General features: G+C 33.2%; 2 protein-coding genes across 2 annotated transcripts; one reads left to right on the top strand and one right to left on the bottom strand.

Moving 5' to 3' along the window:
• The first annotated feature begins 34,210 nt into the window (after positions 1-34,210).
• Positions 34,211-130,055, top strand: LOC141543985 (uncharacterized). The gene is made up of 30 exons (XM_074269635.1): positions 34,211-34,334; positions 34,946-35,022; positions 40,896-40,992; positions 41,606-41,682; positions 43,908-44,004; positions 44,596-44,672; positions 46,568-46,664; positions 54,451-54,527; positions 56,338-56,434; positions 59,199-59,357; positions 61,598-61,747; positions 67,971-68,047; positions 69,955-70,051; positions 72,847-73,014; positions 74,265-74,432; positions 76,065-76,141; positions 79,468-80,355; positions 82,636-82,844; positions 88,268-88,301; positions 89,402-89,480; positions 92,699-92,912; positions 104,166-104,766; positions 106,997-107,137; positions 107,698-107,768; positions 115,933-116,026; positions 121,228-121,449; positions 122,731-122,831; positions 123,963-124,137; positions 129,007-129,049; positions 129,819-130,055. The coding sequence occupies exons 1-30, from the start codon at positions 34,211-34,213 to the stop codon at positions 129,914-129,916; spliced, it is 4,686 nt and encodes a 1,561-aa protein (XP_074125736.1). The 3' UTR covers positions 129,917-130,055.
• Positions 130,056-131,845: 1,790 nt separating this feature from the next.
• On the bottom strand, positions 131,846-140,225 carry LOC141543984 (uncharacterized). The gene is made up of 5 exons (XM_074269634.1): positions 139,999-140,225; positions 135,858-136,003; positions 135,240-135,283; positions 132,693-132,840; positions 131,846-132,094 (listed from the first exon to the last, which is right to left on the bottom strand). Exons 1-5 carry the CDS (start codon positions 140,223-140,225, stop codon positions 132,027-132,029), a joined length of 633 nt encoding a protein of 210 aa, XP_074125735.1. The 3' UTR covers positions 131,846-132,026.
• Between the last annotated feature and the right edge of the window lie 3,954 nt (positions 140,226-144,179).

Below are 144,179 nucleotides of genomic sequence, written 5' to 3'. Positions count from 1 at the left end.
TGTAAAACCCTTTGGTCATAAATATCACTGCTAAACTCGTACTCAGACCTACATGACCAGTACTTTCTTTCACTAGTCTGTTTTGGGTAAGATTGAAGATAGAGTGCTATGTGCCTAGCATTTGGGAAATATTCTATTAACTTAGCATCTTCAATTAAGAAAACTTGACACAATATAGTAAAAGAAATATAGATTCAATTCTGGAATATTATTGTTCTGTAAGAAATGACAAACGGGATGATTTCAGAAAGGCCTGGAGAGATTTTCATGAACTGATGCTGAGTGAAATGAGTAGGACCAGGAGATCATTTTATACTTCAACAACAAGAGTATATGATGATCAATTTGGCCATTTTCAACAATGAGATGAACCAAATCAGTTCCAATAGAGTAGTAATGAACTGAACCATCTACACCCAGCAAAAGAACTCTGGGAGATGCCTATGAACCACTACATAGAATTCCCAATCCCTCTAATTTTGTCTGCCTGCATTTTGGATTTCCTTCACAGGTTAATTATACACTATTACAAAGTCCAATTCTTTTTATACAGCAAAGCAAGTGTTTGGACATGTATACATATGTTGTATTTAATGTATACTTTAACATATTGGTCAACCTGCCATCTGGAGGGGGAGGAATTAGAACAAAAAGGTTTGGCAATTGTCAATGTTGTAAAATTACCCATGCATATATCTGGCAAATAAAAACTATTTAAATTAAAAAAAAAGAAATATAGATTCAAACAGCTTCAAGTCAGATCTCCTGGGTTCAAATCCCATCCCTCATACTCCCTTTATGAATGTGGACAAGTCATTTGGCATTTCTCATGTACAGTTTTCTCCTCTCTAAAATAATAAGAGATACTCTAAATGAGATCCTTTCTAACTTAAGCTTTATTATTCTAGTATTTTATTGCTAAAAAAAGAAAGATATAGAGAGAAAGAAAGAAAGAAAAAGAAAGAAATAGGAAAGAAAGAAAGGAAAGAAAAAAATAGAAAAGAAAGAAAGGAAAGAAATGGGAAAGGAAAGGAGAGGAGAGGAGAGGAAAGGAGAGGAGAGAAACATCAGCTATAAAATGAAAGTTCAAATACTTTGAAATTTTTGGAAATAAAAAAAAATGTAGCCATTTGTAGTACTTTAATTCTTAATTCTGTATTTTAGCCTCTCTAGTTAGTAATAGGAATAACTCACATTAAAATAGTTTTTAATGTTTGCAAATTGTTTTCTTCACATTACTTTTGTCCTTATTATAAACTTTGAAATTTATCTGTTAAGGAGGTTTCTAGAAAATTTTGTTTTTAAGTAACAATTTCCCTTTAATGAAAAATGATCCGAATACAGACTCAAAAACTTGGAATGGAAATTACTTTATAGGCAATCCCATCCAGTTATAATCATTGGTGAAAATTTACTATTAATGGTAGTTTTCCTTCAGTCTTGGGAAATGATAAGTACTTTTCATAATTCTGGGTTTTTGTTTTTTGGGGTTTTTTTGTGTTTTTGGTTTTGGTTTGGTTTGGTTTGATTTAAGGGAAATCATTTTGTAGTCATAAAAAGACTAGCTTTGGAGTCAGGATATTCTAAAATCCCTTAGAAATACCTTTTAGTCTTTAAACGTTTGTTATTTTTAAAGTAAAGGAATTCTATTAGACAATTTCTAAGTCTTCTAGTTCTAAATTATTTAATTCTATGAACTCATTTTTCATTTGATAGGCAGTGATGGCTTATTATATGATAGTTTTAAAGTGATTATGTGATGTTTTAAAGTTTAATATTTATGTGGATTTAAAACATCATCATTTAAAAACACTTTAATGGGAATTTCTGCCCAAATGAAGTAAAGAAATGTGCAGTTCTTCATGGAATATAAAATGCTTGCAAAACTAATTCTGGGTATTCAAGGCATTTTAAAGGAATATCATTTTGGGGGATGGATATGATAATAAAATAAATGTTCTCTAATTGTCATCAAAGTTCATAGCCAAAGTGACCAATATTTACTTGTTTTGGTTAAACTGATTTTACTTATTCTAAATAATTCTTATCAAAAAAATTGCTTTGTATCAATTTTACTTTCATATGTCTGTATGTATGTATATCTCCATATTACTATGATAATTTATATCCCTGATAACTTATAAAATCATGATAGATGTTACAAATTCTCTAGAAATTAAATTTGATTGAATGTAGTTTTAGAGTGAAATGCATTTTATTTTATTTTACTGATAATTGATAATTGATATATTATATATATATACATATATATATTTATATATTTGTAGCAACTCATTACTTACATGTATTTCATTTAAAAGAACGATTTATTCCTCATGCAATGGGAAAACATGCCAGAACAAAAAACATATATTTTCCTAGCAAAGATAAATTCTCTTAAATTTATTAATATTCATTATCCCCATGGTCATGGAAGGAAAAAGAAGTCATTTAACTTGTATTGATTGGGTAAATTGATTTTCACTTTTTGTCTGCTTTTTCTGTAGTCAGAAGTTTATTGACTTAGCTGTATTTTTAGTATTGTGTTATTAGATAAGGAACAAGATTGGAAGTAAATAAAGAGAACCATATCCTAAGTAGTGGATTAATTAAATGGATGGTGATTATGTGTTTTTGAAGAGAAATCCCAATTGGAAGATTGACATATAAACTTTGGAAATGAGGAAGTAAAGCATAGTTAGTGAGAGAAAATCAGTTGACTCTGTCTCAGTAAGGTTTTAATAATGTACTTTTAGTAAATGTGCTTTAATAATTAGTATTTTAATAACTAGCTATTTAAATGTACTTTAGTAAATGAAATAGACTATACAATCAATTCCTATATTCCTTTTAGAATAAACTTGCTTGTCTTGATATTTTTTTTTTATTTCATTGTTTCATGTTGTATCCCATTTCTGTCTATTCCTAGAAGGATATAAAAATGCAGGAAACTCCAGTGCAGACATCAGGAACAAGAATTTGAGGGAAACATGTGAAATAATCAAATTAACATGTTTGCTCAAATAATAAACTGTTAAATGTTTTGCTTTAATTTAATTTTTGTGTTGTCTAACTATTTTTGTTTATTACATAGAACAAAATAGGATAGGATCCATTATTTTGATATTTTCTCTCTGGTGTGCCAGTAGAAAGTTGTGTACAGTTTTTGTAGTTGAGAAGCTTTGAACACTTTGTTAAATATGATTTTGGGGGGAAGATCATATATGAATCTGTTTAGTATTTCTAGGATTTAAAAAAAACTTGCGTTTTAACTTTTTATCTAAAATATAAAGATTTTTGTATGAAATTCCTATTGTTAAAACTATTTTGTAGTAGTTTTTTTTTTGTATTATTCATTATTGGATTCCGTTAATTCTATTCATATTTATTTTGATATTGCATTCATTATTATATTCCTGTTATAAGTATACTCATATGTCATACATAAAAAGATAAATTAATAAGATAGTTTTGCAGACTAATTTTGTTTGCCTATGTATCCAGTTCAGCTTAAACATTTATGTGCTACAAAAAGGGAAGGAATGTCAAGCTGCCACTACTCTGATCTTGATTCAGTTTTCAATGTGTCCTTGTAATTGCCAACTATACAGAAGTTTTGTTACAATCATTCTGTAGTGCCAGTGAAGTACATTCCAATTAAAAAAAAAAAGAATGTGATTTGAAACCATGGGATTTAAGCTTATTGAGATCCTGTCCCACAAGAAACTCTATTACAATCCCACAGAGCATGATTTTTCCACTTTGCTTTATGTAAATTTTACTTTGCCACATAAATTAAGACTGACTCTTAGAATCATGTTTGTGGTATAAAATAAGACTAGAGCCAGTGGAGCCACCAGCTTTTAAGGGTTTAGAACTTTTATCCTTTTAAAAACTATTATTTCCTGAACAAAACTAACTAAAGAAAAGCATTAGATACTTTGTTCTATATGAATTGAGCTGACTTTTTCTGACCCTCCACCCTTTGGGAAAATATTTAGGAATACCATTTTATCCTGCACAATATGACATAACATCTTTAGCTTATGTTTAAATGGGGAGCAAGAATGTAAGAATCATTTTTGTTACTTACAGAACCAGTATTAGATACTCAATATTATGCTCTATACAGAAGCCTAATTCCAAAATACATCATGGGATATAGGGAACGCTAAAGTTTTAGCTTGAGTAAACACATTGAATACTCTTGTAGGTCCTAACCAGTTGGAAAAAACTGAATAAAGAGCTGACCTTTACAGTAAGAAGTAGAACCCATTTCTAATACATACCATCTGGTTGAGTCTACACAGCCTGCCTAACCTCCCAGTGCCTCAGGTTAATAATTCATTTAGAATATAATTTGTAGACAAATTGCCTATCTTATTAGTGGAGATCATGTTTATCATTGTGGTTTCCATATAAATGAAAATTAGTTAAATATGAGTAGTTCTAAAGAATTCTGGCAGCATCTTGTCCAGTATATTGGAGAATGTAAATTTTGGAGAATGGTTATGAATCAAATAATAAAATAATATACCCAGTGAAATTGACAAATCGTTACCACTTATTTCCATCCCTTGTGCTAATGTGATGGTTGATAGAAAAAAAGAAGTGCTTATTTCACTGCCCATGGTTTGGTGGAGAAGATCAAAAGAAATTATAGATGTGCTGAAAATAAATCATAAAACATCATAAGTTTTATTTTTGTTTTTGGCTTCTCTCCCCCAAAAAAGCTTGAAAAGAGAAACTATATTGGTTTGCAACTCATCAGCCTCTTCTAGTGATTGTAGAGATCTAGACAAGGTACATTGTTTTGGACTGCTTGCCCATGGAGAAGAGCTAAAAATGTAATGTCATACTAAACAGAACATTCTCTGAATTCTCCCTGCTATACAGAATACACCACACAAGACATGCCATGTCATGCTGAATGTGGCAATGCTACATTCCATTTGTGAGGTCCATGGTGGAAACGATGAACAAATGAAGTCTTTCTCAATCTACTTGCATTAAAAAGTCCAGATTAATCATGTTATGGCAGCTTGTTCTTTCTTGTTCCTTCCACAATATCTGCTAGAGATATGCTGTCAGTGTGAAACAGCCTGGTCATGCAAAGTTAAAGTAACCAAATCAGTAACAGATATCTAATACTTTAAGAACACTTCTTTCTACCCACCTCTTTCTACTTAAAAGACATTTATCTATAGCATAATTCCATTTTAGTCACATTGTCATTGTGCAAAAATATTATTGTAGCAATGCTTTAAATATGCTTTTAATATTAATGTAGTATATAATATTTAAGTTTTAATTGTATTAATTTTTTGCAGTGGCCGAAAAAAGTTCTACAGAAGAATCTATAAGCAGGTAGGCTTCATAGCAGGTTAACATTTCTTTTAATTAATGCTCTTGTCTAGTCTTCAAGAGGTTTTTCATTCCAAAGCAAAACAGACTCTCATGCCCACAAAAGACATATCTTCACTTTAACCAATTCCTGCTATCACATTAATTCTTTTTTTTTGCTTCATTATCTTTCAAAAAATTTGGTTTACTAAACACTATGCATGTGTATATGCAAGTATGTTTATATACATACACATATATGTATATATACTTGTTGGTGCATATATACAATATAATATATGCAAATAATACACCAATACATAAATATACACATATATGTATATATGCTATACATGTGTGCTTATCATTTTTCTTTTTTCTTTAATTTCAAAACTTTATTTACATTAGTTTTGAAGATTTCTGAGTTCTAGTTCTCTTATCCTCATTGTTTTGTATAATTTCACATGTGAATTGAATTAAGAAACTACATGTGAAATTATGTAAAATATTTCCATAAAAATCAAGTTGTGAAAGAAAACATAACTAGCTGACCCTAATGAAAATTAAAACCCTTAAAGAGAGAGAGAGAGAGAGAGAGAGAGAGAGAGAGAGAGAGAGAGAGAGTAATAGAGAATGTTTTGATTTATATTCAGACTCAATCTGTTCCTTCTCTGGGGGTGGATAGGATTTTTCATCATAAGTGGGTGTGGATGGTTGTACTACTGAAAATAACAATATCATTGTACACCTGTTTATCCAGAACATTGTTATTATTTTTATGCAGTATATTTCACTTTGTTCATAGAAAACTTTCCAGATTTTTTCTCCCAAGAGCATCCTGCTCATCATTTTCCAGAGAACAATAATATTCCATCACAGCAAATTGCTTTGAATATTTTTTATTATTATTGCTAATTGTATTCCTCCCCTCCATTTGTTCTCTCCGTCCTTTTACCCTGTTCCTCCTCAAAGGTGTTTTGCTATTAACCACTCCCTCCCCTAAAATGCCCTCCCTTTTATCACCTCTCCCCTCTTCCCACAACTCACTTCCCTCCCATTTTCTTGCAGGGTGAGATAGTTTTCCATATCCCTTTTGAGTATGTATGTTACTTTCTATTTGAGCCAATCTGATGAGATAATGATTCACTCAGTCACACTTTTCGTCCCCACATCCACTCTTGTAAAAAATTTTTTTTCCTTGCCTCTCTTTTTATGGCAGATATTTTGCATCATTCCACTTCTCCCAGTACATTCCCTCCTCATCCCGTAATTTCATTATTTAAAAAAATATTATCTTTTCATATTCAACTCATATCTGTGCCTTCTGTCTAGTTATACTCCTTTTGAACTGGCATAAAAATGAAAATGTTCTAACGAGTTACAAGTATCATCCTCCCATGTAGAAATGTAAACAGATGAACCTTAAGTTCCTTATGATTATTACTTTTCCTGATTACCTCCTTATGCTTCTCCAGAGAACAGAGAGATGCTATAAATAGATTTCAGGGTTTTGGTGATTCTGTGATTTATAATGTCCTATTATGATCATTTGTCAATTTTAGAAGAGTGTAAAAATAGGAAGAGATTATTCTGGAGGATGGACCCACTGATAGCTTCTAGTATTAATATCATCTTCTTTGGTAAAATGAATCTTGATTTGTAATAACCTGCTCCATTAAGTCATCCTTTGTAACATGTCATTTGGTGGTAAAGCACCTTGCTACAAATAGCAGGCATTCTTGTTCATGATTGTCTTCTGGGAATAAAACTACTAACTTTTGGTTTCTTTTTAAAAGACTCTCTGAAAAACCAAGACCTGATGATCCCTGTCCAAGCACAAAGGATGAATTAAATTTTGAAATGGAGGTAAATTTTCTACATTGAATTTTCCTACTCTTAAATTTCAGTTCAGAGGGTGCTTTGATTTATTAAATATATATGGTAAACACAGTATACAATTTCTTTAGTGTTTAAAACGCCAAAGACCTAAATGGAGTTAAAGAAACCCAAAAAAGGTAAAAGTAAATAAGTTTTTGTTCTGTGTCAGGGTTTCTTTTAAGTTTCCCCACTTCTACTTTAGCTTTGTTTTGTGTGGTTTTGTTGTTGTTGTTGTTGTTGTTATTTTATTTTTTGTCTTTGTTTTTCTGAAAAACTAGGTGAAATCAACTTTAATACAATTTCCTTTCTTTTAATATTTCTACATAATTCTCCATATTTCCTTGCACTTTTGTATTTATCCATACATTGAAAAGAATCTTAAATTTGGAGCAGAGGATCAGGCTTTATATCCCATGACTGCCACTTTTGAATGTATGACAGTTTTCTTTAAATATATGACAGCTACATAAGGTCTATGATCTGTTCCATAATAATACTTTTCTCTAAATTTTGGTTGTATAGATTGCTTCTAATTTTTTCTTATTAAAAATTGAGCAGCTATGAATGCTTTTGTATACCTAGATCCTATTTTCTATTTTTCCTTTCTGTGCTTTTTTAAGATAAATTCTCAGCAAAGAAATTCCATAAAAATTCCACAACAATGGAAATAAAAGATATGATCAATTTTATGACTCGTTTATGTTCTCTAAAACACCTGGACCAATGTGTAGTTCTACTAGGGGTATTTTAGAATTTCCTATTATTTGTTATTTTAATTTTTTTTTCTATACAGTATTTGATATTTTAAAATTTTATTTTATTTGAAAAAAAAACAAAAGTAAGGAAAAAAAACAGAAAAGAAATACAAAACAAAATAAAGGAAAACAAAAGAGAACATTGTAATATGACCAGCAGATTATCAGGGTAGATTCAAAATACATAATATAAATTACCAGATATACATTTGTAGAAGAAATTATATTCATGAATATCCATATTTCCTTACTTCCTTGTAAATTATTCTTTCATTCTCTGCTGCACAACTTATTTACTTTCTTCTTTTATCTCCCTTTAATCTCAACACCCCCAAGGAAGCTACAGTTAAGAAAATATATATTTATGTATATAGAAATAATATATACATACATACACCCATTCATACCCCATATACATACATATCGCTTTCCTCTCCCTGCTGACACTTTAAATTCTGCTCCATAATTTGTCTTGCTATTACTTAACCTCCCTCCACTTTGTCTTCTTCCCTCACCCTTTGCTTCCCCTCCACCTATCCCTCCCCCCTTATTTCTTTATAGATTTTGGAGGGGGCTATACTCTTCACTGTATATGTGTAGTGTTGCCTATTGAATCCATTATGGATGTGAGTAGGTTTTCAGAACTATGAGCCCTCCTCTCCCCTTCCAATGCCTGTGTCTATTCTTCTACCCCACATTTGTATAACATGATTACTATTTTTATCTTAACTCTGCCAATCTTTCTTTTCAATTACCTATTGTTGATGTAAATCTTAAACATACAATACACGTTTCCCATGGGGGGAGGGGAAACCAACAATTTGTGGATATTTAAACAGTTTTTTTCCATATTGAGTACCTTGATTGTAATCTTTGATATTGGCTCTTGTATGTTAAGTTTTCTGTTAAATTCAGGTTTGGTTGATAGAAAGTGCTGGAAACCTGCTGCTCATTAAATGTCCATTTTATCCCATTCAAAATTCAAAATTTTTCTCATTCAAAATTTTCTCATTCTCATTTCTTAAGGGATACTTCACATTTTTTTTCTTTTTTCCCATTCTTTAAAATCCATTTGCTTATTTCTTGCTTGTTAGGTTCTTACTAAGTGCTAATGAAATAATGAGATATATTAGGTTCTTACTAAGTGCTAAGTCGGTACTTAACAATTCTCTAATACTGGCCTTTAATGGGAGTTTTACCCCTTTGAAATTCTGGGGAGGAGCTTACATGTTTAAGAGGAGCAAGTTCATTGGTAGAAGTAATTTTCCCACAAGCCTTTGCGTTCTCACAAGCCCATTCTCTGGGAGGATAAAAGACACCATTGAACAAGGAGTAGTCGAGTCTGGGCCAGAGTTGGGACTGTGGCCTGGAGGAGGAGTTCTGGAATGGATCAAGGAGAAGACGTCCTGTGGATTCACAAGTCCAGCAATCCCATCCTTTTGGAAGGGAAAAAAGAGGACAGAGAAAAAGATTCACAGAGGAAAGAAACCTCCTCCCAGAGAAGGATTACAATTGAGAGACAACAGGACTTTAAACTTGGTCTCTTACAGGTTTAGTGACTTGCCCAATTCTAACTTTCAAATAATTGTTTTCAATTTTTTGACTGTGTACCATCTTTTCTAGTTAACTTTTTTTTTTCAAATCTTCTTGTTTTTCTTGGATGGTTTTATTTAGTTTTTCATTTTCCCTCAAAGTCATTCATTTGTCTTTTAACTTCTTTTTTGAGTTCTATAAATTTTGTCTGGGCAGGGATTTATTTCACATTACTCTTTAGGGTAGGTTTTTTTTGGGGGGGAAATAAGCTTTTCTTTCTAAAGTTCACTCCTTTGAAGATGAATCCTGGTCTTCCCTGTTCCTATAGATTTTTTTAATGAGTAATTTTTTTTAATAACATTATCCCTTGTATTCATTTTTCCAAATTTTCCCCTCCCTCCCCTAGATGACAGGCAATCCCATACATATTACATGTGTTACAGTAGAGCCTAGATACAATATATGTGTGTAAATCCAATTTTCTTGTTGCACAATAAGAATTGGATTCTGAAGGTATAAGTAACCTGGGTAGATAGACAGTACTGTTAATAGTTTACATTCACTTCCCAGTGTTCCTTCTCTGGGTATAGCTGTTTCTGTCCATCATTGATCAACTGGAAGTGAGTTGGATCTTCTTTTATGTTGAAGATTTCCACTTCCATCAGAATACATCCACATACAGTATTGTCGTTGAAGTGTATAGTGATCTTCTGGTTCTGCTCATTTCACTCAGCATCAGTTCATGTAAGTCTCTCCAAGCCTTCCTGTATTCATCCTCCTGGTCATTTATTACAGAGCAATAATATTCCATAACATTCATATACCATAATTTACCCAACCATTCTCCAGTTGATGGGTATCCATTCATTTTTCCAGTTTCTAGACACTATAAAAAGGGCTGCCACAAACATTTTGGAACATACAGGTCCCTTTCCCCTCTTTAGTATTTCTTTGGGATATAAGCCCAGTACCAGCACTGCTGGATCAAAGGGTATGCATAGTTTGATAACTTTTTGGGCATAGTTCCAAATTGCTCTCCAAAATGGCCGGATTCTTTCACAACTCCACCAACAATGTATCAGTGTCCCAGTTTTCCCACATCCCCTCCAACATTCATCATTACTTGTCCTGTCATCTTAGCCAATCTGACAGGTGTGTAGTGGTATCTCAGAGTTGTCTTAATTTGCATTTTCTCTGATGACTAGTCTAATGACTTGGAACATCTTTTGATATGGCTAGAAATAGTTTCAATTTCATCATCTGAGAATTGTCTGTTCATATCCTTTGACCATTTATCAATGAATGGTTTGATTTCTTATAAATTAGGGTCAGTTCTCTATATATTTTGGAAATGAGGCCTTTATCAGAACCTTAACTGTAAAAATATTTTTGCAATTTGTTACTTCCCTTCTAATCTTGTTTGCATTAGTTTTGTTTGTACAGAAACTTTTTAGTTTGATGTAATCAAAATCTTCTATTTTGTGATCAATAAAGATCTCTAGTTCTCCTCTGGTCATAAATTCCTTCCTCCTCCACAGGTCTGAGAGGGAGACTATCCTCTGTTCCTCTAATCTATTTATGATCTCATTCTTTATGTTTAAATCATGGACCTATTTTGATCTTATCTTGGTATATGGTGTTAAGTGTGGATCCATATCTAATTTCTGCCATACTAATTTCCAGTTTTCCCAACAGTCTCTTCCGAATAATGAATTTTTGTCCCTAATATTGGTAGCTTTGGGTTTGTCAAACACTAGATTGCTATAGTTGTACCCTAATTTGTCCTGTGTACCTAATCTGTTCCACTGATCTACCAGTCTATTTCTTAGCCAATACCAAATGGTTTTGATGACTGCTGCTATATAATATAGTTTTAGATCAGGTATACCTAGACCACCTTCATCTGATTTTTTTTCATTAATTCCCTTGCAATTCTCAACCTCTTATTGTTCCATATAAATTCTGTTGTTATTTTTTCTAGGTCATTAAAATAGTTTCTTAGGAGTCTGATTGGTATAGCACTAAATAAATAGATTAGTTTGGGGAGTATTGTCATATTTATTATATTCGTTTGGCCTATCCAAGAGCACTGAATGTCTTTCCAATTATTTAAATCTGACTTTATTTTTGTGGCAAGTGTTTTGTAATTTTGCTCATCTAATTCCTGACTTTTCTTTGATAGATGGATTTCCCAAATATTTTATACTGTCGACCTTTGTTTTGAATGGAATTTCTCTTTGTATCTCTTGCTGTTGCATTTTGTTGGTGATGTATAAAAACACTGAGTATTTATGTGGATTTATTCTGTATCCAGCAACTTTGCTAAAGTAGTGAATTATTTCTAATAACTTTTTATTAGAATCTCTGGGGTTCTCTAAGTATACCATCATATCATCTGCAAAGAGTGTCCTATATGTTTTAATGGTGGGGTTTCTTCTTCTTTGCTGGTTCATTTTTTTTCCAATAAAGAGGTATTAGTGTAACCATCTCTAATCTTGGGATGGAGGGATGGTGCCTCAAGCTTCCTGTGAGCTCTCCACTCTGATCAGGAACCCCAAACCAAGAGCTCTACCCTACTGCAAGTGCCCACAGCCAGCAGCTTTCCTCCTGGTAGCTGAAGTGTCCCCACTTAATATTTCGGTAGATTTAGCCCAGACATATTGCACTTTACATAAGTTAATCCTCAGACCAAAGTATTTTAGATCTTCTCAGGTTGTTTCAGGAGGATCTCTGTTCTACCCCAAGTTTTATTGATTTTTCATCAGTCTATGTTCCCCCGAGGCACAAATTTGTTCTACTTATGGGGAAAATCTGGAGAATTTAAAATTTGCCAACTTACTCTGCCATTTTCCCAGAATCCTCACTATTTGTAATTTTGTACCTTCTAGTTTATATACTAAATTTGTGTTGATTTTTAAATTTCTCTGGCTGTTGGGAAATTGGATTATTTTTCAGGAAATTAACATTTTTATTCAGCCATTTCATCATTTTGATGTATTTTACTAGATTTATAGATGTGTAGCAGATATAGTCAATCTTCAGTTTTCATGGAGGTAACACTGCTACAAAATAACTTGATGATGAAACTATACATTTAACATATGGGAAAGAGTGGGGGTTAGGTTCCTATGACCACCAAAGTTTGCAACTTTCACTAGAGATGGCTGCTCTTACCATTTCTAACCTAGCTTAGTCTTATACTCTTTAGGCATATGTTTTAAGTGGATTTTTTCATCAGGTGTCTCCAATGCTTGATTTTTGATAATTGATTTGCAAACATTGAAGAGTAAATAATAAAATATCCATCATTAAACTGCATCTTCATGGCATTTCCTAGACCCAGAGAGTTTTTAGAGGGTAAAACCTAGTGCATGCATAGAACATAAGTTCAAACTATAACACAGTGTGCAGTTGATGTAATAAAAACATGCTGGATCTTGAAGTTCTTATAACCTATATTTTTCAGTTTAATGGCCTTTTACTAGCAGGAGCCTTTGATTTCTTCCTATTGAACTTGTCAAGCAGAATGAGTGAACCCAATAGCCAGCTCTAGAAAAAGGGAGTCTGACATTAACATTTCACTAGTTTCCCTAGTCTTGAGTCCTCTACCGAGATATCTTTCCCTCCCTTTTAATTTTAAGGAAAAAAGTAACTCAGATTAATTTTTACTATTCCAAAGCATATGAAGAATCTAAAACTAATGACTAAATTAACTTTTTTCATTAGTAGTGATTTACAACAAAAGTTTATTTTTCGACTTTGTCATATACAAAATGCATCAGTTTTTGGTGAACAAAATAGTCCAAAAGAGCTTATTTTCTATATCATCATGATCAGATTAAATACATCACAATAGCCAATGTGAATTATTAAATGCTTATTTTTTTTTGACAGAAACTCCCAAAATTGAAGTTAACTAAAAGTATAAATGCAGCTCAGCACATGACAAAAATCAGTAAGCTATTTGGAGAATTTCCACTCTCATATTATTATTGCTTATCTCAAAAGGATAGATTTGTTCATGTACTTTTTTATTTGTTTTTCATATAGAACATATGGATAATATCGTCTATACAAAAGTTACACCTTTTTATGAGGACAATCAGTCACTGAGTGATATAGAAGATCCAACAGATTCCTTTCCTAAGTCTTCATCCCAAGCCCAGTCTCATGATCCTATCCCTCCCGCTCCTGCCTACTTTGCAAAGTCCTCGCTTATGAAGTCTACTCTTCTGGACATTTTTAATGTAATTATATTTGCTATGGTTCTTATCATTCTTCCCATATGTGTTTACCCTCTGTCTTTTTCTCCTATGCTCACAACCACTTCATGGAAATGGGAGAGATTCTAGAAATGGAAATCCAGTCACATCCCAAGAAAATTCAGGGAAATTTATATACAGAACATAAAACATTGATGGGTCCAGACAATACATGTGTGAACTCTCAGAAAGAAAAAGTTAGAAAGCAGGCAAAACAAAGGACAATTAGAAGATTATGAAGATAAAGTGGCAGAGGAGAAAAAACTTAGGGAGAGTAGGAAAGACAAAGGGAGGAAGAGGATTCAGTCAAGATGGCTAGGATGCTATAGAGAGAGAAGAATCAGAATATGTAGATATAGAGGATGGAGAAAAAAATCAAGATGAAGATTTTGAAAAGATGAAGGAAAAAGAAGGTTTGAGTAATCATCAGAATCTGTGTTCATAATATGAAATACGATTGGAATGAAGCTAAAAGTAAAATAAGTTAAGAAGAGCAAAGAATGAACATTTCTAAAGAATTTCCTGTGTCAGTGATAAACTGATATTTGTAGAAATTTAGATGACATTTCTATTAAAATAAAAAAATACAGAATATTTTATTTGATTAACAAACCTTTAATTTTTCTAATAAGTACAAGATTTACATCTAGATTGCACTGTAAGACTTATCTAACTAACTCCTTATTTGTAAAGTTTTAAAACTCAGTTGTTCTGTTCTCTCAGAAAAATTCAAAAAAGAAAAATGTAAAAAAGTATTTTAGACCATAATAATACTCATTTGTTCCAAAACCCAGTATCTAACACATATTTTACTTAAATTATAAACTTAATAAAAAGGGAATATTTTTCTAATTATAATAGAATTAGAAAAAGAGAAGGAACATTGAAAAATTCAAGTAGAATATTGTGTTTATTTCAAATGTGTAGGTAGCATTTCTAATATTCTATTTTTAAAAACAATCAGAAAAAAAGTGATTCTAGAGTCATTTTGTAATTTTAACCGGAAAAGCTGGAGAACTCTGAAGAGAAACTTCCTTTTTGATTTTTGCCAATTTTAAGCTCACCTCTCTTTGTTCTTCAGACAGACATCAATTTTTAAGGTATTATTAAAATATAACAGAGGAATTGAAATCAGAGTTGGAATAATAACCCTCTTATAGTCCTGTATCTCCTAACCTTTTTAAAAAATAAATCTGTTTTCCAAAACTTTATTTTCTGCTATTTGCAGTAAATTTTGTTAGCACAAATACAATTCTGACTCATATGGAATTGGGAAAAAAAATAGTAATCTCAGGTTTTATAATATAATTTCCTATATCTCCATGACATTTTAATAGCCCTCATATTTTAGTAATTCATTTCAACAATAGATTTATAAAATCTATTTTATATGAAAAGTGTTTTGTTATAGGCACTCAGAAACAAAGAAACTCAGTTCCAGCCATCTGGTACTTTATATTTTAATTGTCGATCTAAGGCATCCACAATTCTCATAAATAATGAAGAAATCAGTTAATTTGGCAACATTATTAATGGATTTGATGCATTTGGAATTTTAATCAAATCTATTTCTACTTCATGAATCTCTGTTTCCGTCAAGCAATTACTGAACATGTCTTTTATCTTTTTCTTCCTCAGTGCCTTTCTTTATATTATTCATTCCCTGTGTTTGCAATATCTTCCTGGGCCTTTGTTTTCCCCTTATGAAATTCTAGCTGTATGTTAAGGCCAACATCAAATAATACCACATAAAGAAAGCTTTCATTGAGCCTTCCAAACTTGTATTATTCTTTGTAATTCTCTAACACATTTCATAGATTATACTTTCTGAATAAACACTGGTAGAGTAGCTACAATGTGCCAGGCAGAGTACTAAATTCCAGGGATAGAAAGATAAAAAATAAAAGACATTCCCTACCCTCAAGGAACTATAGTCTACCCGAGAAAGAGAACACATAACATAAAAGGAAACCAAGAAATTAGGAGCTGGAGGAATCTACTTGGGCTGCAACATGATGGAAAAGTAATACCTTTTCAAAGCTACCACATTGTAATTATTGCTAATAGTTGGAGTGTTAGGATTACAAGGTGAGAACTCAGGTTGTCTGGGCAATTCTTTAGCTCAGAATTCACTCCTTTAGTTCCAGCTTTTAGGGGGAGTTTACACCTTTGAACTTCTGAGGAGGAGTTTACACAACCTTTAAAAGGAGCAAGTTCATTGGTTGAAGTAATTTTCTCACAAGCCCCATTGAGTTCTCACTACAATCTCTATGAGGATAAAAGAAGGCAGCATTCGGTCTGGAGAGTAGTCGAGTCCAGGACAGAGTTGGCATGGCAGGCTGGAAAGAGAGTCTAGTCTGAGATTGAGTTGGACCTTTACAATTTGTCGCCCACAACGTGGGGCAAGGACTTTTGCTTATCCTGACAAGGACTTATTCTGAGCCCTTCAGAGGAGCTAGCCTGGACCTTCACAGTGGAGCACCTAGATTAGAAGTCCCAAAGAGTGCAGCAAAGTGAGAAAGGAGAAATCTGTGCTGAGTCCCTTCTTTGAAATTAATGGCTGTTCCCTCTTATCTTCCCTTCCTGATTGTTATAACTTGAGGTTAAGAACTGTGTATCCTATTATTTTTATTCATTCCTACTATTTGCATTAGTTGAAGTAATAATTAAAATATTCATCAGCATATATGCTGTATTAAATTCCTATTTCTATTTGTGGAGAAGAGTTTTTTCTATAAACCAAATTTCTAAAATAGGTGTTTGAAAACGTCTACTACTTTTCATGATTTGATTGTTAGGTCCATCCTCTTCTGGCAAGTACTGTGTGTAGATTTACATTATTTGTGCTAGCCATATATTTAAGAACAATTTTGGAGGACATTGTTCATTTCATTGTTATTAATTATAGGAAGATTCAGAAGACTCAGAGAAGGAAAAAAAGAAAAGTGATGTATTGGTTGACGCTAGAGGTAAAAAAATAGCTTGTGAAACTCAAAATATTCTCTATCCATTACAAGCTCATAAAACATCAGAGAAATGTGCTGTGAGAAAAGGTAAGTTATTGTTTTGACAGAATACCTGATTTCATCAATTTAGGAAATCCATATGGAATAAATTTCTAGTGATGCCCATTGGTTACTGTTCTATAGCATATGTACAGAATAGTCCAAGGGCTAAGAAATTCAGTGTCTTTTCCAAGGTCACACAACCAAAATATCAGCAATGGGAAATGGAAATGGAAATTTAACCCTGGGCTTCTAAATCCAAACTGGCCCTGTATCCACTTTACTGTGTGATGCTTCAAGTTGTCGAATAGGCTACAAAACTTTCTTTTGATAAAATGCAATTATAAAGTATTAAATGTTGTTTATTCTTGAAAAATGTTCTATTTTCTCACATAAAATTTCCACTAGACCCCCAGCTTCTGTTTCTGGAAAACCTTACCTTGTTCACAATCCCTAACTGCAAAGTTTACACTCTTAATCTGATTTTGTCTTCTGGAATTTTTGTCTTGTTTTCATGTAATTTTTTCTTGAAGCAATTCTGAGTAGACATATTTGAACAGTTCTTATATTCTCACTAACATACAATTCAATTATTAACATAGATATTTACCTATATTTTATTGCCATGATGTCAACTTTAGCATTAGAAGAAGACGACGACACAGTGTCATCTTGGGATTCAGAGGTATTTTCTATTAAGTTATTTTGAAACTTCAATCTTGACTCTTAAACTTTTAAAATTGCATTTTAGATTTATTAATTTTCTAATCACTTCAAATGCATAGAATTTTAGAGCTGGGAGGGATTTCAGAAATAATCTTTTAAGATTTAAGATGTGGGGAAGGTGCACCCCCGAGAACTCAGCTTATGGTCTCATTCCTAGTTTAGTGAAGAGCCAAGAAGACAATTCAATGGTCCTACCTTTCAGGACATCATGGTTTACACTCTGTAACTACATATCTATAACACCTTATCAGTTTCAAAGTGCCTCTCAGGTAGTCAGTCATTCAGTGAACAACTTGTTCACTGTGCTCTTGGATATTAAGATATATTCCAGTAAAGTAAGAGACTTTGGACAAATAGAAGCCTCCTTCCCTACTACTACATGATCAGCTTATTTATAAATTAAGGGATAGGACAAAATCACCTATATAAGTTGATGTTATGAATTTCTCTTAGCAAATTTCTGTGTAACTTCTATACACAACTGCTGAGGCCAGTACAAAGATAAATAGCAGAGTTGGTTGTGTTGATTCAGGAAAAACTTATTGAAAGAGGTAATAAATAGGGCATAATGATAGGGTCATGTTTGGATTGGCAGAGAGGAAGGAAGAAAACATGCAGAGAGAGAGAGAGGATAGTAATGGTAATTACAGGCAATGCAAATCTTGAGGTTTAGCTATTACAGAAGGCCACTAATAAAAGGCACAGATTATTTTCCATAAAAAAAAAGGGATTGGATACCCTGCATAATAGCTTTAGGGTTTGGAATTTGATTTGCATCAAGAAGCTAGTCTTTCCTCAAGCAATATAGTAACATGTTGAAGCATATTTTAAGAAAGATTTTTGTGATCATTATCAAAGATTGCCTGCAACATACGTACATTATAGTCAAAAGATATTATTTCAAAAGAAATGTCCTTTTTATTTTTCAACAATTGTAAGCTCACCTCTTTTTGTTCTTCAGATAGACATCGATTATTTATGGTATTATTAACATATAAGAGAACATGAATAATAACTTTATTGTAATTCTGTACCTTCTAACCTTTTTTATAAAATGGATCTCATTTCTAAATTTTTAAATTTCTCTTACATGCAATAAATTTTGTCAGGACACATACCATTGTAGTCTCATTTAGAAGTAGGAAAAAAGAATGGTAACTTAGATTCCAAAATATCATTTCCTATTTCTTTGTCACATTTGAATAGCTCTCAACTTTCAGTAATCCATTTCAACAACATATTTATAAAATCTAATATACAAAGTGTTTTGCTATATGGCATTCATAAAGAAAGAAGACTCAGGTCCAGCCATCTGGGACTGTCTAATTTAATTGGGAATCTAAGGTATCCAAAAAAAATTATAATTATTGAAAATGTTAGATAAAAACTGCCTACTATTTATAAATAGTAATTTTACCTAACAATACATAATTACAAGTAAATAATAAAATGAATAATTTAAGTTAAATGAATAATAATGTTATTAATTTATTTGAAGAAATTTGAATTTTAGTTAAATCTATTTCCTCTTCATGCATCTTTATTTCAGACAATGATTTCCTGAATGTCTCCTTATCTTTTCCTCCTCCAGTACCTTTCCTTTTATTGTTTGCTTGTTTGGAATACCTTCCTGGGTCTTTTTTTTTCCATCTGAAATTTTAACGATTTCAAAGCTCATGTCAAGCTATACTACATATATAAAGCTTTCATTGGTCCTAAATTCTCATAACTCTTTGCAATTCCCTAATACATCTAACAGCTTCTTCATTCTCCCATACTTGTAGCTTAGTAAACACTGAAAAAGTAGCTACTATGTAACAAGCAATATTCATGGGATAGAAAAATAAAAAGCAAAAGACATAAACAACACATAATATAAAAGGAACCCAAGAAATTGTGGGTTTGTGAGATCCACAGGGTGCTGCAACATGGTGGAAAAGTCAGAGAAGTCCGAAGAGTGCAGCAAAGTCAGAAATGAGAAGTCTGTGGGCTCTTCCCTCTAGTCAGAGGGTATGTTATAATCCCTTCTACATTATTAGAACTTGAAGATAAGAACTGTGTATCCTATTATTTTTATCCATTTCTACTCTTTGAATTTGTTGAAGTAATAATTAAAATATTTTTTCAGCATATGTGCTATGGTAATTTCATGCTTCTATTTATGAAGAAGAGATTTTCTATAAACAAGATGTCTAAAATGGTTGATCGAAAACATTTAATTCTTTGCATGATTTGATTGTTAGGTTCTTCACTTTCTGGCAAGTGCAGAGGGGTAGATTGGTTCATGTTATTTGTGCAAGCCATATATGAAACAAAAATTTTGGAGGACATTGAACATTTTATTCTCATTAATTATAGGAATATCCAAAAGACTCAGAGGTCGAAGAAAAGAAAAGTGACATGTTAGTTGACAACAATACTAGTAAAGAAACAACTTCTGAAACTCCACATATTCCCAGTGAGCAACAGGCTCACAGTATATCAGAGAAAAGTGCTGCAAGAAAAAGTAAGTTATTGTTTTGACAGAGATCCTGATTTCATCCTTTTAGGAAATCAACAAGGAATAAATTTCTAGTGATGCCCATTGGCTACTGTTCTAAAGCATAGAGTCTTCCAGAGTAGCTTGGGGTTAAAAAGTTCATTGTCTTGCCCATGAGTCACACCAAACCAAAATATCAGCAATGGAAATTGAACCCAGGGCTTCCTAATTCCAAACTGGCCATTTATCCACTGTCCTAAGTTATGCCTCAAGTTGTGGAATATACTACAAAATTTTCTTTTGGTAAAATTCCTTTATACACTACTAAATGTTGAGGATGTTTTTTTTTTAAATGTTTCATATCCACACATATAATTACCACTGAGTCCCTAACTCCTGTTTTTTTTGAAAGACTTTCCTTTGTCCATAATCCCTAAATCCAAATGTTTGTAGCTCTCTTAATCTTATTTTTGTCCTGGAATTTTGGTCTCCTTTCATTTTCATTTAATTTTTCCTGAAGTAATTCTGAATAGACATATTTGAACAGTTTTCATATTCTCACTGCAATATATTTCAGTTATTAATATGAATACTTCTGTGCATTTTATTGTCATATCAACATTAGGATTGGAAAAGGAAGAAGATACCAAGTCACTGTGGGATTCAAAGGTATTTTCTATTAAGTTATTTTGAAACTTCAATCTTGATTATTATTTTTAATTACATTTTAGATTTATTATTGATGAAGACTGAGTTAGCATCCTGCATACCTTAGAATCAGCCAGAATCAGGATCAGCAAAAGTCCTTGGTTTTATTCTTGGTCTTTAGGGGTAGAAGTGAAGGGAATGGACACAGGATCTCCACGACCTCCCTTCTCCTCTTCCATTGCCAAAGTGACTGGCTTATCTTACTCCACTCCCTAATCCTTCCCACAATTCTCTGTATACACCAAAAGATCAAACCAGTACAGAATACTGGGAAGGGCTATTTTCAAAGCATATGTCAATAGAGTATCGTCCAATTGCATCAACTCTTTACATCTCCCACTTTGGTTTTAGAACCACAGGTGGTCATGCTATCCCTGACTTCTCAGGAAGGGAGGTGAAAGCACTAAAAAGGAGATGATCACATGCCCCTGACTTTTCAGGAAAGGAGATGAAAAACACCAAAGGGAAGTGAGGAGTCAAGCCAGATATTACTAGCTGGTTTCTGGGCTGAAGAGTGCACAAATCCATCAGCATGGAAGGTATTGCACATAACAATAATGTACAGGCTATTAGTGATGACTCTCCCCATTGCCAGTGCAGGCTCAATGTGACATAACAAACATGAATTGTACATGCAAGTAGAGATATAACAAAAAATATAAATCAACATGGTGTTGTAAAAGATTTCCAGAAGTCCTAGAAGGAGAGTATATAAACAACAGTCCCACATATGCTTTCTTCAGCAGCCAAGAGTGCAAAACCAATCTATTGTCCGTTGCTTCACGTGTTAGGGAATCCAATGATCCCTGCAAATTTTTGAAGTCCTGCACCAATCTTTTTATGTGTTAAGGAATCCAAAGATTCCTGCAGATTTTGAATTCCAGCTACAGTCTTATGTCTCAGAGAATCCAGTGATTCCTAAGGGTTTTGAAGTTGAACAATTTTTGATGTCCATGAGTCAAATGCCATAACTGCCATGCTCTTTCAGTGGTGGGCACAGTCAGCGACGGAACCACTTGATGTTTCTCGAGTCGTCTTCATTTCAAGGGTCTGCTCCATCTCCCTCCAATGGACAAGACAAATAATGGCTCATTGTCACCCATCTGATTCCTTCTCCATCTGTAGAGATACAAGCAAACCCATTCCCCCAAGCAGTTAAACCTATATGGTCCCTTCCATTCTTCACTTTCTGGGTCTCTCCACATCACGTGGAGATTATCTAATGATAGTGGAGCTGCTCACACTGGACACTGGTGGGTTATAAAACCTGTCTGCCGGAGCCAGTGCATGTTTGTCAAAAATCAAGAAGTTAATAGTGTAAAGAACTAGATTTAGAAGTTCTCTAGGGTTATGTGTGGCTCCCCCTTTCTTTTGTTTTTGGAGGAGCATCTTATTGTCTCTTTTTCTCCTCTCTGCTCTTGCCTGTCCTTAAGGATTAAAGGGTATGCCAGTGGTATGTAAAATCTTATTCTGTGCACAAAAGTTAGCAAATGTTTTTAGATGTATATGCAGGTCCTTTTCCTGTTTTTATTGCTTGTGGCACACCCATAATTGCAAATGCTTTTATAAGGAATTCAGTGACCACTTAGGCTGTGTCTTTTGTTCTGGTATTACAAAAGTGAATCCTGAAAAGGTGTCTACCACAACATAAATAAAAAGCTGATGGCCAAAAGACTTACAATGGGTCACATCCATTTGCCAAATTTCATTGGGTCTCAAGCCACGAGGGTTCTTCCGTGGAGGGAGTGTAGGAGCCTGGAAAAAAAGTTAAGCTGGACAGGCTTTTACTGTGCTTCTAGCTTCCTCCCTTGTTATTCCAAATTGTAAAGGTAAAGGTTGAGCAGCCTAATGATATTTAAAATGAGATTCTTGGGCTTCTTGATTGGCCAACATAGTTAGAAATCTATCTGCCTTTGAATTGCCATCAAAAATAGGATCTGGAAATCCACTATGAGAGTGGACATGCAAGATATAAATCTTACCTGGATGTTTTCTCACTTACTCTTGAAGTTCCTTAAAGAGCTTGTTATGTCCATCATCTCTCAGTTATAATTATATATTATAGGCTACATATATATATATATATATATACATATATATATATATATATATATATATATCATAAGCTACAGATATATATTATAGGCTACAAATTTTATTTGGGCTGTGGGGATTCTTTGTACCATACCTAATGAATAGGCCAAATCAGATATTTACATCTCCTGGATAATAAGTAAGAGCTATAATGATTGCTTAAAATTCATTCTGAGTAGACTGAAAAGGAGTTCTGACGACTCTTTTTATAATCAAGTCATGAGAATATACAGCGCAAATATTATGTTTTGATGCATCTGAAAAGATAGTTGGCCTATTAAGAAGAACTTTAGAAACTTTTTCTTTAAGAATCCATCGCCAATTATGTCTGGTTATTTTTAATGGAGACCTGTGTATAAAATTTGGAGCCATGGCTAATAAAATTTGCCACTCTGGCATGGTTTCACAGCATACATTAATTTGTGCATTGGTATAAAAGGTACATATCTTGTCAGCTCTTACAATTGTACTGCTTGCTTAATGGCCTTTAATAAAATTCTAGCCACAAGGACTAGGTAAGGAGTGAGGCTTTATTCTGGTTGTGGTGAGAGGTTCACCCACTCTATCACACTGTCTCCTTGATGAAGGACTGCTGTGGGTGTTACTTGTGTAGCAAACACCGATACTTCCAAGGATGATTTTTGAGTGACTTTTTTATTTACAAGATATATCTGTATGGGTAATTTTTCAGCACTGACAATTGCAAGACTTTTTGTTCGAACTTTTCCCCTCCCTCTCCCCACATCTTCCCCCACATGGCAGGTTGACCAATACATGTTGAATATGTTAAAGTATATATTAAATACAATATTAGTATACATGTTTAAAAAGTTATTTTGCTGCTCGAAAAGAATCGAACTTTGAAATAATGTACCATTAGCCTGTGAAGGAAATAAATGAAGGCGGACAAAGGTAGAGGGATTAGGATTTCTATGTAGTGGACATCTTCCAGAGTTCTTTTGCTGGGTGTAACTGGTTCAGTTCATTACTTCTCTCTTGAATCTGATTTGGTTCATTTCATTGTTGAAGAGAGCCAGGTCCATCAGAATTGTTCATTATATAGTATTGTTTTGAAGTATATAATGGTCTCCTGGTCCTACTCATTTCATTAAGCATGAATTTATGCAAGTCTCTCCAGGCCTTTCTGAAATCTTCCTGCTGGTCATTTCTTACAGAACAATAATATTCCATGATATTTATATACCACAATTTATTCAGCCATTCTCCAGTTCATGGGCACCTATTCTGTATCCAGTTTGGGGCCACTACAAAGAGGGCAGCCACAAACATTCTTGCGCATATAGTTCCCTTTCCCTTCTTTAAGATCTCTTTGGGATATAAGCCCAGTAGCAAGATTGCTGGATCAAAGGGTATGCACAGTTTGATAACTTTTTGAGCTTAGTGCCAAATTGCTCTCCAGAATGGCTGGCTGTATTCACAATTCCAACAACAATGTATCAATGTTCCTGTTTGCCCACATCCCCTCCAACATTGCACATTATCTTTCCCTGTCATTCTAGTCAATCTGACAGGAATGTAGTGGTATCTCAGAGTTGTCTTAATTTGCATTTCTTTGATTAATAATGACTCATATGGCTTTTCATATGGCTTGAAATAGTTTCAATTTCTTCATCTTAGAATTGTCTGTTCATATTCTTTGACCATTTGTCAGTTGGAGAATGGCTTGATTCCTTATAAATTAGAATCAATTCTCTATATATTTTGGAAATGAGGCCTTTATCAGAACCTTTGACTACAAAAATGTTTTCCCAGTTTATTGCTTCCCTTCTAATTGCATCTGCATTAGTTTTGTTTGGATAAAAAACTTTTCAATTTAATATAATCAAAATGTTCTCTTTTGGGATAAATAATGATTTCTAGTTTGTCTTTAGTTATGAATCCTTCCTCTTCCACAGGTCTGAGAGGTAAGCTATCCTATGTTCTTCTAATGCCTAGGTCATGAACCCATTTTGGCCTTACCTTGGTGTACAGTGTTAAGTGTGGGTCAATGACTAAATTCTACCATACTAATTTCTAATTTTCCCAGCAGTTTTTGTCAAACAGTGAGTCTTATCCCAAAAGCTGGGGTCTTTGGGTTTGTCAAAGAATAGATTATTAAAGTTATTGATTGTGGATTATTTCTAATAGATTTTTAGTAGAATCTCTGGGTTTCTCTAGGTATACCGTCATATCATCAGCAAAGAGTGATAACTTGGTTTCCTCATTACCTACTCTTCAACTCCTTTAATCTCTTTCTCAACTCTTATTGCCAAAGCTACCATTTCTAATTCTAATATTGAATAGTAATGGTGATAGTGGGCAACCTTGTTTCCCACCTAATCTTATTGGGAATGTTTCAAGTTTATCCCCATTACAAATGATGTTTTAAATAGATGCTACTGATTGTTTTAAGGAAAAGTCTATTTATTCCTATACTCTCAAGTATTTTTAATAGGAATGGATGTTGGATTTTATCAAATGCTTTTTCTGCACCCATTGAGATGATCATATGGTTTTTATTAATTTGTTTATTAATACAGTCAATTATACTAATAGTTTTCCTAATATTGAACCAGCCCTGCATTCCTAGTATAAATCCTACTTGATCATGGTGTATTATTCTGGGGATGATTTTCAGTAGTCTTTTTGCTAATATCTTAAGATTTTAGCATCAGTATTCATTAGGGAGATGATTCTCTTAATTTTCTTACTCTGTTTTGTCCTACCTGGTTTAGGTATCAGTATCTCTTCTGTGTCATAAAAGGAATTTGATAAAAGTCTTTCAGTCCCTATTTTTTCAAATAGTTTATATGGTATGGGAGCTAAGTGTTCTTTAAATGTTTGGTAGAATTCACATGTAAATCTATCTGGTCCTGGGGATTTTTTCTTAGAGAGTTCATTAATAACTTGTTCTATTTCTTTTTCTTCAATGGGACTACTTAAGCAATTTACTTCCTCCTCTGTTAATCTGGGAAACCTATATTTTAGGAGGTAGTCATCCATTTCACTTAGGTTATCAATTTTTTGGCATAAAGTTATGCAAAGTAATTCATTATTGCTCTAAATTCTTCTTCATTGGTGGAAAGTTCTCCCTTTTCATTTTTAAGACTAACAATTTTGATTTTCCTCTTTCCTTTTTCTATCATATTCCAAGCCCTTCGCTCCTTTAATGTGGACACTGCTAGATCCTAGGTAATCCTTATTGTGGCTCCTCGATATTTGAATCGATTTTTTTTAGCAGTTTGCAATATTTTTTCCTGCTTGTGATGGTTCTGGAAGTTGGCTACTTTATTTCTTGGTGTTTTGATTTTAGGGTCCCTTTCAGTGGGTGATCGATGAATCCTTTCAATGTCTATTTTACCCTCTGTTTCTAAACTATCTGGGCATTATCATTGATAATATCCTGGAAAATAGTGTCTAGTCTCTTTTTTTTCATCATATTTTTCAGAGACTATAATTCTCAGATTGTCTCTCCTGGATCTATTTTCCAGGTCCGTTGTTTTCCCAAGAAGGTATTTGACATTTTTTCCATTGTTTCACTTTTCTGGTTTTGTTGACTGATTCTTGGTGTCTCCTCAAGTCGTTCAATTCTATTTGTTCTATTGTGATTTTAACTTAATTATTTTCTTTACTCGCTTTTAAAAAATATCTTTTTCCAGTTGTCCAATTGAGTTTTTAAGTGAGTTGTTTTGTTCTATGGAATTTTTTTCCATTTCAGCAATTTGATTTTTTAGAGAGCAATTTTCTTTGTCCAACTCACTAATTCTGCTTTTCAATGATTTGATTTCTTTGACTATTCTATCTTTTAATGAGTGGGATGACTTATCCAGACACTCTTGCCAAGCTTCCCTTTCCTTTTCCCATTTTTCTTCTAGCTCTCTTGTGAGAGTCTTTTTGATATCTTCTATGACACTTTTGTGTTTTGAGGAGCAGATCCTATCTCCCTTTGGGGTTTCATCTGGAAAAAGTCTGTTTTTAGTCACCTCAGGGTTTAAAGTCTGCTCTCTATCCATATAGAAGCTATCAATGGTTAGAGTGCTTTTTAATTTTTTGCTCATTTTATCAGAGAAGAATCAAAGAAAACTAACAAGAAAAACAAATGTAGTTGCTTTTTTTTGAGGGGAGGCTGGATGGTGTTACTGGGCTTCCTCTACAGACTGTGGAGGACAGCAGTAAGGCACTAGCAGGATAGCAATGGCTGCACTGCAACGACTTTAAAGATATGACTTTATTTGTGTGCAAAGTGTTTTGTAGTTTTGCTCATATTCATCCTGACTTTCCCTTGGCAGATAGATTTCCAAATATTTTATACTATCAACAATTATTTTAAATGGAATTTTTCTTTTTATCTCTTGCTGATGGATTTTGTTAGTGATATATAAAAATGCTAAGGATTTATGTGGATTTATTTTGTATCCTGTAACTTTGCTAAAGTTGTGGATTCTTTCTAATAACTTTTGAGGAGAATCTGGGGGTTGTCTAAGTATACTATCACATCTTCTGCAAAGAGTTGATAATTTGGTTTCCACATTACCTACTCTAATTGCTTTAATGTTTTTTCATCTCTTATTGCCAAACTAGTTTTTCCTGATAAAGTATTGAATAGTAACTGTCATAGTGGGCAACCTTTTTTTTTGGGAAATTTATTGGGAATGGTTCAAGCTTATTACGATTATGTGTGATGCTTACTGATGGTTTTAAATAGATGCTACTGACTATTTTAAGGAAAAGTTCATTTATTCCTATATTCTCAAGTGTTTTTCATAGGAATGGATGCTGGATTTTACAAATGCTTTTTCTGCATCTATTAAGATGGTCATATGTTTTGGTTAATTTGCTTATTGATATAGTCAATTATGCTAATAGTTTTCATAATATTGAACCAACCCTGCATTCCTTGCATAAATCCTACTTGGTTGGGAGATGATTTTATTTAATCATGCTAATATTTTTGCTAATATTTTATTTAATATTTTATTTAAGATTTTTGCATCACTGTTAATTGGCAAGATTAGTCTGTAATTCCCGGGTATTGGTTTAGGGATTTGATTAATAGCTTGTTCCTATTTCTTTTTCTAAAATGGTACTATTTAACAAATTCCCTTATTCCTCGATTAATTTGTGCAACCTATATTTTTGAAGGTATTCATCCATTTTAAATTATTAAATTTATTGGGATAATGTTGGGCAAAGTTACTCCTAATTATTGCTCTAATTTCCCCTACATTAGTGGAAATTTCTCTTCATTTTTAACTCTAACAATTTGATTTTCTTCTTTCTTTTTCTAATCAAATTTATCAAAGATTTATCTATTTTGTTGGTTTTTTTATAGAACCAATTCTTAGTTTTGTTTAATTCAATAGTTTTTCTTTTACTTTCAATTTTATTAATTTCTTTTTTATTTTTAGAATTTCAAGTTTAGTGTTTGATTAGAAGTTCTTAATTAATTTGCTCTTTTTCTAGCTTTTTTAGGAGCAAGCTTAATTCATTGATGTTTCTCTTTCTCTATTTTATTGCAAGTAAGTCTCTAGAGATATAAAATTTCCCCTTATTGCCACTTTGGCTGCATCCCACATATGTTGGCATCATTATTGTCATTCTTTTGGCTAAAATTATTGTGTCAATGATTTGCTGTTTCACCCATTCATTCTTTAGGATGAGATTATTTAGTTTCCAATTACTTTTTGGTCTATTTTTCCCTGCTTTTTATTGAATGTAATTTTTTTCCATTGTGATTTGAAAAAAATGCATTTACTATTTCTGCCTTTCTGCATTTAAATTTGAGGTCTTTATATCCTAATATATGCTCAGATTTTGTATAGGTTCCATGACCTGCCAAATAAAAATAAAACGTATACTCCTTTCTATTTCCATTTAGTTTCCTCCAAAGATTTATCATACTTAATTTTTCTAATGTTCTATTTATCCCTTTAACTTTTTGCTTATTCATTTTGTGGCTTGATTTGTCTAGTTCTGAGAGTGCAAGATTGAGACCTCCCGCTGTTATAGTTTTGCTGTTTACTTCTTCTTACAGCTCTCTTAATTTTTCCTTTAGGAATTTAGATGGTGTAGCACTTGATATAGATATGTTTATATTGATATTGCTTCATTATCTATGCTACCCTTTAGCAAGATATAGTCCCCTTCCTTATCTCTTTTAATTAGATCATTTTTTTTCTTTTGTTTGATTTGAGATCAGGCTGGCTACCCCTGCTTTTTTTGGCTTTACCTGAAACATAGTATATTCTACTCCAGCATTATACCTTTACTCTCTATGTATCACTCTGCTTCAAGTATGTTTCTTGTAAACAACATATTGTAGGATTCTGACTTTTAGTCCAGTTTGCTAACTGCTTCCTCTTTTATGGGGGAGTTTACCCCCCCCCATTCACATTTACAGTTAAACTACTAATTCTGTATTTCCTGCCATTATGTTATCCCCAGAATATGCTTTTCTCTTTCTTTCCCCCCTTATCACCCTTCCCAGTATTAATTAACCTTATTAGCACCACGTACCTCATGCAGCACTCCCTCTCTGAAATCCCTCCCTCCCCCTTACAGTCCCTCGTCTTTTTTTGAAATTTTCCTTTACTATTTCTCTATACCTTTATGTTTATCATATCCCTTCCCTTTTCACTTTTCCCTCCCACTTTTCAATGAGGTGGGAGAATTTTCTCTGTAAATCAAATATGTTTAATATTTTCTCTTTGTGCCAATTGTGATGAGAGTAAAATTCACAATATGTTCATCCCCCTCCCTTCTTTCTTTTAAATATCATAGGTTTCCTTTGCCTCTTCATGAGATGTAGTACCTCCACTTTTCCCTTTTTCTGGTATAATTTCCTCTCCACCTCTAGTTCAGTAAAAACAAATTATACATGTACTCTTTATATATATATATATATATATATATATATATATATATATATATATATATATATATATATATATGTATATATATATATATATAAAGAAATACAGTTTTCAAGAGTTCTTTTTACGTTTTTATTTTTCTTTTGAGTCCTATAATTGGAGGTCAAAATTTTTCTTTAGCTCAGTTTTTTTTTGTTTTTTTGTTTTTTTGTTTTATTCATGAGAAATAAATGGAATTCACCTATTTCATTTGGAAGTCCATCTTCTTCCCTGGAAGAAAATGCTGAATTTGGCTGCAGCTATTCTTAGCTGCATCCCAAGTTACTTTGCTTTTCAGAATATTAGATTCCAGCCTCTTTAATCCTTCAATGTGGATGCTGCTAGATCCTGAGTAATCCTTATTGTGGTTCCTCAATATTTGAATTGTTTTTTTCTGGTTGCTTGTAGTATTTTTTCTTTGTTCTGATACTTCTGGAATTTAGCCACAGTGTTTCTTGGAATTTTAATTTTGATATCTCTTTCAGTAGGTGATCAAAGTATTCTTTCAATGGCTATTTTCCCTTCTGATTCTATGACCTCTGGACAGTTCTATTTGATGATTTCCTGAAAATAGTTTCTAGGCTCTTTTTTCATCATGATTTTCACGGATTCCAATAATCTTTAGATTATCTCGCTTAGATCTATTTTACATGTCTCTTGTTTTCCCAAGGTATTTATCTCTTTTTTCTATTTTTTTCCTTTTTTTTGGTTTTGCTTGTCTAATTCGTGGTGTCTTCTCCAGTCATTCATTTCCATTTGTTCAGTTCTGATTTTTAATGAATTATTTTCTCCATTTACTTTTTTATTTTTATATTTTCCAATTGAGTTTTTAAATAAGTTCTTTTGTTTTATCGATTTTTTTCATTTTGCCCATTTTATTTTTTCATTAGTTATTTTCTATTTGCAGTTCACAAATTCTGTTTTTCAGAGAGTTGTTTTTTTTCCACTCTTTTAATGAGTTATATGCCTTATCCAAAGCTTTCCTTTCCTTTCCCCATGTTCTTCTAGCTATTTTTTAAGATCCTTTTAAATTTATTCTATGAGAACCTTTTATGGTAGGGACATGATTATATCCATCTTTGGGTTTTAATCTAGAGACACACTGTTTTCAGTCTCCTCATGTTTTGAAATCTGCTCTCTTTCAATTTAGAAGATATTAGAGTTAGAACCCTGATTTTCCTTTTTACTCATTTTAAAAAACAAACAAAAACCCCAAAACAAAACAAACAAAAAAAAAAGTGCTGCAGTCTTCTTATGAGGCAGCTGCCTCTACAGACAATGGGAAGTGACAGTGAATCAGGCAGTAGGACAGTAATGGCTACACTGGGATTAGTGGTTGTGCACTGAGATTGTGCCAAATCCCTCAGGTGCTGGCTGGATGTGGCCAAGAGACTCTAGCATTCTAGGGTAATAGCTTAGTGTTTACAGCTTCTTGGCTGATCTCTGGGCTTGCTGCCACAGCAAAGTAGCTGATACTGTGGTAGAGTTATCCCTGCAAATTTTTCACCAGCAGAGACCACACCCCGCCCCCTGCCCATCAGCTTAGCATGAGTTGTCCTCCATTCTCTCACTGGCTATCTGCCTGAGTCTGTGCCTGGCCTATCCCTGCTCTGTCTCTGTGTGTAGGAGCAAAAATAGACCTTTTCTGGTAAATTTGAAGATTATCTTCTGTTGATAATGTGTGGCACTCACAATATTTGGGAGTTCTGAGAGTCAAGTACTAATTCAGAGGCTGAATTAAGTAAAATAGCTTGAGGGTATTGGAGAGCTCAGAAATTTACCTTTCTACAATTTGTAGCCAAGGGTAATGGTTCTGATTTATAGATTCAAGTTGAACAAACCAAGATCTTACCCTACATTCTAAGCCCCTAATTAGTTGATGACTATTATCCTGGAATTCTTTCAATGGTCTTTCTTATAACTAGATAACCCCCACTTGCTTAGCAATTCTACTTGGGATATGAATCATGGATGATGTCTAAGGTCTTTTTAGTTCTCTGACTGCACATTTCCATTGTTCTATCTAAATATAATAATACAGATGTGATTTTACCAAGACAGGGTAGAGGCCTGCATATTTCTATAAAAATACTGTCCTCCTTTTGTGTTTCTGGAAAACTCAACATATGAAAATTATGGCACAGTAATAGATACTTGTAGATTTTTGTCTAGAAGATATTCTGTGAAAACGTTATGCCCCGATGTGTACATACTGTATATAGCTCTTTTTATTTGTTTTCAAATTGTATATACCACTGTTGAAGCCAATACAAATAGAAACGGCAAAATTAATTATATTTAATCAGGAAAGACTTTGTGAAAGAGGTAATAATTAGGGTTTAATAATAGGGTGACATTTTGATTGGCAGAAAGGAAAAAGGATTACCTTCCAGGAGAGGGGACAAGCAGAAGGAAGGAAGCTTGCACGTAAAGGATACCTTGATGTTTAACTACAACAGAGAGCCTGTAATAGGAGCATAAATTATTTTCTGAAAATGACATAGTGTGGGGAGTCACTGTCATTTCTTTTTTTTTAATTTTGTTTTTTTTATTAATTTTTATAATTATATTTTCTTTGACAGCATATATGCATAGGTAATTTTTTTTTACAACATTATCCCTTGTACTTCCTTCTGTTCCGAGTTTTTCCCCTCCTTCCCTCCACCCCCTCCCCTAGATGGCAGGCATTCCCATACATATTAAATACCTTATAGTATATCCTAGGTACAATATATAGGTGCACAACCAAATTTTTTTGTTGTTGTTCTTTCAAAGGAAGGATTGTATTCACAAGGCAAATCACTGTTATTTCTTAGGCAGTATAATAATAATCTGAAGCATTTTTTTTCCTGAGGCTGGGGTTAAGTGACTTACCCAAGGTCACACAGCTAGGAAGTATTAAGTGTCTGAGATCAGATTTGAACTTGTGTCCTCCTGAATTCAAGGCTGATGCTCTATCCACTGCACCACCTAGCTGGCCCTATTCTGAAGCATTTTAAGAAAGCATTTTGAAAAATAGTATTCAATATATATTATGTAATATAATCATGGCAATCATAAGGATAATATTCTGAGTTAGAATTTCATTATTTCTTACATGTTTAGCCATTTCAGTAGAAAAAGTATGCTCCAGGCATCAGCACTATGATAATGAATATTGTCTCTCTCTAAAGAAAAAAAAATAAAAAAGTAAACTTAAACAATGTCGACATGAAGTTATTATTTTGAACAAAATTTTGTAAAAGCTTTTTATTTTCTGTAGTGTTAGGAACTCAGGTTGTCTGGATAGTGACAAGGTGAGAACTCAGGTTGACTTGACAGCTCTCTGGCTCAGACCTTTGGTTTGGGCCTTTAAAGGGAGTTTATACTTTAGGAATTCTAAGAGGAGCAAGTTCATTGGTGGAAGTATTTCCCCATGCCCCGTTGAGTTCTTACACGCCCATTCTCTGGGAGGATAAAAGATGGGCATCATTGGGCCTGAGAGAATCGACTCTGGGATAGAGTTTTGATGCCAGGCAGGCTGAAAGGAGACCAGTCTGATTTGAGGAAAGACAAGAGTTGGAGGAGATTCTGAAATCCCAAGAAACCTGCGCACAGAGGAAAAGATTTTACAGATTCCTCCACAACGTGGGGCAAGGACTTTTGCTTATCCTGACAAGGACTTATTCTGAGCCCTTCAGAGGAGCTAGACTGGACCATTGCAATTTGGTGCCCGAATAGGGACAGACAAGATCCTGATTCCAGTGGGAAAACCTCCGATTCAGATTCCAGTGGAAAAGACTTTCTGATGCAGAAATAACCGTGAGTAACAAGGAAACTTTGTTAAAGATTAAGTAAGCATTCTAATAGACAAATAATGAACTTAACTTGTTAAGGGCTAAACCAGCAATTTCTTATAGCTGAAATGGGACAGATGTTAGCTAAAGACAATCCCTTGACCTCAGCCGACTCAGCCCCACGTTGGGCGCCAATAGGTAAAGTTCTTGAATTGTGAGGGACTGGTCGTCTGCTCAATTATAATCCTTCTCTAGGAGGAGATCTGTAAAATCTTTTCCTCTGCGCACAGGTTTCTTGGGAGCTCTGAATCTCCTCCAACTCTTGTTCTTCCTCAAATCAGACTGGTCTCCTTTCAGCCTGCCTGGCATCAAAACTCTATCCCAGAGTCGATTCTCTCAGGCCCAATGCTGCCCATCTTTTATCCTCCCAGAGAATGGGTGTGTAAGAACTCAACGGGGCATGGGGAAATACTTCCACCAATGAACTTGCTCCTCTTAAAATTCCTAAAGTGTAAACTCCCTTTAAAGGCCCAAACCAAAGGTCTGAGCCAGAGAACTATCAAGTCAACCTGAGTTTTCTCACCTTGTAATTGTCCAGATAACCTGAGTTCACCTTGTCACTATCCAGACAACCTGAGTTCCTAACACTGTAGAATCTTCATTTCTCTGTAAGAGGAAATTCTTCATAATTTATCAGCAGAAAACTTTCATAAGTCCTTTCATTAGTGGACTTGCTAACTATGATGTTGATGTTCTCATTTGATCAGTATACCCCTGGAACTCTCCTGGAAGTAAATGCACGATGTACACATGCATTCAAAAATCAAAACATAAAAGGAAGTATTTCATTGGAACAACATGAAGGTAAGATTATATCATGGTTAATAGTGGGTTTTGTATTAAAGAAGAAAATGTTATCCTGGAGTTGAAGAAATACAAGATAGATCTTGGGAACTAGAATAGAGTCTATCATCACCTAGAAGAAAAGATATTGCATGAAACCTAGTGCTACCCAGAGGACCTATAATTAGTATCACTGAAGGTTGCTTGAAGAGGAAAACAATAAGGAAGAACTAGTATTGGAAAGGGAGAGAGAGAATTCAATGAACAGAGAGAGAGAAAAGAAAGAGCTATGTATGATTTGAAGAAACCAGTTGGGTCTTTGTATTATCTCTGTTAATACCCATCCAGCATTTGCATTGTTTTTGGTTTTAGTTATTTACCTTTATTTTTCAAATGTAATATATATGTATAACATCTTTATAGCTTCCTGTGCTTTGCTCCTCTGAAACAAAAATCTCACAAAAAATGTAAGAAGTACTAGTAGACTTATATTATGAAAGAATGAGCTAAAAGCCTAAGTAGTAAACTAAAAATTCTTAAGTTGTATGTCTCCACTCACAATGAGGGAGCAATCTTATTCATATGAGAAAAAATATTACTAAATAAAATAAATTTTCATTAAATCAATTCAGACTTGAAAGAAAATTCAGAATATAAAGGATCCTCAAACAGAAGCAAAAAACGTTTGGATCCAAGATCTCTAGAACAGGTATGGAAGAATGACATTGAAATTTCTAATATTTCTCTTCAATAAATGTATAATTTAGGCTCATTTTAATGTATTTCTAAGAATTCAGCACAATTTGAAATGCATTTTTGTTTTATTTATGCAGGTGAAATTTTCTTTGTAGGTAGTAGGACTAACAGCACAACTTTAATCTTTTTTGGGTAATAACAAAGTAAAAGTCCCTTGGTAGTGTTGATGCTGGCATTTTTGTACCTTTCTAACAGTATGAGGAAGCTAGCTTAAACTACTGAATCATATGATTATTTTCTCCTCAGTAGCAAAATACTTGTGATAACAGAATTACCATGTGTTACATCAAGATTAGATGTGTTATGACAAGATTAGAAAAAGCATAGGTTAAAGCTAAGAGAGAGGGACAGGATGTAAGTGATTTTATACATGCATATCCTGTGATAGAAGAGATTGATTCTTTAGGTCAAAAAAGGAGAAGATATATACCTTCAGATTTGAATAAAATTAAAGATTTGAAAAAAAAGGTTATACCCATTATGGGGCTACATCAGTTTATGTTAAAATGTTATTAGATGGTTTGTCTTATGAAGTCCTAACCCCGAATGATTGGAAATCCATAGCAAGGACATGTCTAGAACCTGGACAAAACTTATTGTAGCTTGCAGAGTTTCATAAATTATGTAAGATCCAAATCAGATGCAATATAGAAACAGGAGTTAACACACAATTCACTTTTGAGCAATTAGTTGGTGAAGGTCAGTATGGAGAGAATTCAGAAAAGATTAATTATACCATGACAGTGTATGAGCCAATTGCTAAAGCTGCAATAAAAGCCTGGAGTTCCCTCCCCAGACAGAAAGCTCGGGGCGAGTCTTACACTAAAATAGAGCAAGGTCCCAATGCAGATTTTGTGGGACATTTGCAAACTGCTGTCAAAAGAACTAGTGGAGAAAATGCAACTACAGAAATAATGACCAGGCATCTGGCTAAGGAAAATGCTAATGAGATTTGCAAAAGAATTATATGGGGACTAGACAAAGATGCTCCTTTAGAAAAGACCATAAGACGCTGTGCTACAGTGGGAACAAATACTTTTTACACACAGACTTTGATGAACATGGAAAGACAGGGTCCCTCCTGGCAAAGGACTTCTAGAGAAACTTGTAGATGTTTTCAATGTGGAAAAGTTGGACATCTAAGAGCTCAATGTAGACATGGAGATAGAGTGAGAAGACAGGATGAGAGAAAACCTAAATTCCATGTCCAAAATGTCACAAGGGCTTTCACTGGGCCTCCAAATGGAGACTGACCCAGAGAAATGAGAGGCGGAGCCCAGCTTCAGCCCCCTAGATGGGGCATGATGTCAGCTGAGGTAACATCCAGAGAAATTTAATATTAAGACATGTTCAATCAACCAAAAGGCAATCAGATGGAAGAAAGGGATTGAAATTAGGAAAAATAGAGTACTACTCTCTACTGTATGTAGTAGAGAATACTGATATATTCCCTGGAGAAGTGAAATCTGTTCCTGTTCAGAGACATTAAGACACTCCTCCAAAAACAAAAGGGGAGCCACAGATAACCCTAGAGAACTTTAATTTTTAAACATTAATTTTTAAATTTTTGACAAAGATGCACTGGCTCCGGCAGACCCACCACAAGGGCAGTGTCCAGTGTGAGCAGCTCCACTGTCCTTAGATAATCGCCAGGTTATGTGAAGAGATTTAGAAAGTGGTCAATGGAAGGGGCCAGATAGGGTAACTGCCTGAGAGAGAGGGTTTGCTTGTATTTTAACAGACAGAAGAAAACAGACAGAGAAGGAAACAGATGGGTGGCAACAAGCACTTGGAGAGAGACAGAAAAAGAGAAAAACTTCAAAACAAAGGAGATCTAAGAAACATCTGACACAGAAAGAGCATGGCTGATAAGGAGACTGTTAAAGAACTTTAAAAACTTGCAGGAATTATTGGATTTTTGGCACATGAACTAATGGACAATGGACTTATGGACATGTATAAATTCTCAATTTATGATTTGATCATGTTATTTGTTATATCACTTCTAGCATGTGTTATGTTACTATGTATTTATGTAATTTATGTAATTATGTGTAATACCTCCCATAATGATGGATTTATTTTTCAAGGCCATGACCATCAAAAGAAAGGGGGAGATGTTAGAATTACAAGGTCCTAACTCAGGTTGTCTAAACAATTCTCTAGCTCAGAATTCACACCTTTAGTTCAAATCTTTAAAAGGAGTTTGCAACTTTAGACTTCTGGAGTTTACACCTTTAAAAGGAGCAAGTTCATTGGCTATAGGAGTTCTCAACAAGCCCATTCTCTGCCAGGATAAAAGAAGGCAACATTGAATCTGAAGAGCAATCTAGACTGGGACATTGAGTTGGGATGGCAGTCTGGATTGAGTCAAAGAGAAGGCGTCCTGTGGATTCACAAGTCCAGCAATCCCACACTTTTGGAGGGGAAGATTCCAGAAGCCTCCCAAAAAACCTGCTCATAGAAAAGATTAAACAGAAAAGAATCCTCAAACAGAACTTTACAACCAAGGATCTGGATTCATGAGATAGTGTCTTATTCCTGATTTCTTTCTTATAGACAGTCTGAAATTCATTTTCCAGTGGCAAAATAATAATATGAAATTTCAATATCTACAAATGTTATGTTGAGGCAGGATAAATATTAGAGAGTTTTTCATATTTTATTTAGAGGGAGAGATTGTGCTGGGAGCAAAACAACATCTATGTTGTCTCTAGTGGCTGCATAGGACTATGGTCTCAAAGTACCCAGCAACAAGCAAGGAATTCCAAAGACTTGTATATGGCTCTAGGATCAGGGAAAGAAAAGCAGGGGCAGGAAAAAAGCACTGGTGAGTAGGGACTTCCAGAACCACAAATTCAGTTCTGACAGATCAGGGGTAAGAAAGGATCATAAATTCTGATAACTTGGGAGGACTAGGAGCCACTAAGTCTGAGATGGGAGATTGTTCTCCATCTGCTCTTTATGAGTCTTTGGAATGCTAAAGTAACCAGGACTCTCAGCCGTAATTATCTCAGTTCTATCGGTCAGGAAGGTGGGTTGCCATCAGGAAGGTTGAGGCAGAACAATTCAAGGAACTAAGATAGAACAATTCAAGGAAACTGTGGCATAATAATGTGAGAAAAATGAATGTATATATGGCATTACATATATGGCATTAAAACATGCCATAATAATATCTTAACATTGATAATCAATGTTACTTTAATTTATCTTTATCCCAAATAACAAAACAAAAATATCTCTGTAAACTAGAACAAAACTTTTTGCGACTGAAATGTTACTATGCAAGTAAAATGTCCAAAGTTTCATTTAAATGTCTCTTGTTTGGGATGTTTTCTTATGTACTGTTATAATTTAATATTTCTTCAATTTACAGCCAAGGGTAATGGTTCTGATTTACAGAGTCCAACTGAGCAAACCAAGATCTTGCCCTACATTCTAAGCCCCTAATTAGTTGATGACTATTGTCTTGTAATCCTTTCAATGGTCTTTCTTATAAATTAGAGCCCCCACTTGCTTAGCAATTCTACTTCTGATATGAATCATGGATGACATCTAAGGGCCCTTTAGTTCCTCTGAAGGGCACATTTCCTTTGTTCTATCTAAACATAATAATGGAGATATGATTTTTCCAAGACAGGGTAGAGGCCTTTCAAGTTTCTGTGAAAATGCTATCCTTCTTTTTCGCTTCTGGAAGTCACATCATATACCAAGATAAGGTCAAAATGGGTCCATGACTTAGGCATAAAGAATGAGATAATAAATAGATTAGAGGAACAGAGAATAGTCTACCTCTCAGACCTGTGGAGGAGGAAGGAATTTATTACCAGAGGAGAACTAGAGATCATTATCAATCAGAAAATAGAAGATTTTGATTACATCAAACTAAAAAGTTTCTGTACAAACAATACTAAAGCAAAGAAGATTAGAAGGGAAGTAACAAATTGGGAAAATATTTTTAAAGTTAAAGATTCTGACAAAGGTCTCATTTCCAAAATATATAGAGAACTGACCCTAATTTATAAGAAATCAAACCATTCTCCAATTGATAAATGATCAAAGGATATGAACAATTTTCAGATGATGAAATTGAAATTATATCCACTCATATGAAAGAGTGTTCCAAATCACTACTGATCAGAGAAATGCAAATTAAGACAAGTCTGAGATACCACTACACACCTGTCAGATTGGCTAAGAAGACAGGAACAAATAATGATGAATGTTGGAGGGGATGTGGGAAAACTGGGACACTAATACATTGCTGGTGGAGTTGTGAAAGAATCCAGCCATTCTGGAGAGTAATTTGGAACTATGCCCAAAAAGTTATCAAACTGTGCATACCCTTTGATCCAGCATTGCTGCTATTGGGCTTATATCCCAAAGAAATACTAAGAAGGGGAAAGGGACCTGTATGTGCCAAAATGTTTGTGGCAGCCCTTTTTGTAGTAGCTAGAAAGTGGAAGACAAATGGATGTCCATCAATTGGAGAATGGTTGGGTAAATTATGGTATATGAATGTTATGGAATATTATTGCTCTGTAAGAAATGACCAGCAGGAGAAATACAGAGAGGCTTGGAGAGACTTACATGAACTGATGCTGAGTGCAATGAGCAGAACCAGAAGATCACTATACACTTCAACAACAATACTGTATGAAGATATATTCTGATGGAAGTGGATATCTTCAACATAAAGAAAAGCCAACTCACTTCCAGTTGATCAATGATGGACAGAAACAACTACACCCAGAGAAGAAACACTGGGAAGTGAATGTAAATTGTTAGCACTACTGTTTATCTACCCAGGTTACTTATACCTTCTGAATCTAATACTTAATGTGCAACAAAAAAATGGTATTTACACACATATATTGTATCTAGGCTATATTGTGACATATGTAAAATGTATGGGATTGCCTGTCATCAAGGGGAGGGAGTAGAGGGAGGGAGGGGATAATTTGGAAAAATGAATACAAGGGATAATATTATTTTTAAAAATTACTAATGCATATATACTGTGAAAAAAATTATAAATAAATAAAAAAAGAAAAAACATTATGGCACAGTAACAAATACTTGTAGATTTTGTCCAGGAGACATGCAAAAATGTTATGCCCCAAAAACTGTGTATAGTTTTCTTTATCTTCTTTTCAAATTGTATATACCCCTGTTGAATACAATACAAAGGGAAAAGGCAAAATTAATTATATTTTATCAGGAAAGACTTGGTGAAAGAGGTAATAATTAGGGTTAAATGATAGGATGACATTTTGATTAGCAGAAAGGAAAGGGGAATACTTTCCAGGGGAGAGGACAAGCAGAAGTAAGTAAGGAAGCTTGCACATGAAGAAAACCTTAATGTTTAACTACAACAGAGGGCCTGTAACAGGAACATAAATTATTTTCTGAAAAAGACATAGTTTGGGGAGTTATTGTCATTTCTTATGCAGTATAGTAATATTTGAATCATTTTAAAAGAGCATTTTGAAAAATAATATTTAAATTATATTATGTAATATAATCATGGCAATCATAAGGATAATGTTGTGAAGTAGAATTTCATTCTTACATGTTTAGCCATTTTTGTATAAAAAAAGTATGCTCCAGGTAGTAGCACTATGTTTATCAAAGTTGTCTCTCTCTAAAGAAAAAAAGAGTGTAAATATCAATTTATTTTGAAGAAAATGTTATAAAAATTTTCTTTTATTTTCTGTAGAACTTTGTATGTGGAAATCTTCACAATTTATCAGTAGAAAACATTCATAACTGCTTTCATCAGTGGGGTTCCTAACTATGTTGTTGTTGTTTTCATTTGATAAGTATACCCCTGGAACTGTCCTTGAAGTAGATCCAAGTCTTACATATGGATCTGAAAATCAAAACATAAAAGACGGCATTTCATTGGAACAATATGAAGGTAAGATTATATCATGTACATAGTGGGCTTTGTATTAAAAAAAGAAAAAGAACACTGTTATCTGGGAGCTGAAAAATAGAGGATAGATCTTGGGAACTGGAATAGAGTCTATCATGAAATACCTAGAAAAAAAGAAATTGCATGAAATCCTGGTGCTACTCATGGGACCTATAAGCAGTATCACTGCAGATTGCCTGAACAGGACAACAAAAAGGAAGAAGTAGTATTGGAAAGGGATAGAAAGAATTCAATGGACAGAGAGAGCGAACAGAAAGAGCTACGTATGACATGAAGTGACCAGTTGGGTCTTGGCATTATTTCTGTTAATACCCATCTAGCCTTTGCATTGTTTTTGGTTTTAGCTATTTACCTTTACTTTTCAAATGTAACAGTTTCAACTAGTCTCCTGTGCTTTGCTACTGTAAAACAAACATCTCACAAAAAAATATAGAAAGCACTAGTAGACTGACATTATGAAAGAATGAGCTAAATGCCTAAAGTAGTAATCTAGAAATTCTTAAATTATATATCTTCACTCACAATGATGGAACAATCTTATTCATATATGAAAAATATTACTAAATAAAATAAATTTTCATTTAAATCAATTCAGACATAAAAGAAAATTCAGAATATAAAGAATCATCAGACAGAAGCAAAGAACGTTTTGATCCAAGATCTCTAGAACAGGTATGTAAGAATGACATTGAAATTTCTGATATTTCTCTTTAATACATGTATATTTTAGGCTCATTTCAATGTGTTTTTAAGAATTCAGTGTAATTTGAAATGAATTTTTTGTTTTATTTCTGGAGGTGAAATTTTCTTTGTAGGTAGCAGGACTAACAGCAAAACTCTAATCTTTTTTGGGTAATAAAGTAAAAAGGAGTGTCTTGGTAGTGTTGATGTTTTGTACCTTTCAAATATTATGAGGAAGGTAGCTTAAACTACTGAATCATATGATAATTTTCCTCTCAATAGCAAAATAATTGTGATGGATCTTGATTCATGAGATAGTGTCTTAATTCTGATTTCTTTCCTATAGACAGTCAAAAATTTATTCACCAATGGCAAAATAATAATCTGAAATTTCAAATCTACAAATGTTATGTTGAGGCAGGTTGAATATTAGAGTGTTTTTCTTATTTAGAGGGAGAGATTGTGCTGGGAGCAAAACAGCATCCATGTTTCCCCAGTGGCTGAATGGGACTATTGTCTCAAAGTACCCAGCAACAAGCAAGGAATTCCAGAGATTTTATATGGCTCTAGGGATCAGGGAAAGAAAAGCAGGAGCAGAGCAGAGCACTGATTAGTGGGGATTTCTAAGACCACAAATTCGGTTCTGACAGGTTGGGGACAAGGAAGGATTATAAATTTTGATAATTTGGGAGGACTAGGAGCCACTAAGTCTGAGATAGGAGATATGTCCTCCATTTGCTTTTTATGAGTCTTTTGAATGCTAGAGTTACTAGGACTCTCAGCCCTAATTATCTCTGTTCTATTGGTCAGGAAGGTGGGTTGCCATCAGAAAGGTTGAGGCAGAACAATTCAAGGTACTTAGATAGAATAATGTCAGAAAAACTCAATGTATATAAATGTTAATATATGTCATTAAAATATGCCATAATACTAAGATCATAGCATTGATGGTCAATGTTAACTTAATTTATCTTTATCCCAAATAAGAAATCTTCTTTGAAATATCTCTGTACAGTAGATCATTTTTTTTTACAACTGAAATGTTACTCTGCAAGTAAAATGGCCAAAATTTCATATGAATGGCCCTAATTGTTGGGGATGTTTTCTCATGTAGAGTTATAATTTAATATTTCTGTAATTTGCAGCCCAGGGTAATTGTTCTGATTTACAGAATCAAGTTGAACAATCCAAAATCTTGCCCTATATTCTAAGCCCCTAATTAGTTGATGACTATTATCCTGGAATCCTTTCATTAGATAAACTATATACCCCAACTTGTTCTGGGGGTATCTTGTGATATGAATCATGGATGACCTCTAACATCTTTTTAGTTCCTCTGAACTGCACATTTTCATTGTTCTATCTAAATAAAATAATGCAGATGTATTTTACCAAGACAGGATAGAGGCCTGTCATATTTCTGTGAAAATGCTGAACTTTTGTGAATCTGTAAGCCACATCATATTAAAATTATGGCACAGTAACACATACTTGTAGATTTTGTCCTGGAGACATTCTATGAAAACGTTATGCCCCAATGTGTATAAACTGTGTATAGCTCCTCTTCATCATCTTCTTTTTTTTTTCTTTTCAAATTGTGTATACCACAGTTGAATCCAATACAAAGGGAAAAGGCAAAATTAATTATATTTAATCAGGAAAGACTTCATGAAAGAAGTAATAATTAGGCTTTAATAATAGGGTGAAATTTTGATTGGCAGAAAGGAAAGATGAATACCTTCCAGGGGAGAGGACAAGCAGAAGCATAAATCCTTTTCTGAAAAAGACATAATGTGGGCAGTTATTATCATTTCTTATGCAGTATAATAATATTCTGAAATATTTTAGAAAGCATTTTGAAAAATAGTATTTAATATATATTCCATAATATAATCATGACAATCATAAGGATAATAACATGAGTTAGAATTTCATTATTACTTATATGTTTAGGCATTTCTGTATAAAAAAGCATACTCACTCCAGGCAACAGCACTATGTTTATCAAAGTTGTCTCTTTCTAAAGAGAAAAGATAGAAGGTTAAACTAGACAGCATCGACATGAAGTTATTTCAAAGAAAATGTTATTTTTTTTTCATTAGAAACTTCATTTCTTTGTAAGTCAAAATTCTTCACAATTTACCAGCAGAAAACATTCATAAGTACTTTTATCAGTGGGCCTGCTAACTACGTTGTTGTTGTTCTCATTTGATCAGTATACCCCTGAAACTGTCCTGGAAGTAGATCCAAGACTTACAAATGCATCCAAAAATCAAAACATAAAAGGAAGTATTTCATTGGATGAGCATGAAGGTAAGATTATATCATGTTAATAGTGGTCTTTTTATTAAAATAAAAGAACAATGTTATCTGGGAGCTGAAGAAATAGGACATAGATCTTGGGAACTGGAATAGTCTATCATGAAATACCTAGAATAAAAAAAAATTGCATGAAATCCTAGTGCTACTCATAGGTCCTATAAGCAAGTATCACTGAAGATTGCCTGAACAGGAAAACAATAAGAAGTAATATTGGAAAGGGAGACAAAGAATTCAATGGACAGAGAGAGAGAACAGAAAGAGCCATGTAAGACATGAAGTGACCAGTTGGGTCTTGGCATTATCTACGTTAATACCCATCTTTTCAAATGTAACAGTTTCAACTAATCTGAGTATGTATATCAGTCTTTACAGTTTCCTGTGTTTTGCTCCTGTGAAATAAACATCTTACCAAAAAATGTAGAAAGTACTAGTAGATTGGCTTTATGAAAGAATGAGCTAAATGCCTAACTAGTAAGCTAGAAATTCTTAAATTATATATCTTCACTCACAATGAGGGAGCAATCTTATTCATATAAGAAAAAAATTACTAAATAAAATAAATTTTAATTTAAATCAATTCAGACTTGAAAGAAAATTCAGAATATAAAGGATCATCAGACAGAAGCAAAGAACGTTTTGATCCAAGATCTCTAGAACAGGTATGGAATAATGACATTGAAATTTCTGATATTTCATTTCAATACATGTATATTTTAGGCCCATTTTAATGTATTTTTAGGAATTCAGGCAATTTGAAATGCATGTTTGTCTTATTTAGGGAAGTGAAATTTTCTTTGTAGGTAGCAGGACTAACAGCAGAACTTCAATCTTTATTGGGTAATAGTAGAGTAAATAGGTGTCCCTTGATAGTGTTGATGTTGGCATTTTTGCACCTTGTAAATATCTTGAGGAAGCTAGCTTAAATTATTTAATCATATGATTATTTTCCCTCAGTAGCAAAATAATTGTGATAATAGAATTACCATGAATCTGGATTCATGAGAGTGTCTTATTCCTAATTTCTTTCTTACAGTCTAAAATTTATTCATCAATAGCAAAATAATAATCTGAAGTTTCAGTGTCTAGAAATGTTAAGTTAGAAAAAATGTCCAATGCATATAAATGTTAATATATGGCATTAAAACATGCCATAATGATAAAATCTTAACATTGATGATCAATTTTATCTAATTTATCTTTATCCCACATAGCGAATCTTCTCTGCAGTGTCTTCCAAAATTTGATCAAAACTTTCTGTGACTGAAAAATTAATCAAATAATTGATTAATAACAAAATCAAATAATGTGCCCAACATTTTGTTTCAATGGCCCTATTTATTGGGGATGTTTTCTTATGTGGAGCTTATTATTTACCTTAATACAATTTGCAGTTAGGCATAATGATTCTGATTTACAGGGTCAAGTTGAATAAACCAAGCTTTTGCCTTATATTTCAGTCCTTAATTAGTTGATGATTATCCTTTCAAGGGTCTTTCTCATAAATTAGATACCCCCACTTGCTTAGCAGTTCTACCTGTGATATGTGTCCTAGCTGACTTCTAAGGTCTCTTGAGTTCCTCTGAACTGCACATTTCCATTGTCCTATTGGAATATAATGATACAGATGGGATTTTACAAAGACAGGGTAAAGGCCTGTCATATCTCAGAAAGGATGCTTTCCTTTTGCCCTTTTGAAAGCCACATCACATTAAAAATTATGGCACAATAATATTTGTAGAGTTGCTCAGGTGATGTTCTGCAAAAATGTTATGCCTTAGTGTGTACATTCAGGGCACTGCTAATTTTTTTCTGTTTAAATAGTATATCTCACTGTTGAATCCCATACTAAGGGAGAAGACACAATTAATTACGTTTAATTAGAAAAGACTTGATGAAAGAAGCAATAATTAGGGCTCAATAATAGGGTCAGATTTTGATTGGCAGAAAGAAAGGAGGTAAACCTTCCAGGAGAGAAGACAGGCAGAAGTAAGTAAGGAAGCTTGCAAGTAAAGGAAACCTTGATGTTTAACTCTACAAAAGACCTGTAATGGCAACATAAATTATTTTCTGAAAGAGATAGTGTGGGGTCAGTGTCATTTCTTATGTAATATGATAATATTTTGATACATATTTTAAGAAATGATTTTGAAAAATAGTATTTTGCATATATATACACATATATATACATATATATATATTTATACATGTATATATATACAAATTTCATAAGGATAATATCTGGAGTTACAATTTTATCATTAGTTACAAGTTTAGTCAAGTGTGTATGATAAAAGTGTACCCCAGGCTGTACCACTATGTTTACCATAGTCATCTCTCTCTACTGAAAAAAAAAAAAAGATAAAAGAATAAACTTGAAAAGTGTAAGTATGGGTTGTTCTTTTGGAAAAAATGTTATAGAAACATTTTGGTTTCTCTGCAGAACCCTAATTTCCCTCTAAGTGGACATTCTTCACAATTTATCATCAGAAAACATTCAGGAGTATTTTCATCAATTGGCTTGCTAACTGTTTTGTTGATGTTCTCATTTGATCAGTTTGCCCCTGGAATTGTCTTGGGAGTAGATTCAAGACTTACACGTGCATCCAAAAATCAAAATATAAAAGGCAGTATTTCGTTGGAACAACAGAAAAGTAAGATTATATTATGTAGATAGTTGGTCTATGTTAAAGAAGGAAAAAAATAATAGTATCTAAGATCTGGAGAAATAGAAGATAGAATGTGGGAGCTGGAATAGAGTCTATCCTCAAACACACAGAAGAGAAGAAACTGCATGAAGTCCTAGTGCTACTAACAGGACCAAAAGCAGTATCACTGAAGCCTTGCCCGAACGGGAAAAAATTAAAACTAAAAAGCATTGGGAAGAGAGAAAAGTTGAATGGACAAAGAGAGGACAAATAGCTATATATGATATGGAGTGACTAATTGGCTCTAGGAATTAGCTCCGTTAATACGCATCCAATCTTTGCATTGTGTTTGGTTTTTCCAAACAAAATGAGCTATTTTTCCATTTACTTGGTTAGTTATACAGATAACTACTACTATGAAAAAGACCGTGTCATATACTTCTTTTTGATGATAGAGAGTACACCTCTATTTCCAACAAAACTGTCTCAGAGATTGTCTAGAGCACTGAAAGTTATTTATAGTCACACAACCAATGTGGTTCATGTGTAGAACTCACTCTAAGACCTTCCTCATTCCAGGCTTGCCTCTCACACTTTTTTGATCTCTCTCATCCCCAATACTGAAAACTCTGGATGTTCTGGGAATTCTTTGTTGGCCCACTTTGCTGCACTTTAGAATCCAATGACATAGTTAAAAGATGTTAAAATGAAATGACCCTAGGATGAAATACAAACTGAAAAATAAAGTTTTTGCCAATAACTGGGGAAGGGGAGAGGAGAACCACTTGCCAATAATCATTTAGTAGAATCATAAATGGGAGCTTCTAAGACCCTGGACAAGAGGACTCTAACTCTGCTTTGCTTCCTTATTTCATATTGCTTGTCTTCTCTCTCTTTTTCAGCCAAAGTATTTTGGTCATTTTCCTGTATTTTGTCCTGCCCTATGTCCTTTATGGCCATCTGGTAAAACCTTTTTTCTTTTGGAAACCTTCTCATGTGTAAACTCCATAAAGCTTTATTGGAGTTTACTAGTCTTCCTGACAATTATTGTCTAACTTTATTTTTTAATATCTCAATTTGTTAGTTTCTTTGAAAGGTATATTCATTATGAACAAGAATGTACATGACAGTGTAATCCATCCCAAGGTTTATTCAACCTAGACACAATACCCATTTGTTTTTCTGGATTTTTTTTAACAAAGGGAAATACAGATCAAATGTAACATAATAAACAGAAAGAATTATATGTAAATATTTACTTACCTCAAGGCATTTGGGTTTAAGTGACTTGTTCAAGATCACACAGCTAGGAGGTGTTAGGTATCTGAGGCCACATTTGAACTCAGGTCCTCCTGTCTTCAGGGCCAGTGCTCTATCCATTTTCCCATCGAGCTGCCCCCTTAAAATGGGTTTCAAATAAACTCCTGGAATATTATCCATGTATCTTAGTTACATGTTTCTTTGATTTAATCAGAGTAGCTTATAGAGTTACTGCAGGTATCAGATGTCACTTTACTTCCCTATTTCTTTGAGATAATCCTGGCCATAGGTTTCACAGTAATCATTCATATGCTGTTCTCTCAGTGTTTTTAAATATCAGTTTGTTTCTGTCTTATACAATTTGATTTTATCCTATTTCTGCTTGCATAGTGCTTTTTTCTCTCTAAACTTATTTCAAAAATTCATATATCATGAATTAAGTTGAAAAATCCAATCCTAAAGCTATTGCCTTTGAAGGATGTATATGGTCTATGATTTCCATAACAACAAAGCAATTCTTCAATCCTAATTGGCTTGTAATTCAAACAAGTCTAGTGTAACATGTCTGAACCTGGAGATGGATTCAAACAGTGAACATTTCTTAGTTTCCAAACAGAAAGAAGTGCTTGTTACTAATCCTGTATTCCTATCCTCATGATATTATGCACTCTCTAAGCTATATCAATATTTTCCCCACCTTCCCAACTTCTTTCTTCTTTTTTATTACCCAAAATATATTTTTCAAATAGTTTATATAGTATTGGAGTTATTTGTTATTTAAATGTTTGGTAGAATTCACAAGTAAACCCATCTGTTCCTGCGGATTTTTTTGTAGGGAGCTGATTAATAAGTTGTTCTATTATTTATTTATTTTTGCAATAGGACTATTTAAGCGTTTTATTTCCTCCTCTGTTAATCTAGGCAATCTATATTTTTTTTAGGCATTTCTCCATTTCACTTAGGTTATCAAATTTATTGGCATAAAGTTGGGCAAAATACTGCTAATTATTGCTATAATTTCCTCTTTGTTGGTGGAACGTTCTCCCTTTTCATTTTTAAGGCTAACAATTTCATTTTCCGCTTTGCTTTTTTCAAATCAAATTTACTAAAGGTTTATCTATTTTGTTCGTTTTTTTTTTCTAAAACAACTCTTAGTTTTATTTTTAATTCAATAGGTTTTTTTTACTTTCAATTTTATTAATATCTCTGTTTTTAGAATTTCAAGTTTGGTATTTGATTGGAGTTTTTAATTTGCTCTTTTTCTAGCTTTTTAAATTGCAAGCCCAATTCAGTGATGTTCTCTTTCTCTATTTTATGCAAGTAAGCCTGTGGAGATATAAAATTTCCCCTTATTACCATTCTGACTGCATCCCATAAATTGTGGTATGTTGGTTCATTATTGTCATTCTCTTGGATGAAAGTATTATATGCTGTTTCACCCATACATTCTGAAATTGTTAAGTGTGGAGATATAAAATTTCCCCTTATTACCACTCTGACTGCATCCCATAAATTGTGGTATGTTGGTTCATTATTGTCATTCTCTTAGATGAAATTATTATATGCTGTTTCACCCATACATTCTTTAAGATGAAATTGTTTAGTTTCCAATTACTTTTTGATCTTTATTCCTGGCTTTTTATTGAATGTAATTTTTATTGCATCGTTGTCTGAAAAAATATACACTTACTATTTCTGTCTTTCTGCATTTGATTTTGAGGTCTTTATGTTCTAATATAGGGTCAAGTTTTGTATATGTTCCATGAAATGCTAAGAAGAAAGTATATTCCTTTTTCTCTCCATTCAATTTTCTCCATAGATCTATCATACCTGACTTTTCTAGTATTCTATTTACCTCTTTAACTTCTTTCTTATTTATTTTGTGGTTTGATCTATCTAGCTCTGAGAGAGCAAGGTTTAGATCTCCCACTATTATAGTTTTGCTATCTATTTCTTCTTGCAACTTGTTTTAACTTTCTCCTTTAAGAATTTCCATGCTATTACACTTGGTGTATCTATATTTAGTATTGATATTGCTTCATTTTCTATGATACCCGTAAGCAAGATATAGTTTGCTTTTTTATCTCTTTTAATTAGATCGATTTTTTGCTTTAGCTTGATCTGAGATCACTCTGGCTATCTGCTTTTTAATTTTTTTTAACTTCACTTATGAGATTCTGTTCCAGCCTTTTACCTTTACTCTGCATGTATCACTCTGTAATAAACAAAGTGTGTTTCTAAACAACATATTGTGGGATTCTGGATGTTATTCTAGTCTGCTATCTACTTTACCTTTATGGGAGAGTTCACCCTAATCACATTTAGGATTAAAACTACTAATTTCCTGCCATCTTATTCCCAGATTATAGTCTTCACTTTCCCTCTTCCCCAGTATTTAATTTGTGAGTACCCCTTTTCTCAACCAGCCCTCCCCTGTGAAGACAGAGTTAGTACCTTGGATACCTTAGAATCACCCTGAGTCAGGATGAGCAAAAGTTGGTCTTTATTCTTGGATTTTAGGAGTAGAAGTGAAGGGAATTGTCACAGGATCTCCACTGCCTTCCTTCTCCTCTTCTACTGATAAAGTGCCTCTGGCTTGTCTTACTCCACCCCCTAATCCTTCCCACAATTCTCTGTATACACCAAAAGATCTAACCAGCACAGAATAATGGGAAGTGAAATTTTCCACGTATATACTAATAGAGTATTGTCCAATCAGTAATTAGTCTTAAGTGCTTGGTTGTCCGACCCCAGTGCATCCACTCAGAGTTTCAGCCTTTTTTTACACTCCCCTTTTAGAATACCTCCCCTTTTTTATACCTTTCCCCTACTAGTTCTCTTTTTCCTTCTATTTAGCCTATCCCTTCCCTTTTTGCCTTTCCCCCTCCCTCTTTTCAATAAGGTGAGAAAAGTTTCTCTGTAAACCAAATATCCCTAATATTTTCTCTTTCAGCCAAATCCACTGAAAGTAAGATTCACACGATGTTTATCCCCCTCCCTTCTTTTCCTCAAATGTAATTGGTTTCCTTTGCCTCTTTATGAGATGTAATTTTCCATATTTTACCTCCATTTTTCCCTTTTTCTGGTATTTTCCATCTTTCTACTTTTACTTCCTTTTTATATTATAACAATAAAATCAAATTACACATGCACTCTCTCTCTCTCTCTCTCTCTCTCTCTCTCTCTCTCTCTCTCTCTCTCTCTCTCTCTATATATATATATATATATATATATATATATATATATATATATACCCATGACAGTAATACAGTGCTCAAGAGTTTTTTACCTTTTTATGTGTCTCCTGAGACTATATATATATATATATATATATATATATATATATATATATATATATATATATATATATATATAGTGGTCACATTTTTTGTTTAGCTCTGTCTTTTCAACAGAAAAACATGGAATTCACCTGTTTCAGTATATAGCCATCTTCTCTGAAAGAAAATGGTCAGTTTAGCAGAGTAGCTTATTCTTGGCTGCATTCCAAGTTTCTTTGCCTTTCAGAATATCAGATTCCAAATCCTTCCATCCTTTAATGTGGAAGCTTCTAGATCCTGGGTAATCCTTATTGTAGTACCTTGGTATTTGAATTTTTTTCTGAGCTGTTTGTAATATTTTGTCCTTGGTGTGATAGTTCTGAAATTTAGCCACAATATTCCTTGGAGTTTTAATGTTCAGAAGGTGTTCGGTGAATTCATACAATGGCTATTTTATTTTCTGATTCTATGACATCAGGTCAGTTCTCTTTGATGATTTCCTGAAAAAAAGTGTTTAGGCTCTTTTTTTCATCATGGTTTTCAGGGAGTCCAATAATTCTTAGATTGTCTTTCCTAGATCTATTTTCCAGGTCAGTTGTTTTCCCAAGTAGGTATTTTACATTTTTTTTCTATTTTTTCATTTTTTTGATATTGCTTGACTGATTTTTGATGGTGTCCCATAAAGTCATTCATATTCATATATTCAATTCTGATATTTAGTGAATTATTTTCTTCACTTACTTTTTTCCTTCTTTTTGTATTTGTCCAATTGAGTTTTTAAATGACTTGTTTTGTTCTGTAGGTTTTTCTTCTACTTCACAAAATTCCATTTTTTAAGGAGTTACTTTCTTTTTCCACTAAACAAATTTTGTTTTCCTAGGAGTTATTAACCTCAACCTATTAGATTCTCAAATTTTGTTTTTCTAGGAGATTTTTATATTTTCCTATTCACAAATTGTGTTTTCCTGGGAATCTTTATCTTTTCCATTTCACAAATTCTGTTTTTTAGGGAGTTGTTTTCTTTTTCCACATATATCATATAATTGTATAATGAATTTTCATGTTTCTTTTCCAAACCTTCTTACAGAGCTTTCCTGTCCTTTCCCCATTTTTCTTCTAGCTTTCTTTTGAGAGACTTTCTAATTTTTCTTTAGGAGAGCCTTGTGTGATGGGGGACAGGTCATATCACCCTTTGGGGCTTCATCTGGAGATAATCTGCTTTTAGTCTACTCAGAGTTTATAATCTGTTATTCTCTATCACTATAGAAGCTATGTGTAGTTAGTGTTTGCTTTCCTTTTTTACTCATTAAAAAAATGACATTTGCTTTTAAGTCAAGGGACATTTTCCAAGCTTCTTATATAGGCACCAGCAAAGTGGCAGCAGAGCAGCAATGGCTTTGCTGGGATCCTGCTGAGTCACTCCCAGTGCTGGTTGGGTGTGGCCAGGTTCTGAGAGACTCAGCACTTTGGGATTCACTCTACCTTTTGTGTTTGTGTTGAATGTTTTATAACTTCTTTGCTGATCTACTGGTTTGACATCAAGGCAGAGTAGCCAACATTGTGTTAGAGTCCTTCCCAGAGATTCTCCATTGCAGGGAATCTGCACAGCAACCCGCATAGACCACTTCCCCCTTGGTCTGCTCATTGTGTGATGGTGTCCAGTGCCTGGCCACTTCCTTGTGCCCAATCAAAACAGACGGTTTTTTTTGCAATCTTTAAAATTATCTTCGGCTGTTAATTTGCTATACACTCCTAATATTCATGAATTCTGCCATTCTAGAACTAATCAAGAGGCTGATTTTGGTAATTAGTTGAGGATCCAAGGAGAAGTTCAGAAAGAAGCCTGGGTCTTCTCCACCATCTTGGCTCCACTGGGACACACCGAATTTTCTAAATTTTTTGTATTTTTATCTTTGAATCACTCTTCATTTTGTCATGTTCAATCCTTAAAATGGATTTGGAATTAATGCCTGGAATATTATCCATGAATCTTAGTTACATGTTTCCTTGATTTAATCATAATAGCTTATAGAATTACTGAAGAAATCAGCAGTCATTCACTTTATTTCCATATTTCTTTGAGATAGTCCTGGTCAGTGGTTTCACAGTTACCATTTATATTCTGTCCTCTCAGTGTTGTTAAATATCAGTTTGTTTCTGTCTTTTACAATTTGATTGTATCTTCTTTTGAGGAGGACCGGGAACTCTTGAGAAATATACTTGAAATAAGGTGGTAACTCAGTGGAATTGATGAGATGATAGTTCTCTAGTTCACACATATTCATAATGCCTTAATGATATAATTGTGCTAAGGTATAGAAAGGCTGAGGACTGGAAAAGAGACATTCCATCTTTGACCAGCCTCCTGGTGGCTGTCCTGCTTTCATCTCTTCCCCGCTAAGACCAAGGACTCAGGGTGATCCTGAGGTCCTACAGAAAGCTAGCCCGAACATTATACTCTTTCTGCTTACATCAAGACATTCTATTTCTAAACTTATTTCAAAACTACATATTTCATCCATGAATTAAGTTGAGAAATCCAGGTCTCTTGTTAATGATATTTCTACACTTGTGTATAGAAATCTATTATCCTTGAAGGATGCATATAGTCTATGATCTTTCTACCACAAAGTAATTCTTCAGTTCTATTCTGCTTGTAATAAAAAGAAGTGTAGTCTAATATCTCTAAACTTGGGGAGAGACTCAAACAATGAACATTTCTTAGTCACAAAAATGAAGGAAGAGATGGCTGCTAACCCTGCATCCTCAACTGTCAGTCTGGTATGTTGTTCCTATGCTAATGATGCTATCATTCTTTAAGCTATCTCATTGTTTCCACACCTCGACTCCTTTTTTATTTTTTATTTCCCAGAATTATATTATGGCCAATAATCACTACCTGTTGGTCTTTGGTTATTGAGAACATCCACTGACTGCATATATTTCTTCTTTGCTAGTCTAATAAATCAGATATAGATTTGTTTCACTCAGTTAACTATTACTTTTCAAATGTAATAGTTTCAGCTAGATTGAGTATGTAAATCAGTTTTACCAGTTCCTGTGTTTTGCTTCTGTGAAATACACATCTTACAAAAAACATAAAATGTAGCAAAAGAATCAACTAAATAAATGCATAAATAGTAAGCTAGAAAATTCTTACCTTATGTATCTTCACTTAAAATGGGGAAGGAATCTTATTCAAATAAGAGTACTATATGTAAATAAAGTAACATTCCATTTAAATATCAATTTAGACTTGAAACAAAAATTGGAATTTAAAGGATCATCAGATAGAAGCAAAGAACATTTTGATGCAAGACATCAAGGACAGGTATGGATGAATGATAATGAAATTTCTAACCGTTCAACCGTTCAGTACATGTATATTTTTATGCTCATTTTAATGTGTTTTTTTTAGGAATTCAGTGCCCTTTGAAATGCATTTTTGTCTTATTTATGGCAATGACATTTTCTTTGGAGGTAGCAGGAGCAAAACTTCCACCCTTGTTGGGTAATAATAAGAGTAAAGAAGAGTCCCTTGATAGTATTGATGCTGGACTTTTTGCACCTTTCAAATATGATAAGCTAGCTTTAACTACTTGATTATATGATGATATTCACCTTAATAGCCAAAAATAACTGTTATAACAAAATTATCATGGATCTGGATTCATGTGAAAGTGTGACTTTGTCCCGATTTCTTTCTTACACTCAACAATGGCAAAATGATGATCTGAAATTTCAACTTCTAGAAATGTTATTTGAGAAAAATATCAGTGCATATAAATGTTAATATATGGCATTTTATTTCATACATGCCATAATAATAAAATCTTAGCACTGATGATCAATATTAATCTAATTTATCTTTATCCCACATAACAAATCTTCTCTGTGACTGAAAAGTTACTGCCCAAGTAAAGTGGCCAACTTTTTATTTAAATGGCTATAATTTTTATAGATGTTTTCTTGTTTAGAGATGTAATTTACCTTTCTACAATATGCAGTAAGGGTAATGGTTCTGATTTACAGGGTCAAGTTGAACAAAACAGACTCTTGCCCTACATATTAAGCCCCTAATTAGTTGATCACTATTTTCCTGAAATCCTTTGAAGGATCTTACTTATAAATTAGATACCCCAACTTGCTTAGCAGGTTTACATCTGATATGAATCATAAATAACCTCTAAGGTCTCTTTTAGTTCCTCTGAACTGTACACTTCCATTGTTCTCTGTAAATACAATAATACAGATGTGATTTTACCAAGAAAGTTTTGAGGTCTATCATGTCCTTATTTTGCCATTTTGGAAGCCACATCACATTAAAATTATGGCATAATAACATATGTATATATATATATAAAAAATCTTAGGAGACATTCTATAAAACCATTTTGCCTCAATGTATACATACTGTGGACATCTTTTTTTCTGTTCAAATTTTATACACTATTGTTGAATCCAATACAAAGGGAAAAGCCAAAACTAGTTATGTTTAATCAGGAAAGACTTTGTGAAAGAGGTAATAATTAGGGTTTAATAATATCATCCAATTTTAATTGGCAGAAAGGAAGGAGGAAAATCTTGCAGAAGAGAGGATAGGCAAAAGAAAGTCAAGCTGCTTGCAAGAAATATAAATAAAGGACCTGTAATAAGAACATAAATTATTTTGAGAAAAAGAGATAGTGTGGTGTCACTGTCATTTCTTATATAATATAATAATATTTTGAAACATATTTTAAGAAAGCATTTTGAAAAATGGTATTTTGTATATGTTTATATATATATACATATATATATTAAGAAATATAATCATGACATTCTTAAAAATAATATCTTGAGTTAGAATTTTATCCTTAGTTACAAGTTTAACCATTTCTGTACTGATAAAAAGTATTCCAGGCTGCAGCACTATGTATATTAAAGTCATCTCTCTCTAATGAAAAAAAGATAAAAGAGTAACCTTGGGAAGTTCAAGCATGAGGTTGTTCCTTTGAAGAAAATGTTATAAAAATTATTTTGTTTTCATAGAACCCTAATTTTTCTGTGAGTGGACATTCTTCCCAATTTATCAGCAGGAAACATTAATGAGTGTTTTTATCAGTGTGCTTGCTAACTATTTTATTGTTTTCACTGATCAGCATGCCCCTGGGAGTATTCTAGAAAGAGTGACAAGACTTATACGTGTATGGAGAAATCAAAAAAGAAAATGTTGCATTTCTTTGGCACAACAAGAAGGTAAGATTATATTATGCAGATAATGGATTTTCAATTAAAAAAAGAAAAAGAAAAAATGTATCTCAGAGCTGGAGAAATAGGGGATTGAATGTATGAGCTGGAAAAGAATCCATCATCAAATACTTAGAGGAGAAAAAAAATTGCATGAAGTCCTAGGGCTACTCACAGGACCCATAACCAGTATCAATGAAGACTTTCCTGAACAGAAAAAAAAATTAAGGACTAGCACTGGAAAGAGAGAAAAGTTCAGTGGACAAAGAGAGAAAACAGAAATGTGGATATGGAGTGACCTCTAGGAATTAGCTCTGTTAATACCCATCCAGTCTTTTTATCATGTTTCATTTTAGCAAATCGAATGAGCTACTTTTCTTTGTACTTGGTTAATTTGATAACTACTTCTATGATAGGAGGCCATGTCACATATCACATACTACTTTTTGATGACACAGACTAGACCTCTTCGTTCATTAAAACTGTCTCAGGAATTGTCTAGAGAACAGAAAATGTTCGTTCTTTGTTCATAGTCACAGCCTGCCTCTCACATTTTTAATTTCTCTCATCCCTAGATCCTGGAAACTTTTTTTTATTGACACCCCATGTCTGATTAGATAAAATGTAAACTGAGAAAATGGCTTATAAAACATCAATGTTAAAATCCTTAAGTAGCTGCTGATTAAAGGCTAGATTCTTCTATTTCTGTTCAGATCTTTCTACCGTAGGCTTATGAAGTAAATGGTGACAAAAGTGATAAAGGATGTAAAAAGAGCAGGCAACAGAAAGTGAGCAACAGATAGTAAAAGATGGTTGCATTGGAAGCAAAGAGAAAAAGCAACCAAACCATCCGTTCTTTTCACACAGAATATGAGGAGCACTGGATGTACTGGGAGTTCTTTGTTGGCCCACCTTAGAGTCCAGTGACATAGTTTAAGGATGTTAAAATAGGATGACCCTAGGATGAAATACAAACAGAAAAAAGTTTTCAATATCTGGGGAAGGAGAAAGGGGAACCACTTGCAAATAATCAGTTAGCAGAAGCAGAAATGAAGGGTCCTAAGGCCCTGGACAAGAGGACTTTAACTCAGTTTTGCAGCCTTACTTCATACTGCTTGTCATCTCTCTCTTTTTCAACCAATGTATTTTGGTTCTTTTCCCATATATTGTCTGCCCTGTGTGTCAGGCCATCTGGTGAACTCTCTCTTTGCCTTTAGAAAACTCCATAAAGTTTTTCTGAAGTTTATTAATCTTCCTGACAATTAATTCCCAATATCTCAATTTGCTAATTTCTTTGAAAGGTATATTCATTGCAAACATGATCAACTAATGTCACAGAGTACCTATGATTATGTACATGATACTGTAATCCATCCCAAGGGTTACTCACTTAGAAACAATATCCATTTTTTTCTGAATTTTTCATAAAGAGAAATACAGATCAAATATAAAATAATCATAAAAATAATTATCTGTAAATATTTACTTACCCCAAGAGTCCCATGAGTTCATTGTTTTAAATGTTCTGAAAAATGAGAGACGGAGGGTGACTTTGCCTATCTATCTTGTCTGAGTTATATCCAGTCTACTTTGTTCATTTCTGAAGTACCAAAAAAAAATCATCTCTTTATTGCCAGACTTTCAATGATGCCAAAACAGAATATACACATAGGAACAAAAATGAGTCACTTCTAGCAGCCTATAGGCTATCCTTCTTTCCTGGAAATTAAACAGTCTCATGTGATCCACCTGTCCATAGCAACTGAATCATTTTCTTCCCTAATAAGGAAATGCTTTATACCTGAATGGGGGGAAAAATAAACAATACCAAAATATTAAGGTAAGAAACATATTAGGCAAGGAGTCTTTAATCTACAAAGAAGAAAATTAATGACTTTTAGCTATTATGAATAAAATATTAATAAGCAAGCTAGTTAAAATGCTTATATTTCTTTGTACTGTTAGGGATTTCAGTTTTAAAATTCTAATCTTTCTTCAGTTTCATAATATTTGAGTAGACTTACACATACTAAGGATAACTGTATAGCATACCGTAGTATAAATTTTGTTAAGTTTTTTTAGACTGATGTATAAGAAACTACTTTTAAGTCATAAAATACTAATGCTTCAAATTTTAAATTTTGTGTTCTGAGATTTATCATCAATGTCTCTGTAAATAGATTGATTTTCCATAAATGATATTATATATGTTGAAGGGAATTTTAATTAAATATGCACCTTATAGTTAATTAAAATTAATTATTTAAATAGAAATTAAGTATATATCTATATATATAGAGATATATAGATATATATCTATATATCTCTATATATATATATATAGATATATATATATTTAAGTACCAAAGGCTTAAGAAAAACCTTTCCCAAACTATTTTAATAATACATCCTTTGGAACCCTACATGAAAATAAAATTTCATAAGAGTGTCAAAGCTGATAGTCCAAAAACAGGAAAACAGGCTGAATACTGAAGTCAAACTGTTGTGGTGAATTTTTCATGTTAACAGATAGAAAACGATGCCACAAAAAAGCAAAATAAAATCCTCTGAATAAATGGAATTGGAGTGTCAACCTAACCAAAAAAATGTCAGATAAATAAAAGCAAATATTTACATTTCCAATGTTTTGAAAAGGGATTCTGTAACTCATTCTCAGAAAAATGACAATCACACAAGTTCCAAGGATATGAAATTTCCAAGATATTACCCTTACTAATCCCTGCCAGTGACTAAAATCCGTCATTCTCCACAGAGGTGGGAAAAATTCCACTAAACAAAGTTAAAACTGCTGACTCATCAACTCAAGCTGGAAGTGGTTCTGACACTGGCTCTAAGGATGGAGTTATCCTAGAAAAACGAGTCCCCAAGAAGCCATCTGAACCACCTGTACAACAAGAGGAAGCCAAACAAAGTAAGCAAAGTAAGGGTTAATATTCTGGATTTATTATAAGAAGATATTTGCTCAATTTCTTACATACCAATCCTCTTTAGAATAGGTAAGCAATATAAATGGTAAAGTCATGCAATAACAAAATTCACTGAGTGTGGTTAATCTTCTCTTTAGACCAAAATCTACAATGTGTTCTGATTTTCTCCTTTAATCGTTATCCACATTTCCCCAAAGGCTGATTATGTATGTGTCTGAATTGTGCCGTTATGGTCCTTTTTTTAAAATTGTAAATTCCTACTTTTTTTTTTCAAAGTCTAAAACCGTGAGGTTTGAATATTCCCCTATAATATCCATATATAAAGGATTTTTCCTTTTTTCTGTCATTTTGAATTTTTATAATTAACATCCTTGACACATACAATTTTCTGAAACTTTTGTTATGTTAATCTTTTCACTATTGAATCACTCGCCATTTTATCATATTCAGACTATCAGTTAAATAATTCTTAAAATAAATTTCAAATTAATTCCTGGAATATTATACATGTGTCTTAGTTATATGTTTCTTTGATTTAATCAGAGTAGCTTCTAGACTTACTGAAGGTTATCTCAAAAAATCTTTCCCCAACTATTTTAATAATATATTCTTTAGAACCCCAAATGGAGACAGAATTTCATAAGAGTGTTAGAGCTGATGGTCCAAAAAGAGGAAGACAGGCTGAATACTGAAGGCAAACTTGTTGGTGACTTTTTCATATAGTAAGAGATAGAAAAAGATGCCACAAACAAGCAAAATAAAATCATCTAAATAAGTAGAAATTGAGTGCCAACCTATCAAAACAAATAATGTCAAGTGAATAAAAGTGATACACTATTTAACTCAAATATTTACTTTTCCGATGTTTAGAAAAGGCATTCTGTAACTCATTCTCAGAAAAATAAGAATCACAGAAGTTCCAAGGATATGAAATTTCCAAGGAATTCTCCTTACTAATCCCTTCCAGTGACTAAAAATCCCTTATTCTCCACAGAGGTGGGGAAAAGTCCGCTAAAAGAAGTTGAAGCTGCTGAATCTTGAGCTCATGTTCTAAGTGGGTCTGACACTGGCTCTAAGGTTGTAGGTGTCCTAGAAAAAACAGTCCCCAAGAAGCCATCTAAACCACCTGTACAAAAAGAGAAAGTCACACAAAGTAAGAAAGTTAGGTGTTAATATTATGGATTTACTATAAATAGATTATTGACTCAATTTCTTACATGCCAATTCTCCTTAGAATAGGTAACCAATATAAATGGTAACAAAATTCACTATCTGTGGTTAATCTTCTCAGTAGACCAGAATCTGCAGGGTGTTTTGATTTTCTAGTTTAATCAATTTCCAAATTGCAATTTCCAAAAAGTCTGAATTCCACTAGATTAGGTGTGTGTCTTAATTATGCCTTAATGGTCTTTGTATTTAATTGTAAATTACTACTTTTTTTTTTCAAAGTCTAAATCCTTGAGGTATCTATCTATCTATCTATCTATATGTGTATATATATATGTATATATATATATACATATATATATATACACATACACGCACACAAACACAAATATATATATATATATGATTTTTCCTTTTTTCTGTCATTCTGAATTATTAAAACTAACATCCTTGGCACATACAATTTTCTGAAACTTTTGTTATGTTAATCTTTTTAGTACTGAATCACTCTCCATTTTTATCACATTCAGACTATCTTTCAGTTAAATAATTCTTAAAATGAATTTCAAATTAACTCCTGGAATATTATCCATGTATCTTAATTATATGATTCCTTGATTTAATCAGAGTAGATTCTAGACTTATTGAAGGTTTTTTCAAAAAAACTTTTTCCCAACTATTTTAACAATACATATAGAATGTTATAAGAGTGTTAGAGCTGATAGTCCAAAAACAGGAAGACAGACTGAATACTGAAGGCAAACTGTTGTTGGTGAGTTTTTCATATGTTAACAGTTAGAAAAAGATGCCACAAATAAGCAAAATAAAATCCTCTGAATAAGTGGAATTTGACTTCCAACCTACCAAAAAAATTAGTGATATCAGGTGAATAAAAGTTATGTACTATTTAATTCAAATATTTAGTTTTCCAATGATTTGGGATTCTATAAGTCGTACTCAAAAAAATGAGAATCACAGAAGTTTCAAGGTTATGAAATTTCCAAGGAGTTCTCCTTACTAATCCCTGCCAGTGACTAAAAATCACTTTTCTCCACAGAGTTGGGAAAGAGTCCACTAAAAGATGGTGAAGCTGCTGAATCTTCAGCTCAAGCTGGAAGTGGGCCTGACACTGACTCTAAGGATGGAGTCCCAAAAACGCCAGCTGAACCACATGTACAAAAAGAGGAGGCCAAACAAAATAAGAAAGGTAGGGGTTAATATTCTGGATTTACTATAAGAAGATTATTTGCTCAATTTCTTACATACCAATCCTCCTTAGAATATTTTTTCTTTTTATTTTTTTTTAATTTTTTTATTTTTTAATTGGTTTTATAATTATATATATATATTTGACAGTACATATGGATTGGTAATTTTTTTTGAAACATTATCCCTTGTATTCACTTTTCCATGAAAAATTTCCCCTCCCTCCTCTACTCTCTCCCCTAAATGACAGGCAATCCCATACATATTAAATGTTTTATAATATATCCTAGATACAATATATGTGTGCAAAATCAAATTTCTTATTTAAGGGTAAGAATTGGATTCTGAAAGTAGAAGTAACCTGGGTAGAAAGACAACAGTGCAAACATTTTCACTCATTTCCCAGTGTTTCTTCTCTGGATGTAGCTGTTTCTGTCCATCATTGATCAACTGGAACTCAATTGGATCTTCTTTATTTTGAAGATATGCACTTCATTTAGAATATATCTTCATACAATATCGTTGTTGAAATGTATAGTGATCTCCTGGTTCTGCTCCTTGCACTCAGCATCAGTTCATATAAGTCTCTCCAAGGCTCCCTGTATTCCTCCTGCTGGTCATTTCTTACAGAGCAATAATATTCCATAACATTCATATACCACAATTTACCCAACCATTCTCCAATTGATGGGTATCCAGTCATTTTCCAGTTTCTAGCCTCTACAAAAAGAGCTGTCACAAACATTTTGGCACAAACAGGTCCTTTTCCCTTCTTTAGTATTTCTTTGGGATATAAGCCCAGTAGTAGCACTGCTGGGTCAATGGGTATGCACAGTTTGATAAGGTTTTGGGCATAGTTCCAAATTACTCTCCAGAATGGCTGGATTCTTTCACAACTCCACCAACAATGCATCAGTGTCCCAGTTTTCCCACATCCCTTCCAACATTCATCATTATCTTTTTTTGTCATCTTAGCCAATCTGATAGGTATATAGCGGTATCTCAGACTTGTCTTAATTTGCATTTCTCTGATCAGTAGTGATTTGGAACACTATCATGTGAGTGGATATAGTTTCAATTTCATCATCTGAAAATTGTCTGTTCATATCCTTTGACCATTTGTCAATTGGAGAATGGTTTGATTTCTTATGAATTAGAGTCAGCTCTCTCTATATATTTGGAAATGAGGCCTTTATCAGAACCTTTAAGTGTAAAAATATTTTCCCAATTTGTTACTTCCCTTCTAATCGTTTGCATTAGTTTTGTTTGTACAAAAGATTTTTAATTTGATGTAATCAAAATCTTCTATTGATCTTCTTTGGTCATAAATTCCTTTTTCCTCCACAAGTATGAGAGGTAAACTATCCTCTGTTCCTCTAATCTCCTTACGATCTCATTCTTTATGCTTAAATTATGAACCCATTTTGATCTTGTCTTGGAGTATGGTATTAAGTGTGGGTCCATATCTAATTTCTGCCATACTTACTTTCAGTTTTCCCAACAGTTTTTCTTCAAATAATGAATTCTTATCCCAAAAGTTGGTATCTTTGGGTTTGTCAAACAGTAGATTGCTATAGTTGTACCGTATTTTGTCCTGTGTACCTAACCTGTTCCACTAACCAATTAGTCTATTTCTTAGCCAATACCAAATGGTTTTGGTAACTGCTGCTTTATAATATAGCTTTAGATCAGGTACAGCTAGACCACCTTCATCTGACTTTTTTTTCATTAATTCCCTTGAAATTCTCAACCTTTTATTCTTCCATATGAATTTTGCTGTTTTTTCTAGGTCTTTAAAATAGTTTCTTGGGAGTCTGATTGGTATAGCACTAAATAAATAGATTAGTTTGGGGAGTATTGTCATCTTTATTATATTCGCTTGACCTATCCAAGAGCACTTAATATCTTTCCAAATATTTAAAACTGACTTTCTATTTGTGGCAAGTGCAATCCTTCTTAGAATAGAATAAATGGTAATGTAGTCATGCAATAACAAAATTCACTGTCTCTGGTTAATGTTCTCTTTAGACCAGAATGTCCAAGGTGTTTTGATTTTCTCCTTTAATCAGTGTAGCAATTTCCACAAAGACTAAATTTGGCTAGGTTAGGTTTGTGTCTTAAATATGCCTTAATGGTCTTTGTATTTAATTGTAAATTCCTACTTTTTTTTCAAAGTCAAAAACCTTGAGGTTTCAATATTCCCATATAAAATCCATATATAAATGATTTGTCCTTTTTTCTGTCATTTTTTTCCAATGTAATTTAATTTTTTTTATTTTATTTTATAATTATAACTTTTTTTGACAGTACATATGCATGGGTAATTTTTTACAACATTATCCCTTGCACTTACTTCTATTCAGATTTTTCCCTTCCTCCCCCAACCCCCTCCCCCAGATGGCAGGCAGTCTTATACATGTTAAATATATTACAGTATATTCTAGAAACTATGTGTGTAGAACCGAATTTTTTGTTGCACAGGAAGAATTGGATTCAGAAGGTAAAAATAACAGTTTACACTCATTTCCCAGTGTTCCTTTTCTGGATGTAGCTGATTCTGTCCATCATTAATCAATTGGAATTGGATTAGCTCTTCTCTATGTTGAAGATATCCACTTCCATCAGCATATATCCTCGTACAGTATCATTGTTGAAGTGTATAATGATCTTCTGGTTCTGCTCGTTTCACTTGGCATCAGTTGATGTAAGTCTCTCCAAGCCTCTCTGTATTTCTCCTGTTGGTCATTTCTTACAGAACAATAATATTCCATAACATTCATATACCATAATTTACCCAACCATTCTCCAATCGATGGACATCCATTCATCTTCCAGCTTCTAGCCACTATGAAAAGGGCTGCCACAAACATTTTGGCACATACAGGTCCCTTTCCCTTCTTTAGTATTTCCTTGGGATATAAGCCCAGTAGTAGTATGGCTGGGTCAAAGGGTATGCACAGTTTGATAACTTTTTGGGCATAATTCCAGATTGCTCTCCAGAATGGCTGGATTCTTTCACAACTCCACCAACAATGCATCAGTGTCCCAGTTTTCCCACAGCCCCTCCAACATTCATAATTATTTGTTCCTGTCATCTTAGCCAATCTGACAGGTGTGTAATGATACCTAAGAGTTGTCTTAATTTGCATTTCTCTGATCAATAGTGATTTGGAACACTCTTTCATATGAGTGGAAATAGTTTTAAATTCATCATCTGAAAATTGTCTGTTCATATCCTTTGACCATTTATCAATTGGAGAATGGCTTGATTTCTTATAAATTAAAGTCAATTCTCTGTATATTTTGGAGATGAGGCCTTTATCAGAACCTTTAACTGTAAAAATTTTTCCCAATGTGTTACTTCCCTTCTAATCTTGTTTGCGTTAGTTTTGTTTGTGCAGAAACTTTTTAATTTGGTGTAATCAAAATATTCTATTTTGTGATCAATAATGGTCTCTAGTTCTCCCTTGGACACAAACTCCTTCCTCCTCCACAAGTCTGAGAGGTAAACCATCCCATGTTCCTCCAATTTATTTATGATTTCGTTCTTTATGCCTAAATCTTGGACCCATTTTGATCTAATCTTAGTATGTGGTGTTAAATGTGGGTCCATGCCTAGTTTTTGCTATACTATTTTCCAGTTTTCCCAGCAGTTTTTGTCAAATAATGAATTCTTATCCCAAAATTTGGGATCTTTGGGATTGTCAAAGATTAGATTGCTATTTTTATTCACTATCTTGCCCTGTGAACCTAACCTATGCCACTGATCAACTAGTCTATTTCTTAGCCAATACCAAATGGTTTTGGTGACTGCTGCTATGTAATATAGCTTTAGATCAGGTACACTTAGACCACCTTCCTCTGACTTTTTTTTTCATTAGTTCCCTTTCAATTCTCGACCTTTTATTCTTCCATATGAATTTTGTTGTTATTTTTTCTAGGTCATTAAAATAGTTTCTTGGGAGTCTGATTGGTATAGCACTAAATAAATAGATTAGTTTGGGGAGTATTGTCATCTTGATAATATTTGCTCGACCTATCCAAGAGCACTGAATGTCTTTCCAATTATTTAAATCTGACTTTATTTTTGTGGCAAGTGATTTGTAATTTTGCTCATATAATTCTTGACTCTCCTTTGGTAGATATATTCCCAAATATTTTATACTATCAACTGTTATTTTGAATGGAATTTCTCTTTGTATCTCTTGCTGTTGGATTGTGTTTGTAATGTATAAAAATGCTGAGGATTTATGTGGATTTATTTTGTATCCTGTAACTTTGCTAAAATTCTGAATTATTTCTAATAGCTTTTTAGCAGAGTCTTTGGGGTTCTCTAAGTATACCATCATGTCATCTGCGAAAAGTGATAATTTGATTTCCTCATTTCCTACTCTAATTCCTTGAATCTCTTTCTCGGCTCTTATTGCCGAGGCTAGAGTTTCTAGTACTATATTGAATAGTAATGGTGATAGTGGGCAACCTTGTTTCACTCCTGATCTTACAGGGAAAGGTTCTAGTTTATCACCATTACAAATGATGTTTACTGAAGGTTTTAAATATATGCTCCTTATTATTTTAAGGAATAGTCCATTTATTCCTATACTCTCAAGCGTTTTTAGTAGGAATGGATGTTGGATTTTATCAAATGCTTTTTCTGAATTTTCTGTCATTTTGAATTATTATAACTAACATTCTTGGCACAATTTTCTGAAACTTTTGTTATGTCAATTTTTTCACTACTGAATCACTCTCCATTTCATCATATCTAAACTGTCTCTCAGGTAAATAATTCTTAAAATTTCAAATTAACTCCTGGAATATTATCCATGTGTCTTAGTTACATGTTTCCTTGATTTAATCAGAGTAGATTCTAGACTTCCTGAAGGAATCAAGTGTCATTTACTTTATGTCCATGTTGCTTTGAGATAGTCCTGCCAGTGATTTTACAATTACCATTTATATTTGGTTCTCTCAGTATTGTTAAATATCAGTTTGGTTCTGTCTTTTACAATTTGATTTTGTCCTCTTTCTGATTATGTCATGAGATTTTGTCTCTGAACTTATGTCAAAAATTCCCAAGTCCTCTCATGAATTTACTTTGGAAAATCAGTTAATTATATTTCTATTCTTGGATATGGAAATCTATGACTTTTGAAGCATGCATTTGGTCTATGATCTTCATAACCCAAAGCAGTTCTTCAATTCTATTTGGTTTATAATCCAAAGAAGTCTAGTCCAATATCTCTGAGCTTGAAGATGACTCAAGCAATGAACATTTCTCTGTCACAAAACAGAAGAAAGTGCTTGTTACCAAATCTGCATTCTCAGCTACAGCATGTGGGACTGGCGCAAGACCCTCTTTCCCAAATTGACGAATCAGAGACTTCTTCAGGTTCAAAGACAAAGCATTTATTTAATCCCTGCAGGGAGAGGCTCAGACACATCTGGGAGCCATCCCACTCCCACTATGTGCTGCTGGGACCCAGCCAGTTTCTGCCTTGCCAGGACTTAAAGGCAAAAGACCCAAGCCTTATCATCGGATAGATTAAAAGGACATAACCATCTTTTACCAATGGTCACCAATGATATCTGCGTCTTGTGGGTCACATCCCTTCTGTAACTTCACTAATTTCCTGCATCCCAGGGTTCAAGACTGGGAATAGGGATCATGTGACTTCCTGAAACCCAAGAGGTCTAGTCGCATAATCTTGAGAAAATTTCATCCAATCAGTCCCATTCACCAGTCTATCATGTTGTTCCTGTCCTCATGATGCTATCCACTCTTTAAAATATGTTATTGTTTCCCCTCCCAAGTCCTTTTTTTTTTAATTTCCCAAAATTATATTAAGGCAAATAATCACTACCTGTTGGTGTTTGGTGATTGAAAATGTCCATTGACTGAATTTATTTCTTACTTGTTAGGCTAACTAATAAATCAGGTATAGATTTGTTTCTCTCACTATAACATTATTTTCAAATTAACAGTTTCAACTAGATTGTGTATGGAAATCAATCTTTAGGCTCCCTGTGTTTTGCTCCTGTGAAATAAACATCTCACCAAAAACATAAAATGTAGTAATACTTTAAAATTACAAAAGAATTAGCTAAATGCATAATTAGTAAGCTAGAAAATTCTTATATGTCTTCATTCAAAATGGGGGAGGAATTTTATATAAGAAATCTATTTCTAATTAAAGTAACTTTTCATTTAAATATCAATTTAGACTTGAAACCAAAATCGGAATTTAAAGGATCATCAGACAGAAGCAAAGAAAGTTTTGATAAAAGATATCTGGGAAAGGTATAGAAGAATGATATTGAAAATTCTGATTTTTTATTTCAGTACATGTATATGTTGTGCTCATTTTAATGTGTTTTGAGGAACTTGATGCCCTTTGAAATGCCTTTTTGTCTTATTTGTGGAGGTGAAATTTTCTGTGAAGGTAGCAGGACTAAGAGCAAAACTTCAGCCATTGTTGGGTAACGACATGCTAAAAGTGTTGTCCCTTGATGGTATTGATAGGGTTGATGCTGCCATTTTTTTTTACCTGGTTTACCTTTATTATATGATAAGGAAGCCAACATAAATAACTTAATTATATGATCATTTTCCCTTTTATTAGGTAAGTTAATTGTGAAAACATAATTAAAATGCATCTGGATTCATGTGAAAGAACGTCTTTCTCTTGATTTTTTTTTAATTACACACAGTCTAAACTTTATTGACCAATGGCAAAGTTATCATCTGAAATTTCAATGTCTAGAAATGTATGCTATTTGAAAAAATCTCAGTGTATAGAAGTGTTAATATATGGCATTAAAACAGGACATAATAATAAAATCTTAGGATTGATGATCAATGTTAATCTAATTTATCTTTATCCCAAATAAGAAATCTAATCTGCAGTATCTCCCAAAAGTAGTTCAAACCTTGTTGTGACTGAAAAGTTACTACCCAGGTAAAATGGCCAACTTTCTATTTGAATAGCTCTAATTGTTGGGGTCATTTTCTTATTTAGAGTTGTCATTTACCATACTACAATTTGCAGTCAGGGGTAATGGTTCTAACTTACAACATCAAGCTGAACAAATTTTTTTTTGCCCTACATTTTAAGTCCCTAATTACTTGATGACTATTGCCCTGGAATCCTGGGAATGTTTTTTTTTTGTAATTAAGATATCCCTCCTTGCTTAGCAATTTTACCTGTGATATGAATCGTGGATGACTCTAAGATCTCTTTTATACCTCTGAAATGCCCATTTCTGTTGTTCTATCTAAACATAATAATACAGATGTGATTTTAACAAGTCAGGATAGAGACCTGTCACGTCTCAGTAAAGATGCTGTCCTTCTTTTGTAATTTTGGAAGCCATATCATATTGAAATTATGGTACAATAACAAATAAATAGAGCTTGTTTTCAGGAGACATTTTATTAAAAAATTTTGCCCCAGTGTGTGCATACTGTGTGTACAGCTATTTTTATTTTATTATTGTTGTTGAAATTGTATAAATCTCTGTTGCATCCAATAAAAAAAGAGAAATGGCAAAATTTATTATGTTTAATCAGGAAAGACTTAATTAAAGAGGTAATAATTGGGGCTTAATAATAATGATGTCAAATTTTGATTGGCAGAAAGGAAGGAGAAAAACCTTCCCGGAGAGAGGATAGACAGAAGAAAGTAAGGATTCTTGCAAGTAATGTAAGCCTTGATGTTTAACTAAAACAGAAGACCTGTATTGATAAAATAAATTATTTTCTGAAAAAAGATAGTGTGGAGATTCACTGTCATTTCTTATGCAGTATAATATTATTTGGAAACATTTTAATAAATCACTTTGAAAAATGATATGTAATATTATACATTATAAAATATTATCCTGACAATCATAAGGATAAAATCCTGAGTTAGAATTTTATCATTACTTACAAGTTAATCCTTTTTTGTATGAACAAAGTATACCCTAGGTTTCAACACTCTGTTTGCCAGAGCTGTCTCTCTCTAAAGAAAAAAGATAGAAGAGTAAATTTGGAAAATGTAAGCTTGAGGTTCTTCTTTTGAAGAAAATGTTATAAAACCATTTTTGTTTTCTGTAGAAACCTAATTTCCCTCAAAGTAGAAATTATTCACAATTTATCAGCAAAAATTTTTCAGGATTGCTTTCATCAGTGGTCTTGCTAACTATGTTATTGTTTTCACTGATTAGTATGCCCCTGGAAGTGTTCTGGAAAGAGTAATAAGACTTCTACATGCATGGAAAAATCAATATAGAAAAGGCGGTATTTCATTGGGACACCATGAAGGTGAGATTATAATATGTAAATACTGGGATCTGTGTTAAAATAGAAAAAGAAAAAAAATGGTATTTGAGAGCTGGAGAAATAGGGGATAGTCCCTGGGAACTGCAATAGAGTATATGATCAAAAACATAGAAGAGAAGAAATTGCGTGAAGTCCTAGTGCTACTTACAGGGCCTATAAGCAGTATCACATAAACTTGTCTGAACAGGGAAAAAAAATAAGAAACAGCATTGGATAGAGAGAAAAGTTTAATGGACAAAGAGAGAGTGAGGAGAAATAGCTATGCATGATGTGGTGTTAATGGTTGTCTTTAGGAATTAGTTCTGTGAATACCAATCCAGCCTTTGCACTGGGTTTGGTTTTAGCAAACCAAATGAGCTGCTTTCCCCTTTACTTGGTTAGTTATACAGATAGTTAATTACTTCTATGATAGGAGGCCATGTTACATACTTCTTTTTGATGAGAGATTAGACTTGTATTTTCATTGAAATTGTCTCAGAATTGTCTAAAGCACAGAAAATTTTGTACAGCAGAACACCAATGTGGGTCACATGCAGATCACTGGGAACTTATTCATTTGTGGCCTGCCTCTCACATTTTTTGATCTCTCTCATCCCCAGATCCTGAAAACTTTGTTTTATGTAAACCCTGTGTCTGACTAGATAAAATAATCACTGAAGAAAATGGGTTATAAAACATCATTGTTAAAAACCTTAAGGGGATGCTGATTAAAGGTTAGATTGTTCTGTTTCTGTTCAGATCATTGTACTGTAGGCTGATGAGAGTAAATGGTGATAAAAGTGACAAAGGGTGAAAAAAGAACAGTCAACAGGAAGTGAGGAACAAATAGTAGAACATGTCTGCCTTGGAATCAGGGAGAAAAAGCAACCAAAGGGTCCCTTCTTTTCACATAGAATATGAGGAACTCTGGATGTACTGGGAGTTCTTTATTGGCCCACTTTTTGGCATCTTAAGAGTCCAGTGACATAGTTTAAGGATGTTTAAATGAAGTGACCTAGGATGAAATACAAACAGAAAAAAAAAGGTTTCTTCAATACCTGGGGAAGGGAAAAAGGGAACTATTTGCAAATAATCAGTTAGCAGAAGCAGAAATGAAGGGTCCTAAGGCCCTGGACAAGAGGACTCTTGCAGCCTTACTTCATACTGCTTGTCATCTCTCTACTTTTCAACCGATGTATTTTGGTCCTTTTTCCATATATTGTCCTGCCCTTGTCCTTTCAGGCCATCTGGTGAATTCTTTCTTTTCTTTTAGAAACTTTCTCATGTGCAAACTCCATAAAGCTTTTCTGGAGTTTATTAGTCTTCCTGACAATTAATTTCCAATATCTCAATTTGTTAATTTCTTTGAAAGGTATATTCATTGCAAACATGATCAACTAATGTCACAGAGTACCTATGATTATGTACATGATACTGTAATCCATCCCAAGGGTTACTCAGCTTAGACACAATATCCATTTCTCTTTCTAAATTTTTCATAACAGGAAATACAGATCACATGTAAAATAATCATAAAAAGAATTATCTGTAAATATTTACTTACCCCAAGTGTCCCAATAGTTCATTGTTTAAAATGTTCTGAAAAATGAGAGAATGAGGGTGACTTTGCCTATCTATCTTGTCTGAGTTATATCTAGTCTATTTTTTTCATTTCTGAAGTAAAAAAAAAAATCATCTCTTTATTGCCAGACTTTCAATTATGCCAACAAAGAATGTACATATAGGAACAAAAATGAGTCACTTCCAGCAGCCTATAGGCTATCCTTCTTTCCTGGAAATTAAACAGTCTCATGTGATCCACCTGTCCATAGCAACTGACTCATTTTCTTCCCTAATAAGGATATGCAGTGCATCTGAATGAGGGGAAAATAAACAATAACAACATATTAAGGAAAGAAACATATTAGGCAAGGTGTCTTTAATCTACAAAGAAAATAATGACTTTTAGCCATTGTGAGTAAAAATATTAATAAGCAAGTTAGTTAAAATGCTTATATTTCTTTTATACTGTTAGGGATTTCAATTTTAAAGTTCTAATCTTTCTTCAGTTTCATAATATTTGAGTAGACTTACACATACTAAGGATAACTATATAGCATAAATGTTAAGTTTTTTTAGACTGATGCATAAGAAACTACATTTAAGTCATAAAATACTAAAGCTTCAAATTTGATATTTAATTTTCTGAAATTTATCATCAATATATCTGTAGATAGATTGATTTTCCATAAATGATAAATTATATATGTTGAAGGGAATTTTAATTAAATATGCACCTTACAGTTAAATAAAATTAACTATTTTAATAGAAATTAAGTATATATATTTTAAGTACCAAAGGCTTAAGAAAAACCTTTCCCAAACTATTTTAATAATACATTCTTTGGAACCCCACATGGAGATAGAATTTCATAAGAGTGCCAGAGCTGATAGTCCAAAAACAGGAAGACAGGCTGAATGCTGAAGTCAAACTGTTCTTGGTAAGTTTAGATATTAACAGAACATATTAACAGATGCTTCAAAAAGGAAAAATAAATTCCTCTGAATAAGTGGGATTTGACTGCCAACCTATCAAAAAAAAAAAAAAAGTCAGGTGAATAAAAGTGATATACTATTTAACTCAAATAATTCCTTTTTCAGTGTTTTGAGGAGGAATTCTGTAAGTCATTCTCAGAAAAATGACAATCACACAAATTCCAAGAATATGAAATTTTCAAGGAATTAACCTTTACTAATCCCTGCCAGTGACAAAAAATCCCTTGCTCTCCTCTCCACAGAGGTGGGAAAGAGTCCACTAAAAGAAGATGAAACTGCTGAATTATCAACTCAAGGTGGAAGTGGGTCTGACACTGGTTGTAAGGTTGGAGTTGTCCTAGAAAAACTAGTTCCCAAGAAGCCATCTGAACCACCTGTACAAAAAGAGGAAGCCAAACAAAGTAAGAAAGGTAGGGGTTAATCTTCTGGATTTACTATAAGTAGATTATTTGCTCAATTGTTTACATACCAATCCTCCTTAGAATAGGTAATCAATATAAGTTGTAAAGTCATGCAATAACAAAATTAATTGCCTGTGGTTAATCTTCTCTTTAGACAGAATCTACAAGTGTTCTGATTTTCTACTTTAATCAGTGTCACAATTTCCACAAAAGCTGAAAGGGACTAGAATCCATTCTTCTCTTAATTTTGCCTTAATTGTGCGTTAATGGTCCTTGTGTTATTTGCTCAATTTCTTACATGTGAATCCTCTTTAGAATAGTTAAGCAATATAAATGTTAAAGTAGTCATGCAATAACAAAATTCACTAACTGTTGTTAATCTTCTCAGTAGACCAGAATCTACAAGGTACTCTTATTTTCTCTTTTAATCAGTGTCACAATTTCCACTAAGGCTGAAAGGGATAAGATTAGCTTTGTCTCTTAATTGTACCTTAATTGTCATTATATTTAATTATAAATTGCTACTTCTTTTTTTCTCTTTTTAAAGTCTAAAACCTTGAGGTTTGAACATTCCATTTAAAATCCAAATATAATTGATTTTTCCTTTTTTGCTGTCATTTTCAAATATTATAACTAACATCCTTAAAACATATAATTTTCTGAAACTTTTGTTATGGTAATCTTTTTACTACTAAATCACTCTCCATTTTATCACATTCAGAATATATCTCAGTTATGTAATTCTTAAAATGAATTTCAAACTAACTCCTGGAATATTATACATGTGTATTAGTTATATTTCCTTGATTTAAGCATAGTAGATTCTAGACTTACTGAAGGTTTTTTTCAAAAAAACCTTTCTTCAACTATTTTAATAATACATTCTTTAACACACCAAATAGAGATAGAATTTCATAAGAGTGTTAGAGCTGATGGTCCAAAAAGAGGAAGACAGGCTGAATACTGAAGGCAAATTGGTTCGTAAGTTGTTCATGTGTTAATAGTTAGAAAAAAAGATGCTACAAATAAGCAAAATGAAATCATCTAAATAAGTAGATTTTGAGTGCCAATCTATCAAAAAAAAATAATGTAAATTGACTAAAAGTGATATACTATTTACTTTTCCGATGTTTTGAAAAGGAATTCTGTAACTCATTCTAAGAAAAATGAGAATCACAGAAGATCCAACAATATGAAATTTCCAAGGAATTCTCCTTACTAATCCCTGCCACTGACTAAAAATCCCTTATTCTCCACAGAGGTGGGAAAGAGTCCACTAAAAGAAGTTGAAACTGCCGAAGCTTCAGTTCAAGTTGGAAGTGGGTCTGACACTGACTCTAAGGTTGGAGTTGTCCTAGAAAAACCAGTCCCCAAGAAGCCATCTAACCCACTTGTACAAAAAGAGGAAGCCAAACAAAGAAAGAAAGGTAGGGGGTTAATATTCTGGAATTACTATAAATCGATTATTTGCTTAATTTCTTACATGCCAATCCTCTTAGGTCAGCAATATAAATAGTAAAATCATGCAATAACAAAATTGATTGTCCGTGTTTAATCTTCTCAGTAGACCAGAATCTACAAGGTGTTCTGATTTTCTCCTTTAATCAGTGTAGCAATTTCCACAAAAGCTGAAAGAGACTAGATTAGATTTGTGTCTTTATTGTGCCTTAATGGTCTTTGTATTTAATTGTTAACTCCTACCTCTTTTTTTTTCAAAGTTTAAAATCTTGAGGTATGAATATTCCCATATAAAATCCATACATAAATGATTTTTTTCCTTTTTTTCTGTCATAGTAACTTATTATAACTAACATCCTTGACACATACAATTTTCTGAAACTTTTGTGAAGTTCATCTTTTCACTACTGAATCACTCTCCATTTTGTCATATTCAAACTGTTTCTCGGTTAACTAATTCTTAAAATGAATTTCAAATTAACTCCTGGAATGTGTCTTATTTTATGTTTCCTTGATTTAATCAGAGTATCTTCTAGACTTACTGGAGGAATTAGGTGTCATTTACTTTATTTCCATTTTTGCATGAGATAGTCCTGCCAGTGATTTTACAGTTACCATTTATATTTGTTTCTCTCAGTTTTTTTTTTGTTTGTTTGTTTGTTTTTTGTTTTTTATGGGGTTTTTTTTTGTTTTTTTGTTTCTCTCAGTTTTGTTAAATATCATTTTGGTTCTGTCTTTTTGATTTTGTCCTCTTTCTGATTATGTCTTGAGGTTTTGTCTCTGAACTTATGTCAAAAAGTCCTATTATGAATTAATTTTAGAAATCCAGTTAATTATATTTCTTTTTTTGTGTATGTAAATCTATGACTTTTGAAGGATGCATATGGTCTGTGATCTTCATAACCTAAAGCAATTCTGCAATCTCAAAAAATGAACATTTCTTAGTCCCTAATGGGAATGAAAGCTTTCTTGCTAATCCCTCCTTCACAGTTTCCACATGTTTCCACAGTTTTGGTCATGTTGTCCATTCTCTAACTTATCTCATTGTTTTCTTCACCTCCCTGACTCCATTTTTTGTTCTCTCCTACTTACTCAGTTAAGTTCTTGTAAACTCAGTTAAGGTTAGTAAGGCCAGCCTCATGTCCTTTGGTTATTGAGAAAATCCATTGATTCTATTTGTTTTTTACTTCTAGCCTAACTAATAAATTGATTATGCACACATAAATTTCTTCCAGTTTATATTTCAATGGCAACAATTTTTGCTAGAGTAAATATGTAAATCAATCTTTACAGCTTCCTATGCTTTGCTCCTGTGAAATAGCATCTTTACAGCTTCCTATGCTTTGCTCCTGGGAAATAGCATCTCACAAGAAACTTCAAATCCTGCAGTAGATTGAAATTGCAAAATAATCAGATCCATTCATAATTAATAAGATTGAATTTTTTTATATTTTATGTCTTATCTCAATATAGATTGAAATAGACAAAATTATATCTGTCATAACTAGCATTACTATTAATGGGGAGGGGGTGGGAGAATTTCATTCATAGAAGAAAAGTAATTCTAAATAAAATAAAATTTCAATTAAATATTACTTTAGATGTTAAAGGAGAATTGAAACTTAAAGGACTATCCAATGGAGGACAGGAAGGTTTCAGTAATAGTGACCAGAAACAGGTATGGAAAAGTGATATTGAAAGTTTTGATATTTTATTTTAGTAAAAGTGCCTTTCATATTAATTTTTCTAGAAGCATATTTTCAAAAGTTAAATGTATTTATGTCTTATTGAAAAGATTTTCTTTGGAATTATAGGGACCAATACCAAAACTCCAATCCTAGCTATGTAATAACAGTGTGAGGAACAGTCCCAAAATAGTGCATTTTTGTACATTTCTTAAATGACAAAGAAGCTAATTTAAATGATTTGATTATTTCATTGTTTTTGCCTTACTCAGCAAAATAATTGTGGTAACAGAATTACCATAGATCTGGATGCTGTGAAAGAGCATCTTAGTCCTGATTTCTTTCTTATACACAAGCTAAAATTTATCATCACTGATGGCCAGGAAAGAATCCAGAATGCCAGGAAAGAATCCAGAATGCCAATATCTGGAAATGTATGTCACTTTAGAAAAATATATTAAATTCTATTATTGTTCAAAAATGTTAATGCATAGCATTAAAATGCTATAATAATAATATCTTAGTATTAATAATCAAAGTTAGTGTACCTTATCTTAGTCCTAAATAACCAATCCTGTCTATAGTATCCCCCAAAAGTAGTTGATCGCTTTCTGTGACTGAAAAATTACTACCCAAATAAAGCAGCCCACTGTATATTTGAACAGCTCTAATAGTGTGGGATGTTTTCTTCTATTGATCAATAATTTACCTTTCTATATTGTGCAACAAGGGCTAATGGGATGAGTATTCTTTAGATCTGCCCAATGAAAAAGTCTAAATGTTTCTTTATTACAATTCACATTTTTGTCCTAGTCAACAAAGATCTTGTGAGAAATGTTTTCAAATACTTGTTGAAATCCAGGCACGCTGGGTTTTAACATTCCTGGAACCTAGTCTTCTATTCTCTGCAGTGATGACAATTTTATTGAAGAGGAAACTTAGGAGGGTCTAGTATAACTTCTTTCGATGAACACATCAATTCTTTATTATCCCCCCTTACATCCTTTTATGGGAAATATGGGAAATATAACTGGGGCCAGTATTTCCCAGGAGTCAATACCATTCAGCTTTCCTAATCCCACAGCAACTCCCTGGTAAACTGTAATTACTCAGATTTCAGGTGAGATTCTTCAATTCAATGTGCTAATTAGCTGGAGGGGTTTATGATGCTAATCCTAATCGCATAATTGACCTCAGTTGGGATGGTCTCATCATGCCTCATGCTCTAGTCTCCCTGTAAGGTCTTCCTTAACAGAAATAGTCCTAAAGCCCATGTTTCAGATGCTTTGTGTAAGATAGAATCTGATCGCGAGTCTTTTTATCATGTTCACTTAGTTGGCACAACCTGGACAATCAAGGGACAAGAGAGGCTTGAAACACAAATCAGGTCATACAGCCTTACCTTCCCACAGCATCTTTCCACAACTAGTTTCCAGTTCACAACCTGGGCTTTCAGTCCTATATCTTTCTGGCCGACACATTTTGATCATTTGGGTGAATATCTCTGCCCAAGAAACAAGAATTGAAATGACCATTCCAATATGATATCTTAATCAAAAATTATATACCATATAACTTAACCTCATTAATTGATTATAGAACTTCAATCTGAATATTTCCCAAATAGTACCATAGTCATCAACAAGTCAGTGAATTGAACTGAGCCCTTACTTTGACATGAAAAGATTCTATTCTTTCCTCTGTCTTCATTAAAGAGAATAAAGAGAATTCTATCATGAAAAGAGCAATAAAGAACATGACTGCTTTAGAAGGCTTTATGGACCCTAATAATGAATGTCTGCAGTTAGAAGTTCACTGTCAACTTGTTAGGGTTATTGTGGATGAGATTCCTGTCCACATGTAATGCATTCATTTTCTTGATAGATCTGTATATTTAGAATATAGTGAAAATCAGGCAAATAAAGTGTTGCCATCTCATTTAAATTATGGCTTAAAATGTCCAAATTTGGGGAAATGATATTCAAGGTAATTTAAAGTAGGTTATTTTGGTATAAACAGCTAAGTGGCATAGTGTATCCACTATCGAGTTACAGGCCTGGAGTCATGAAGATTCATCTTCATGAGTTCAAATATGATTTCAAATAAGTATTAATTATATAACCTTGAAGAAGTTACTTAAACATTTTTTGCCCTAGTTTCCTTATGAGTAAAGTGAGCTGGAGGACAAAATGCAAAATATTCACGTCTCTTTGCCTCAAATAGAGTCATAAAAAGTCAAGAGATAACTGAACAACCATAAAAAAAATATTTTTAAATGATAAAAATAGTATGTATGATAAAAATAGAGTATTAAATAGAGTATAAAAATATTTTTAAATGATAAAAATAGAGTATGACTCTGTCATGTAAACAATTTTTAAAATATAATTTATTCCAAAATACCTATAGGTATGCATCACAATTGTGGTTTGTCCCATGTAATTATGGAACTACAATCCCAACTCGTCTGAACATTTGAAAAATTGTACTGGATCAGGGAGTCAGGTCTTCCTTAACTATTTTAAAGTCATCACTTCCTACTCTATTGGTACCCAATAATTCTGTTGATGTGCTTAAGGTATATATCAGAATAATTTCTTATTTCTTTTTCTGAATTGTATACAAAAATCATCGGCCTTCTCTTGCCCATTTCTATTCTCTGATTTGTAAAGAGATTTTGGACTGGAACCAAACTCAGAAAAGGACAATCTATGCAGGTCTATTTTTTGAAAATAGAGTTGCTTTAAATCTACATTTTGTTTTCCCTCAAACTTAAGTCATAATTTAGAGTTGCTATTTTTACACTTATTTTGATCTTGGATTTAAATAAATTTAAAAGTGGCACTAGAGAAACATATTAAAAATAGTAAAGAATATTATGAATTAAAAGAGTAATGAGTTTAATTTTTTGTCCCATCCCAACGTTATATTTTACTTATTTTTTTAGATTTGAAACATATCTGTATTATAATTTTGACCATGTAAAATTACCAATGAAAAAGACAATATCTTTTTTGAAAAAACTGTCGTTTTAGAGCAGGAAAAAAGATTTATATGAAATGGGAAATTTTCCTTTGTTTTGATAAGAATTATAGTATGGCACAAACATAATAATTTACCTAATACCTTGTATATAATATCTTGGATAATATCTTGGATAAAATTTACTTTCCAATTTCATTTTTAGGGTAAATTTAAATATTTTTGAAATTTGAAACACAATGATTTGGGACTAAATAATACCCTGTGCTTAAGTGATTAAGTTCAACTATAGTTTGTTTATTTTTTAATTGTTCTTTGTCTTATTTCATTACCCAAGGATAAAGTTACTTTAGAAACACCCAGCATACCAGAAAAAACAGCATCTAAAAAACAAGTTCAGTCTCTTTCAAACAAGGAAAGAATGTCTGAAAGACCAGAATCCAATAGGAAATCTGATAGTGAAATGAATTCAAAAGAAAGTTGCAAAATAACATGGATTGAGGAAGAAAAGAAAGTGAAAAACAATAACTTAATTGATTTTGTGGAAAAGGAAAAACGTAAAGGCAGGGTAACAGTTCTTCAGACATTTTCAGGGCAAACGGAACAAGATCGGGAATATGCTGTATCACACAATTTAGAGATGACTTTCCAAGAAAATATTCTTCTGTGCTCCCAAAATAGCACCTTACAACATAAGAATGATAATGAGCCAGAAATGGAATCTATTTGCAAAGTAAATGAAGAGGATGTTGCTTATCTCTCAAAAAATGTAAAAAGAGCCCACATAAATATATATGTAAATAAAATGAAGGAAGATAGATCATTTGACATAGAAATGGCTGGAAGTCTGCAGAGAAATATCGGAAATTTGGAACCACATTCAGGAGGTTTGTTGCAATCAAGTGCTACAGGAAAGCATTTTACTCACTCTGGTGATATGAAATCAACCATCCAGGAAAAAAAGCCTGAAATTATTACTGCACGAAAATGTAAGGAGAAAACCAAACATAAAGAAACCTTATTCAAGAATAGTCATCACAATGACAGTAACTCTATAGATGAGCCAAGATGTTTGGAACACTCCCTTCCATATAGGGACAAAATGTCTAAAAACTACCTGGATGCAGAATTAAACCAACATACACAAAGATTGACAATTGAGTTGGAAATAATGCAAACAAAATTCCTGACTTTGGAGAAAGAAAAAATATCACCACAAAAACAGGTAGATTCACCTTCTGTCACTCTACATTCTATTTTTCCTCTTCATCAATCATCCTGTGAAATTGATTTTTCACTTCAAATGCTTAATATTTGTACAACATGTATTGAAAACTGCATTAAGGAAAATATCCAGAAAGTCTTTTTTATAGTTTTTATTTTGATCATCTAAATTGCTCCATCAATTTTCAAAGTATTTGCCATGTAAACAAGAAACTTTCTAAATCAGACATACAAATTGAAATATTAGACTAGGGTAACCAAAAGAACAAGGATAAGCCTAAAGATAATTAGGATACAGACCTAAAAGAAACATAATGAACTCAGATTCTCTTTTTTGCAAATCCTTGCAATGTTTGATATTTTAAAAGAGTTTTCCTTTCTGTGGGCATTTTTATTTTCTTAGAATACTGAAAACATAAGCTAAATTTGAGGAATTTCTAACAAAGATATCTGATACAACTAATACTTTTATGGTAATCTGATACTTCATCTTTATTGATTTTACTAAAGTCATTACATTTTTGCATTTCAAAAGAAAATGAAACACAATTATGCTAATCATCTAAAATTAGTTTTCATAGGGCATTAATATACTATTTCTCTATTTATCCCACTAGTAATAAATTATAGGATTGAGTTTTAAATTTTGATCTTCTGCCTTCAAGTTCAATGCCTGTTTTTGTAGTTTTTCAAAACATATTTGTATTCGGTATAGATATTTGCATAATTATAGATATTTGCATAATTGGCTGGCTTTAGATGCTATTGTACTAGCATTGTCAATTCATTGAATTTTATTTTTGAGAAGGAGCATTGGCAGTCATTGAGTCCAACACCATTATCTTATCAATGAGGAAAGGTTAGACTCAGGAATGTTAGATTGCCTGGCCAGGGGCTCTTGGCTTATCTATACCTTCACATGTCTGTCTTTTCATTATCTTTTCACAATAATAGCTGAACATATAACACAAGAGTGTATACAAACCCAAACACATTCAGTTAAACTTAGATTTAAGTGCTTCTTGTAGTCATGTTAGCCTGGGAAAATCTATTGACCTTACCAAGCAACTGAGAATTGGACCAGAGGCTGATCTGAATTTATGGAGGGAATTTCCTCACTTGGAGTTACTCATACTGATAAATTCATAGGTCCTGTCCAAAAATAATGAGAATAGTATTTGTATAACTCTCAAATTACAAAGCAATCTCATGTGATCTTCATTACTATTCCTATAAAAGGGTGTGGACAAATAATTGTGGACAAGGCAATAGAAGCTCAGGAAATATAAATTACTTTGAAAAATGATCAATTGGGTTACTTAATGTATCTGTGCTTCAGGTTACTAATCTGCAAAATGATAGCAGATTATTTTCCCTATTTTTTCCTTGCCTGAAAGATGGTACTTCTTGAAATATGCACAGGGAATAGCATTAATTTTCCATAATATAGCAGTCACAATACCTAAATCTCACTTTACTACATTTCCTATGTTGTTCATCCAGTATTTCAGTGACTACCTTCAAGGTTTTTTGTATGGTTGTATGTTTTTTACTTTGGTTTGTTGGTTTACATTATGAACTTGACAGTAAGAAATAAAAATGAGAAATGGAATGGGAAACACCCATCATTTGGTTGGAAATAAACTTGGTCTATATTTTCATTGTGAGAACATGGTGGAAAAGGGCAAGAATAAATCAGATATTGTATTTCAACCCTGTCTGCTTTTTAAAGGAGAGAGATGAGAGATCTTGAAAGTAGAATGAGAAAACAAAATCATTTTGAAACAGGAGTCCATGTTTCTACTTTCCAACAAAATTTATAAAACCATGACCATTATATATCCAAAATAAAAAGTGAAGATAATATAGAGGATAATATGTATTTCAAAATAAAATTGAAAAATTAAAGCCAATGTGTCATATTTGATAGGGAGCTAAGAAGACCTAGTTCAAATCCCATCTCTGAAATACGAAGACAAGTCCTTTAATACTTGTCCTCTAGATTTTGATAACATTGGTAGGGGAAATTTTCTCTTCAGGTAGCTCCTTGTACTAGTTAAATCACAACTCTAGTATTTGTACCTAAGTAAGCATATAAGTATATATGTATAAAAGTGTGCATATTTACACATGTACACACTCACAGGCACACATACAACACACACATACACGCACACACACACATATATATATATATATATATATATATATATACATATATATGCATTTACACACAGACACACAACAATAAACTAAGAATGATACTAAGCTTTCCTTTTAGATGAAAGAGGAAAGGAAAATGGAAATATTGGAGAGAAAAGATGGTGATAAGTTAACTGAAAGCAGAACATCTGGCAAAATTAATAAACAATTTTCTATGGAGAGCCATCAAAATGGTAAAGATGAAGAAAATAAAATTCCGGCTGAAAAAAGTCCAATGAGCATTTCTTCCAAGGAAAATTTAACACCTGTGCACCATGTTTTAAAGGGGTAAGTTTGTCAACGTATTTAACTGGAGAATTATCAAATATTAACATTTATGGTATATTCAGTTTGCTCTACAAATCTAGATTCATATTCACTCTGCATCTGCTTGTTTTTTGCCAAGAAAGAAATTAAGGTCCCATGGATGTATATTATTCTGTTGCTGTAAGTATTTTTATACTATATTATTATAATTAGTATTATTGTTTTGTTACATCAGTGTTTATTGAAAGAAGGTAGGTTGGCTTTGATGAGATCCAAAAAATAGCATATAATGTAATATGTGGGTGGCAAGGAGCAAAGCAATGCAGTTTGAAAACTTTGCAAAGGTATAAATAATAAGTACCAATGAGACATGAAAATAATCTTACAGCTACTCCAAAAATTAAATGTGTTCTCTCACTCATTAGGAAGTTTCCCATCAGTAGAAATATTCAAGAATGAATTAATTTTTAAGTGTTATCATGGGCCAAGCATTGGGGATACCAAGGCAGAGAACCTAGATTCTTAAGAAAGGGTTCATACTTTTAATTGCAGACATGCAAATCATTAAGGAAGATCCAGTCACCAACCCACTACCATGTAAGATAAGCCTGAGGAGAGAAAAGTTACTGTCCTTTCAGGATGGGAGAATAAAAAAAGGGAATTGACAGAAATGTAAAGAAAAGTACTTACATAGTCCTTGTTGTATAAGTCCTTCTAGTGCTCATATGCCTTCTGGACAGGCTGAGGAAGAGGAAAAGGTAGATAACTTCTACCTGCTGCCCCATCTAGAAAAGTCTTAGGGGACCATAAGGTGATAGATGAGATGCAGGAATATGGTAAAGAGGGTTCACAATTCATGTTGGGACTATACTTACTAGAAGACCTCTAAAAGTCCAACTGATGAGAGTTGGAATGTGGAAGTGTTCTGGATTGACAGAAAGTAGAGAATGTTTTTAAAAGCCCAGATATACTTTTATTCCTGATATACTTTTATTAACTTGAAAACTAATTTAATAGTCTTAAAAATAACTTTTCCTAGCTCAATTAATTTCAAGACTAAAAATTACATAAATTCAGGAAGACAACAATATATATTTTATTTGAGTCACTGAAAAAAGCATCATTCCCTACCTCAATGCCAGTACTTACATATTGTGACTGCAGTTGCATGCAGACAGAAAAATATTTACTGTTCCTTTGATTAGTGGGCAATAACCGTATTAGACATATTAGTGAGAAACAGTAAAGCCATGGACAATTGAGAGAAAGTTTCCTTTTCTAAAAATTGTCATCTTTTACTTTTATGTAAGCCTCTTTTCTCAAGATCTCACTCCTCAGCCGTCTACTGAAACATTCCTCATCCCTACCTCAGTATTGCATGCAGTGTTCCACATTGATAATCCTCCACTCTACATGTAAAGTTGGATGTGGTACCCTCTCATCTCAAACCTGGACATTATAATTTCACAGTATTCAGTTTCAGTTATTTTATTGTCCTTAATAATTATATTATCACAGTTATAATTTATATTGTTGTCCTTATTTCATTTTGCTTTAATTCATCTAAATATTCTCATCCTCTTATGTAATTGTTATTTCTCACCATAGAAATGATGTTCTATTACATCAACAAAGTCTAATATTTTTTTTGCCATTCTTCAGTCAAGGATGCCTCAGCTACTTTAATTCCAGTTATCTGCTACAACAAAAAGTTATTGCTGTGAATATTTAGGTTTTTAAAACTTTTCTTGACAGTGAGTAAAAATAACTCATTGGGGTATATGTTTAGCAGTTGGAGAGAGAAATAATGGTAAAGTACCAGAGAAATTAGTATTCTTTGGAGAGATTTGCTGGAAAGGGAAGCAAAAGAGGGAAAGTTGCATGTGAACATTCTATTTAAGTTCTATGAAATTTGTGAATAAGGTGCTGGAATAAATTGATGTCAAAAATGATTACAAAATGTGCTTTTCCACACTAAATTCCTTCTTTGATACCTTATCAGAGTGGGAAATGAACAGAGGAATAGGTTAGTTTGTGAGGTCCATTCAAATTGAATCAAAGAATAATCTTCCTACCATTGTGATTGTTAGTTGCTCACTGTTTTAACTAGAATGCACAATCTCTCTATCTCTCTGTCTCTGTCTCTCTCTTTCACACACACACACACACACACACACACATACACAGAGAGAGACAGAGAGACAGAGAGACACACAGAGAGAGAGAGAGAGAGAGAGAGAGAGAGAGAGAGAGAGAGAGAGAGAGAGAGAGAAGAGAGGAATGTATTAATTCCTTAGGCAGTCCATTCCTTTTTTAAATAAGTCTTAGTTGTTTGGAAGTTGGTTGCTTTTTGTGTTCTTTGTTTTTCATGTGTTGATCCCAAATTTGTTTTTCTGTGCCTAGTCCTAGCTTTTAGAGGGTCAATTAAACATTATGTTCTATTGTACATTTGATCACAAATACTACTTCCTATCATGCCAGTTCTTCATCTTCTCTTACTTATGGTAAACATCTGCAGTAAACATCATCAGTTGCCATTTTTTCACCATCCTGATTTCTCCTCTGGAAATATTCTGAGTGCTAATTGTCTTTCCTAAAATATATCACCGAGGAATGAATATGTTCCTCAAACATGTTCTGATCAGGGCATAGTATAAGGAAAATATCACTTCTCTCCTCCTGGATTCTATGAATACTTAGAATTCCACCTACAATCACATTAAGACTTTCTTTTGGTATTGTTGGGACATATCAAGCCTGCTTTGATATCTCCCTGATATTTTGCACACAAATTGTGTAATCACAAGAATCTGCTTTTATGCGGCTGATGTTTTCTTAGCCCAAATATAGGCAGGAAATGGGAACCATTGTAGGTGAAGAAAAGGTTGGGTAAGAAGCACATATTCCTAGACTAGAGAAGCACATATCTGACTAGAATAGGCCTTATATTCTGAGGAGTGTGAGAACCTTTGTTGGATTAAGACTGTATGCCTGAAGATGAAGAAGCTTCACAAATACACAGTGCAATTTAATGCACTACTAAAGAAAGGGGACCATTAAAAGTTTATGTTCTAGGGAATGAGAAGATCAGCATCTTAGTTAAGGAAACTTAATGTGGAAGTAAAACGTTGCATATTTCTAAAGAGAAAGAAAAATACATGTCTGTCACTGTTTTTTTTAGAAGTTTTCAATAAAGAATTATTTAAAGATCACCTCATGGATGGTTTTTGTTTTTTTGTTTTTTCCCTGCAATTCTTCACTGGTATTCTACTCCATAGTCATGATGACAGCACCTTAAGTAAGACAGAGCCTTATGCATTAAGGTAAACTAGTACTGGACAAGCTCATAGAAAAATATTAGCAATGTGTGCTTTTTCTCACTGTAGAAGACTGTTGTCCTGATTTTCTTTGTTCTGCCAGTTGAATGTTCTTTCTAAGTATTCTTTTGGTATGAGACATGCACTGAAGGAATGACAGGAAAGCTAATTATTCCTGGCAAAGCTAGAGGGCCCAGACTTCCCTTAAATATGCTCATGCCACATTACTTGCCAATGTTTTATCGTTGAAATTCTCCTTTTCTCAGCTATAATGAACCTGCCCCAGTGATAATATACTCCAATTTACTCATTGTGGTGACAGGGCACAGCAGAATTGACATTGGTCTATGAAAAGTATATCTTCACCATACATACCCAAGCATTAGTAATAATTCCAGCTTTGTAGTGAGAAGATTTAAGGCTCAAGTCTGCAGTCTCCTAATGTTCTAGCATGGATTGAGAACTGGAAGGCAGTGCAGGGGTCATGTAGTCCAGGCTCCTAAGCGGTTTAGTCTCAGTCATACCAGTGAAAAAGAGGAAGAGTTGGGGTTTGAACTCCAGATTCAATTCACTTTCCACTGCACCACAAGGCCAATGTTAGCGGTAGACTCTAGGACATATCACACACACATTTGTAAAATAGGGATTGTTGTAAGGAAATTTCTTGTGCTATAGAAACATGAACTGTCATTATTCATCCAATGAATATATTATGTTTCTTGTGCATGAGTATTCTGCTTTTATTACAATAGCCTTCACTATCTGGACTTAACAGTAGATATAGGGACAATGATGGGGGATTTGGCTGGGTATGTACTCTATTCAACTTACATTATTGTTAATGCAACAGTTGATTAAAATCACTGGAAAAAGAGAGAAGCCATTTTCTTCATCTACACTTTAACCATAATTTACTTCTTTCAAACTTAGTTTTCTCCCTCTAATTTGTAGGACATATCTTGTTATTTTTTAAACATCTAGAAAGAGCCAGTCATTTTTTCCACAGAATTTGTGTCTTTGAAGTTTATAATTTTATATAATCACATTTAAGTTTCATAATCGAGTATTAAAGAGAATTTGTGGATACTTTTATCTAGAGGGGAATATCATGGTTTTCTGAGTAATTTCCACATGCTTTCTTCCACAAGGTGTCCATCTAATATCCTGGTATAACTTGTTTAAAAAGCATGAGTTAATTAACATTAATATCTGACCTCTATATTTCAATATAATAAAAAGAAGCCAAGGTACATATAATTTGAATGACCAAAAATATGATTATATTGATTACCATGCTTAATATTTTTTAAAAACTTAGAATACAGTACAAGGTACTAGGCATAGTATTTTTGGAAGAATCATTTTATACTGACAGTCATAGTTTTCTGCTCATATTCTTGTCCTATTAGAATCTTGATGACAAGCAGTTTGGGACATAAATAATTGACAAAATAATTCATTGGTATTCTATTGCAAGTTAAGATTAAGTAAATTTAAATAAATTAATTTAATAAATTTAATAATAAAATTTAATAAAAAAATTCAGATGTTAATTCAGAATTTTTTTACTTCTTCTAAAACCTTTTCAACAGAAGGAACAATATAGGTATAGAAATATGATGGAATAATATTATGACAAAAATATGGTAAAGACAATTTTGAAATAATTAGGAACTCATCACTCTTGCCACCATAATGAGCCACCATAATTTCAGATGACAAATGATGAAACGTGCTACTCACCTAGATAGCTAAGGGATTCAAAGCACAGAAGAAGACAGAATTTTTTTGGGGGGGGACACAGACAATGCAAAAATTTGTCGTTTTACTATGAATATTTGTAATGGATTATTTGTTATTCCCAGTTGTAAAGGGTTCCGATAGAAGGGTGAAAAAGTAGATTTTGAACAATTCAACTATAAACATTTTAAAAATAAAATTTACAAAGCACATCAAAAATAATATTCAAGAGGCAAAAATAAGCATTTATTAATAATTATGGCTATAAGATTAAAGAGAAACATGAAAAATCATATGATTTTGAAATAAAAATGTATTGAAAATCAAATAATTACAATGACACACTTTTCTTTATATTTATAGTAAAGTAAATTATTTGTCTTTTAGGCATGCCAAGAGAACATTCAATGAAAATAATAAGGTATTGTAAAAACTGCTAAAATAGATCTTAATTTAGAAAATGATACTATTTTCAATGAACAAATAGGATCCCTTTTCTGCATTATGAAGCACAGGAGTATTTAATCGTAAAAAAGGATATTTTTGCAAACAATCAAGTGAACGTGTCCATTGTGAATGCCGGAAAACTAATTATATTTCTAGCTTTTCTTTCATTTCCCCCATAGATAAAATGATTATTTACTATCTGTAAGAGATATCTGTAAGGGTCCATAAGAGAGACCAGGCAAGCGCAGTTAGGATATAACATAGGCCTATGGCCTGGAGATGCCCTGACATGAATGGCTATGGCTACATAGGGACTACCTTCCTGGGTGGCATGTCCCGCCTCTGCAGGAACCCTGAACACTCTAAAATTGCATCAGGAACGGAAAGTTCCTCCATCTCTGACTGGCTGTGCCTGTGGCCTCAGGCATCTAATATAGGCTCAATGGGGGAGGAACCCAACCTTTTCAACTGGAGCTCTGCCAAGCAGAAGAAGCTAAGAGAGTGCAGGAAGTCTTAGAGTAGGATGTAAACCATGTGAGTAAAGTTCTTAAGCTTGCCTGAATAAACTCCCGGGTGCTCTGTTGTACCTCCACTGCATCCATGTGAGATAGCAGACAGGATTTCTGAAGGCTTCAGGAAGAGGTAAGCTTGATATTAATGTTTACCAGAGATTTCTCTGACAGCCTGGGAATTAGGAGAGACTAGCAATAGCAAATGCAATTATAGCATGTTGCAGATATCGTGACTAATTTGTGTAACTCCTCATGAGATTGCTAAATCAGCTTCTAGGTAGAGATGTGGCTTAGTGAATAATCAAGATCACCTGAATTTGAATCTGTTCCTGGGCTCTTCAGTAACTATATAATTATGGACAAATCACCTGACCTCTAGTATAGCCTGTTTACTCATTTGTAAAATAATTATGGGTAGTGCTTTTCTCAAGAAATTTTTGTGAGGATAGCTGCTGTGAAAAGCTTAATATACTATAGAAATATTACCCATTGGTATCATTTTCAAATTTGTTTTACAATAATTTTACATAAACTTATTACTTTAACTTTATGTATTCTATAGGATAAAGGAGAGATGTCTGCAGATACTCTTGATGACATCACTCAATCATGCGAAATAGATACAGAGAATTCTACCAAGGGTAAGAATTGTTTTAAATTTTCTAATGGAATACCGGTGTTAAAACAAGTCTGCACTTATATCCAAGAAGATAACACGAGTTCTATTCCACTGACCCATAGTAGAGTAGAGGTAACTTTGTGTTCTCTGGGAGGCTCTGGCATTGGCGTCTAATGTGTAATGTCTGGCAGAGTTTGCCAAGCTAAAAAGGATTATTTTGGCTTCAGGGTGATGATTTTTCAGCTACAGAAGTTCTCATAGAGGAGTTACTATGTGTTTCAGTGCCAAAAGAATTATGTACCTACTGTGTGCCAAATACACAAATTTTAGAAAAACAAAATCCTTGTCCTCAGAGAGTGTGCAATGTACTAGGCAGAAAGAGCTTACATAAATAACTCTAATGGGAAAAATACACAAATAACATATACTAACAAGTAAATAAAAAGTATAGTCATAATTATATGTGAGGTATAAAGTGGGAAAGAATGTCAGCTAGCAAGAATAAAAACAACTTTCTGAAGGTTTTAAAAATGAATATGAATTCATTAGGTCGTGGGAGTCCAGGAGAACTGGAATGAAAATCTCAAACATGGAAACTGTGAGCAAGGAGAAACGAAAATAACACTGAAAATCCAGTTTTACAAGACAGTATATAGCAAAAAGAAGTAAATATGAAAGGCTATTAGGAATGTAGGACGATTAGTTTTGTGTGTATAAACAAATCACTTAATATTGGAGCTTCATTTTCTTAATCTGTAAAAGACTTACTTCACAGGATAATTTCAGAGAAATTATTTTGAAACCTATATGTGCTATATTATTTAATGTTTATTATACATACTGAATGCCAGCATACAGTATATGAATTTTACCTTGTTGATAATAGAAAACATTGAAGAAATTGACATTAGGTGATTAAAGTGATCTCGTCCATGGAAACAATGGGTAAAATAGTAGAATCTTTCTCTAAGTGACCAAAAGTCGTAAGAATGTTACAAATTTTCTGCCTAGTTTTTTAATTCTTCTATCAGCATGTCATATAGGATATTGCATTAGACATGTTACCATGAATATTTAAGTACAAATTCTGTCTTTATCTACCTATTAAATGTGAATCTCACCAAGTTCTCTAGCTTGTCTGTGATGGTTTCTTCTTTTGCTTTAAATCTTGCATCTCATGGAAGTGGATATCTTCAACATAGAAAATAGCTAATCCAATTCCAATTGATCAATGATGGACAGAATCAGCTACACACAGAAAAGGAACACTGGGAAATGAGTGTAAACTATTAGCATTTTTTTTCTTTTTCTCCCCCGATTATTTTTACCTTCCGAATCCAATTCTTCCTTTGCAACAACAACAACAAAATTCAGTTCTGAATATATATATATATATATATATATATATATATAGTACCTAGGATATACTATAACATATTTAATATGTATTGGAATGCCTGCCATCTAGAGGAGGGGGTGGAGGGAAGGAGGGGAAAATTTGGAACAGAAGGGAGTACAAGGGATAATGTTGTAAAAAATTACCTATGCATATGTACTGTAAAAAAAATATATAATTATAAAATTAATTTTAAAAATGACAGAAAAAAAATCTTGCATCTTAGATTTCCCCTACTGTCAATGTCAACTTCGGTACAACCAGTGCCCAGAACAGCCTTGTTCTTCCCTACATCCTTGCTGTTTTAGTTCTGTTGAACAGTGAATCATATGAAGAATTGAACATTGCCATGGAAAACCCAATAAACAAGTCTGTTAAATCTGGAACTTGATATGACCCATTTTTCTAATTCTGGATTTGGTCTAAATTTTTAAAAAATTTTCTTCTGGTGTTTCAGTTAAATGTTGGTTAAAGTTACCAGAACTCTTGCTAATGAATAAATGAGGGAAGGATTTTACTGTATATGAATGATTTATATTATAAACTTCTAAAGGACAAGCAGTGTTTACATGTAACTATTTGAGGTAAAACACATGATATTTTAAAAGTAATTTAGTATATTTGTAATTTATAAGCTATACTATATAGCAGCAGTCACCAAAACCATTTGGTATTGGCTAAGAAATAGACCGGTAGATCAGTGGAACAGATTAGATACAAAGGACAAAAAAGGGTACATCTATAGCAATCTAATCTTTGACAAACCCAAAGATACCAACATTAGGGACAAAAATTCATTATTCGGAAGAAACTGTTGGGAAAACTGGAAATTAGTATGGCAGAAATTAGATATGGATCCACACTTAACACCATATACCAAGATAAGATCAAAATGGGTCCATGATTTAGGCATAAAGAGGGAGATATGAAAGTTATGGAATTTTATTGCTCTGTAAGAAATGACCAGCAGGAGGAATACAGAGAGGCTTGGAGAGACTTACATCAACTGTTGTTGAGTGAAATGAGCAGAACAGATCACTGTACACTTCAACAACAATACTGTATGAGGATGTATTCTGATGGAAGTGGAAATCTTCAACATAAAGAAGAGCCAACTCACTTCCAGTTGATCAATGATGGACAGAGGTAGCTACACCCAGAGAAGAAACACTGGGAAATGAATGTAAATTGTTAGTACTAATATCTGTCTGCCCAGGTTACATGTACCTTCGGAATCTAATGCTTATTGTACAACAAGAAAATGGTATTTACACACATGTATTGTATCTAGGTTATATTGTAACACAAGTAAAATGTATGGGATTGCCTGTCATCGGGGGGAAGGAGTAGAGGGAGGGGGGGGGATAATTTGGAAAAATGAATACAAGGGATAATATTATAAAAAATATATATAATAAAAAATTATTAAAAATAAAAATAAAAAATAAATTCTCAGCCTTATTAAAAAAAATTTATAAGCATAAATTACAAATTAATTATATAATGTATTTTATTCATCTTATTGTTGCCATTCACAATATACATCAGGTAGTTTTCCCACATATTTTCTTATATCAAGAGGAATCCTGAGGTTTCAAATAGTATTTTTTTTAAATAAAATAATGTGTAACCTAAGAGATTCTGTTTAGCTGTCTACAATAACCCAAAGGAGGTTACTTTAAATTCAGTTTAAATTTATTGACAAAATGATATTTTGATATAATCTTAGGATACATATGTGGAGACTGTTTTATCAGTGCCAAAGAATCTGCATTCTAAATATTCTCCTACTGTCCCACAGATTTTAAAATCCTAATATGTTTCTTGTGTTTTTCTCTATACAGATTCAGATTACATTTGGGAAAAAAAGAAAGTACTTCCTATATATGAACCAGTGGTAAAATTTACACATTCACAATGGACACGATTCAGAAGAAAAGTTAACCTTTTAGAAAAGATGATTATTGGACTACGGGAAGAATTGTCAGAGAGAATGGAAACTAAATACCAGTTAAAGAATCGAAAAGCAGAATGTGATAGAAAACTCTATAGAAGCAGGTATGGATGGCATAAGTTTAAATCAGGGTTTGAAAGCATTACGCTTACAATGAAACATTGTGACAGAAAATTTGAGGTTAAGAAATGAAAAATGAAAATTCTTTAAAATAATGTAATGAGCCCTACAATGAATCCCTTTAACTTAATGTGGTATAATCCATCTTCCTGTTTGGAATACTTTCCAATAGGTTTCCACCCTTATTTCATCATGTTATTTTTTGAAGCACAGATTGCCCCTAATCAACATATATTTATCAAGTACCTTGTGTGCATCAAGCACTGTTGTGGGCACTGAGGCTCAAGGACAAAAATAAAATGCCACGGGGAATTTTACAATCCATACAAGAATATAGGATGTAAATACAAATGTAAACACAATAAAGTCACAGAAATCTGGAGCAGGAAGCTGGTCATGGTTTTCAAAGGAAAGGAGTAGCAGCAACTTCATGTAGAAGAAGGTAGGGAAACAGAATTTCAAAAGAAGCAAATTCCAATGGAGGGGGAGGTTTGAAAAGCAACAGTGCACTCTAGTGGAGAAGACCCGCTACACAAAGATGTGGCTTTGGGAAATATTTACCATTTGTAGCATGCCCTCCTGGCAGTTACTATTACCAGTCTGTCCTAGGCCCAACAGAGTACATTTGACCACTGACCTTTGCAATGTCAACTCTACCCGGCTCCCCTCCTCTGAGGCCTTCAAAGGTCTCTGGGTATGATTTCTTAAATCCATAGTGTAATAACCAATAGCATGCTCAAGAACAGCCACGTGTAAACTTAAAAGCTTTTATTATACCTACTCACATAATGCCCTGGCTTAATGCCCTGACTTGTTAACTCTCTAGTCAACACCTGATCTGAAGACCCATGTGTTCACTACCAAACTCCTTACCTCTCTTGGCTATCCATCAGCTTGGCTGTGTTCCTGTGTAGAACTAAAAGGACACTTTGACTAGATTGTAGACTGCAAGAAAGGGAGTAATGTATAATAAAGTTAGGAAGGTAGTTTCTGTTTCTTATATACTATAAATATCTGCATATTCAAATTCCTCAGCAAATGTCCTAGTGCCCTGTTACATGCAGAATACTTTGTGAAACTTTAGGGCAGATAAGAGAAGAATATGACTTGGCCTGAGCTGTCATGGAGCTTACACCCTTGGAAATGGTACTGTTTCTCTTGGTTATCTCATCAGCTCCTCATGAGTTCCTTTAATACCCTTGTGGAGGAATGGTTTCCACAGTGATATATACTCAGTGGTAGTCTTTCTCTTGAGCTCCTTCCATACATCACAAAGTTTTTTGGACATCTCAAATGGGATGTGCCACATGCATCTTTGCCTTAACAGAATTATCTTTTCTTCCTAAGCCCTCTTCTCTTCTGAATGTCTCTATAATCAGTGACAGCACCTCCCTCCAATTCACCTAGGACTGCAACCTTAATAACAGCCTTATCTCCTCTTCAATGCAGCCTTATCTCCTCTTTTTGGTAATGACAAAGTTTCTGCCTTTTGAGCATCTCTCATAACAGTGCAATTCTGTCTAAAAACAATCATCAGTACAATGCAGGCATTCTTTGCATCTTGCTTATATTATTACACTTGCCTTTCTCTTTCTTTCTTTGAATAAAGACCTTCCACACACTAATCTATTCTTCAAAGGAGCCAAAGGGATTTTCCTCAAGCATAAATCTTACCATGTCATTACTTCTCCTCTTCTAAGAGTATTGGCACCCTATCACCTCCAAGATCAAATAAAAATTCCTTTTCTTGCCTCTTAAAGGCTCTTATAACTAGCCCTTTCCTGCTTTTCCAGATTTTTTAAACATTATACCGTTTTTAATGAGGAAATCAAACTCTTTGCAGATGATATGATGGTATACTTAGAGAACTCTAAAGACTCTGCTAAAAAGCTCTTAGAAATAATTCATAACTTTAGCAAAGTTGCAGGATGCAAAATAAATCCACATAAATCCTCAGCATTTTTATCCAACAGCAAGAGATACAAAGAGAAATTCCATTCAAAATACCGGTCCATAGTATAAAATGTTTGGGAATATATGTACCAAAGGAAAGTCAGGAATTATATGAGCAAAATTACAAAACACGTGCCACAAAAATAAAGTCAGATTGAAATAATTGGAAAGATATTAAGTGCTTTTGGATAGGCCGAGGGAATATAATCTAGATGATAATACTCCCTAAACTAATTTATTTATTTAGTATAACAAGTAGACTCCCAAGAAACTATTTTAATGACCTAGAAAATATAACAACAAAATTCATATGGAAGAACAAAAGGTTGAAAAATCCAAGGGCATTAATGAAAAAAAAATCAAATGAAGGTAGCCTTGCTGTACTTGATCTCGAATTATATTATAAAGCAGCAGTCACCAAAACCATTTGGTATTGGCTAAGAAATAGACTAGTTGATCAGTAGAATAGGTTAGGTTCACAGGACAAGATATGAATAAAAATAGCAATCTAGTGTTTGACAAATCCAAAGATCCCAACTTTGGGGATAAGAATTATTTCACAAAAACTGCTGGGAAAACTGGAAATTAGTATGGCAGAAACTAGCCATGGACCCACATTTAATACCACGTACTAAAATAAGATCAAAATGGATCCATGATTTAGGCATAAAGAACGAGATCATAAATACATTAGAGGAACATAGGATAGCTTACCTCTCAGACTTGTGGAGGAGGAAGGAATTTGTGACCAAAGGAGAACTAGAGATCATTATTGATCACAAAATAGAAAATTTTGATTACATCAAATTAAAAACTTTATACAAGCAAAACTAATGCAAACAAGATTAAAAGAGAAGTAACAAATTGGGAAAACATTTTTTCAGTTAAAGTTTCTGATAAAGGCCTCATCTCCAAAATATACAGAGAATTGACTCTAATTTATTAGAAATCCAGCCATTCTCCTATTGATAAATGGTCAATGGATATGAACAGACAATTTTCAGATGATGAAATTGAAACTATTTCCACTCATAAGAAAAAGTGTTCCAAATCATTATTGATCAAAGAAATGCAAATTAAGACAACTCTGAGATACCACTATACATACCTGTCAGATTGGCTAAGATTACAGGAACAAATAATGATGAATGTTGGAGGGGATGTGGGAAAACTGGGACATTGTAGAATTGTGAAAGAATCCAACCATTCTGGAGAGCAATCTGGAATTATGCCAAGTTATCAAACTGTGCATATCCTTTGATGTAGCAGTGCTACTACTGGGTTTATATCCCAAGGAAATAATAAAGAAGGGAAAAGGACCTGTATGTGCCAAAACGTTTGTGGCAGTCCTTTTTGTAGTGGCTAGAAACTGGAAAATGAATGGATGTCCATCAATTGGAGAATGGTTGGGTAAATTATGGTATATGAAGGTTATGGAATATTATTGTTCTGTAAGAAATGAACAGCAGGATGAATACAGAGAGGCTTGGAGAGACTTACATCAACTGATGCTGAGTGAAATGAGCAGAACTAGGAGATCATTATACACTTCAACAATACTATATGAGGATGTATTCTGATGGAAGTGGATATCTTCAACATAGAGAAGAGCTAATCAAATTCCAAGTAATCAGTGATGGACAGAATCAGCTAGACCCAGAGAAGGATCACTGGGAAATGAGTGTAAACTGCATTTTTTGTTTTTCTTCCCAGGTTATTTTTACCTTCTGAATCCTTCTTCCTTTGCAGCAACAACAACAACAACAACAAAATTTGGTTCTACACATATATATTGTATCTAGGATATACTATAACATATTTAATATGTATGAGAATTCCTGCTATCTAGGGGAGGGAGTAGAGGGATGGAGGAGAAAATTCGGAACAGAAGGGAGTACAAGAGATAATATTGTAAAAAATTACCTATGCATATGTACTGTCAAAAATGTTATAATTATAAAATTCATTTAAAAAATTTTAAAAATTATATCTTTTTATTTACAAGATATATGCATGGGTAATTTTTCAGCATTGACAGTTGCAAAACTTTTTGTTCCAACTATTCCCCTCCTTCCCTCCACCCCTGATTTTCCCTTGGCAGGTAGATTTCTAAACAATTTATATGATCTGTAGTTACTTTAAATGGAATATCTCTTTGTAACTCTGTTGGATTTTGTTAGTGATATATAAGAATATACATATGAGTGCTGAAGACGTATGTGAGTTTATTTTGTATCCTGCAACTTTGCTAAAGGGATGGATTATTTCTAATAGCTTTTTAGTAGAATCTTTTGGGTTCTCTAGGTATACTGTCATATCAGCAGCAAAGAGTGATAATTTGGTTTCCTCCTTACCTACTCTAATTCCTTTTATCTTTTTCTTAACTCTTATTGCCAAAGCTAGCATTTCTAATGCAATACTGAATAGTAATGGCTATAGGGGACAACCTTGTTTCACTCCTGATCTTATTGGGAATGTTTCCAGTTTATCACCATTACATATAATGCTTACTGATGATTTTAAATAGATGCTATTGATTATTTTAAAGAAAAGTCCATTTATTCCTATATTCTCAAGTGTTTTAGTAGGAATGGATGTTGGATTTTATCAAATTATTTTTCTGCACCTATTGAGATTTCTGTTAATTTGGTTATTAATATGGCCAATTATACTGATAGTTTCCCTAATAGTGAAACAGCCATGCATTCCTGGTGCATTATCCTGGGGATGATTTTCTGTAGTCTTTTTGCTAATATCTTATTTAAGATATTCATTAGGGAGATTGGTCTATAATTTTCTTTTGTTTTCAACCTACTTGGTTTCGGTGTCAGTACCATGTCTCTTTCTTAAAAGGAATTTGGTAGGAGTCCTTTATTCCCTATTTTTTTCAAATAGTTTATATAGCATTGGGGCTAATTGTTCTTTGAATGTTTGGTAGAATTCACATGTAAATCTATCTGGTCCTGGAGATTTTTTCTTAGGGAACTGATAAATAGCTTGCTCTATTTCTTTTTCTGAAATGGGACTATTTAAGGGATTTACTTCCTCCCGTGTTAATATAGGAAGCTTATTTTTTTGGAGGTAGTCATCCATTTCACTTAGGTTATCAATTTTATTGGCATAAAGTTGGGTAAATCTTATTTCTCTAATTTCCTCTTCATTAATGGAAAGTTCCCCTTTTCATTTTTAAGACTAGTTATTTGATTTTCTTATTTCCTTTTTCTAATCAAATTTTATTTTATTGTTTTTTTTTTCATAAAATCAACTCAGTTTTATTTATTAATTCAATAGTTTTTTTCACTTTGAATATGAATTTCTCCTTTTAATTTTAGAATTTCCAGTTTAGTTTTTGATTGGAAGATTTTAATTTGGTTGTTTTCTAGCTTTTTAAGTTGCAAGCCCAATTCACTGATCTTCTCTTTCTCTATTTTATTCAAGTAAGCCTCTAAGGATATAAAATTTCCCCTTATTGCCACTTATTTCCCCTTATTGCCATTTTGGCTGCATCCCACAAATTTTGTTATGATGTCTCATTGACTATCTTGAGTGAAATTATTAATGTTGTCTATAAATTGCTGTTTCATCCAATCATTCTTTGAGATGAGATTATTAATTTCTAATTATTTTACCCCTATTTACCCCTTTTTGTTGAATGCAGTTTTTATTGCATCATGATCTGAAAAGAAAGCATTTACTATTTCTGCCTTCCTGCATTTAATTTTGAGATATTTATGTCCTAACATATGGTCAATTTTTGTATAGGTTCCTGTAGAGAGCCGACTTCCCTTCCTACAGAGAGCAGCCTCAAGTCTTGTCCAGACAAAACTCCCTCTTTCCTCCAGAGCTGCCCTCTTTTATACTCCCAGAGAATGGGCATGGGATAATGCAAGGGCTTCTGGAAAAAATTACTTCAACCAATGAACTTGCTCCCCCTGAGCATGCAAGCTCTTCCCCAGGAATTCACAAGTAAAACTCTAAGTAAAGTCAGGAACTAGAGAATTGTTAAGTACTGACTTAGCACTTAGTAAGAACCTAATATCTCATTATCTCATTAGCACTTAGTAAGAACCTAACAGGTTCCATGAATGCTGAGAAGAAAGTATGCTCTTTTCTGTCACCATTCAGTTTGATTTAAAGATCTATCATACCTAATTTTTATAATATCCTATTTACCTCTTTAATTTCTTTCTTATTTGTTTTGTGCTTTTATTTATCTAATTCTGAGAGTACAAGTTTGAGATCTCCCACTGTTATAGTTTTGCTGTCTGTTTCCTCTTGCAGCTCTCTTCACTTCTTCAAGAATGTAGATACTATACCACTTGGTGGATATATGTTTTGTATTGATATTGCTTCATTGTCTATGCTGCCCTTTAGCAAGATAAAATTTTCTTCCTTAATTCTTTTAATTAGATCAATTTTAGCTTTTGCTTCATCTGACATAAGGATGGTTATCCCGGCTTTATTTAACTTCAACTGAAGCATAATAGATTCTGCTCCAGTCTTTTACCTTCTCCCTGCTTTAAATGTGTTTCCTATAAGCAAGATATTTTAGGATTCTGACTTTTGATCCAGTCTGCTATCCACCTTTGCTTTATGGGAGAGTTTATCCTATTCACATTTACAGTTAAAATTACTAATTCTGTATTTCCTGCCCTCTTATTATCCCCAGATTATGCTTTTCTTTTTCTTGCCCTCCTTTACCCCCTTTCCCAGTATAAAACTTATGGGCCCCATTTTCATCATGCAATTTAGGATCCCTCCCTTCTCCCTTTGAATCCCTTCCCCTTTCTTGTACCCTTCCCTTATTATGCTTTTCTTTTTCCTTTTTCCTCTCCCAGTTTTTAAAGTGGTAAAAGAAGATTTACTCTAAAATAAATAGGTCAATTATTTTCTCTTTGAGCCAACTCTGATGAGAGTAAGACTCACACAATGTTCCTCCCCTCTCTAAATTCCCTCAGACCTGATAGGTTTCCTTTGCTTCTTCGTGGAATGCAGTTTCCCTCTTTTTATCTCCCCTTTTCCCTTTTTCTGACACTATCCCCTTTCCATTTAGAATTCCCTTTTTTATGTTATATTAGTAAATTCAAATTATATATGTAGTCTTTGTGTATATCCATGAGAGAAATACAGTTCTCAAGAGAGTTCCTTTTACCTTTTTCTGCTTTTCTTGAGTCATATGGTTGAAGATCAAATTTTTTGTTCAGATCTGTGTTTTTTCCTTGGAAACAAATGGAATTTATCTGTTTCATTAAATGTCCATTTTCTTCCATGGAAAAAAATACTCAGCTTAGTTGGGTCATTTATTCTTGGCTTCATTCCAAGTTCTTTTGCCTTTTGGAATATCAGATTGCAAGTCCTAAGTGATCTTTATTGTGGCACCTCAGTATCAGTATGTTTTTTCCTGGCTGCTTGTAATATATTTTCCTTAGTCTGATAGTTCTATAATTTGGCCACAATATTCCTTGGAGTTTTTATTTTAAGGTCTTTTTCAGAAGGTGCTCGATGAATTCTTTCAATGCCTAGTTTACCTTCTGATTCTATTACATCTGGGCAGTTCTCTTTGATGATTTCCTGTAAAATAGTATCTAGGCTCTTTTTTTCATCATCATTTTTGGGAAGGCCAATCCTCAGATTATCTCTGCTAGATCTGTTTTTCAGGTTTGATGTTTACCAAGTATATATTTAACATTTTTTTCTAATTTTTCAATTTTTGGGGGGGTTTACTTAAATGATTCTTTGTCTCAATGAATCACTCATTTCTATTCAGTTATGATTTTTGATGAGTTATTTTCTTCATTAGCTTTTTAAACTTCTTTTTGTATGTGTCCAATTGAGTTTGTAAATGAGTTGTTTTGCTCTATGGAATTATTTTCCATTTCACTAATTTTATTTTTTTTAGTGAGTTATTTTCTCTTTTCAATTCACAAATACTACTTTCCTGGGAGTTCTTTACCATTTCCAATCCACACATTCTGTTTCCTTGCACTTCCTGAGAGTTCTTTATCTTTTCCAATTCACATTTCAAGAAGTTACTCTCTTACATAACTTCTCTTTCCTTTCCCCATTTTTCTTCTAGGTCTCTTTTAAGATTTTTAATTGTATCTTCTAGGAGAACCTTTTGTAACGGGGACCAGGTTAGATTCCCCCTTTGGGGTATTGTCTGGAGACTCTCTGGTAATCGTCTCCTCAGAGTGGAATCAGGGTGGAAAACCTACTCTGTTTCTGTATAAAAATTATCAATCATCCTTTTGATTATTTTATTCATTTTTTAAAGCCTGTAGGTTCTGCCTTCTGGGCAAAGAGGTTACCAGCTTCCTCTGCAGAGCAGGGATAGATATATAGACAGTAGCTGTTTTGCAAAAGGTCTGCAAAGAGTGTCCAGGTACAGGAGTGCTCTGGGAAAAAGTTCCCCAACAGAAGTGACTAAGGCCTAGGTATTATGGGGCTGAGCAGGGGAAATGCCCAGTGAAGAGCCCCATGGTGTGGATTAGTGACTGCCCTGGGCCTAGAGGCTGAGCAGTGTAAGTGTCACTATCTCAAGCCTTGCTGTGGGACTTTGGGTATTAGCAGTTGACCAGTGAATAGCCTCTCACTTACTGGAAGTTTCTCTGCCCAGGGATGCACAGTCATACTTCAGAAGTTCTATTGCCCCAGACCTCCAAGCTTCCCACTTTGCAGATAAGAGGCTATCCGGGCTGTATCCCTCTGCCATACAGATTTGTGACTGCCCTAGCCTGTGCTGCAGAATGCAGCTTCCCTCTTGAGCTGTGGTCTGTGCTGAATCACTTCCGGTTTTGGGTGGGTATAGCCAGATCTTGTTAGGTTCTGGCATTTTTTACAGTATCCTCTGCCTTTGGCTTTAATTTCTCTACTGGTCTACTGCTTTGTAATCAAGGCAGAGCAGTAAGTCTATGGCAGAGTCATCTCTGTAAATTTTCTAATCACAGAGGCCACCCCCTCCAATCTGCTCAATATGCCAATCTCTAGTTCTATCCCTGTTTGCGCTGGTCTAATCCCACTGCTCAGAACAAACCTTTTCTGGCGTTCTTCCAAATTATCTTTGGCTGGCAAGTTGTTGTACTTCTAGTCTTCCTGAATTTTACCAATCAAGTGCTATTTTTGAGGCTCAATTGAATAATTGGTCGTGAGGGTATGAGAGGAGCTTAGAAAGTTGCATATGTCTTCTCCACCATCTTAGCTCCACCTTTTCCATTTTTCTCACACTTTACTCCTCTTCCTAACTCTGAGGTCCAGCTATACTGGCTCATCTGGTATTCTTTTTCTTTATTTTAAGACCATTTTCCCCTATGGTACACAAAGATTTGTTTGAATATTTATTTTTTAAACGTATTGAGTTCCAAATTTTCTCTTTTTCCTCCTTCTCCCCTCTATAAAACAATAACTGATTTGATATTGATTTTTAGATGTTGTCATGTGAAACATATTTCCATATTAGTCATGATGTGAGAGAAGAAAAATTTAAATGAAAAAAAAAAAAAGTATGTAACATCTAAAGTGAAAATCATATACTTTGACCTGCATTCAGGCTTCATCAGTTCTTTCTCTTGATGTGGATAGCATTTTTCATCATGAATCCTTTGAGATTATCTTAGATCATTGTATTGCTGAAAAGAGCTAAGTTATTGAACATGTGCAATTATTCTGTGCATATTTCCATATGTATGATGCTGCACAAGAAAAATCAGATCAAGCAAGGAAAAATGAGAAGGAAAGAAAACAAGCAAATAACAATAAAAAAACAGGTAATATGATGTTGAGATCTACATTCAGTCGCTACAGTGTTCTTTTTGCATGCAGATGACTCTATCACTTCTCTACTGGAATTGATCTGATGATCATGACCCAATATTGATGTACTGTGCGGTAATTCTGATCACTTAACCTTTTATCATTTCATATAAGTCTTTCCAGCTTTTTCTGAAATTCTACTTGCCTGTCAATTTTTGTCCCTTTAGCAATGATGTGTCTTCTTTTCTGATGTTACCTCTCAAATATTCAATATGTAACTTGCTTTCATGAATGTTATTGATACGTTTTACGCATTTAGAACATAAGCACCTTGAAGGGAGGGATTGGTGTTTTTGACTTTGTTTATATCCCCAGTGCTTCACACTGTACTTGGTACATAGGAATGAATGCTTGTTTACTGATAATGAGTGACTTATTGGGAGTTCTATGCTATACAATAAAAATTTATAAACAGCATGCATAATCTCCCTTGACTTTCTTATGGGAGTATTTGAGAATGATTTCTTGCTCACAATATAACATATCCTTTATATTTTCAGTAGGATAGTCATTCCATGTGATTCTAATCCAACATTGTTGAAGGTTATACTCCTTATTTTTAATTATAATTAGTTTATTCTCTCATTCATCATTGAAATATGTTATAACATTGTCTCAATACCTCCATCATGGAGAGTTGTGAAATACTGAAAATAATTAGTCACCAATAGGAACACCTTAGCACGAATCTAATCAAAGTAGGTCTTCTTAGTTTTCATTTCAAATTCTGATTACCACTCCAGAGAATTGTCTTCATCAATATAAATAGTATAGGCAGGGTTCTTGACTTCTCAGTGGCTCAGAAACCTCCATTTAGCATGCAGTCTATATCTTCAAACCTTAAAATAGTGGTACAAGCAGACTGTAAGCCGATGTTTTGACTAGTATTGGATTTGAAATATTGGTGGATATCTGAAAAAGTACAAAAAGAATCTTGATGGATTTGCCCCTTTTCAACAAAAATGAAGTTTTTCAGATCAATTCCAGTAGAGAAGTGATAGAGTCATCTGCATGCAAAAAGAACACTGTAGCGACTGAATGTAGATCTCAACATCATATTACCTGTTTTTTTATTGTTATTTGCTTGTTTTCTTTCCTTCTCATTTTTCCTTGCTTGATCTGATTTTTCTTGTGCAGCATCATACATATGGAAATATGCACAGAATAATTGCACATGTTTAACATATATTGGATTACTTGCTGTTTACTTGCCTTCTGGGGGCACAGAAGGGAGAAAAAATTTCAGGAACAAGATTTTGCATTATCTTTGCATGTATTTTGGAAACGAAAACTTATTTAAAATGCAATGCAATAGAAAAATATTAAAAAAAAAAGAATCCTGAAAATTAGAATGAAAGTTTCTCTCACAAAGTTTCCTCTTGATTATTTTAAAATTTTATCCATTTTAGTAATCTTTCAAGACTATATAACACAATTACTTGCAATTTTTTTCCATATGCAATACTGAACTCCAGATTGGAAGGAGAAAAACTACAGACACAAATTCATTACCCTTCTTGTACAAGTTCTGCTGTGCTTGAACACAAAAGTCAGACATCAAAACTAAACCTTCAGCAACAACGAGATAAATGGCTTTTTTTAAAGGACAACCTAATAGATAAGATTGACATCCTGTCAATTCAGCTTTCTAAAGTCGAAGATGAGACCTACCAAGTACATAATGCCCTTAGAATGAAGACATTACTTTTAGAACAAACTCAGAGACAATTAAAAGAGTTCAAAGATAAATTAAAGCAACTCAAAAACGAAAATCATATACAAAAGAAAAAAATGAATAGATTATTTTTCAAAGAAAAGGCCCTGCAAGAAAAATTAGCCCAAATGCAGAAGAAAATTCAGCTGCTTCAGAAACCATTTGAAGATTCCCAAAACAAAGCAGTCTTCATATCGAAGGGTGTCCAGGTGCAGTTTAAGGATAGCCCCATGACTTTTTGTACTGCCACTGCAAAAAAAGATCCTGCGCTAGAAAAGAGAAATAAAGAGTCGGTTGATGATATATGTGTTTCTTTAAGAGAGAAACTACGTAAACTTGAAAATGAGAACTCAAAAAACAAGGTAAGTCTTTAAATATTGTCTGACAAACATTTAATATTTTGAAATGAATTTCAAAGTTATTTTGATCAAGATAAAGTAGGAATTTGAATTTTCAGTGGGTTTCTGATATTAGTAACTTTCAATGTAAAATTTCTGATATGCAAAAAGGAGAATGAGGAAGCATTCATGATAAAAAACAAGCCAATATCCACTTTTTAGATAAGATGACTCATTTTGATTAAAAAATATAGTGTCGGTAGCCCATGAAATTTTAAATGCATAGTAGCAGTTAGTGAGTGTAGATGGAGTTAAGCACTTGTAAGTAGATACTGATGAATTTGTAGTTCTAATAATTTGCCTAGCATTCCATGTAATGCTTCAATGGAATAAATCATTTGATACACTAACAAGATAAATCTTGCGTAATGTAACAATCCAAATGAGTCGTCCAAACTGAGATGCTGTTGGACATTACAGGTACCCTTTTCATAACCATTGAAACATGTTTATGAATCTAACTAGTTTTAATTCAAACTAATATGAACTGATTTTAGAAATATTAAAAAGCTGATCATATTTTTAATAAAATCATAAAGATTACTAACTACTTTTCTTTAGAATTTAGGACAACATTTCTCTTCAAAGAGACTATAATTGTGCATTAAGAATTAATTTTGGTGTGTGGTAATAAAGCCATTTTTTAAAATGTACTTTTGAATCCCTACTACTTATTTATTATTTATGTCAGTATTTTTTTCACTGTTTTTACTAATACTTCTTGCATAATGTCCAGAATTGCAGTTTATGGCATCAGTGCCTTTAATTTAATGAAAATTTAGCTTTTTTTTACTGTCTAGCAGGTCTCATTTTCTGTGATGCTTGTCACATTTGCAATAAGTGGAAGACTCCAAACTATACACTGTGCAGCAATTTCAGATTGAAATAATTATATTTTACATTTAGTTTTTATGATCAGGTGGTTGAATATAGATTTATTTCATAGTACAATTTAATGTTTTTGTACTGATACAGTTATTTTTGTCAATTATCTTTAGACAATTTTACATTTGTTTCTTTTAGCTTATTTCCTTTTAAAATATTACTAGAATTTAGTTGACTTTTTAAAAGATAATCGTATCTAATGAAATACAAATTTTAAATGCATTTTACTTTTTAGTTACACTTACTATGAAATCACAAATGCAATAATTTTCTTTACAATGAAAATACACAGGATTTTCATAATGCATAAATATTAATGCACACACATATATATGCTTGTATTTTGTGTGTATATGTACATTTATACATGTATATATGTTTGTATGTTGGTCTTCTATTAGGTTAGAGAATGAAATGAAATTATTTCCCTTTTGTAGTGATCTTGCACCATACTGTATATCCATAAGTGGAAGAGCTACCATATATTCTATAATTATCCCCATTTTCTGTCCATTGACTGGAAGATTGGAATCAGGAGTATAATTTATAACCTTATATAATAAGGAACTGCTTTAAAGACTTAACAGGGGCAGCAGCCCCTCTGTCCCCTTCCTTCTCCCTCCCTCCCCCCTTTTTTTTTGCTTTCATCAAATCAGATCAATCCCTTCAAGTAATTTTGTCATTCCTGACAAGCCTAACAGGGATCATAGTATCATTCTCCATGGGAAACTATGAGAGGAAAGAAAATTCATCTCATAAATGTCCTTATTCATATAAGGGCAGATGCAAAAAACTTTTTCCTGAAAAATAGAAAGTAAAAAACCTAATGTTTCTATCAGATATTAAAAAATTATATAGTCTACCTTTACCATTCCCCCACCTTCCATGTGAATTGCACATGAAAAAGTTTATCTCCTACATGGCTTTGGAGGTGTTTTATTTCTGAAGACTGAATTGGGATATCAGACTGAAAGTAATGGTTTATGATGAGCAAGGAAGAAGATAGCATTTGGTCCATGCATGAATGAAAGATGTGTGATATAGGGAAAAGAACTTTGTGTTCTACAAACCAAGTTCCAATCCTTTTCTTGATAACTATTTTTATGACAGCTTACTTAACCTCTTTGGGACTTAATATTCCTCAACCACAAAATGAGGTGATTGCATTAAAAGCCCCTAAGACTTTTCCTAAAACCATGCTATGATAATCATAAATATATTCAGGCAAGTAAAAGTATATTTATTTCATATAAGCTAATGGTGCTATATAAAATCAATAACAGAAATTCTACATACATATTTCTATCAGGATACAATAAGAAAGCTTCGAAAAAAACTTGGAGATTCCCAAAAAAAACAACTCACGACTTTACAAGAGATTCTGTCACATCAAACAGTTTTATTCTTGAAGCAAAAACTACAGGAAAAAGTAGATGAAACCACACATAAAGTATGTATGCAAAAAATCAGTAATTTGTCATTGATTAATGGAACGTTTTCACTATAATACTTTTTTAACCAATAGTATAATACATTTTCTAATAATTGTGCCTGTCATTTAAACTAACAGAAAAAGACCTATAATATCTACCATTTGTACTCATTAATACCATTTTTATATTGGGATAATTATATTTACTCATAATATCCTTACAGAAGGAATGAGATGTTGTTGTTTTTCCTGAGTACTAAGTATATCATACTTTAAGACTGTTCTTATGTATGTATGTTTGTGTGTATGTGCGTGTGTATAGATGAATGTATCTATACACACACACACACACACACACACACACACACGCTACTTGGTGGAAATATAGAATTTTGCATCTAAAGTTGGAAAGATCTAGGTTTGTGTCTATGTAATGGGCTACTACTTGATGGATTAGTAAATTTTTGTGAAATTTTAATACTTATGTACAGGCATCACTAATTCAGAGTTAAGGATAAGATTGTGATTTAATTTTTAAAGTTGAAAATTTTGAAACACTTTCTTTGGGATTTTTATAGCTGCAGAAATCTCAAGAGGAGGATAAGCAGAAACTGAAGTACCTTAAGGAGAGGAAAGATTATATACAAAAGTAAGAGTTAAAGCATTTTTATAATTTAGTGTTATGACTAGTCGTAGAGCAAATCAAAAAAATAAATTAACAAAATGTATTTGTAATAGAACATAATGCAAATCTCCTTTCTTTTGACGGGAAAGAGGAATAATCTGCTTAAGTAGAATTTATTTTGAGATGAATAAATAAATAAATTGTACTCAGCACTGGGAATGCAAATATCAAGAGTATCTTGGACTTCAAGCAAAATATACCTCCTATAAAGTGACTGACACTTTGGTCCTGAGAGTATTCAGGATGAGAAATGTAGGAAAGTAGATTGGATGACAAGTTCCAAAAAATACTGGTCTTCATCTTGGCATTTTATTCAAGTGTTGCACTTTAACCATAATGGAAATCATAAGCAGAATTTCAAAGGATAAGCCATATAAATTACTGCTAGAAAATAATTATTTTTCCCATGAAGATCTAGTCTTGAGAAGGAGAGCCAAGATGGCAGAGAAGATACATGAAAGTTTGTAAGCTCCCTTCTTCCCTCATTACCAATTAGTTAAATCAGCCTCAAAATAACGCTGGACTGATAGAAACCACAAGGATTGGGAGCACAACGTACCAGCTGAAGAGAATTTGGAGTTTCAACAGAAAAATTAAGTTCCAAGGGGAGGAAGAAAAAAGGCCAGCACAGACGGTTAGGTGCTAGCACACTGTGCCGATCAGGTTGGGGAGAACTCTGGGATCAGAAAAGCCACTGAGATAGAGGAATCTATCACAGGCTGTTATCTCTTCTCTGCTTATAAAACAGCAGTTCAGAAGAGAAATCAAGCTACTTTAAAATATAAAGGCAGATATTAGAACCACCCCAATCTGGAAGTGACCTATCAGATCTCAGCATGGCTGTGCAGCCACTTTCTGCTGTCCAGGGCTTCACCTTGGGGTAGTTAAGAGCTTGAACAGTGGGGACACGGCCCATGGCAACATCTAATTCACATAGTGCCGGGCTTAGCTGGAGGCTGTGGAACTCAACCGCAGAAGTCCCAGAGAAGCAGAACCTTTGAAATAGGGACTGTGGTTTCCGGGCAGACACTTCCAGTTTGAGCGCAGGGACTTTTCACATCAACTGCTGAGATCCACACCCCACGGGACGCATTGGCTGGGCTTTGTGTCACCTTTATTGTTCATTCTTAAACCTCAGGGAAGTCTCTAGGACACACAGCGGGGTCCTTCACTGGGCAACCCTCACAGCACAGTCATACTAATGACCTCTGAGGCACTTCCAGGGAGGGTAGGGGAACTCTCTCCCAGAGCTATCTCTTAGATCAAGGCACAAGGGCCTCAGCATCCATCCAGTCTGGGAGGAAGCTGGTAAAGAAATAAATAAATAAACTTCTTACCCCAAGGGCAGACTCCAAAAGATTTTTAACCATGAGTAAAAAGCTGAAGAGAACCATTGATTCCTTCTACACAGATAAAGAGTGGATATCCAACCCCGAGGAAGTTATTAGCAGAGAGTCAGCAGATAACAGCCTAAAGTGGAATGATACCTGCCTCCCATCACATAACCTCTCCTAGAAGAGACTCTTAAAAAGTTAAGAGAGTTTGAAGAAAAATGGGGAAAGGAAAGAGAAGCTATGATAGAGAATAACAACGTGCTGAAATTTGAATTGGAAAAAATAAAGAATTCACAGGAGATGCAGAGAAACAAAATTTGTGAATGAGAAAACATTTTTAAAAATCACAGGAAAGTAGGATTTCTGAATTGGAAAAGATAAAAATTTCTCAAGAAAGTAGGATTTCTGAATTGGAAAAGATAAAAAAAAGTCTCAAGAAAGTAAGAATTTCTGAATTGGAAATAGGGAAAATGGAAAAATAGGGAAATGGAAAAAATTCTATAGAGCAAAATAATTCATTTAAAAACTCAATTGTGCATATACAAAAAGAACTAGAAAATGTGAAGGAAGAAAATAACTCATTAAAAATCAGGACGGAACAAATAGAAATGAATGACATTGAGAACCCAAGAATCAGCTAAACAAAACAAAAAAAAGAAAAAAAAAGAAAAGCTGGAGAATAACGTCAAATACTTACTGGGAAAATCTATAGACCTGGAAAATAGATCTAGGAGAGATAATCTGAGGATCATTGGACTTCCTGAAAACTATGACCAAAAAAAAGAGCCTAGATTCTATTTTACAGGAAATCATCAAAGAGAACTGTCCAGAGATAATAGAAACAGAAGGGAAAATCAGCTTAGTTTAGCATTTTCTCCCATGGAAGAAGATGGTCATTTAATGAAATAGAGGAATTCCATTTGTTTCTAAGAAAAAAACCAGACTTAAACAAAAAATTTGATCTACAACCACAAGACTGAAGAGAAACAGAAAAAGGTAAAAAGAACTCTCGAGAATGGTATCTCTGTTGTGGATATATGGAAAGTCCACATGAATAATTTGATTTTACTGATATAAAAAGGGGAGAGTAGTAAAGGAAAAGGGGTAGTATCCGAAAAAGGGGAAGGAGTGATAAAAAGAGGGAAATTACATCCCAGGAAGAAGCATAGAAAAATATACCACATCTGAGGGAATTTAGAGAGGGAGTGAAACATTGTGTAAATCTCACTCTCATCAGAGTAGGCTCAAACAGTAAATAATTGACATATTTCTTTTTCAGAGAATTCTCTCTCACCTCATTAAAAGGAAGGAGAGGAAAAAGAAAAAGGAAAAGGGGAACAAGGGAAGGGTACAAGAAAAAGGAAGGGATTTGGAAGGAGGGGGGAGGGATACTAAAAAGGGAGGGCTGCTAATCACAAGTGGGGTCTATAAATTAAATATTGGGGAAGGAGTTCAGGGGGGTCAAGGGAAAAAAGCATAATCTGGAGATAATATGATATAGGAAATACAGAATTAGTAATTTTAACTTTAAATGTAAATGGGATGAACTCTCCCATCAAACTGAGACAGATAGCAGATTGGATCAAAAGTCAGAACCCTATAATATGTTGTTTACAGGAAACACACTTAGCAGGGAGATACATACAGAGTAAAGGTAAAAGGTTGGAGCAGAATCTATTATGCTTCAGGTAAAGCCAAAAAAGCAGGGGTAGCCATCCTTATCTCAGATCCAGCAAAAGCAGAAGTTGATCTAATTAAAAGAGATAAGGAAACTCTATCCTGCTAAAAGGTAGCATAAACAATGAAAGCATATCAATACTAAACATATATGCACCAAGTGGTATAGCATCTAACTTTCTAAAGGAAAAGTTAAGAGAGTTGCAAGAAAAAATAGACAGTAAAACTATAATAGTGGGAGATCTCAACCTTGCACTCTCAGATTTAGACAAATCAAACCACAAAACAAAAAATAAATTAAAAAATAAATAGAACATTAGAAAAACTAGGTATGATAGACCTTTGGAGAAAACTGAATGGTGATAGAAAGAAATATACTTTCTTCTCAGCAGTTCATGGATCCTATACAAAAATTGACCATATATTAGGACATAAAGATCTCAAAGATCTCAAAATTAAATGCAGGAAGGCAGAAATAATAAATGCCTTCTTCTCAGAACACAATGCAATAAAAACTACATTCAATAAGAAGTTAGGGGTAAATAGACCAAAAAGTAATTGGAAACTGAATAATCTCATCTTAAAGAATGACTAGGTGAAACAGCAAATTATAGAAACAATTTCACCCAAGATAATGACAATGATGAGATATCATACCAAAATCTGTGGGATACAGCTAAAGCGGTAATAAGGGGAAATTTTATATCTTTAGAGGCTTATTTAAACAAAATATAGAAAGAGAAGATTAATGAATTGGGTCTGCAACTTAAAAAGCTAGAAAAAGACCAAATTAAAAACCCCCAGCCAAAAATCAAACTTGAAATACAAAAATTAAAAGGAGAAATCAATAATATTGAAAGTAAAAAAACTATTGAATTAATAAATAAAACCAAGAGTTGGTTTTAAGAAAAAGCCAATAAAGTAGATCAACCTTTGGTAAATCTGATCAGAAAAAGGAAAGAGGAAAATCAAATTGTTAGTCTTACAAATGAAAGGGGGATCTTTCCACCAATGAAGAGGAAATTAAGAGAAATAATAAGGAATTACTTTGCCCAACTTTATGCCAATAAATTTGATAACTTAAGTGAAATGGATGACTTCCTCCAAAAATACAGGCTTCCTAGATTAACAGAGGAAGAGACAAATTGCTTAAATAGTCCCATTTCAGAAAAAGAAATAGAACAAGCTATTAATCAACTTCCCAGGAAAAAATCTCCAGGACCAGATGGATTTACATGTGAATTCTACCAAACATTTAAAGAACAATTAGCCCCACTGTTATATAAACTATTTGAAAAAATAGGGGATGAAGGAGTCCTACCAAACTCCTTTTATGACACAGACATGGTACTGATACCTAAACCAGGTAGATCGAAAACTGAGAAAGAAAACTATAGACCAATTTCCTTAATGAATATTGATGCTAAAATCTTAAATAAGATATTAGCAAAAAGAATTCAGAAAATTAACCCCAGGACACTATGATCAAGTAGGATTTATACAAGGAATGAAGGGCTGGTTTAATATTAGGAAAACTATTAGTATAATTGACGATATTAATAATCAAATTAATAAAAACCATATGATCATCTCAATAGATGCAGAAAAAGCACTTGATAAAATCTAACATCCATTCCTACTAAAAATGCTTGAGAGTATAGGAATAAATGGACTATTCCATAATAATAATAATAATCAGGAGCATATATTTACGATTGTCAGTAAGCATAATATGCAATGGAGATAAACTAGAACCTTTCCCAGTAAGATCAGGAGTGAAAAAAGGTTGCCCACTATCACCATTACTATTCAATATAGTACTAGAAACGCTAGTCTCGGCAATAAGAGCTGAGAAAGAGATTCAATGAATTAGAGTAGGAAATGAGGAAATCAAACTATCACTCTTTTCAGATGGCATGATGGTATACTTAGAAAACCCTAAAGACTCTGCTAAAAAACTATTAGAAATAATTCAGAATTTTAGCAAAGTTGCAGGATACAAAATAAATCCACATAAATCCTCAGCATTTTTATATATCACCAACAAAATGCAACAGCAAGAGATACAAAGAGAAATTCCATTCCAAACAAATGTTGAGAGTATAAAATATTTGGGAATCCATCTACCAAAGAAAAGTCAGGAATTATACAATCAAAATTAGGAAACACTTGCCACAAAAATAGTCAGATTTAAATAATTGGAAAGACATTCAGTGCTCTTGGATAGGCCGAATTTATATAATAAAGATGACAATACTCCACAAACTAATCTATTTATATAGTGCTATACCAACCAGACTCCCAAGAAACTATTTTAATGACCTAGAAAAAATAACAACAAAATTCATATGGAAGAATAAAAGGTCTAGAATTGCAAGGGAACTAATGAAAAAAAAGTCAGATGAAGGTGGTCTAGGTGTACCTGATCTAAAGCTATATTATATAGCAGCAGTCACCACAACCATTTGGTATTGGCTAAGAAATAGACCAGTCGATCAGTGGAACAGATTAGGTACAAAGGACAAAAAAGAGTATATCTATAGCAATCTAATCTTTGACAAACCCAAAGATACCAACATTAGGGATAAAAATTCATTATTTGAAAAAAAGTGTTCTGAAAACTGGAAATCACTTTACACCATATACCAAGATAAGATCAAAATGGGTCCATGATTTAGGCATAAAGAATGAGATCATAAATAGATTAGAGGAAGAGAGAATAGTCTACCTCTCAGACCTATGGAGGAGGAAGGAATTTATGACCAGAGGAGAACTAGAGATCATTATTGATCACAAAATAGAAGATTTTGATTACATCAAATTAAAAAGTTTCTGTACAAACAATACTAATGCAAACAAGAAGGAAAGTAACAAATTGGGAAAATATTTTTACAGTTAAAGGTTCTGATAAAGGTCTCATTTCCAAAATATATAGAGAACTGACCCTAATTTATAAGTAATCAAACCATTCTCCATTTGATAAATGGTCAAAGGATATGAACAGACAATTCTTAGATGATGAAATTGAAATTATATCCATTCATATGAAAGAGTGTTCCAAATCACTACTGATCAGAGAAATGCAAATTAAGACAACTCTGAGATACCACTACACACCTGTCAGATTGGCTAAGATGCCAGGAACAAATAATGATGAATGTTGGAGGAGATGTGGGAAAACTGGGACACTAATACATTGTTGTTGGAGTTGTGAAAGTATCCAACCATTTTGGAGAGCAATTTGGAACTATGCCCAAAAAGTTATCAAACTGTGCATACCTTTTGATCCAGCATTGCTGCTATTGGACTTATATCCCAAAGAAATACTTAGGCGGGGAAAGGGACCTATATGTGCCAAAATGTTTGTTGCGGCTCTTTTCGTAGTGCCTAGAAACTGGAAGATGAATGGATGTCCATCGATTGGAGAATGGTTGGGTAAATTATGGTATATGAAGGTTATGGAATATTATTGTTCTATAAGAAATGACCAGCAGGAGGAATACAGAGAGGTTTGGAAAGACTTACATCAACTGATGCTGAGTGAAATGAATAGAACCAGAAGATCGCTGTACACTTCAATGCTGTATGAAGATGTATTCTGATGGAAGTGGATATCTTCGACATAAAAAAGATCCAACTCACTTCCAGTTGATCAATGATGGACAGAAACAACTACACCCAGAGAAGGAACACTGGGAAATGAATGTAAATTGTTAGCACTTCTGTCTATCTACCCAGGTTACTTATACCTTCAGAATCTAATACTTAACGTGCAACAAAAAAATTGGATTTACACACATATATTGTATCTATGTTATACTGTAACACATGTAAAATGTATGGGATTGCCTGTCATCTAGGGGAGGGAACAGAGTGAGGGAGGGGATAATTTGGAAAAATGAATACAAGGGATAATGTTATAAAAAAAATTACTCATTCATATATACTGTCAAAAAAAATTAAAATTATTAAAAAAAAAAAAGATCTAGGCTTGAAGCAGTGTAATCTGATGTATCGACAACCTTCCAAATCATGGAAATTTTTGTTAGGTCTGTATATCTGATTTATTATTTGTTGTGTATCATGGGCCAGTCACTTTGTTTCCCACAAAAGTCCCTAAAAGTATACATGGAAGAACTGCCACAGGTACACACTGAGAGAAGTAGTTTCTTCATGAAGATTTCCCTATTTCAGTCAAAAGTTGCTGTCTTATTATACCCCCCCAATAAAATGTCCCTTCAAAAAGCATCTTGACTAATTGTGTCTGATGAGGATTTTTCCCCAGAATTATATAATGTGCTTTTTTTTTTCATATCCAGTTGCTAGTATAGCATATAATTATGTTAAAGTCTTTCTGAAGAATTATCAAAACAGATTTTCTTTAAAAAAAAAGAAAGAAAATTGGCTGACTTTTTGAATCTTTAGAAACAATCGTAAGGGAACTAAGTTAAGTGAGGAGAGCTCAAACCTTGAGTCTGTGACTCTTGAGTCACAATCTGAACCTCTCAGTGCTAGTAGGAAACTTTGGAAGACACAAGCTTGCAAGTTTGAATAGGTGGACAATATCTTACTACACCAAGAAAATCACAACTCCCAATCACTGTGATTTCAGATCATGATCATCTATGTTTCAGAGTTATCTTAAAAAAAGATATACTTGTTTAAATAATATCATTGTAAGATAGGAGTTAGGAGTAATTATATGCAAATATGTTTCTTAGAAGGATTTCTTAAAAGTTTTCCTCATAACTGTGTCCCAGATTCCAAATAGAATCTGTCTTTGATCTCTATGCCTTTGCATATTCCACAATATGGAATATCACCCCAAAAAAAGCCCATAAGTCTCGCATAAGACTTTATGTTCTTTTTTAATTCCTTTCTTCAGTTACTTTATATTTACTCCAAGTATCCTGTATTCATTGATTTACCTGTACATGTTGTTCTCATTGGAATGAAATGAAATGTTTTAGAAGCCATTTTTTTACCTTTCTCTTTAAATCTAACTTCCAATCTTTGCAGGTGAGGTACTGAAACTTATAAGAAACTGTTAAATTTAATTAACTATAAAAAAGTTCTTCAAAGCTTTGAATTGTTGACAATATATTCACTTTTTATAGGCTTAAAATGGAAAGAGCCACATTTGAAGATGCAATAAAGCAGCAAATGGACAAAACTGAAAAACTTCCCAAACAGTTTTTGGAATTTCTTATCGTAAGTCATCTCTGGGATTTAATTTTTCTCATTGAAAAATACTTTCTTTAAGTGGTAAATTAAAAATATGAGAAATAATAAAAATCAACCAAAAAGAGGTGAAAATATTATGCTTTCATCCACATTCAGTGTCCACAGTTTTCTTTTTGTACTTGTATATCACTTTCCATCACAAGCCTATTGGCATTGTCTCGAATCACTTCATTGTTAAAAAGAACCTAGTCCATCACAGTTGATTATCACATAATTTTCTTGTTAGTGTGTACAATTTTCCCTTGGTTCTTCTTGCTTCACTCAACATCTGTTCATATAAATCTTTCCAGGTTTTTCTAAAATCAACCTGTTCATTATTTATTTATAGAATAATACTTCATTATATTCACATAGCATAATTTATTCACCCATTCCCCAAATGATGGGCATCTACCCAATTTCTGGTTCTAAAAAATTACAAAAAGCACTGCTACCAATTATTTTGCACAAGCAGATGCTTTCCCTTCTTTTATGATATCTTTGGGCTACAGACCCCAGCAGAGACACTGCTGAATAAAAGGGAAATCAGAGTTTGATCATTTTTTGGGCATCGTTCAATTCAAAACCCCACAAAGAATGCAATAGTATTCCAGTTTTCCCACATCCTCTTCATCATTTATCATATTTTCCTGTCACCTTAATCAATCTTAACCAATCACTATGTAGTGATTGCCTTAATTGTATTTCTCTAATCAGTAGTGAAACATAGCTTTTTTTATATATGATTAGAAATGGCTTGTATTTATTTAACTGAAAATTGTCTGTTCATATCGTTTGATCATTTATCAATTGGGGAATGCTTTGTATTCTTATAAATTTGACTTCATCTCTATATATTTTAGAAATGAAGCTTTTATCAGAAACACTGGATAGAAAAATTGTTTCTCAGCTTTTCTGCCTCCTAAACTTGGCTGCATTGGCTTTGTTTGTGGAAAAACATTATTTTCTTTTTTTTAAATATCTTTTTAATAACAAAATAGATATAAGTGGTAGAGACAAGATATAAATAAATAGAGAATAAAGGCAATAATTTGTCCAACCTCTTCCCCAGACTTTTCCAAATTCCTTTGAATAATGACCGTAAACAAATTTTAAAGAATTAGACCACCCAAAAAGTAGAACATTTTCCAGCCAAAGGCAACTAGATTATTCTCATTATTATGGCAGTTACAAAGAGTATATATAGACAGAGAATATGGATGTGAGTTGAAAACAAAGGGATATGGGGCAGCTAGGTGGCACAGTGGATAGAGCACCAGCCTTGAATTCAGGAGGACCCAAGTTCAAATCTGGTCTCAGACACTTAACACTTCTTAGCTGTGTGACCTGGGCAAATCACTTAACCCCAGCGAAAACAAAGGGATATTATCTTTTTGAAAAAATGATAAATGTATAGGGAGAAAAGGGAATGGAGAAATGGAATGCTGCCAATTATCTGCCATAAAAAGGAACCAAGAAAAAGCTTTTATAGTGAAAGGGAGGAGAGGGAAGAAAAGGTGAGTGAGTGAACCTTACTTCCATCAGAATTGATTCAAATAGGAAATAACATATCAATAGGGGTATAGAAATCTATTTTACCCTGCAGGAAAATATTAGGGAAAATGGGATATGGGAAAGGGAGAGGGTGATAAAAGAGAAGGCATGTTGGGGGAGGGAATGGTCAGTAGCAAGATGCTTTTGATGAGGGACATGGTAAAAGCTAAGGTAAATAAATTAAACGTAAATAAATGGGAGAAAATAGAAACAGCAATAGTAATTGGAAAAAAATTGAAGCAAGGTTCTATGATGAAATATTATTATTCTCTAGGAAATGATGAGCAGGATGCTCTCAGAAAAAAAACCAAAAAACAAATAAAAAAAAAAAACACACACCTGGAAAGTTCTCTATGAACAAAATCAAAGTATGCAAATTAATACTATATGTAAATGTTCTAGGATGATTAGCTAATGATAATGTTATTATTCTCAGTAGTACAGTCATCCACATCTTCCCTGAAGGACTATGATCAAATTCTTATCCATACTCGGAGAAGGAACTGAAGGAGTCTATTTATATATTGAAGCATTCTTTATTACTCTCTTTATCTCTCTCTCTCTTTTTGTAACTATATTTTCTTGTGGATTTTTATTTTCATTAGGGTGGGTGATCTATGTTTCGTTTTGTTTTGTTTTTTGTTTTGTTTTGTTTTTTTCACAACCTGAATCTTATGGAAAGATTTTGCCTAACTACACATGTGGTTTCTTTATTGTGAGTGGGGATAATGGCCGAAAGTCCTCCTTTAAATATTGTCCTGTTGTATCAAGAAAGGAACCCTGTTCTGCCCCCAAGTCAGCTTGGTTTTTCACAAGTCTATGTTTACTCTGAGGCATAGATTTGTCTTATTTGTGGGGTAAATTAGGCCTTGAAATTTACCATCCTACTTTGCCATCTTCCCAGAATGCTCCCCCCCAAAAATTGAAAAGATCATTGCTTTAAGAGATTTTAAGTTTACAAAGTGTTTTTCTCTTTTTATTTTTATTTTTTTTAATTTTATAATGATAAAATTTTTGACAGTATATATGCATGAGTAATTTTTTTATAACATCCCATGCATTCATTTTTCCAAATTTTCCCCTCCCTCCCTGTTTTAAGAGATTTTTAAAAGAATATAGAACAAATAAAGCAACAGTTTGATTGCAGGGTGATTACTACTAAGAGTAAGAAACTTCATTACTTTAAATAGATTTTAGAGTTACCGACTTATTCTAGGAAAACAGGATTTTAATTTGTTTGAGAATGAAGAGGTGACATACTTGGAAGATTGTCATTTTAATCCACCAGTAAATGGTTTAAAATCTTTCCAATATAGTATTCTGCATATATTGCTTTTCTATTTTAGGGAAGGAAAGATTTTCCTCCTGCTGAAAGAATAACAAATAAATGAATACATGTAGAAGTGCTGCTTTTTTTAAAGATGCTAGAATTTGATAATATTGAAACATTTCCCCAACTCTGATATTTTACATCACCACAAGTTGGGAAAAAGACCTAAAGAGCTTTTGAAAAATATAAGTGCTGAAATGAGCTAACATTTGCAAATTGGTGCTATGTAAGTGTTAAATAGTAAATACATGTGAATTCTGAAACTCTTTCTCAGGAAATGTTAAAATGCTCAACTTAGGTTCTTAGATTCTCAGATTGTCTTGTTTATGATAGTTAAGGCAGGTTTGATGGGCCCAGACTGTTTTAATTGGTATCATTAAGATACCTATGATGGAAACTCCCCAGACAGTTTGATAAAGCCCTGATGAGAATCATGTTTTCTCAGAATATCTTTAACAGTCCCAATATCTCAATATATAACTTTTATCTTCCCAACTCTTCTGTATTACTTGTCCTCCTCCCCTGAGAAAACCCAAGTTTATATTTACTCTCTGAAAGGTGTGCTTATTGTCCAGATCTGCTCATATGAGAGCTACAGGTGTCAGCCCCCTGTTCTGATTCATAAACAAGGAGTGGAGAGGCGGACTCAGCAGAGTTTAATCTATTCAGGATTACATCAGGGTTAATATACCTAAGGTTTACCTATTCGGTTACAAATGCCTAAGTGTTCAGTTAGATTCTTGCTACATCTAAATTCAAACAATAGTCAATACATCATACACAAAAGTATTCAGATAGCAGGTAACAGATAATAGAATGTCTGGCTGATATCCTCCAGACACATTTCTTAGAAATCTGTAATCATGCCTTCCTCCAAAGATTCTTGATACTAGTAATCAGCAAGGTTAGACATGTCTCCTGACTTCTCAGAAGGCCTGCCACCAGCAGGAGGGATAGAGAAGCTGAGCCAGACTAGTTTCCCAAAAGTACTCCATGGAGAAAAGGGTCTTGTACCTTAACATTCCATGGCCCTCAAGACTTATGAAGATTTCTGCTAAGTCCTTTTGAGGAGTAAGCCAGGTAGGAGATAGACTCTCCCTCCCCCTTTGCAACTTCTTTTTAATGATCTTTCTCCTTAATATAGCTGACTCTGGTTAGACTACTAAACTCCTCTATGGATTTAGCCTGCCATTCAATGGTCTACTGACAGCTCTTAGAATATTTCTTTAATGGTTTCTTCCAAATACTAAACTTTTTTTACTAACTCTATTGCTCTCCCGAATTTATTTATATTTACCCCACCTGGTGCCTATTTTAGGACTTCATTCTATCTTTAATTTCTCCTCATAAATAAAGATACCTTTTGGCAAAGAGAATGTCCTTATGAATTTTTCACATGTATCTTAGATTTTGTATGTAAAATTAGGAGTTGCTACACTCACCCCTCATGTTTTAAACAATGACAAGTGGCTAAAAACATTTTATTTTACTGTCATTCATTTGCGATGCTGCAGTTTTCATCAATATTTATCAAACAGAATTGGCTTCTTAAAATGTATTGAATTTGGCCTCTTTAGAACTCAGTAATGTCATGCTTTTTTTGTATCACATATTTCAGTCAGTCCTCTAATCCCTGGGACTCAAGGAAAACAGCTTATTGCTTTAAATTGTTGAGCCACTTGAGGAAAATGAAGAGGGCAGCTTCACACTAAAACCCCTGTTAAATGTTATATGTAGTATATAATAGGGCACTATTACCAGAGATTTCTAGATGATACTATTTTCTTAGGTACTGCAGTTGCACATCTCATGTTGGTGACATTGTAATTAGTCTAAATTTATTTCCTTTTCCAATCAAGTCTATAATCCTTAGAATCAGTCTTCTTGTTAGAATAATAAAAAACGAATGATATTTCTTTGCAGATTTCTTTTAAGATCTAATGTTGCTTTAGGCCTAACATAACTTTAAAAAGGATTTGTTGCTATCCATCTTCTGTGAATTAGCTTGGTATCTACTCACTGTACTAACAGCTGGAGAGAAAAGACTTATAACCCAGAAAAAACTACAGAATAAAGTAGTAAATGTGGATTATTCCAACTTTATATAAAAGCTAGTAATGTAATTTTGTGGTTTCTTCTTTCAATCCTATTTTTGTTTTGAATTTCTTAATTTGCTTTAATAATCATTTTAGAAAATACCATTTTCTTACAGCTTACAATTAAAAATAATTTAATTTTAATTTTAAATTATTATTTAAGTTGAAAGATTTTTACTTCTATACTTTGCTAAACTGATACTTTATAGAAATATGATGCAGAGCTTCAGCAACAATTGGATGCAGTATCTTCAACAAATAGACATGTGGAATCTATAAATAGACATCTTCAAGAAGAAACAATAGAAAATTTGAAACAGAAATATGATAGGCTGGATCTTATGCATCATTTAGAAATACCTATGGACCAAATACAATATGGACCAAAGATTAAAGAAAAAGTGAAGAAAAAATTCAATCCATTATTAAAGGTTAGTTAATTTTATCACTTTTATATTTTTAAAATATTTCCATGTAAATGCAGATTTTTCCTCTATTCTAAATTCAGAATCTTTTTTCTTTAGAATTTTTCCCTCTGCCTTTTAGTCTCCTTAAGCTTTGTATCACCTTAAAAAAACAAGAGGAAAAGAGGAAAAGAAAATATTGCCTTCTGATGTGAATTCTGAAAGTAGATAATTCTCTTCCCTTGTCAAAAAAATGTTAAGTTATATAGTCAGGATATTTTGTTTCCCAGATAGTTTTGTGACCATAGTTAAGGCAACCATAATGTGCTTAGATTACTTTAAGTTAGCATCTTTACAATACCTATGATAGGAACCCAATCTTTTTCAGACTGTCTTTTCTACTATGTTCAAGTCAATCCACACACTTCAATATATCCTTGTTTCTACCTTTATGTTCCCTGAGGTGATGTGAACCTGCATCCTTTCCTGAACTAAACTACCAATGAGGTACTTTCTACCTCATAGCATCTTCCCTCTATTGGTTCTTTCCTCTTATTTAAGTGTGATTTCCAATAGAAACATTATATTTCCCCTTGTTAATTAATACAATAAATAGCATAACATTGGAAACTAAGATGGATGTCCAGCCTTGGTTACTTCATGTAATAAACAAAATTTTTATTTTAAAGTTTTCATATAATCATTCATTTTACAACTCTTTCTCTCCCAAATCTAGTTCTGTTTACCACTCAAGGTGCCTATTTAACACCTTTGAAATCTTAAGCAAAAATAACCATATATACTCTCAAGTTGTTTTTTTTTTAATAATTGGTACAATATTCAATAAAAAAATGACTCATTTTAGTTTTTGTTTGTTTGGTACAATATTCAATAAAAAAAGAGTGACTCATTTTAATTTTTGTTTGTTTCTCAATCAAAATTTGAATGGGAAGAAAAAATTTTAAAAGCACCTGGAGGTAATTTTTTTCAAAATTATATTTAATATGTTTATGATAATCTAAGGAGACAAAACTCAAGGATGGGAACCAGTGAACAGCTCCAATTGAGTTGGATTTTTTTTTCCTCCAATTGAAATGCAATTCAGCTGATCTTGATCATAACTCCTTTCAAAGTTAGAATCTATTTTTTGCAATTTAGAATTGCTCTCTGAATCACTGAAATTAAATTGAAAGCTAACAGAATATGATAATAAAAGTCCTATAATTTTCAGGATAAATTTTCAGGATAGAGTCAGGATAGAGTCAAGCATTTTAGTGAGCTTTATTCTTTGTTTTCTATTTGGTTTAGATTCAACAACTGAAAGCTAAATTCCACAAAAGAAACATCGTACATCAAGAGTTGAAGGCAGAGCTAGAGAGATACAGAAAACTCTTTTCTCAAGAATACAGGTACACTTAAAAACAGACAAAAAGAAAAAAACATATAAATTTACATTGCTTTCGAAGATTTCCATTTGGAATATAACAAAACATTAATGATCATATCTATGACCTAAATGGAAAATATAAAAATATAAAATATATATATTTATTTTTTATTTCAACTAGTTAGAAAGGAATACAATGGAAAGATGTACAGTCAGAGGACCTGGATTCAGATCTTACCTCTGATGTTCGCAACTGTATGATTTTGGACAAATCACTGAACCTCCTGGTGCCTTAGTTTCTTCATCTTTAAAATGATCATGTTTAAAACTGGGGTTTTAATATGCCTTTTTAGTCCTCAATCCAATGAAATGATCCAATAAAAATAACTAATTTTTAATTGTGTCTTATTTATATACCCTATTGTTTCTTTTCAGTATTTGAGACATATTAGTCCTTCCAGGATGAAGTTAAAAATTTGTAAATAGAAAAAACATAACTATATTTTCACCAAATGACAAGAGTAAAAAAATGACGAGTAAAAATTTTAAAGTGTTTTGGGAAATGTATTAACAGGATGATAGCAATATATGAAGTGTAGGACCTCATAGGGGTTTACCTCAGAGTGTTGTATATATATAGCCAAAAGATAAAATGGGTTAAAGAAAAGGGGATGGGTAAAACTTCCTCGGTATATATCTTGCTGACAATATTAAATTGCTGTGGTTTTATTTGCCCTATCCATTTTTTTTAACCTAGAGTGATTTGGATGCTACCTGATTTCTTTAAAATCTAGTAATTTCCCTTTGAATATATAGAATAAAATGATTTTAATGGCTTCTTTAAAATCAGATTAGTAAGGCAACATAAAAAGCCCAAAACAAACAACTTTTTGTTCACTCATTTTCTTTATATCATTTGCTAGGAAAAGACCTTAATAGAAATAATTCAATTATGTAAAAAACTTTTATAACATATAATTTCATTAAACTTTTTAAGGAAAAATCACAATCATGACAGTATTAAAAAAAAAAAAAACAACCCAACCATTAAAAAGTTTATTTATGTGTTGTAAAATGTTCACAGAAGCAATGAGAGGCTACTTATTGCAGATTAATGAAATGAAAAACTAAAGAATAAAATTTTACTCAACAGATTTACTACAGGTCCCTTTCTGGAGCCAATGAATAATGAATTTGTTGATACTTCTGTGGTACTTCCTAGAAGAAGGTCAATTGATACTTCTGTGGTACTTCCTAGAAGAAGGTCAATAAATTTTACTGAAAATACAGAATCTTCGGAAAATTCTACTGAAGACTGCTTTTCAACGGTTAGTCATTTTTTTCTCCTAGGATAAATTAAAATTTCATGCTTTCATGCTTATTTATTTTTGAGATTTATTATTCAAAAAAGATGATTTTTTGGCCTAATAATAAATTTTTAAAAAGTTTTGTGGTTTTTAAAGTTTAAAGGCTGTGTTTTTGTGTTTTTTAAAGTTTAAAGGCTGTGTTTTAAAAGTTGTTGTTTTTTGTTCTTTAATCCACACCTTTTGGTTAATGATAATTTAATGGTGAAAAGGTGTGTAGTCAACATTGCTTAATCTTTTTGACTCTCTTTGTATTTAATTACTAATCATTTTTTATTGTATTTAATTACTAATCTTTTTTTATTCTAATGACACAAAGCTGATGGGAAGAAAAATACTGTAGTTTCCACAAAGGATTAGGATGAATAGAATTGGGAAAACCTTAACATATTTTTTTTCTTTTTCCAAGGGTTCAATAATTATATACATATATATATAACAAATATATATAACAAAACTAACTTAACAAAACAAAATCTTTTCATGTGCCAAGTAAAACATTGTGAAGGATTCAAAATATGCAAGAATAAATTTCCAGTTCAAGAAAACATATTTAATAATAGAAGACATTATATTCATATTTGTCCATTTATTTATTACTTTTGTTCTCTGCTGTGTATTTTTTTTTGGTACTTTTCACTCCTCTCCACATGTCTCCAGGAGGCTTGAAGATATACATATATGTGTACACATTATATATATATATGTATATAATACATTTGTATACATGAATATGTATATATGTAGGTATGTATATATATATATACATATAGTCATGTATACAAAATATTTACATGCACATATGACTGACTGACAATGTAGATTTGTTTCTTGATTAAATCTTTGACTTTGTCAGAATTTGGGGATTATTACTTCTATATATTACTTCTATATTTTTCCTAATATAATTTTACTTCTGACATTGGTATTTATTGCTTATTTTCCCACCCCTGCTTATTCTTCTTTTTGACTTTTTTATTTTGATATCTTTATCTTTTCCCCCAATCCCATACTTTCCTCTTTATCCCATTCATATTAATCTACACACCTTACCCCATTGCCCTTCAATTACACACACTACTGTACCCCACCTTATCCTATGCGTTCCCATCTTATTTTCTTTATAGATTTTTGAAGGATATTGTACCCTTTCTGATGTATATATACCAAGAAATAATAACACACACACATACAATGTATGTGTATAAGAGACAGACATTCATTTTTCATATTGTTCTTTTTTTCTATTAAATTTTCTATTAAATCCAGATTTGCTTGAGACAAAATTCTGAAATTAAAATAGTGTTTTGAATAATATTTTAATCTACAACATTAAGGTTTTTATGTAATATATATATATCTCATTTTTCCCATTTCAAATTTAATATTTTTAAAGCCCCCACAGCAAAACTACATGTGAAGTGATGCAAAAAACTTCCATCAAAGTCATGTTACTACAATAGAAAACAGAAAAGAAAATAAAAATTTATGCTTTAATCTGTATTATGACACAATCAATTCTTTCTCTGGATCTGAATAACATTTTTCATTTTTCAGCGTAAGTCCTTCACAATCATTGTATTGATGAGAACATTGCTACTACTTTGTACACAGGATCTTTCATGCTACTACTTTGTACACAGGATCTTTCACTTTGCACACAGAGAACTTATCTCACTGAAAACATCCTACTAATAGGTTGTTTCATATAAAATTATTATTCCAACAGTGTCATCTAGCATGATTTATTCTGTCATTCCCAATTGAAGAGCATCCTCTCCATTTCTAATTCTTTGTCTTGAAAAATGAATCTAATTCTTTGTCTTGAATATATAGGCCCCCTTTCCCTTCTTAAAAAAATTTCTATTTAGGATGTATTGGTATAGGAACCTATGATTTTAGGAACCTTTGAGCATACTTCCAATTTGCTTTACAGAATGTTTAATGGAATTAACAATGCATTAATATCAACTTCCCCCCCACACACACATTCATTCCAACATTTGTCCTTTTCCTTTTCTGGACCATTAGCCAGTTTAAAAGATTGTATCTCAGAATAGAATTTCATATCTTTATGATTTATCAGATAAATCAGATAGGAATATGGCTCCTATTTTTAAAATTTGACTATAACTAAGTGAAGGCTTCATCAGAGAAACTTGCCTCAAAATTCTGTATATAATTAATATAATATAATTAGCAATTATATTCCCCACTCGGTTTATCCTGTTCTCTCTCCTATCACCCTGTCCCTCCTTAAAAAGGTTTTGCCTTTTAACTTCCCCTCCCTCAGTATGCCCTCCTTTCTATCACTCTCCATCCTTCTCATACCCCGTTCCCTACCTCATACCCTGTTCCCTACCTCCTTTCCTGTAATATAGATTTCTATACCTGAGAGAGTAGGATATTTTTTCTTCCTCTCCACTGTAAAATCAAGTTTTTAATTTCCTCTTTTCAGGCAGATAATTTATGTCATTCACCTCTCATTTTCCCTTTTTCCCCAGTGTATATTCCTCTCTTCTCCTTATAGTTTTAGTTTTCAAAATATTATCCCTTCATATTCAACTCATATCTCTGCCATTTAACTATAGAAACTCCTTCAAACTGTCTGAATAAACAAAAGAACCAGATAATAACCTTACAAAGTCTCTTATGATTTTACTTGATTGAATATGCCCTTGGACTTTTTCTGAAACCTGTATTTGAAAGTCAAATCTTCTATTCAGCTCTAGCCTTTTTGTCATGAATTCTTGAAAGTCCTCTTATTATTAGTTTTGCTGAATAGGTAATTCTTTCTTGTAATCTTGTAATCCTAACTGCTTTACTCTTTTAAAACACCTTACCTAGATTTATTTTCCAAGTTGTTTTCATTTTCTTTATTTCCCCCTTTATTTTGTTTTTGTTTGTTTGCTCTGAAACATTAATATAAGTTACTTATTCTGGAAATGTGAATTTTGGTTATAATCCTCCCTCCATTGCTATCAAGAATATCATATTCTAAGGTAGAATCCTTAAAGGTAGAAGTTGCTAAATAGTGTGTTATTCTGTGATTTCCCCTGTCCTTAAATTCTTTCTAGATGCTTGCAAGTATTTTTACCTTGTCCTTGGAATTCTGGAATTTGGCTTTTAATATTCCTGTTATTTTGGAATTCCTTTCAGGAGGTAATCAGTGGATTTTTAAATTTCAGTTTTACTCTTGGGTACTAGAATATCAGGACAGTTTTCCTTAATAATTTTCTCTATTGACTATTTTTGGTCATGACTTTCAGGTAGACCAATCTCTCCTGAATCTAGTTTGCAGGTTAGTTGTTTTTCCAATGAGATATTTTTTATTTTTCTTTTTTAAGCGTTATTGTATGTTGACTTATCATAAAGTCATTAGCTTCCATTTGTGCAATTCTCTTTTATATGGAATTATTTTCCTTTGTGAGCTTTTGTACCTTCTGACCCTGCTGGCCAATTGAGCTAAAAAGCTAAAGGCATTCTCTTCCTCCTTTTGTATTTCCTTTTGGGTATTTTTCTCAATTCTCTTCCTAATTTTTTCTCTAAAAATTAATTAAATTTTCAAGCTTTTCAGCTCTTCCATGCTCTGAGTCTAATTCTTACTTTTCTTGGAGGCTTTGGATGTAGGAGCTTTGGAGGGTTTGGATGTAGGAGCTTTGACGTTTTTATTTTCTGAGTGTGTGTTTTGATCTTGCTTACCACCATTATTAAATTTAACCAAAGTTATTTCAGTGGTCAGAAACTTTGTTTGCTGCTCATTTCCCTAGGCTATTTATTACTCAGCTTTTAACTCTTTGTTAAAGTGGGGTTCTGTTTTCAGAGTGGAGGGTGCTCTGTCCCAACTTTCAGGGATTTGGTGCATCTGCTTTCAGAGATTCTTCAAGGAACCTGACCACAAACACTCTTTTCTGCCTTGGAGCTTTTTGGACTGTCCTTGCTCCACTGTAGCTGTAAGATTTAGTGCGTTCAAGCAACAGAGTCCTATTTTGCTGATGCTGTGGTTACCATGTTTGGGACTGGGGTCACAGTAGCACTACCTATGCTGGGGCGACTTGCCCTACTCCCACCCTGGTACCACAGACACTCTTCTTTGAACTAACATGTCCTTCCTGGTGTATCCAGGCAGAGATGTCCAGAAGCTCCCATCACTGCTGCTGTTTCCACCTTGTGATGTTGTCAGGGCCAGGACTAGGGCTAGGGCAGGCCCAGTGACTAGCCTCCTACACCCTGGAGCCCCAGCCCTTTTCTGCTGAACGTCTAAGTCCTCTTTGGTGTTTTTGTCCTGGGATATCTGGAAGCTACCAGTAGTGCTGTGGATTGAGAAGGCCCACCTTGTGGATGCTGGGGCTGGGTTTAGGGCTGCACAGAATTCCCATTCTGGTGTCACAGATGTTTTCTGCTGCTCTTCTAAGTTGTCTTCAGCTGGAAAATATTCTAATGCTCTAAACTTTGTTTAGATTCCTTCTTTAAAGTAATTTGGAGCATTTGGGGAATGAGTTGGCTGAATTCTGGCTTTTATTTTGCCATCTTAGCTCCACCTTGAAAGAGTATATCGTTGCTACATTTAAAAGCAGGAAAACTTGGATTCAAATCTCACTCTCTGAACTATGACTCTGAACATATTTGCATAGGTAGACATAGGTAGACATTCATATACATGTAAGTATGTATGATATCCATGTGTGTGTGTGTGTGTGTGTGTGTGTGTGTATAAAAAGAAGGTCTTGGAGAGAAGAAAATTTAGAGTTAGATATTTATTCTGACTTTGAAACATGGTTGTGTATTATCTTAATAATTTATTATTATTATTAAATTTTAATGTTATTTCAGATACAGCAGGCGAAGGAAAACTCTGTTGCTAAAAGTGATGATGGTATGTTCAAATGATGTCACATCAAAATGTTCAAAATGTCACAGTTTATAATCTGATTTGTGAATATACCTTTAAAATCCCCCTAAAGTGCTATTTCAATGCCATCTCCCTCCACTTCATGACTATGGATTATTCTATGCAGGCATTCCTTACTTTCCAGCTGCAAAGGATAATCACAGATGTATTATGAGAGAGCATATTCACACTCTCTTTAGGGCCATAGATTCAAAGACTGAATAAAGGTCGAACTCTCACTCAGGTGAATACGTCATGTTATACATTTAAGGAAGAAGTAGGAGGAGGAGGGAACGTTGTTGTTGTTGTTGTAATAGTGAAATCAAAGTGCGGTTTACATTTCCTCTGATATGCCTATTTTGAGCCCAAAGGCTATAATATTATTATAAAGAGGAAATAGAGCTAGAGCTCAAACAGGAGCATGAGCTATGAACTATGAACATAATTATATAATTGCAGTTTATGTACTGATACTGATTTCTACTTCAGAAGGTAAAATGATATTAGGTGAACAAAATCAACATAGATCTGAAATGTAATAATAGAAATTATACAGGACTTTAAACTTTGCATTTTGAACAACCCTTTATGGTAGATGACTTCCAGAAAATCCCTATGAAACATAGTCAAGTGACTTCTGACCTTCAAAATGCTCAGAAAACTCTCACACCCAGAATTCCTTGATATGATGAACCATTACTGCCAGTACATTTTTTTGTACAAATTGCTTTTTCTTCTTTTTTTTTCCCCACAGATATTTCTGAGCTTCCATCTACGTCTCGCTGGGCTTCACCAATAGGATACACTAGAAGGCCAAATCTGAATTGGGATCCAGTTTCCAGACCAACTTGACTAACACCAGACCAACTTGACTGATATCAAAGCACTGTATGTAAGATTTAAGAGCTTTGACCTGCAAAATCAAACTTAACTTAATTATAGAAATTTAGCATCCTTCCACCATTGTTTTTCCTTGTCATAGTGACCAAGCCCAGTGTGACAATTGTAAACTCCCCTGTCAAATTCTTGTACCTCTAAATTATCACTGGTTTAATAGGAGTGGTTTAATATGACCACTTAAATCATCCAGTTCATGACTTGTACCAATTCATGACTTGTACCATTTCCTCACACCTACACTAAGGAGAAGCCTGTCCATTTGTGGAATATTTCTTACTTCACCCACCTTGCGACCCTGCTGACATATGATGTCACTCAACTATCACATGTCAGTCGGTGGAATTATTCAATATCTATTATAGCTGTTCTTGAATGTCCAGACATCTATCATTATAAAAAATTTTTTATAATGATAGCATTTTCTTCAAAATAAATTGATGTTGACACTGTTCTTTAGAGAGAGACAACTTTAAGAACATAGTGCTGCTACCTGGAGCATACTTTTTTTATACAAAAATGGCTAAACATGTAAGAATGAAATTCTAACTCACAATATTATCCTTATGATTGCCATGATTATATTACATAATATATTTCAAATATTATACTGGATAAGAAATAACAACTCCCCACACTATGTCTTTTTCAGAAAATAATTTATGTTCCTGTTACAGGCTCTCTGTTGTAGTTAAAGGCCCTCTGTTGTAGTTAAACATAAGTAAGGCTTCCTTACTTCTGCTTGTCCTCTCCCCTGGAAGGTATTCCCCTTTCTGCTAATCATTATTAAACCCTAATTATTGCCTCTTTCATGAAGTCTTTCCTGATAAAATAAAATTAATTTTGCCTTTTCCTTTGTATTGGATTCAACAGTGGTATAAACAATTTATCTTCTTGAGAACTATACATAGTTTATGGGGCATAACATTTTTGCATGTCTCCTGGACAAAATAAAAAAAAAATTTAATATGATGTGACTTCCAGAAGCGAAAACGAAGGATAGCATTTTCACAGAAACGTGAAAGGCCTCTACCCTGTCTTGGAAAAATCATATCTGCATTATTATGTTTAGATAGAACAAAGGAAATGTCCCCTTCAGAGGAACTAAAGGGACCTTAGAGGTCATCCATGATTCATAGAAGAATTGCTAAGCAAGTGTGGGCATCTAATTTATAACAAAGACCATTGAAAGGATTCCAGGACCATAGTCATATCATCAACTAATTAGGGGCTTAGAATGTGGGGCAAGATCTTGCTTTGCTTAGTTGGACTCTGTAAATCAGAACCATTACCCTTGGCTGTAAATTGAAGAAATATTAAATTATAACAGTACATAAGAAAACATCCCAAACAATTAGAGACATTTAAATGGAACTTGCCATTTTACGCAAAAAGCTCTGTAAACAATTCATGTTTGTTATGTCACATTGAGCTTGCACTGGCAATGGGGAGAGTCATCACTAATAGCCTGTACATTATTGTTATGTGCAATACCTTCCATGCTGATGGATTTGTGCACTCTTCAGCCCAGAAACCAGCTAGTAATATCTGGCTTGACTCCTCACTTCCCTTTGGTGCTTTTCATCTCCTTTCCTGAAAAGTCAGGGGCATGTGATCATCTCCTTTTTAGTGCTTTCACCTCCCTTCCTGAGAAGTCAGGGATAGCATGACCACCTGTGGTTCTAAAACCAAAGCGGGAGATGTAAAGAGTTGATGCACTTAAGGCTAATTACCAATTGGACGATACTCTATTGACATATGCTTTGAAAATAGCCCTTCCCAGTATTCTGTACTGGTTTGATCTTTTGGTGTATACAGAGAATTGTGGGAAGGATTAGGGAGTGGAGTAAGATAAGCCAGTCACTTTGGCAATGGAAGAGGAGAAGGGAGGTCGTGGAGATCCTGTGTCCATTCCCTTCACTTCTACCCCTAAAGACCAAGAATAAAACCAAGGACTTTTGCTGATCCTGATTCTGGCTGATTCTAAGGTATGCAGGATGCTAACTCAGTCTTCATCAATAATAAATCTAAAATGTAATTAAAAATAATAATCAAGATTGAAGTTTCAAAATAACTTAATAGAAAATACCTTTGAATCCCACAGTGACTTGGTATCTTCTTCCTTTTCCAATCCTAATGTTGATATGACAATAAAATGCACAGAAGTATTCATATTAATAACTGAAATATATTGCAGTGAGAATATGAAAACTGTTCAAATATGTCTATTCAGAATTACTTCAGGAAAAATTAAATGAAAATGAAAGGAGACCAAAATTCCAGGACAAAAATAAGATTAAGAGAGCTACAAACATTTGGATTTAGGGATTATGGACAAAGGAAAGTCTTTCAAAAAAAACAGGAGTTAGGGACTCAGTGGTAATTATATGTGTGAATATGAAACATTTTAAAAAAAAACATCCTCAACATTTAGTAGTGTATAAAGGAATTTTACCAAAAGAAAATTTTGTAGTATATTCCACAACTTGAGGCATAACTTAGGACAGTGGATAAATGGCCAGTTTGGAATTAGGAAGCCCTGGGTTCAATTTCCATTGCTGATATTTTGGTTTGGTGTGACTCATGGGCAAGACAATGAACTTTTTAACCCCAAGCTACTCTGGAAGACTCTATGCTTTAGAACAGTAGCCAATGGGCATCACTAGAAATTTATTCCTTGTTGATTTCCTAAAAGGATGAAATCAGGATCTCTGTCAAAACAATAACTTACTTTTTCTTGCAGCACTTTTCTCTGATATACTGTGAGCCTGTTGCTCACTGGGAATATGTGGAGTTTCAGAAGTTGTTTCTTTACTAGTATTGTTGTCAACTAACATGTCACTTTTCTTTTCTTCGACCTCTGAGTCTTTTGGATATTCCTATAATTAATGAGAATAAAATGTTCAATGTCCTCCAAAATTTTTGTTTCATATATGGCTTGCACAAATAACATGAACCAATCTACCCCTCTGCACTTGCCAGAAAGTGAAGAACCTAACAATCAAATCATGCAAAGAATTAAATGTTTTCGATCAACCATTTTAGACATCTTGTTTATAGAAAATCTCTTCTTCATAAATAGAAGCATGAAATTACCATAGCACATAGGCTGAAAAAATATTTTAATTATTACTTCAACAAATTCAAAGAGTAGAAATGGATAAAAATAATAGGATACACAGTTCTTATCTTCAAGTTCTAATAATGTAGAAGGGATTATAACATACCCTCTGACTAGAGGGAAGAGCCCACAGACTTCTCATTTCTGACTTTGCTGCACTCTTCGGACTTCTCTGACTTTTCCACCATGTTGCAGCACCCTGTGGATCTCACAAACCCACAATTTCTTGGGTTCCTTTTATATTATGTGTTGTTTATGTCTTTTGCTTTTTATTTTTCTATCCCATGAATATTGCTTGTTACATAGTAGCTACTTTTTCAGTGTTTACTAAGCTACAAGTATGGGAGAATGAAGAAGCTGTTAGATGTATTAGGGAATTGCAAAGAGTTATGAGAATTTAGGACCAATGAAAGCTTTATATATGTAGTATAGCTTGACATGAGCTTTGAAATCGTTAAAATTTCAGATGGAAAAAAAAAGACCCAGGAAGGTATTCCAAACAAGCAAACAATAAAAGGAAAGGTACTGGAGGAGGAAAAGATAAGAAGACATTCAGGAAATCATTGTCTGAAATAAAGATGCATGAAGAGGAAATAGATTTAACTAAAATTCAAATTTCTTCAAATAAATTAATAACATTATTATTCATTTAACTTAAATTATTCATTTTATTATTTACTTGTAATTATGTATTGTTAGGTAAAATTACTATTTATAAATAGTAGGCAGTTTTTATCTAACATTTTCAATAGTTATAATTTTTTTTTGGATACCTTAGATTCCCAATTAAATTAGACAGTCCCAGATGGCTGGACCTGAGTCTTCTTTCTTTATGAATGCCATATAGCAAAACACTTTGTATATTAGATTTTATAAATATGTTGTTGAAATGGATTACTGAAAGTTGAGAGCTATTCAAATGTGACAAAGAAATAGGAAATGATATTTTGGAATCTAAGTTACCATTCTTTTTTCCTACTTCTAAATGAGACTACAATGGTATGTGTCCTGACAAAATTTATTGCATGTAAGAGAAATTTAAAAATTTAGAAATGAGATCCATTTTATAAAAAAGGTTAGAAGGTACAGAATTACAATAAAGTTATTATTCATGTTCTCTTATATGTTAATAATACCATAAATAATCGATGTCTATCTGAAGAACAAAAAGAGGTGAGCTTACAATTGTTGAAAAATAAAAAGGACATTTCTTTTGAAATAATATCTTTTGACTATAATGTACGTATGTTGCAGGCAATCTTTGATAATGATCACAAAAATCTTTCTTAAAATATGCTTCAACATATTACTATATTGCTTGAGGAAAGACTAGCTTCTTGATGCAAATCAAATTCCAAATCCTAAAGCTATTATGCAGGGTATCCAATCCCATTTTTTTTATGGAAAATAATCTGTGCCTTTTATTAGTGGCCTTCTGTAATAGCTAAACCTCAAGATTTGCATTGCCTGTAATTACCATTACTATCCTCTCTCTCTCTCTGCATGTTTTCTTCCTTCCTCTCTGCCAATCCAAACATGACCCTATCATTATGCCCTATTTATTACCTCTTTCAATAAGTTTTTCCTGAATCAACACAACCAACTCTGCTATTTATCTTTGTACTGGCCTCAGCAGTTGTGTATAGAAGTTACACAGAAATTTGCTAAGAGAAAGCCATAACATCAACTTATATAGGTGATTTTGTCCTATCCCCTAATTTATAAGTAAGCTGATCATGTAGTAGTAGGGAAGGAGGCTTCTATTTGTCCAAAGTCTCTTACTTTACTGGAATATATCTTAATATCCAAGAGCACAGTGAACAAGTTGTTCACTGAATGACTGACTACCTGAGAGGCACTTTGAAACTGATAAGGTGTTATAGATATGTAGTTACAGAGTGTAAACCATGATGTCCTGAAAGGTAGGACCATTGAATTGTCTTCTTGGCTCTTCACTAAACTAGGAATGAGACCATAAGCTGAGTTCTCGGGGGTGCACCTTCCCCACATCTTAAATCTTAAAGATTATTTCTGAAATCCCTCCCAGCTCTAAAATTCTATGCATTTGAAGTGATTAGAAAATTAATAAATCTAAAATGCAATTTTAAAAGTTTAAGAGTCAAGATTGAAGTTTCAAAATAACTTAATAGAAAATACCTCTGAATCCCAAGATGACACTGTGTCGTCGTCTTCTTCTAATGCTAAAGTTGACATCATGGCAATAAAATATAGGTAAATATGTATGTTAGTGAGAATATAAAAACTGTTCAAATATGTCTACTCAGAATTGTTTCAAGAAAAAATTACATGAAAACAAGACAAAAATTCCAGAAGACAAAATCAGATTAAGAGTGTAAACTTTGCAGTTAGGGATTGTGAACAAGGTAAGGTTTTCCAAAAACAGAAGTTGGGGGTCTAGTGGAAATTTTATGTGAGAAAATAGAACATTTTTCAAGAATAAACAACATTTAATACTTCATAATGGCATTTTATCAAAAGAAAGTTTTGTAGCCTATTCGATAACTTGAAGCATCACACAGTACAGTGGATACAGGGCCAGTTTGGATTTAGAAGCCCAGGGTTAAATTTCCATTTCCATTTTCCATTGCTGATATTTTGGTTGTGTGACCTTGGAAAAGACACTGAATTTCTTAGCCCTTGGACTATTCTGTACATATGCTATAGAACAGTAACCAATGGGCATCACTAGAAATTTTTTCCATATGGATTTCCTAAATTGATGAAATCAGTTATTCTGTCAAAACAATAACTTACCTTTTCTCACAGCACATTTCTTTGATGTTTTGTGAGCTTGTAGTGGATAGGGAATATTTCGAGTTTCACGAGTTATTTTTTTACCTCTAACGTCAACCAATACATCACTTTTCTTTTTTTCCTTCTCTTGAGTCTTCTGAATCTTCCTATAATTAATAAAAATGAAATGAACAATGTCCTCCAAAATTGTTCTTAAATATATGGCTAGCACAAATAATGTAAATCTACATACAGCACTTGCCAGAAGAGGCAATCAAATTATGAAAAGTAGTAGACGTTTTCAAACAACTATTTTAGAAATTTGGTGTATAGAAATACTCTTCTCTACAAATAGAAGTAGGAATTTAATACAGCATATTATTTCAACAAATGCAAATAGTAGGAATGAATAAAAATAATAGCATACACAGTTCTTAACCTTAAGTTATAATAATCAGGAAGGGAGGATAAGATACCCACTGACTGGAGGGAACAGCCATGAATTTCAAAGGAAGTCAAAGCACTCAGCTTAGATTTCTCATTTCTCACTTTGCTGCACTCTTTGGGACTTCTAACCTAGGTGCTCCACTATTAGCAATAATTACAATGTGGTAGCTTTGAAAAGATCTGACTTTTCCATCATGTTGCACCTCCAGGTAGATTCCTCCAGCCCCTAATTTCTTGGTTTCCTTTTATGTTATGTGTTCTCTTTACCGGATAGATTATAGTTCCTTGCGGGCAGGGAATATCTTTTATTTTTTATCTTTCTATCGCTGGAACATAGTACTTTGCCTGGCACATTGTAGCTACTTTGCCAGTGTTTATTCAGCTGTAAGTCTGGGAGAAAGTGTAATCTATGAAATGTGTTAGAGAATTACAAAGAATAATAAGAGTTTAGAAAGCCCAATGAAAGCTTTCTTTATGTGGTATTATTTGATGTTGGCCTTAACATACAGCTAGAATTTCATAAGGGGAAAACAAAGGCCCAGGAAGATATTGCAAACACAGGAAATGAATAATATAAAGATAGGCATTGAGGAAGAAAAAGATAAAAGACATGTTCAGGAAATGCTTGACTGAAATAGAAATTCATGAAGTAGAAATAGATTTAATTAAAATTACAAATGCTTCAAATACATTAATAATGTTGTCAATTTAACTGATTTCTTCAATATTAATGGAATTGTGGATGCCTTAGGCCGGAAATTAAAATATAAAGTACCAGATGGCTGGAACTGAGTTTTCTTTGTTTCTGAGTTCCATATAACAAAACACTTTTCATATAAAATAGATTTTACAAATCTATTCTTGAACTGAATTACTGAAACATGAGAGCTATTAAAATGTCATGGAGATACAGGAAATGATATTATAAAACCTGAGATTACCATTTCTTTTTCCCACTTCCATATGAGCCCCAATGTATTTGTGCTAACAAAATTTACTGCAAATAACAGAAAAGTTTTCAAAGACAGATTTATTTTTAAAAAAGGTTAGGAGATACAGGACTATTCTAGTTCTGATTTATCTTTTACATTTTAATAATACCTTAAAAATCGATGTGTGTCTGAAGAACAAAGAGAGGTGAGCTTAAAATTGGCAAAAATCAAAAAGGAATTTTCTCTTCAGAGTTCTCCAGCTTTTCCGGTTAAAATTACAAAATGACTCTAGAATCACTTTTTATCTAATTGTTTTAAAAAATAGAATATTAGAGCTGCTACCTACACATTTGAAATAAACACAATATTCTACTTTTCAATGTTTCTTCTCTTTTTCTAATTCTATTATAATTAGAAAAATATTCCCTTTTCATTAAGTTTATAATTTAAGTAAAATATGTGTTACTTAGGTTTTGAATCAAATGAGTATTATTATGGTCTAAAATAGTTTTTCACATTTTTCTTTTTTGAATTTATCTGCGAGAACAGAAAAACTGAGTTTTAAAACTTTACAAATAAGGAGTAAATTAATTAGATAAGCTCTAAGGAGCAATCTAGATGTAAATCTTGTACTTATTAGAAAAATGAAGAGTTATTTATTTTAATAGAAATGTCATCTAAGTTTCTATCAGTTATTACTGACAAATTCTTTAGAAATGTTCATTCTTTGTTCTTCTTAATTTATTTTACATTTAGCTTCATTCGAATCATATTTCATCGTATGAACACACAGATTCTGATGATTACTCAAACCCTCTTTTTCCTTCATATTTTCAAAATCTTCATCTTGATTTTTTTTCTTCATCCTCTATATCTACATATTCTGATTCTTCTCTCTCTATAGCATCCTAGCCATCTTGACTGAATCCTCTTCCTCCCTTTGTCTTTCCTACTCTCCCTAAGTTTTTCCTCCTCTTCCACTTTATCTTCATAATCTTCTAATTGTCCTTTGTTTTGCCTGCTTTCCAATTCTTTTTCTTTCTGAGAGTTCACACATGTATTGTCTGGACCCATCAATGTTTTATGTTCTGTATATAAATTTCCCTGAATTTTCTGATGTGACTGGATTTCCATTTCTAGAATCTCTCCCATTTCCATGAAGTGATTGTGAGCATAGGAGAAAAGGACAGAGGGTAAACACATATGGGAAGAACAATAAGAACCATAGCAAATATAATTACATTAAAAATGTCCAGAAGAGTAGACTTCATAAGCGAGGACTTTGCAAAGTAGGCAGGAGTGGGAGGGACAGGATCATGAGACTGGGCTTGGGATGAAGACTTAGGAAAGGAATCTGTTAAATCTTCTATATCACTCAGTGACTGATTGTCCTCATAAAAAAGTGTAACTTTTGTATAGACGATATTATCCATGTGTTCTATATGAAAAACTTTTAAAAGAGTACATGAACAAATCTATCCTTTCAAGATAAGCAATAATAACATGAGAGTGGAAATTTTCCAAATAGCTTACTGATTTTTGTCATGTGCTGATCAGCATTTATAATTTTAGTTAAAATACTAACTCTGATCATGATGATATAGAAAATAAGCTCTTTTGGACTATTTTGTTCACCAAAAACTGATGCATTTTATATATGACAAAGTCGAAAAATAAACTTTTGTTGTAAATCACTACTAATAAAAAAAGTTAATTTAGTCATTAGTTTTAGATTCTTCATATGCTTTGGAATAGTAAAAATTAATCTGAGTTACTTTTTTCCTTAAAATTAAAAGGGAGGGAAAGATATCTTGGTAGAGGACTCAAGACTAGGGAAACTAGTGAAATGTTAATGTCAGACTCCCTTTTTCTAGAGCTGGCTATTGGGTTCACTCATCAACAGGAAGAAATCAAAGGCTCCTGCTAGTAAAAGGCCATTAAACTGAAAAATATAGGTTATAAGAACTTCAAGATCCAGCATGTTTTTATTACATCAACTGCACACTGTGTTACAGTTTGAACTTATGTTGTATGCATGCACTAGGTTTTACCCTCTAAAAACTATCTGGGTCCAGGAAATACCATGAAGATGCAGTTTAATGATGGATATTTTATTATTTACTCTTCAATGTTTGCAAAGCAATTATCAAAAATCAAGCATTAGAGACACCTGATGAAAAAAAATCCACTTAAAACAGATGCCTAAAGAGTATAAGACTAAGCTAGGTTAGAAATGGTAAGAGCAGCCATCTCTAGTGAAAGTTGCAAACTTTGGTGGTCATAGGAACCTAACCCCAACTCTTTCCCATATGTTAAATGTATAGTTTCATCATCAAGTCTTTTTGTAGCAATGTTACCTCCACAAAAACTGAAGATTGACTATATCTGCTACACATCTATAAATCTAGTAAAATACATCAAAATGATGAAATTTCTGAATAAAAATAATGTTAATTTCCTGAAAAATAATCCAATTTCCCAACAGAGAAATTTAAAAATCAACACAAATTTAGTATATCAACTAGAACGTACAAAATTACAAATAGGGAGTATTCGGGGAAAATGGCAGAGTAAGTTTGCAAATTTTAAACTCTCCAGATTTTCCCCATAAATAGAAAAAAATTGTGCCTTGGGGGAACATAGAAGACTTGGGATAGAACAGACATCCTCCTGATACAACCCAAGAAGATCTGAAATACTTTGGTCTGGGGATTAACTTGTGTAAAGTACAAATATGTCTGAACTAAATCTACAGAAATATTAAGTGGGGACACTTCAGCTACCTGAACTTGATTGTCATCTGGTTTTGAGTCTGGGAAGACCGAATGAATTTGTGGCTCATTGGGAATGCCAGGGCCAGCTGTGCTGCTGGCTTTGGATGAGAAGGAAGTTCTTCTGAGTGCAGAAGCAGTAGGACAGCTGCTGACTGTGGGCACTTGCAGGAGGGTGGAGCTCTTGGTTTGGGGTTCTTGATCAGAGTGGAGAGCTCACAGGAAGCTTGAGGCACCATCCCTCCATCCCAAGATTACAAATGCTTACACTAATACCTCTTTATTGAAAAAAAAAAAAACAGCAAAGAGGAAGAAACCCCACCATAATTAAAACATATAGGAACAGGGAAGACTAGGATTCCTCTTCAAAGGAGTGAACTTTAGAAAGAAAAGCTTATTTCCCACACACACACACAAAACAACCTACCTCAAAGAGTAATGTGAAATAAATCCCTGCCCAGACAGAATTTATAGAACTCAAAAAAGAAGTTAAAAGTCAAATGAGTGACTTTGAGAGAAAATGAAAAACTAAATAAAGCCATCCAAGAAAAACAAGATTAAAAAAAAAAAAGTTAACTAGAAAAGATGGTACACAGTCAAAAAACTGAAAATTATTTGAAAGTTAGAATTGGGCAAGTCACTAAACCTATAAGAGACCAAGAAGTAACCAAATGGATTGTAAAGAATGAGAAAAAAAGAAAAAATGTGAAACATCCCTTAAGACATGAGAATGAGAAAATTTTGAATGAGAAAAAATTTAAATTTTGAATGGGAAAAAATGGGCATTCAATGAACAGCAGGTTTCAAGGACTTTCTATCAACCAAACCTGAATTTAACAGAAAACTTAACATACAAGAGCCAATATCAAAGATTACAATCAAGGTACTCAATATGGAAAAAAATGTTTAAATATATCCACAAATTTTTTCCTCCCCCCCCCATTGGAAATGTATATTATATGTTTAAGATTTACATCAACAATAGGTAATTGAAAAGAAAGATTGGCAGAGTTAAGATAAAAATAGTAATCATGTTATACAAATGTGGGGCAGAAGAATAGATACAGGCATTGGAAGGGGAGAGGAGGGCTCATACTTCTGAAAACCTACTCACATCCATAATGGATTCAATAGGCAACACTACACATATACAGTGAAGAGTATAGCCCCCTCCAAAATCTATAAAGAAATAAGGGGGGAGGAACAGGTGGAGGGGAAGCAAAGAGTGAGGGAAGAAGACAAGGTGGAGAGAGGTTAAGTAATAGCAAGAAAAATTATGGAGCAGAATTTAAAGTGTCAGCAGGGAGAGGAAAGCGATATGTATGTATATGGGGTATGAATGGGTGTATGTATGTATATATTTTCTTAACTGTAGCTTCCTTGGGGGTGTTGAGATTAAAGGGAGATAAAAGAAGAAAGTAAATAAGTTGTGCAGCAGAGAATGAAAGAATAATTTAAAAGGAAGTAAGGAAATATGGATATTCATGAATATAATTTCTTCTACAAATGTATATCTAATAATTTATATTATGTATTTTGAATCCTCCCTGATGATTTGCTGGTCACATTACAATGTTCTCTTTTGTTTTCCTTTATTTTGTTTTGTATTTCTTTTCTGGTTTTTTTTTACTCATTTTTTTTTCAAATAAAATAAATTTTAAAAGCACAAAATTAACATTTAATCATATTTTTCTGGATATACTTCAATAGCCAGATATCTCATATTCTTTAGAATTACTATATATGTGGAACACAGACACATAGTAATAGTCAGAAGTACTTGATTGTTCAAGAAGCATTTGAAAACCAAAAAGAAAGGTAGAAAAAAAGAGCTTTTCTTGTCCCCTTTCAATTTTTGTAAGGACTGTAAAATTGAAGGGTATATGAGAGAAAAAAGAGATTATGTCAATGTTTCTTGTGTGAAAGTTAAGGATTTAGTTAGTTAGTTAAGGATTACCAGCTGATTTACTGGCCTTAAAAATAAAGATCCTTTGAAAATGATTAGAAATAATTTTAGTAATCCCATTCAATCCCTACTCCAATGCCCCATCACACTATATAGATGACCATTGGTTGCCTAAAGGAAAAATAGAGAAAGCTATTTTATGTCTTAACAAACTTTTGAAAGTCTTCAAACATGAACTTTCTTGTTTAAATACAAAATAATGTGAATTAAGAAGAATTAATCATCAAAAAGCTAGCACCTAATCATTTGAAGCAGCAGCATTAACTCTCAAAGGCAGATTAAGATTCAGATTAGTTAGGAGCTGCACAAATCAAAGGATGAAAACACAAATTTTCTGAAGTACTGAGCTTATTGTATGCTGAATGATGCATGGGCTTTTTGTCTCAGGTACTATCAAAGCAATATCAGTAATATCATGGGAAGGTTGATTTGCTATCTTTTGACTACTTAATGATAAGTGATAAACAGCTTGACTCTGTTGAAGGTTCAACACTGGGGAAATCATAGATTGTTTTTAAGTATTATTTTGAAGTATTAATAGGCTCTTTCTAGAAGATAGGAATGTTTACCTTCTTTAAACCATTTTTTCTCTGATCCTAACTCTACAATATCAGATTTAAGAGACAACCAAAAGGAACCACAAAGTATGTTTTGGTGGAAATTAGAGAATTATGACAGATATTTAAATGGATGTAATCATAAACTCTGGTATCAGTAATTAATGTTATCATATACCTAAAAAGATTAGGTTTTTTTTCATAAGTTAACATTCAGTCCAGACAATCAATATAGTGGAGTAAACATTAAAGAATCTTGAAAGAAAAATAACAGAAAAATAGGGAAAAGAAATAAGGGCTATAATAATAATGAAAATATTGGAGGAAAAAGCCAACTGGTTGGAAAAGAAAACACAAAAATTCTTTGAAGAAAACAACTCCTTAAAAAATAAAATTGCCAAAATGGAAAAAAATAAACATACTGAAGAAAACAATTCTTTAAAAAATAAAAGTCAATTAAAATGAAAAAAACCTTCATTAATCTACAAAAATTCCTTTAATAGTCAACTAGTCAAATGGAAAAGGAAGAAATAATGCTAACTGAAGAAAAGAATGCACTAAAAATTGGAGCTGGACTAATGGAAGTGAATGACTTAATGATATATTAGGAAGAAAGAAAGAAAGAAAGAAAGAAAGAAAGAAAGAAAGAAAGAAAGAAAGAAAGAAAGAAAGAAAGAAAGAAAGAAAGAAAGAAAGAAAGAAAGAAAGAAAGAAAGAAAGAAAGAAAGAAAGAAAGAAAGAAAGAAAGAAAGAAAGAAAGAAAGAAAGAAAGAAGAAAGAAAGAAAGAAAGAAAGAAAGAAAGAAGGAAGGAAGGAAGGAAGGAAGGAAGGAAGGAAGGAAGGAAGGAAGGAAGGAAGGAAGGAAGGAAGGAAGGAAGGAAGGAAGGAAGGAAGAAAGAAAGAAAGAAAGAAAGAAAGAAAGAAAGAAAGAAAGAAAGAAAGAAAGAAAGAAAGAAAGAAAGAAAGAAAGAAAAGGAAAGAAAGAAAGAAAGGAAAAGGAAGAAAGAAAAAAGGAAGGAAGGAAGGAAGAAAGAAAGAGAGAGAAAGAAAAAGAGAGAGGGGGGGAAGGAAGGAAGAAAGGAACAAAAAAAGAAAAGAAAACAGAAGGAAACATGAAATTCCTCAGTGGAAAAAAGATACAGGACAGTCAATCTCAAAATTGCAGGTCTACTTGAAAGACATGATTAAAAAAAAAAAAAAAAAAAAAAAAAAAAAAAAGAGCCTGGATAAGACCTTTCAAAAAATCATCAAGAAAAACTACTTTTACACCCTAGAACTAATTACAGGGTAAAATAAATAATTGGAAAAATCCACTGAGAGATTCGGGGCCAAAATGGCAGAGAGGACACATGCTTCATTCTAAGCTCCCTTCTACCCTCACTACTGATTACCAAGTTCAGCCTCTGAAATAGTGCTTGACTGATAGAATCCACAAATATTGGGAGTACAACAAATTACCAGCTGAAGATAACTTGGAAGATTGCCTGAAAAAGTCTGTCTTGATCTTGGGTGGGAGGAGGCCAGTGTAAGCAAGGGAGGCAGAACATGGGCTAGTGCATGCTGAGCAGACCAGGAGTGGGGTGCAGTCCCTGTAAGTGGAGAATTTGCAGGGAGAACTCTACACAGGCTGGCTGCCCTGCTTTGGTTGCAGAGCAGTAGATCAGCAGAGA

Source organism: Sminthopsis crassicaudata, chromosome 5, assembly GCF_048593235.1.
Source record: "Sminthopsis crassicaudata isolate SCR6 chromosome 5, ASM4859323v1, whole genome shotgun sequence".
NCBI lineage: Eukaryota > Metazoa > Chordata > Mammalia > Dasyuromorphia > Dasyuridae > Sminthopsis > Sminthopsis crassicaudata.
Note: the sequence above shows the minus strand (reverse complement) of the source record. Positions and strands in the feature narration are given on the sequence as shown.

Bases quoted from the DNA above. Each gene is read 5' to 3' on its own strand.
- LOC141543984 (XM_074269634.1), bottom strand. From the start codon at position 140,225: ATGGTGCCTCAAGCTTCCTGTGAGCTCTCCACTCTGATCAAGAACCCC. The intron at 132,841-135,239 runs GTATTTTCTATT...CATTAATTATAG, and splicing joins TGTCATCTTGGGATTCAGAG to GAATATCCAAAAGACTCAGA. The intron at 132,095-132,692 runs GTAAGTTATTGT...TATCAACATTAG, and splicing joins GAAAAGTGCTGCAAGAAAAA to GATTGGAAAAGGAAGAAGAT.
- LOC141543985 (XM_074269635.1), top strand. From the start codon at position 34,211: ATGATGTTGATGTTCTCATTTGATCAGTATACCCCTGGAACTCTCCTG. The intron at 44,005-44,595 runs GTAAGATTATAT...AAATCAATTCAG, and splicing joins TTCATTGGATGAGCATGAAG to ACTTGAAAGAAAATTCAGAA. The intron at 74,433-76,064 runs GTAGGGGGTTAA...ATATTACTTTAG, and splicing joins AGCCAAACAAAGAAAGAAAG to ATGTTAAAGGAGAATTGAAA.